Source organism: Colias eurytheme, chromosome 17, assembly GCF_061535395.1.
Source record: "Colias eurytheme isolate Ceu_HAF_F1 chromosome 17, ilColEury1 Martin Lab GWU primary, whole genome shotgun sequence".
NCBI classification, from domain to species: Eukaryota; Metazoa; Arthropoda; class Insecta; order Lepidoptera; family Pieridae; genus Colias; species Colias eurytheme.
The window spans coordinates 10,639,811-10,772,500 of NC_142996.1; the positions used below are offsets into that span (position 1 = coordinate 10,639,811).

A 132,690-nucleotide genomic window follows, 5' to 3' on the forward strand; every position below is an offset into this window, starting at 1 on the left:
GTATTAAATGTTTTGAAGGTTGTTGATATAATAATAAAGTGGTTGATTGTTGATGCTACAGTACTTATTATGATGGTAAATAAATTATTTCGATTTTGAGGTTTTGTTGTTTCATTTCATGAATACCTATTTTATTTTTTGTTACTTAACTTACGTAAGTATTTACTATTTCTTTCTGCATATTATTATGTTACAATACAAATAAATCAAAACACATTCATTGTGTCAAGGTGATTCCAAAAATACCTTTAATCCAAATAAAGAACAATAAAACGGCAAACGAATCCGGCGTGCAGTTTAATACCCGCTAATTCCTTTCCGGCCGTAAACCAGACATCGATTCGAAACCCATAAAACGGCTCAACAAATTTTAATTAGGCTGTAAACAAAATGAATGGTTTCGGAACTCACGTTTGTGTACATTAACGTGACACTGCTCACTTTATGGCTCGTATAAATAACAAGATGTCATCGGGAACTCCATAAATAACTCATAAAAGAAACAATCCCGAATTTACGGCGTTTCCATAAACAAAGGATGTAACTCGACGGTACTGGAGACGTCCCGAGCGGCAGGATATTATTATTTAATATTCCCCGGTACAAACATGCTATATGCGTTTTTATTTACTGTAACGAGTTGAGTTTAACAAATGAATACATGTAAATTTCTCTAAATTCGATTCAGGTGAACGAACTGGGTCTATAAAACTAATATTTAACTCTTCAGTTCAACATGAGTAGGACTAACAGATAGAATGATTTATTTCACCGTTGAAATTCCTTAAATATACAAAAACATTCTTAACTAATTTATTAATGTATTCATTACAGATATCAAGAATCAAAGGAATGAGCATTATGAATTTTTAATTCTTCTACTGTAAACCAAGCTTAGCTTAAAATCAGAATTATAATTACCGTCTTATCTCCTAACAATACTGATTTTATTTAACCGAAATAGTATATGTAAAAAAAAAAGTACTGAACCCATTACACTGAAATTTCACAATGAAACAAACTGGATTAGAAAACATTATGTATCATTTATCCGGATACTAACCGAAAGCTAGTAAAAGCATTAAGTCGTAACAGTAACTAGTAAGTAATATTTAAATGATTAATATCGTATAGTTGTTCACGTGGCGCTCTACACCCCCGTTCACACAACATTAGACAAAAAGATGAAGTTTATTTATCATTTCCGAACGAATACAGCCAATAAATGTGCTACATTAATATTTCGCGATGGTTTTGGGCTCGATTATTATTTATGAACTTGAAGTCCCGCTCAGTTAACTTGAGAGATTGCTTTTATACAAACTCCATTTCTGCGAAACTAAACGTATACAATATTACGATATATTTTCTGGAATACCTTGTCCCTTAAGTGCAGCTTCAATCATTTGCTTTTTTTACCTTTTGTATGACGTATGTAATATTTTATTTTATTGTATCAAGGATACTCTATAGGGAGTACGTTACAGCTTCAATTATTATTCATTGGATTATTGTGATCATTTCGTTTAATATACGACGATAAAGCTATTAAAAATATAAAGCATATTTATATTTGTAATGGTGAAATGAATGAATAGTTTTAATTCAGATTAAACATAAACGAAGTCAGGTCACCACTCCGAAGACAAATAAATATTTCTGCCCACTCTTCAGAACCCTGCCCAGACCTTTATTTAATAAAACGTGTTCTCGACTCGACTGAAATTGTACCCACGTTTATATATTGAGATTAAATAAATATAGAGACTAAGAAAAACACAACGCTCAGCACAAAATATTTTGCCAATCGTGAAGTTGGGCCCAACAGCCCCCGGCGATCGTCATTGCCCTAGTTGGGTCAGCCATTTTCGGTTATATTTCATCGATAATTGCTCCCCAAAACTATTTCCTTTATTCCTATCCCATCCTGTTTCTTTTTAATCAAACAACTCATCCGTACATAATCATGCTTTAATTCTTCGTCCATTGTTAAAAATGTAACGATGAGTGAACAAAATTATGTTTTATGCCAACATTTTTCGGCGATGTAATTGGCTAGTTTTATATGAAATATTAATCGATATAAGTACTATACTAGATTTATACATGGCTTTACAATTCCTATGAAAGCTAAATATTTAATAATTCCCCTTCCATGCAATCCGATCTCGTTGACAAAAATAAAACGAAAGACTAGTTTGCCACTCCTTAAAAACGTTAAAAGGGAGGTAAAATCTTAAACCCACACTGTGATAATGACACCGCAGACTCAAGGTCTCTCAACATTTCGGCTTTGACGAACGAGACAAGTACACTGCACACTGCAGCACATAATTGTTTGGCCAAGATGCTATTGTGCTCTCCGTACACTGAACCTGCTGGCGCGCCGCCAGCTCACACGGACCTGTCGTATCTCCATCGACTCGCCTTTGAGACCTAAACCTTATCTCAACTACTCAACTATCTATTACGACGATGGGATAACATACACAATTACTTCAAAGATTCGACCTATTCGCGATAAAAGTGCCGCCCACCTGATGTGCAGTGAACCCTTTGACAAACACCACTTCAGATTTTAGCCTTCGACTTTAGCTCATTATATTGTGTAACATGTCAGGCCTTGTAGTTAACGTCTAGACCATTAGTGTTAGCTTTAGTTCCAACAATTTACACGAAACAATTCCTTAAAAGGATAACACTAATTCGATATTATTGATGTCGGCGGTGAAACCTCATGAAAGTTTCATGTTTTGTAACGGCACGAAATGTATAATATTTCATTATTAGTAATTTATATAACCGATAGAAATGTTCTTGGTTGACTTCAGGCTACATACATCACAATATTCACGACGTATAATTAACAAACACAATATTATTCCTGAAACCCTACACAATCTGACGAAATGATTGCAATTTAAGTCGCAATTCCACGAAAAACATATTTGAGCGAAGGTAACATTCGTATCCGCCTCCATTTCAATATAACGCCAATTTGATGTAATATCAAAAGGCAATCTCGTGCTCGTTCGCAAAATAATATCGACATGTAAAGCCGAAGATAATCAAAATGGATGGAGCGCTTTCCGACACAGATAGATCATTTCACGGCGGCCGACCATTAATTCTGCTGATTATATACATGTTATATATTATACAAACATCTTCTAACGCGGTGCACGCGCCGTCAAATTAAATACGTTAGAGATTAATCAAAGGACTTCCTTGTACGAAAATGAACAGGGTTTCCGCGCCTGCGGCCGCTCTTACTGCGGTAAAGCTTTCACTGTACTTTGATAACATATTTTATCTACAGTATAAAATACATATGATATAGCGCTAATATGATAGGTTCTATAGAAGAGTATTGTTGACAATAGAAATAGAAATAGAAAGCGTTTTATTTGCCACCATGTAACTCTTAGTAATTAATACACAAAACAGAAAAAAAAAGATAGTAATGGAGGCAAAAAGGACTCCCCGTCAGCAAAGCAGCAACCATTACTTAAAATGTATTGCTGCACTGATTTTCAGAGGAGAATCTCTTTGAGGTTGGACTAAGCAGTATTTTTCAAATAATAATATTGTCAGTGTGTATTGTTTTTCGTTATTTACTTATTGAAAGCTTTAATAATGAACAAAACAATCGAAAATTCTGTTTTCAATTTCTACCTAGGTACTTGTCAACGTTTTATTTAATCGCTTCACAATGAAACATTAGTTATGTTTCATTGTTGTACAAGGCACTAATACTAATAATAACTAAATACATCCAAATATCATCATACTACAGACTTCTCAATTCTCATCTATAATTATATTTCAGATTTCACCCCGCGATCACTGCAGCCCCACTCGCTGCTTATCTCGCCTTGCGTTGGGCGTTGATAAGAACACACGAAACTGTTGTGATATCGCAACTCATACTGCTGTACGTAATCTGCCGCGTCTTAGAGCTTTACTGCCTTGTTTGTCGAAGGATTCGAGCGTGTTTGGTCATAGCCACACTTTAGTAGGTCGGGATTATGACTCAACTAACAATTATTATCTTTACAACACTTACAATACACACATACTTGTTTTGTGATCATTCTTAACTATTAAAATAGGTGTTAATATTCTTAAAATTACGCACGAGGCTAAGGATTAACAAATTATTACCCCTAAATATTTTAAGTGGAACTAACTATGTACACACGACACGCATTATCAGTGTAACTCATAACTAGGTGTACTTCGCTCAACAGTTATGTAAATGCTATTTTGAATATTGGATGAGTTTAATGGATATCGAATTGGGGCCAGAACCCTCTAATCAACATTCCACAAGTTGAGTGCGCAACCCTTCAGCACAAGCCTTTATCCATTTCAAAACACATTCAAAGCAAAATTAACTTCCATATTGTGATTCTTGACTACGCGGTTGCTAAAAGCAATCATGAATTATGATTAATTTAAACGAAGATTTCCTCATACTTCGGCTGTACTTTTAGGGGTAATGGTAAACAACTTGGAAATTCATAACTCTGTTACTACCCGGAGTTTGGCGAACTGGATGACTGAATACCTTAATTGGAATATCTCACAAACTTTAGGCAAACATTCGGAGCACAAATATGGGTAGATTTATTATATTATATTCATTTCCAAGAAGCAAGAAATGAAGCATATAATGTCGGAGTTAAAGATCAATAAATATTACCTAAAATAAATTGACAAAAACTATGAAAACCGAAACTAGACAATACAAATGGACAGTGAAATGTACGGAGTTGAATTTATATTTCAATAATAATATATCCGTTTGGTGCAAGCGATTGGCACTCCACCAACAGGATGCTCTCAGTAATGGCTCCGACGAGCGACACGATTAAAAATTCCATTCAAATTACACGATAAATATATGCATTTGTTAATCATCTGTAAAATATCCAACAAATTGCAATCAAAATATATACAGTAGGTAAGATTATTTCTTTGTTCATTCAATTAATGTCAAAAATCATAATTATTTCTGTTTACCGTAATAACATCCGATTCAAGCTTTCAATACAATTAACTTTATAGATTTAACACTTAGCAATTTTCGCACCATACAAAAATATGTTTGCTTCACCTGTTCCCAAAAAAACATAGCATTTTAATTAAAACACCACACTACATCTGTAGAACAGCCAACAAACGCAATAATTTCGTTGCGCATTCAGCGAACGGGTGACATATTCCTTATCCGACTTTAATCAGTAGGTCAGCTTCGCTAAATTGAATTATCGTCACTCGTGATATACTGCCAATAGACGTGTGGACCCCGCCGGGTGCCACACTCCCCCTACAATAATTCATTTGGCGAGCATTGTCAACGCTGGTCCATTCGTCTTGTAACAATTTAATTACGATGATATGTTCTAGAAGGGTTTAGCCCTTTTGTCGCTCGGTTCCGTCACGCAGGGCAAAAGGCCGTGCGAACTTTCAATTGCATCAATTAGTTTAGACCGTCTTTACGGCACACATTGATTACGATAGATAATATGTTTATGAACTGACTGTAAACATTTTTTGAAAACTGTTAATCTGTAATGTTATGTAACAGGGAGAAGGTATTCAAGAATGAAAGTAATATTGATAAACTATTGCGTAGTATATTTAAAGATACAAAGTGGCTAATAAATCATATGCAACTGTCACCTTCTAATTGATCAATCATTGGATATCAATCATGAACAATCTCAATCGTGCATAATTATTTAAAAAAGCACGCAAGTCATCCATCCATCATAAATTTACATACATTATTCGAACAATATCAAAGGCAGCTAAATTCAAGCGTTTTATCAAACAAATGGACAGCGTGACCGCTTCAATGTTTCGTAAGACGAAGGGTCCCCAGTCCCCACCCCCGGGGGGCATGGGGCAGGGCCGCATGTGCCTCGCGATGAATATTTGATTGAACGGTCGGTCATCGCTGGGGACAAACATATAATACTTGGGGTTATCATTGCGTCCATTTATTTAATTTGTAACTTTAAAGGGAGGGTTGTAAGTAAACTTGTTGGTAAAGAACGTTATGTAATGAGAACCCTTTTTAATGTAGAGAATAGAAAATGTATTCATATTATGTTTATCTTATCGATTAACTACAGAATAATAGCTGTTTTGTATTCTGTAGTCTGTAAGGCTGATGTTTTCTTTTCTTTAAGTTTTGCTTTATTTAGATCACAAACAGAATATTTCACTACAAAAAATAACCACTAAATAGTTCAAATGTGTAATTTTCCGTTTTCACAAACAGCACTGCTCTCGACTCAGCCATTACGGTGTGTTTACACAAACGGGCGCAAACTCAACAATAACAATGATACAAATACAACAATCCTTGTTCCACAATTAGTATGCAACTAATGTAAGTATTTTGGTTTCCTTCATAATCCTTGACCTTGCCCAATGTTTTGTTATTCGCGTATAATGTTCATCATAATGTTTTAGTAAATTCGTATAGCTTTAATTTTTTAAATTCCTTGGTTCAAATAAATCGCAATGTGTATTGCACATTCAGTTTGAAATAATTAAAATCACGCCAAAAATCGGAGCTCTTATGGTCCGGGAGCCAGCAGCAGATTTTATGACCAAGTTCCTCTCAAGCGGTAATTAGTAAAATGCATCAAAGTATAGTATTATGAAGCCTCGTGAACGTCAGCTGGAGCTCGGTTGGGGGGAAGAGCGGTTGTAGCCTCCCGTATCAGCTGACGGTTTTTCCACCAAGATACAGCCAGCTGACATATATATTTATCCACAGTTACATATAAGCTATCATCAGGTAAATTTTTGTTTGAGAGGAAATAACAGAAAATAAATTTTTCTTTAAATTTAACTTTCATGTTCGAGACACCAGCTGACGTATAATACACCATGTTGTAACCAGCTGACTATTTTTTTTCGTTGAGATATTGGGTTAGCTACAATTTGACAAATATTTAGTTGAGAGGAAATGAATGAATGAATGTATTTTTTTTCCTATGTGCGTGGGAGGCTACAACCGCTCACCCCCCCAACCGAGCGCCAGCTGACGTTCACGAGGCTTTATAATACTATACTCTCATGCGTCTGACGAATTATCTCTTGAGAGGAAATAGTTAACCAAATTTGCACCTGGCTCCCTAACCATTACGAGTAGGTATGTATTGATCCACACCATAATACAATATCGAATATGTATGATGCCTGATAATGTTTTCGATAAATTTTACAAAAAATTGAAACCGGCTTCTTTTTATTATAAAATACAACTTTACACAGAGCCTTGAAAAGATAATATGAAGCAATGGAGAGCTGTATTAACGTACTGAATTTTGTTGCAAATTTCAGAGATAGAAACTGCAGCGTTAGCAACACTGGATGCAGCCAACGTCGTGCGTCAGCGTGACGCGCGGCGTGTTTGTACCACTTTATACTCTGTGGAATGTTGTTTATTCGAGCGTCACTTTATATTGTCCCGCCGGTCCCGGTGACACGCTCACAATTTTTGGCACTTCCGTGACACTGTTTTTCGATCTTTGACCTATGGAATATGGATTGTGTGGGCTGTTTTCGCTTCGTTAGTTCGAAGATTTATTTCGCAATTTTTCGCCTCCTCTTGTTTACGTTGTATCCCGCCTAGTTTATATTAATTTTGCTCTCTTTGAATGAACAATGAAGCTCCAGATTAATTATTCACAAGTAATTTGAAATGCATATTTCTGTTTACGTCGGCGCGAACAATAGATCAAATATTATGAAGATATAAATTACGGAGAAGTTATGGACGTTTAAATTTATAATGAAACTCATCTAATGGTTTGAAATAATTCAAAGAACGTGTATCTACGTATTAGTAGAAAATATCATACTGTAAGTTGTTTTTCCTTTAGGTACAAAATAAAATATGAAATTACATTATATTTTTATCATAGATTTGTATCATAGATATTAATTATTATAAAATCTTATCCCAACCATATCCCGTAGCGATCGGTAACCGCATATTAATAATAATAAAGGACAAATGATCGCCATAAGCTGTGTCTAATTGTAACTCTCATTAAAGGGATTAGGGAACTATTGAAGCGGGCCCTGTTTGGGGCAATATCCCCATGTCCCCACGACCCCACTTCCTCTTGACAACCTTATTTGGTAACGCCAATTATATTCCCCAGTAATACACCGTAACTATTAATGTAAGAAGCTTAGATGGCTGTTTGTCCACCTCGCGTCCGTTCACGAAAACTACTGAACCGATGTTGATGGCAGATTATTTAGGGGATAACTAATAACACAAAGAATTTTAGGGAACGAAATAGTGCAATGCGTAATCATTATTTGCAAGAAACTCTTATAAATAAATAAAGCAAACAATAAACTTTTCTATTACCTATATCGAATTAAATTTTTTTTTTTTTTTTTTTTATTCTTTATTTGCAGAATGTAGATTTACAAAGATGTTAGGCAGGTACATATTACATAGACTTTTAAATAACATCGATCTATAAGGCTTAAGAAACTGTAGGTGAAAAGCTGCCTATATTATAATAGAGTTATAAAGAAATAACTAAATAAATTAACTACATAATATATACATTAGTGTATAGTTAATGGGTGTATAATATAATTATTATTAACATAGATTGATTCAACCCCTTCTAAAATAATTGTTGTTTCAGAAACATTTCGTAATCTATTCCTTAATGTTGACGTTCGCTGATGGGCAGTTTCACCCTTCAAAACCACCCCTTTAAGCCAAGAATAAATCAAATATTCTCTCTTATACAAAGATATACTTTAAATGTTTAGAAAAGTAAATTGTAAAATGGATATATTATGTAATTGTAAAATGTAAATGGACATGAAGTGATTATATAGCACATTACTTTTGAATGTCCTAAATTGTACATTCACATAATTATTTAAATTGTTTGATGTGTAATAAGTCTAATTTAACATGTAAGAAAGTAATGTATAAATATTTATCTGTATTCATTCTTGAAACCCGATTCACTTTGTTCCCACTGTTAGCTCTATCTACTATTGTAGGTAATATACATATTACGTCTAAACCTACGTTATTATAAAATATCCATAAACAATCATTGTGCTTAAGTGAAATTTATATTCTATAGCTTCTCACATATCAAGTGTGGATTTGCGACGCCTCGGAGTAAATGAAATGTGAAAACTTGTTCAGAGTCGAGGGGGTGTGCGGGGGGTGGGGTGCGGGGTGCGGGTGGCGAGGGGGGAGCGGGAGAGGCTGAAAGGTGATGGAAGTTATTTATGACGTTGTTTCATTTTCATTTTCATGAGAAGAGCTCGTTTTTGTTCTTTTCTATACCGAGATCTGTTTGCATCGCGCTTATGTTATGGTGTTAGCGAGTTTAGTTGATGTAAAACAGGGCTCAAATATCACAACTTTTTTATTTACAGTCCTAAGACACTTATTCATACTTTTTTGATCAATGAAATTGAATAACAAACTTTGCAAAAATACAAAAACCGCACTAACACAAGTAGAAAATACTACCATATACCTACTACTAAAAATAGTCAACTGATTAACATTCTTCAACATATTATGTATTATAAACATTTATTAATATAAAGATCTAGAACAGATACAAAGTAACGAATGTAGAGCACTAACGTTACTTAACTAGGTACATAAAAAAATTCCAGGGTTGAGAATCGCGACTAAGGAATTAGTAGTAAATAAGTAATATTACGTTATTATCATACATAGGATAATGGAATCTTATCGGCTATTTACTAGGCGAGTGCACTGTCCTGTGTGAAGGCAGCTCGTCCTCTATCGCCATATTTATCCGGCGCATTTATCATTTGAACGGAGCTATTTAATTTGCCTCCTTTAATATTCTGAGCTGGATGCTGAGTGCTGACGGATCGCCGCTAACGGGATGCGACTTCGTTATCAGATTTCAATACTAGTCTACACCCCTGGCTTCGTTCACAATTAGATAAAGGATATCGTTCATCTAGAAACATGTCCAGAATGATTCCTCTGTAGTCAATAATCTCGGTTATATTTTTTTTATTTAGGTAGGTACCTATATTCATACGAGAAGTTTATGTTCAAATCTACTGGTTCATTTGTTCAAAGGTGAAAACTTTACGTGTGAAACAATGTTTGTGTATACGCTTATAATTTCTGTAATATACGTAGATTCAGTTTGAATTTTACACAATATGAAAACCGCTATACGATTTTAATTAAAGTTTTTCCTCACTTATGATTCATATAACCATAAAATGAAATATCCCTCAAGAATACATACAGCTGTAACAGTAGAGCCCACCTTGTTCCTCATAAAACCCTGAAAAATATAATCACTTTACATAATAAATGCATACAATTCTGGAAAAATATTAACAATATTATTTTGTGCAGGTAAATCACTCCAGTGGACATATTGACGACAGTGTTTCGACAAGGCCTTCGACGTGACGCGTGACGCGTGACGGGTGCACAATTAATTTATACAACTTATATGAGATAATGTAACTAGCTTGTGTACGATTATATTTATTTGGAAAATAAATAAGTTGAAATTAAAATGTCTTTTATTTGACGACTCCTTAGTTTATAGACGAGTAATATTTTTAAGTTATTTAATGATTTATATTATATGTAGATTGACGATATGATTGTATGTTTAAGCCATAGTATAAACTATGGTACCTATTGTGTATCTAGGACCTTAGAATTTTTCACATTTTATTCCTGTATTCCTCGGTTCTAATAAACAAATAGGTAGTGTTATATAACCTCTTATATGTATTTAACTATTATAATAGTCGATTATTTGATGAAAAACAAAAGAAGGACATAACGTAGTTCTCGATGGAACCCATACATTCAAATATGTTTCCTTTTTCCGCCTGTAAGGCTCATTACCACGTAGCGACTCACCCGCGGCGGGCGCGCGCTCGTTAGCCGCAGCCTAATGCGACCATTCGTCTGCAGTCCATGCCGTTACTCCTGGTCATTTATTCCATTCGACTTCTAATGCCCTTTTCGTTGACTTGATTAAATCCTGCTAATGAAGGAAGGTACTTATTGACTGACATTAATTTACTGCGGAAAAGTTACCAGCTTTGTTTATTTTTTTATTATTTTAAGAATTTAACTTCATTGGTATAAGCCAAACAGAACTAGGTCCTAAAGTTAGTATTTCATATTACCAAACATAAATTTTTAATCAATAGAAGCATCATTATAAAAAATAATAATGGAATTTTTTCGGCCTGCAAAAGTTACACATTCTTTCAGGCTACAAATTTTGCAACAAAATTCCGCGGAGTTTTGTAGCTAAATTCAGTTTTACAAAATCTAAGCTTAAATAAAATTCCTGGTTCCATATATCGTGCCGAATTCCGAATCAGAAATTTAGATAGAAGTAAGAGCATGCCCCGGCAGAATTGCAGACATTTTTAGCTACAGCACGCTGGAGAAGTTAGCATACTCACACATAAGTAAAAAAATAATTAGATACTTTATATGCGCAATTTCATGATCACCGACGGCTCGAATCCTTCAACATTCCGTTATTCTTGTTAGTTTTATTTAAAATTTGAATGAATTGATCTTTCCCAATTCGAATACTCTGAACGAATCTACATGAATTCTCGCAGCTGACAGACCTTTTTTTTTTTTATAGTGGGGAAATCTTCCAAAGATACCCACGGCCCCCGGGGAAGGAGCCGTGGGTTATGTCGGATTCTTACCGACTAAAACCCCACTGTGTTCCGTCGAGCCGCTTTAATGATGGGGCCGCGGGTATTTGTTAGAAATTAAATGCTGCATAAATATGTAGGTATACCTACTCTTGGAATTGGAACCTCCATCATCGTCTAATAATGGAGTTCATTAATGGAGTTCCAATTGGTTTACCTGCTTTCTTTATAGTATTTATGGAAGAAACATCAATACGACAAAATTAAAAAATTTAAAACTTTTTTATCATTATTTTCATTTGTAATTTACGTAATTATTACCTTTCAGGTTATATTAAAATAGATTCACCTCCCGTTTACGGTTAAAAATAAACGATATATCTGAAAATAGTTGAATATGAGCACTAATTGTGGATGGGTGTTGGCATTATCGAGCTGAGAACGGCGCCTGCGCGGTGCCAACTGCCAAGGGCGGCTAGATCCGCTGCCTAGTTGCTACCCTGCTGCCTGCTCATGCTGCCTGCTGCCTGGTACATAACCAGCCTTGTACCTGCATACATCAGCTGTTACTTATCGCCTTTTTAAATAACATCATACTTAATAATATACTTTTAGCTCTAATAGATAAATATTCTCAGTTAATGTTATGCTAAGTGACAATGTTTTTTACCTATCTTAAATTAGGTATTTGTACAATTCTTCGAAAATAATTAAGCCAAATAACAAAGAGAGCTCATTTACAATACGACTCTCTATTTATTAAATCTATTTTTGGTTTCTTATCTACGTTTTAATACTTAGTTATTTTCATTGCTCTATATTTTTTCTTGTAAGTTATTCGTTGATAGTTAACGCTTAAAAAAATAAGATTATCAAAACTGCACATCTTATCCATAGAAACAACCCTAATTAACAGAAATGATGGGACATAAAAAAGCTTCTTCGTATTATTCTTTTAAAACTGTTAACTAATTTATACCCCAGGAAATAAGTGGCCATAAGTTTAATGTCGAATAATAACATCGCTATTATATACCTCTTAAATTCTACGAAACTTCTAAAAAAGCGACGTAAAAGTGTCATTATCACACAAATGTTTAGGGAGCTTAAATGTGAGTACACAATGATCAGCTTTCCTCGCGGAGGAGTGCACGGGAGGCTTCGAGACTGCATTTTTAATGGCTGTACGTGAATGATAGAGTGTTGAGAATTATAGCTGACTGGATTGGCAAATGTTCTGTAGCGCTAAATAGCGGTAAATACAGGAATAATTCCAATTAAAAACTGTATACTATGCTCCCATAATATTGCTATCTCATATTATATTACTTCACTCAAAATTGTGAGTTAATGTTTCTTGATCGGTATTGCATTTATAATATTTCATTAGGTTTCATCAATGAGATATACGTTTCCTTCGAATGTTTGCGGTGTTTTGCGGCAATTTATGAAATAATTTGGGAGCTGGGCTATAAAAAAATTAGCATTAATACCAAAATAAAATCGCAGATTCCTCCCCACACATGACACAGGAAATGTAAGCTCGTCTCATTTCCCTGCCACAGCGGCGGGACGCATCACGCAACGACTCAACAACACGAAATTATCTCTCTTCGTAATTTACATTCCATTAAATTCCATATCCATTAAATTATTATTATGTTAATAGGTGTCCCAATTAGCGCGAGGCGATGGAATCGTCTTAAGCGACGTTTTCCGTTAAAACAAAGAGACGTTTGATGTATTTCTGAGACTTTCCTAATCCCTAATTGCCACCCCCTTATTACCCCCGTTACGGGGCTCAGATGTTTCTCTAATATACATAATATCTCCAGTGTTTAAATTCGCGCTGTTAAATAATTCATGAACGTCAGGACTCAGTAACTACAGCTCAATTTCCTTGAGTACTTGCGGCTTAATTCCGCAGCTATAAAACGTATATCTACGAAACGTTCGCCGCCGCTCCGCCGCTCCGCCACTCGCAACTCGTAACTTGTAATGCAAACTGACACACTGCGCTCTACACACTTCTTCTCCTTTGTTTGCTTGTGATATAAACAGCAAAACGTCACAATATATGCCATAAATCATCCGATGTTATACTTTCTGCAACATATTAGATAACACTCTTATTCCTTTGTTTTGTTTCCGCGTTACTACTCATGAATTGACTCGCAAATCAGATTGAAATATAAGTCTCCGTTATAAGCTAGATAAAATGTTATCTTTCAATTTTAAATAATATTCAATATTGTTAATTATAAAAGACTTGAACATTTCAAAACCTTACGACGTGTAAAATACATTCTACACGTTAAAAGTCAATGCAATGAAACTAAGGGTATTACAAGCATACAGTAGGCAGTTGAACCATGTAAGATCCTAAATGAACACATCAGCATTATCTAAGGCTTCGGCTTCAAAGCAAACATTGCACACGGAGCGTCGTGCTCGCGAAATGAACTTTTCTTTTATAAACCTTTCCAACGTAACAAAACGTAATGGGATTCCATTTTCCAGCCCGAAGTATGTCGCTTTAATCCACTTAGGGCACTACTCATAGCTTAGGGTAAGGGCACACCTTACAGCTAATGAAGAATTATGTGTATTTACTGAATTATAATGTAATTCAGTAACTAGAACAACTATTGTGTACCTATTTAATATTTCATTGAACAACAATGAATGATATACATTGTACACAGTACAATGGACGTGTTGGCAAAATGAAAAAATAATATTATCTATTAATAATTTCAACACATTTTTCTCATACTTAATTTTTTTTATATTTTTTTTATTATCATTCGTGTTCCTTCTGAGAAAACCTTCCTTTCTTCCTTCATCAAACCCTTTCTATTGTGGACAGTTATGTTAAACGGATATAAAATTTGCAAAAGTCTAGAATCTAGATGTGCGAGCGCCCTAACAACTGCGTCGCCACGCAGTCTGACCGCGAGACACACACACACTCGCAACTCTTTACATAACTGCATTATCCGCAGTAATATGATCGACATGTCCCTTGGAACTAAAGCTAATAGCATTAAATTACGACACTATATTATTATTCAGAACAAATTTTGTTACTTAGTAACCAGGAAAAATTCATTTTCTGCTAAAGCTAAGTGTGCAAGTATTTTTATGAGCATCTCTCACTACTAATCCAAATTGATTATTTTGAGGAAAATCAAATGTAACACTCGTGATACCAATACAAAAATATATTTGGGTAAAGCGTTTGGGTTTTTACTTTTTAGGCACTGCCATAATATAAGTACAATCATATGTACATTTTAAATTTTAATATACTGGCAAAGCATTGTAGGTAGTCTTTATTAAGCACCAATTTACATTTAGAATAAAAATCAGTTCTTTAAACTAGATACTATACACGTTCGTTTTTATAGCACTATAATATTGCGTAGACACAAACGAACAGAAACGCTTGTGAACTCAATATCATGGAAACACGGAACGCATCATCAAAGGTGCACACTGCACACTGCACAGCGCTCTGCTGTCCAGACATATCACCACGCATGACCACACTGCACAGTGCACACGGCACACGATCAGTTATTTAAGCTCATTCAGACATACATACTTCTGGTATATATTAATATTAATATATTACTTCTATATTAACATTGTATGTAATCAAGCAACATTCAATTTGAATGCAAGTTATTAAGTTCGTGTGCGAGTCTTAGTTCAATTAGAAAAAAACGTAGGTATGGAAACAGATTTATTTCCACAAAAACGTATAAGTAATAAAAGTAACAAACAATATAACGAAACAAATTACACAATAAAAAACAAATTGTATAATGACACATATATAATGACAATAGTATTATGTTTTAAAATAAGAATTGCCATGTCATAATAATATAATAAGCTACGGCCGTGAAAAAGCTCTGAGTCAGCATAATTTGAGTCAAATGACCTACAACGCTCTTAAATTTGCTAGTATCTACCCAGAATGTAAATAAAAAGCAGGTACATATATATATTTCAATATCAAAGAACACCATTTTGTCTTAACACTACGCTCTTAAAATATCATGTAAATTATAATTCTCGTCTCTACAAACATCACCGAGCTTTTTAACTACGTCATATTCTCTACAATAATTTTAACATTTCTTTGTCAACCATGATTATAAATCTCCGCTATTATTATGTAAATTTGTCGCAATATCCGCATTCAATAAAATCCAATCATTTTCCGCAAACGAAGAACTAATGGCTTAATTAAATATTCAAAAATGATTTGAAGCCGCGCCGCGTAATCACAAATCGGTCGGAACAGGCGCGTTTCCGGGCTAATGTATATTTAGAGGCTGTTAGCGCAGATTGGGAAGGCTTCGCCGGAAATCGGCCATATTTACACGGTTAATGAGTGCCGTGGAGGAAATGGAGACATTCGACAAATTGCTATGCGGCCGTTACATGTTTATAAACACATTATATTGCTTAATTTGTGTGTGATGATAATGTGAGGGCGGAGCTCCGAGCGGTAGCGCACCGGTCGCGCTCACTACAAAATGTTCTGAAAAATTGACAGCTTTAACAGCATTTTACCGACTTATTTGCTTTTCTTTGACTTGTTTAGTCTACTGTTTCCAGAGTGAATTTGAAGATAATAGAGTTCATACTACAACAACAATCATATTAAATGTTTACTTTTCCTTATTATTGTCGTGTTTTATTGTTTCATATATCGTCATTATTATCTCTTTGCTCAAAAAGGGTTCGGGATATTTTGTCAAAATAATATTATTACCTTCAAAGTGTGAACATATATTATTGAATTATATGCTTATTTTAAATGCTTCTTCTTATAGACCGGGAGATACTGACACAAAATTTCGAGTCATTTGTAACAAGGATGGCGGTTCTACAGGGGTCTTAGTACGCAATGACAAAAAGAAAAACGATGGTGTGAACGCTGGTACCGGTGGCTTAGTCGCGTGGGCGTTTGTCGAACTCGTCGGAAAAATAGCGAAAGTCAAACGATTTGTAACACAAAAATTTTAGAATTTACCGATAGCCCATAAAAAAGAAGTAGGCGGTAGTGTCATGCCATACTTTTCCGGTGTGACTTACAGCCCGCCATACCGACGCGAATGTGTTGATTTAAATAAAACAATTATTCAACCATTTGTACCAGGCTAACTTTTGCACAGGTAACTATCGTCGTGCAGCCATTTACGAAAATCGCCATGCCATACTTTTCGGACGATTCCAAATGGTCGCCATACCGCCGAAAATCTGCAAAAAATTTTTATTTCGCCAAACTTTTTGTACCAGTATTGCATTTGGATTTTTGGAGAGTATTTGATAAAATGTGACCATTATTATATTTGCCATACTTCTAGTAGGGGGAAAAAGTGCTGTCATACTTGAAAACTTAATTTATTATTAATTTATATAAGTGAAGATTTCCAACACATAGATCTTTGAAATTTTGTATTTATATTTGTTGATCCTCAAACTTACAGGAAAAATAAGTGCCATACTGTTACAAATCGTTTGACTTTCGCTATTTTCCGACGAGTTCGACTAACGCCCACGCGTCTAAGCCGCCGGTACCAGCGTTCACACCATCGTTTTTCTTTTTGTAATTGCGTACTAAGACCCCTGTAGAACCGCCATCCTGTTAGAAATGACTCGAAATTTTGTGTCAGTATCTCCCGGTCTATTATTATTACAACTATTATATCATAATTATAAAAATAATGCTTGAACCGAGGAACATTTTCATTAAATATTACTAAAACGAACAGCAACAAATTATAAACCGGATCCTCCTCCTTGCAAGATACACTACACTCCTAACTAGTCTTATCGTACAAGTTGTAGGTACCCAATGCGTCCATATCTTTGTCCCCGAGCGTTAGGCCCACCATTGCACAAGAGAGCATATCGATCCAACTCTAGTTGCCTCAATAAACAAAAATCGACAGAGCCATTTGCGCACAGACCCATTGTTCTACACACACACACAGACATACGCACGCACACACACGCAGCCTTTGTTCGCAACCGCATTGGACGGTAATTGACTTCCACAAGCCGACTACCGAAATATATTTTATATTTCTGTTATTCTGTGCTTTGGTAATTATATTTCCAACTTTTTGGATAAATGAAATGATGTTTGTATTCTCTTTGAACTTTATTAAATGGATGATGTAACTTTTGTTATTACATGTTACAATTATGTATTACAAATCTTACTTACCTACGTAACTACCTATGCGTCTAGAAATATTTTGAAACAAAGAGCAAAAAGCTCTGCCATGTTTTGAGGAAGCTGGCGTTATAGGTAATTATGTAGATGCATATAAGTATGATGTGAAGAGATCTTTGAATAGTAATTTGATTCACAAAAATCAAACTACATATATAAGGTAGTTACATAATAATACTCTCTTTCACCCGGTTTAAAATAATATATTCTAATGCTACAAAGTCACTGTAAAACGAAATAAAGAGTCAAGTACCCACTTAAACTTGTACAATTGACTTCTTTTGTCTATTAAACAGTCCTTGAATATTCCTTCCATTAATTTTGCCTGTCGAGAGTTATTAATATAGTGAAATGAGCCCTTTACGCGTGAACTAGGCGCTTCTTTGTTTGCGTCTCCCCTGTTTCGCTAATTTGATGGCTCCCTCGCTCGGAGGTGTTATTTTAAAACCCGTTGTATGCACACATGTCACTCACAGGACGTGTTGTATTGCTGAATATGGCGCTGGGGTCCTCCCGAGCTTGTTAAATATAGAGCTACTGTGCTAAAACTCCCCTTGTGCCAGCTTTCGCTATATATAGGCAGTGCACCTATTCTTGCCAAATCATCAAAAACTTTAAGTGAATTGATACGTGATGCCGAAAGGAATTGTACACGGAATCAAATCAAATCAAATCAAATCAAATCATTTATTTATTTCTCCTCACAATTCCCATTCACATAAATTAATCTACATGCATACAAAATTATCAAAATTATCAGGAATATTGTAAGTATAACTCGCTTAGTTAAATGTTGGAAGTTGTTAATTAGTTTAATAACCGTGTAGGGGAAGAAATACTCTGTTCATTTTCCAGGGAAAACTTCAACCACTATAACTTGTAATTAACCGCACCCTGTACAATCGTTATAATATATTTGATAGTTTACTACTTTCCACAAACAACTACTTATTTTACTTTGACTTTAAAATTATGATAGATCCGAAACTAATCATCGAATTCTTTATAATCCAGATACCCCAGGATCTTTCAAAAACAAGTTAATTTAAGAAGGTATTTTTATGATTAAAATGATTTCCCTGAAAGTTTTGATTAAAATGTGTTCGCTCCATAATTACAGAGATTGTCAGTGAGGAGCAGCGCGCCCCGGCGTCGCTCGCCATCTCGACGTAATGGCGCGGGCATAATGACGCTTACCAGTTCCCTAACGCGCTGCCGGCTGCACGGATATGGTACATTTTATTAAAATTTTGAAGAATAAATAAGAATTTTTCCTTAAAATATTAGGATCACAATGTTCACTTGCTCAGACAAATTACAGAGTTCCGTGCCGAAACTTCTCTGTAGAAACTGCTTGTACCGGTGTTAAATATAATTATTTACAATTATAGCAGTACAAAAGTGCTTCCAATTTCCAAATGAAGTCTTTAGTCAAGTAAATGAGCGTTTCAACTAAAATTATTCGGGTCCAAAGAGCTTCCAAATCAGGGTATTATGTAAGAGCAAAAGAAACATGAACCTCGTGTAAATTCCGGTTTTACAGTAAAATAGAGGATTTCGAGTATTGTCACTTTAAATCAGCGTTTACAAGTTTATTTTCTTACCGTTTAAACCTTCCCTGGAATACGAAAATCATTTCAAAACCAAAACCTGCTATAGGTATCGGTCCAGCCATTCTCGAGTTTTTGCGAGTATCACAAACAGCATTTGATTTTTATACATATAGCACAAGATAGAGTAGACTAAAGTTTTGGCTAAACAAAGTGAGCAATCCCCATACACACGGCCTACCACCAATACCTAAAAAGATAGTGAATGTTTAATGCTTGAAGCTGTCCTTTTAGGAAGGGACTCGGGAAAAACATCAATAGTACAAGATACGTGTTCAAAAAAGATCCACATAAAGCACGTACAGATATCAATCGACATCACATCTCCATAACAACCAGGGCCTGATGAAATTCAGAGATAGCAAGTTCCCGACGTGACGCGAATCCGGGCCAACTGTTTTGTTTTATTCAGAGCCCTTATTGACCACTCACTGTTTGTACTGGCTTCAGACGCTCCAAGGGATTTACCGAATGCACTTTACGATATTTGAAAGGTTTCCTTTCTTCGAATCATTTATATGGCGAAAATACAGGATAGTTCTATCAGTATATTTTGTTCATGTTGTACATATTTTGATGGAATTGGACAGTGATGTTTTAAAAACTACAACTTTTTGTGTACAAATAATCGCAACCTAATAATATAAAGAATAAAGATTACTTTTATACAACTTTGGTTTTTTTTTAATCTTTCTGAAAATTATTCAGTAAAGGGCATAATATACCTGTCCTCGTAAAATTTAAAATGTAGCGATTGTGATGTAGAGCTTTCTGTAAAATGTAGCGATGAATTCCGTCTCGAAAGGATAAAATGTAGCATATCTTATATTCACGTTTAAGTTCCTCAAAAAATCATCACTCGGCAGTTGCTTTATCGATTAAAGGTATTCAATTAGACAATATAAGGCTATTTGAGACTTAAATACATTCATATTTAAGACCCATCAGTTGTTTTATTAATACCTTTAATTAGACAACTAAAGGCAGATCCGGTATTTCTTCTATTCCGGTTATAGCCGTTGTTACTAAGCCATAATATGCGGGTAACAGCGATAATATGATAATAGCCAACGGCTGTATCTATGCAGTGGAGCAGCCGTGTACCGTGTACATAACAAGCAGTAGCTTACATCTGTTGATGTGATGACGTTTCGGTTCGCCGAGTCACCTTGCACCCCCGCCCCGGGCTTCACCCTCCCCCGCATACCCCACTGTAGGGTTGCCCTCGCCTATGTGATAAGTGATAACGTACGTGTTATCATTTCATTTATATTTTCAGAATAATGAAAGAATGTATTCTCTATGTAATAATAATTAAATTAATCTTAATTTTATTACCTAAGTATAAAACGTATGATGTAAAAATACCATGATAAAGAAATGAAATGCATTTATAGTACCTACCTATATTGTTAAGGGCTGATTTTTCAATCCTTGGTTAAAACTTATTAGTCGAATAATGTATAAAACTACCATTTTAAAAACGTATTCTAATTGCCCGTATTTGATAGTTTACGTGACATTTTAATGTAATCGTGTAATACTTTATTGGGCGGATAAGTTTTATCCAAGCATTGAAAAATCGGCCCTAAATGATGTTATTTTTATTTACCTAATTTATTCACTGTTACCAACCAAGCAAAAGTGCATAGTGCATACCCTACATGCAGCCCCTCCCGTTCTAACCCCCTCCCCGTGAGCCCACAGCGAGGCTCCCCCCTCCCCCCGCTGCAGCGCTGCACTGTTGCCATGCGAACCCTTCCGTGGAGTGGCATTTGGGTGTAATTACAATCTACCTTTTGATTCGCGTTCAACAATAAAATCTGAAAAATGGCTTTCAGTATTTTTCGTTGTGCATTTGACCTGTAAAAGCTAATTTATTATAAAATGTGAATAATAAGTTTTCTCGTTGTGTGTTATGAACTATCTATAAAATCTCACTACAGGTACACCACAAATGGCTGCAGTATTTAAAATTTGTCAACACACCGCTCCTATATCGAATATTAGTTGCAATCAAAAGACTATATTATACAACTTCAAAAACCCGAATAAAATCTTGCTCTACAGAATAATGAACGTTTTATTCCGTTCATTGCTGCTCCAAATTAAATTTAAACACAATCAAAACGATCTCCATAAAATTGTTAGTAGAATGAAAACGGGTGAGGCCGTCATTATGAGCTCGTAACTGTAACGGGCCTGCAGTAAACGCGGCGCTCACCCGCTTTAGGCCCGACCAGTCGTGCGGACAAGCGGCCATTGAATCGACAGCCTCACTTATTGGAAATATCTTCCTTCCAGTCATGAGTGAAACTCATCCGCTAATTGATTCAATATTGTATTGTTCAAGTTTATTAATAGTAAACTTGACGGGCAAGCAAAACCATCTGTTAACGGAAGACAACGCTCGCGCTATTTAACCAGTTAATTCCAGTTAATAGCTGCCCTGCAGTGAGATTCAATTATTGATATGTATATGAAATATTAATAAGATTATAGTGTAATAAACATAACTTTTATGATATCTCGCAGATATTAGGCATGTAATGACACAGTCTCGTCACGTAATATTCTTATTCTATCCTGAACATTAACGGGCTGGTGCTAAAACATTTATAGTGACATAATATTGTTGATTCCGCGACGTTTCGGCAGGAATTCGCAATTAGAAGCAGGTAGCTAGTTGTAGTCACGCCGTCAAGTCAGTCGTAACAGTTATTGCCCGGCCCTCAGCCCTCAGCCCTCAGGCCTCAGAGCTCAATAAGTTTGCGCGTTCACTTTACGAGCGTTGTAAATGAACAGAATCCGCATCGTAATTACAGCATCTTTACAGCTTCAGGTGGCGTTACGAGCTTGGAGCTGCTCCCTTCCAAGAGCTGCAGGAACTGTGTAGGGGACGCATTAATTATAAAATTAACAAGCAGTTACTAGTCTTGCAAATTTAACTAGAAAGATTTAATTTAGATGTAATTGAAACGTAATATGTTCCTGTTTTCCTTATGTTGTTCCTTATTTAATTATAATTCAATGTGAAGCTGCTTTGCTAAACTTAAGAGATAAGTTCTGCATTAAAGAATAAAAATCCTTTATACCCGCTCGTGCTCCGCATACTAAAGCTACACCTAGAGCGCCAACTCTATAATGTTAAAAAAACATGAACTCTCTCCGAATCTACATACTGCGCAGTGAAAGCGAAACACATTTGATTTATCGAAGCAACCTGCAAACCTTCAACTATTATATCAACACCTTCTATTTAAAAAGGAACCTTAAGTCCCGCCACATGAGCCGAGAATCGCGTGCGCTTTCTTCCAAATCATGGTAAGCAGTATTTCGCCTGAATAAGTGAGTTTGGGGACCCCCGGGACAGAAGGGTCCCTCGACAATAGATTCTTTAAACAGGTCGAATGACGTCACGTTTCAATTTATTCGACAAACGATGGCTCCGCTAAAGATATCACTGAGACACGCTGATAACGAACACCTATTGCAACTCACAATATTTCTGACTTTCATTCAGGGTTGGTCATGCTGACAATCTAGAATCTAGATTGTTAGTGTAAGCAAATATCCAAGTCTATATCCGATTTCTTATGACAATGGTCCGGGAGCCAGCAGCAGATTTTATGACCAAGTTCCTCTCAAGCGGTAATTAGTAAAATGCACTATTGGCGCTCTTTTTTTCTCGAGATAAACGTTTGATTTTGTCACGATAAAAGTGGTTTATCGCAGATAAAACCAAAACTAAAAGTAATTACACAAAATGCTCTGACAAATATCTTGCAAATGTTTTAATATAATTGTTTATGAAAAAAAATCATAATAAGTATTACCATGTCAAGTAGAAAACGTAAAAGTGTGAAAGTTAGAGCTAACTTGGTGATTTTTTTTTATCGAGTAAATTTTAATATTTTATGTTTTTGATTAAACAGAATCGTTGAACATATCATCTAGTTTGATATATATTTTATTTTTTAGATTTGGTCTTGCATATTACACGTATCATCTAATAGAAGATTGGTTATTTTGCTTTATGCGCCCCCTTAAATCGGAAACAATTGAACTGACTGGTTGTTTACTTTCTACTATAATAATATATCTTCTTATAAATAAAAATGAATCGCAAAATGTGTTGGTAAGCGCATAACTCGAGAACGGCTGAACCGATTTCGATAATTCTTTTTTTATTATATTCCTTGAAGTACGAGGATGGTTCTTATGTAGAGAAAACGTAAACATGTACCACGGGCGAAGCCGGGGCGGACCGCTAGTTCCTAATAAAGTTACACATTATTCGCTTAGTCAACACACTTTTTTATTAGCAATGACCGCTTTCTTGGTACAGTGATTAGCACTTGATAACTGGCCGAGTGAGACCCCTGTAGTAGTTCATAAAAAGTGTTCACTAACAAAATTCTTAAGGCTGATCTATCAACAATTTATTGCAAACGTTAATCTTATAGTTATACACATCTAATCGTATTTAAAATATATGCAGTAGTTTGGTATATTAGTGTAATAACCACATTACGTATGTACCGAAAGCCTACATAATATACGTCTGTTTTTCCATATATATAGTGTGTACACAGTACAATATAATTACGGAGGTGTGTAGTGTCGCTCCACAAACACCACGGCACACTTCCTTGCACATGACATATCGAGTTATAGTGCAGTGTCCACTCGGGAGAAATGCGGTAGGCTGGATTTATCGTATACATTTTATAAAATACGTACTATTTTTATTGAAAACAGATAACTTTTTTTATCATGAGATGTATTAGAAAATAAATATTCACCAGTTTTTGCTTTATTCAGATGTAATAATTATTATGAAAACCTAGTCTCTCAGGATAAAAAAGTCTATGATCAATTTAAATTGACTTTATGATGAATATTTTCCATTTATGGAATGCTCTACATCTCTATCAACAGTTTATGTATGTACATATCTGTTTACAACGTACCTACATGTTTGGATATTTCGCAGCTACTATACTACAGGTGTCTAAGGCTAATATAATATGCTGTATAAAACATTTTTAAAAACAGAATCAAACCACAATTATACTTACGAATCAATGGCAATACGATAAATACATGTCCAAAAATCTCCTATCTCGATAAATACTAAGTAATGTTTAGAGCGCCGGGCGCAGTTCCGTCGCCCAGCTGCGCCCTCAACCGCTGAGTGCGGTCCGTGTCAACACTCAATGTGACGTCACAACTCTGCTACCGACACCTGATAAAGTGCTGTGTATGGTTCATGTACACAAGTTTATTTTCTTTTCCACAAATAAACAGGAGTTTTCTGTGAAAGATGTACATCATTGGATACCTACTTAAAGTTACTTTCTCAGTTTAAAAATAATTAATAAAGAATAATAATTTCTTGAAATATGGTATTTTTTATAACGGCTAGTTCATTCGCTGTAAGTTATGAAGAAGATAATTTATTTGTTTCATTATTTTATACATATTGTTAACTAGAGGTCCGCCCCGGCTTCGCCCGTGGTACATATTTCGCAGTAAAAGGTAGCCTATGTCCTTTCTCGGGTATCAAAATATCTCCATACCAAATTACATGCAAATTGGTTCAGTAGTTTAGGCGTGATTGAGTAACAGACAGACAGACAGAGTTACTTTCGCATTTATAATATTAGTATGGATGTGAACTTGTCATTTTACTATCCTTAATTCGGTAAAATTTCATGAATTACTTAAATACTTGTTTTCTTATGTGAGATATTTAGATCAAAGTTTAATTTTATTTTTTGTATAAAGTAAATAGCTAAAAAATATTCTTATTGTCAAGTTTCGGAAACAGTACTGCTAATGCCATCTAGTGAGGGAGTGCATAGTCATAGAATGAAGTTGCATTACTTTATTTGTTGCAGAATGAACAAAAGGTTTTCGTAAATATTTTTGTTATGTGAAATAAAATAGAACAGATTATTCATACAAAATTATTTATTACTAGTTAACAAATTTAGTAATACTCTCTATTATGTCTACATACATTACATATATCACATTGAGCGTCGATGTTAAAACAGCATTATACACCATTTTATATTCAGTCACACAACAGTTAAATATTCCCTTATAAAATTAAGGAAACATACAAACAAATTTACAACCTCAATATAAATATTATAGTAATTATTAGATCCTTTTTATACACACTGGAATTCTCCAAAAGTATCAAACAAAACGCTTCTACTAGTCTATCATAGATACTAGATAGCACTAAAATATTTGTTTATTGGTTACACGACAGTAATATGGAAGCGAGTATTACTCGCAGTTATATTATGCAAATATGTACAAAACACTATTACAATTATTGAAAACGAAATACCCAAAACAATTAAAATTATATTTTAGATTGTGTTTTCTGTTTAATATAAACTGAAAAAATTAAATGATTGAATTAAAAAATTAAAACGATGGAATTATGCACATTATTGAGATCTAGATCCATCGTATAAAGGATCATTAACATATTTCTTAAAATATTGTCTAAAATTGTACTGTCGTATTGGCGACACATTTAATATTTATACAAATACTTTCACAAGTTCACGATCATTGTCACTATCAAGGTATCACTGCGCCGATGTTCCCGAGCACCTCCACGCTCGCCTCCGGCTCGTCCTCACTGCACACGTTGGAGTTCGACAAGTTGAGGGCATCGTGCTGCTCAAACCTATTTCTGTTCTGGTCTTCCTCGTCCAGCAGCTCGTGGAGATAGGTGAGGCACTGCCGCTTGAAGAGCCGCTTCTTGGAGGCGGACAGCTCCTGGTAGTCGTTGTAGATGCCCCGGAAGAACTGGAAGTAGGAGGAGTTCTCGTCGGGCGCGAAGTTGTGCGAGCCGGAGCTGTCCTCGCTGGGCGCCGGGTGGTCGAAGGGCAGCGCGGCCGAGTTGAGCGGGAACCACGGGCTTGCTATGAACGGCTTCACGTCCAATGAGTCGGAATTCTGCGACTCCCCGATGTCCATTTCCAGGAATGAACTCGCGAACGTTGGGTAAGGAGCTGACCGCCTATGGTGACACAAATATTTTAATTTATTATATTTTAATTGTCTGAACGATTAAGCATTAATGTAAACATTAGTAAATTCTATAGTTAGTGGCTATGTATTTTGATTAATATCAATATTATATTTGATTTCTTAATACTATTATAAAGGCGAAAGTTTGTAAGTATGGATGTATGGATGTTTGTTACTCTTTCACGTAAAAACTACTGAACCGATTATAATGAAATTTAGCACACATATAGAGGGTAACTTGGATTAACACATAGGATAGGTTTTATCCCGGAAATCCCACGGGAACGGGAACTATGCGGGTTTTCCTTTGAAAACGCGGGCGAAGCCGCGGGCGAAAATCTAGTAATATTGATAATATTGATATTAATCAAAATACATAGCCACTAACTATAGAATTTACTTAAACTAAAAAATTGGTTGTCTGTAAAGTCGGTTTACTGACGATAGTTGAACGTGACAACGATTTAAGAAAATACTGATGGAATGATAGCATTTTTCAAAAGAAAATTTTAATTTCATCTGTTTAATAGATTTGTATGTATATAGAGAAGGAGGTAATTGGAAATCCCACCTTTGCCCTGAAAGAGATGAGGATGTAGTTGTCGCTTCTTGAGAACCACTGGCAATAACCAAGTTAGCAGCTTGGCGTAATCTGTTGGTTCGATCTCTTTCATTACGTGCTTCTCTTGCAGCTGCTGCCTGTTCAGGAGTTTTGGACGCAGCAATCCGCTGTCTGTACTCACGTTGTATTTGTGCCCTTGTTTTTCGAGCAGCAGTTGTTCGTTCTGTCGTTTCAAGAGAATTACTGGCAATAGCCACTTGGCTACAGCTACTAACTTTAGTAGCTTGGCGTAATCTGTTTTTGCGTTGTCTTTCGTTTTTCAATTTTCTCGCAGCAGCCGCCTGAGCAGGAGTTCTAGATGCTTTGATACGCTGCCTGTACTCACGTTGTTTTTGGGCTTTCGATTTTGAAGCAGTGATTATTGGCTGCGCGAATGGCGTTGCTAAAGTAGATGCTACAGCATCTTGAACCTCCGTGGGTTCACTCATCGAAGGTAGTGGCTTATTCATGACATCCTCTGGTTCATCAGGCTTTATTTTCATGGTGGGATTGTAAGCGGTTCTGCAAAATAAATCGTCGTTCGAAACAATTTAAAAAATTTTTTCATAAAATTCTCCAATCAGAAAATCATTTTAAATTTAAAAAATGAAAATACAACAAAATACTTGAGTAAAATTTAATGTTTAAATTTCTACTCAATTGTTAAAATTTAAATTTTGATTTTATTATTTTATTTTAATAATATAATTAAATTTTTTCAATTAAGTATTTACTTCATTATTTTTGCAAATTTAATTGTAATTTGTTATAAAAAAGTAATAATTTTAAATACATAATTCATTATAAGAATAAACAATGATTAAATTATTGTTTATAAATCTTACATTTAAAATTTAAAATTTGGAAACTTTAAAATTTGATATAGGAGAGAATGTTCCATTTGACGGATGGCTGGTCCAACCTGTCATTTCAGAGTTCAGACACGTTGTTGTGATATGTGGAACATTTAATATATTTATGTTTTATTTTTTTTTATCATAAGCGTATTATTTCGATTGAATAGTAAAGCCATCGATTTTTTACTCACCGTGAAATAGTTCTGTTAACTTATTGTTTTAATTTCGTCAATTATAGCTTGACCTACAATCGCTGCACTAGCGGACCGATGCTATTCATTTTAATGATGAAAGCACGAATATTCGACAATATATCACTGAATATATAATTAATATCCAAAGAACCATTACCTTTATCGCTGTAATTATCGTTGCTATAAACAATTGACACCACATTCACTTTTCACTGCACTTGATACTCGATCAAAACATGTAAATGTACTATAGTATAGCAGCTGTCCACGCAGACGCATCGCTCAGACGGATGTCGAACGCCGATTGTGCTTCTTTGGCGTTACCTCGCTCTGAGGCGTTCCATAGGCTTGAAGTGCAAGCGAGAGCGCCTAACGAGCGACAAAGAAGCACAATCGGACGTTGTCACGTTCAACTATCGTCAGTAAACCGACTTTACAGACAAGACAACCAATTTTAAATTTTTCGTGCGTGCAGCCGGCTTATAAGACGTTGTCACGTCAAATAAATATAACTGTGATTATAGTAGAATAGAACAAGGCAATTCTACGTCTGAATGTTCTACGTCCCCAAACATAAAAGTAATGTACAACTCACGTGTCGGTGGCCATGTGCTCGCGCAGGAACTCCAGGTCGTCAGCCAGGTACCACTTGGAGACCATGCGGCCCTTGCTGGTGCAGGCGCCGTGCATCTCGTTGCGCAGGTGCCGCGAGTACGAGTTGCGGATGTGCGACCACTTGCGCCGCACGTCCGCTACTGCACCACCATACAAATTTAAGAATCTTCATTATTATAATTATCGTCATCACTATTATCTATCTCACAATCATCATCACCAACGTCACCATAATCACAGGCATCACCACCACTACCATCATCACAATCATCGTCATCATCACCACTATCGACATCTCGACCATCACCAGCTTCATTATCACTCGCCTACTATTTATAACTTTATCCTGAACTTACTATACTTACTTACAAAGCACACCTTCATTGAGGAAATCAAAGAAAATCCCGCAATAAAGTTTACACTGTCAGTCTCATACCATTCATTCATAAAGAAATAAAGTACATCGTAATCATATTTTTCCCTTTCAATTCTTTTTTTTACATTATAATACGCAAATTTGCTAATGTAAAGCGTGTAGAGCAGATGGAAACAATAAAGGTATCCATGAAAATTAATAATTAAAGAATCTTTTCATATTCATCAAAATTGATTATCTTACAAAGAGAGAAAGTAGAAACATTTCAAACACATCATAAATACCTACTTACTCAGCCGAGCCTATTAAACACATTAATTTGGTTGTATTTAACCCAACTCCTACTAACTAGTCCCATAATAATTATTATCCCTATTTATGCTTGGGGCTACTTCCCGCTCTGCCCTATTATCATTATCAGTTTCACTTGACATAACAATAAATATTCACAAATATTTCTAAACTACTTATAAGTCTTATAACCTTACAATTTTCGCTTATTGCTTAATAATTAACGACTAGCTATGCCCCGACTATGACTTAAGACGTTTATAAAATTAGTAGGTATGAAGAATATTTAATTTATTCATACTTTAATAAAACCAGCCAAGTGCGAGTCGGACTCGCGCGCCGAGGTCCGAACAAACGTACTTTTTATTATATTGTAACTATATAAGACGTTGCTTTTTACCAAATTTCATGACTGTGTTCACGGGAAGGTCAGAAAGAAGGAAAGAATCTGTAGGTTTGCAAAAATTTGCTGCTGAAAATTTTAATTTGCAAAGTTTATGCTAAACGGCTGTTTCTCTTTTGAATGCGTTGGCTTATAATTAGTAGATTTGAGTATTCAATATAAAATTAATTTTGATAGATACTGTTACACGTTCCTGAGATAAAGGGTTTTGACAGACAGACGGACAACAAAGTGACCCTATAAGCGTACCATATTGTTTCTTTCCTTTTTAGGTAGGTATGGAATTTGAAACCCTAAAAATAACAAATTCCTATAGTGTCATTTCGTTTGCCTATAGGCCGGTAACGGTACATAGAGCGTGCCGAAGAAATAAATAATATCTATGTATACGTAAACATATACATACACACATTATCGAAAACTATATTAACCCTTATTCAAGCGTAATTAAATAGACATAGAATTAGATAAACAATAGATGAATAATAGATTCATTCATACAAACACCTACCTAAACTTGATATTTATTTACTGTTATAAATTATGAGACACAACCAACACATTTACAAGCCTATATATAGAAAAATTAACTGCTAAATAACCGCTACATACTGTCCTTCTTTTGCCGTCCAGTAATATATTAATTATTATGAAGCCGCTTTAAGCCGTGAATTAAATTCATTATTACATAATAATTCAAAATAAATCTATTCAATTGATTTGAGGATTTTTAATACGGCATTATTTAAAATTGCATAAACCTACCTAATATGAATGGATTGTATAACCAGCAAATATGTATAGCGCGATAATGATAATTCTTATCAGTAAAAATATAATTTCTTTATCTACTTGTAAGATAACAATATCGCGGCTGTTATACAACAACAGCTACGAATCGCTAAAAATAACGAATACTATTGCATTAACACAAGGCCATCTACCCATCGCCTTATAAAACATCAATTCCCTACATTAACTTTTACGACTACGTAGGTACCTACCTACATGGCTTTTTCAAATCATAGTATAAGTTTAATAAAATACATTACATCAAACGGCAAACACTAATTATAAATGCATTACTCTTTGCTAAGAAGTAAATTGCCCTAATTGATCCGACAATTGACTTCATTAGTTTCATATTGAATTTAATAGAGCGCCCGCAAACAGTGAACAGTGAGCGCAATATTAGTAGCGAGTTCGCGAGGCGACAGCGCAGTGTGTAGAGCCGAGAGCGTACCGGTCCACCCCATCTCCTGAGCGACCTCGTCCCACAGGCGCTTGACTTGCGTGTAGTAGCTCGCCACGGGCATGTTGTTGCGCGCGTACAGCAGCCGGCGGTCGCGCACCAGCCGGATGAGCCGCCGGTCGTCCGCCTGCCCCGAGTCCACCATGCGTCCCACCTCGCTCTTCCCAGTGGCCACCAGGTCCTCTCGCACCGCCAGCTTTTCCTTCTTGCACTTTTTCATCATCGAACTAGATTTAAAACCCCGAAACGGCGATATAAATAACGGACACGTCACGACGCACCGAGAGCGCGGCGCCAAACACGTCAACGCGCAGAGCGTCACACAGACACGCGCAGCGAGAAGCAAGCGAGCGAGCGGCCGTCCCGCTCGCACTCGTGGCGGCGCGGCGGGTGCGAGCGGGTCTGCCTGCGAAACACGTGAAAAAGCAAGAGCGCAGACGCCCTGTCCGGCAGAGGCCGCACTTTTATAAATTCCACATGGTCGGGTATCGATTCGCGCCGCTCGGAGCTCGTCCGTGCCGTGCTTTCCTAGTTTTCTTTGCTTCTAACTAATTCCCATTCATTTCAATACGATGTATTATTAAAACGAGCACATTTTGTTTAAACAATTTACATAGATAGTTTAAACGCAATAGTAAAACATCAGATAATCGAATATAATAATATATCTACTGTGACCTACTTTAAATACTTACGAATTTCAGATAGCATGAAAATAGATAAACATAACAAATTATCATATTATAATATTATGGGTAATGTATACTATTGCATCTGCATAATGACACGAATGATTGATTGATACTTTTTAATATATTTTATTTTATTCAAATTATCAGAAACGTAGGATACTACTATAAAATATAAATTAACCGAGAACTTATTGTTGATCAAAGACCAACGTGAAGGTGCAGATTACATTTTAATATGAAATATTTTTGTGACTCTCTCTTGATTTTGTGCTCTTTAAAAACAATACTTTCAGTAGAACAATATACGTATAATTTTAATAAAAACAAACAAAGGGAAATAAACTGGTATTAAATATATGGTGAAGGACGTCGAGGAAAGCCTAGGGTTTAGCGGCAATTCTTTTTTACGATCTATCTCGTGCGCCGTAAAGTGTAGCAATGAGCCGCCTCTCGTCCCGGCATCCAGGCCACGCACCCCGGGCTCCGGGCCCCGAAATTCCCACACATTCTATACGATTAAAAAGCTATTCCTATAATATAATCATACTTAATAAAAATAATTTTTATTGTGTAACTATGATTTAACTTTTTAAGTTACAAATAATATTTTTCTTCCGTCTCGTCTTGTTCATAATTTTATGTAAAACAACTGAGTTAAGCGATAAGACCTATCAATGTATTAGGCCTCACTGCACATAATCTCAACAATATAATTAAGTTTGTAATGCTATTAAAACAGAAGATCCCATAAGTTTTCTACTTATATTATTAAAGGGTGGAAGTTAGACAAACAATGAATAAACTTTAACAATGTTATTATTGAATTAGTGTGAGGCGACCCGCAACGAGGAGCCGACAAAAGGTCTGAGCCCATTGTTGTTGCAGCGCGGCCTGTCTGTCTGTCTGCCCGTCGCCCGTCGCCTGTCGCCTGTCAGCTCGCTCTCTGCAGCTAGACTTTTGTGGAAATAGGCTGAAAGTAACAGCGCATTCGGTCGGCTAATGGTTGAAGGTATTCGTTGTCGGAAGTCTGAGGTTATTGTCGAGCTAGCGTTTGTAACCTTTCTTTGTGGTGCCATTTCATCTTCTGCTATTGTCTTTTCTTATAATATATTTGCGAAGTTGCGTAAATGTGGGAAGTTTTTAGTAGGCACTTGAACGCAAAAGTACCCCTTGCTCAGTTCTATAAAAGATTCATTATGAACGAAGCTAAAAGTTATTACGACTCTCGGCTATTCATTAATACACCCGTTCAAATTATACAACAACTTCTAACATTACACATAAAATTATTATCTCGGAAGTTTAATCAAGAAAGGAGATATTTCATCCCACCCTCAGATTAATTGAATAGATACCTGCCGGCCGCTGAATTTTATTAATAACCATCGAAACTTCCGCATTATGGGCCTTTTATGACAGTTTTTAAAAAGCTTTTAGCTTTACAACGTTTTCCAAACTTACGCAATAAATTCGCACTCGCTGCGAACACTAGGAGGCGAGGGGGGGTGTGGGGGTGCGCAGCGGGCCGCGGGAGGGGGGCGGCAGTAAAACTGACATGATGCGATCTCAAGCGGGCGGAATGCAGGAGTCAGCTTTTTATCGTAAATTGGCATCATCTTTACGAGCCGGCGGATTGTGGAATTTGAATGGGGCGCGTAATTTCGGAAGGGGCTCTCTCTGTATAGATGAGCGGCTTAATTGCCACTTTACGGCTTAATGAGGGTCGCGGCTCGACGTGTGGCGATGTGTCGCGGAATATTAAGTAGGATCCCGTGCAGAGCACGCCATAGCCACGATTATTTTATTGCCTCAAATTTCACGCAGTATTGACTATTGTCAAAGCACCTTGTCTGAGCACACGTCAGCGATTAACAATGCTATGGAAATATTGAATGCATCCACATTGCAGCCACAATGCGAGCACACAAACTCCTTGATTTGTAGAGCGGAGCGCACATTGATGTTATTACAGCTATTAACTATAGACGCGGCGCCTTTAGCTCACATCTCTTCAGCAGGCAACTCCCCAAGTTCGTTACATTTGGATTAACACATCTGCTCGTTTCGCATCCACTTAGCAAAATATTATTTGCGACTCTATTCAAATTACAAAACGAATTAATAAGTCATTTCCTCTCATAGTTACAAAATGTTTAAGGTACTGTTATTATAAGTATCGTAACAGCATTTCACATTAATTATACAAGTACCAGCTGTAAGGTATGGTCAGGGTTGCCAACTACCTATTTTTGTATGGGAAACTGTCATTAAAGTAAAAACATATATTATAAAGTGGTAAGCCTATATCAGGATCTTATGTTTTCACGTTAAGACAATAATTAGTCTCTTAAATTATTAAAGTTGTAATATCTACCTACTATACATGAGATGCAGATTACAGGTTGATTACGATTTAACTCTAGAACTATAGACCGATTTATTAAATAGTTTAACCATTAACTTAACACTACTCAAACTTTACTAGTATAGTATGTAATATTATGTAGTGTCAAGTGCCAACCGGACAAGCAAATGCGAAAAGCATTGAACATATTTATAAAAGCAAAACACACGGGAAGTGCTTACCACAAACTGACTTTGATTGAACTTATACACTTACGTATATCTTAATACCTAACTCATATACATATTACCTGCTTATACATAGTAGTATCAAGCCAAGTTCAAATGGCGTCAATATTTATTCTAGGAATTTCAATGCACACTATCCAATAACTATTTCATATAGGCAGCCCTACCTGCACCTTCCTGCCGCCCGCGCCGCGCGCCGCTGCCGCTGTTGCAGCACTTGCAGCCATTCGCGATCAGCCGTATCCTCCACCATGGCTCCACGCGGAGCTGCTGCCGTAATCCGCTCTCAGACCAGAGGCGGCTCGTGACAAAATTTTATGGGTGTTCACATGAAATAAAACACTGAAAATACATGGTGTAAAGCAGTACATTTATCAAAAAAATTACTTATAAAGGAAATACATACGTCTTTCTTTTTGGTGTGCAAAAATATATATAACTTAAATAGAAATAGAAATAGAAAATAGAAAAATCTTTATTGAAAAAGTTTAAAAATAATACAGTTAAATATAAACTTAAAGCGACAAGACATTCGTAAATGTCTGTTGTTGCTTTCATCACAACCACACAACCACGGTGTTTTCACATAATATTGTTCGGATTTAAACACACGCGTATATGTTTTCGTTTTTGTCGTACATTTTTGCGTAAGGTCAAGTTCAGGCCGTGGCAGTCCCTTTCCCTTAGCTTTCAATTCAAGCCGAATTTGTAACGTTTACTTTTAACACACTTTTTAATGAACGCCACATTATAATTGTTCATTTTCACACTCACAAGTAATACTGATAACTACAGACTATTTCAACACGTATCTTATGATTTTAATTAGAAAATTCCCGAATTTGCATTCGCGCGCGTGCATTGAAGTTGACTCGGAGTCGAGTGTTTGTTTATAATATAGAGAGTGGCAACATCGCTGTCCTGTGTACGGGCGCCCAGGCGCGGCGGTAAAAACGAACCGGCAACGTTTGCGGGAGCGGCGCTCCGAATTTTGCTATTTTTCCATAGAAAATCTTCTGTTTCACGCGCGCAGAGCACTGGCAAACCCTCTCTTTCACTCCTATTGGATTTCGTATTAGGAAATGTACTAAATATTTTTTCATTGGAGCGCAATCGTGAGCGCTCCGCTTCGCGCGTTACTGTATAGTGTATGGAATGATGGAATGATGGATATATTCATTGGTATTGACAGTAGTTTTTTTACGATTACGATTGATTTTAAATAGTAATAATTAATATTAATAATGAAATTAAGGAGTATGATTTTATTATAATTATTTATGGGAGTTCACTGCACCAGCGCTCCTTAGGGCGAGCCGCCTCTGTCTCAGACTGTCACGTGACATGCTGCAAGCTTTGTCATATTTTGAGACATGCGGTTATACGGGTGTCAAGAGTCGAGACTGTTAGCAAAAACTTCTAAAATAAACCGCTTATTTACGTTAGAACTACGTAATCTAGGTATAACTTTTAGGGATGTAAATTTCTACTGAGACTCGAACCCAAAATATTTCGAGTAAAATGCAATACGAAAAGAAACGGTAAAAAATTCCAGAGTTTATTAAAACACGAAAGTTTCGTATTTCACTTTGTTTTCACTCGTAGTAGTTATGTAAATAGTTTAAAAACTGTGTAGAGCTTTGAACTATTTTTTACGATGCTCGGCAACCATGAAATTTATATTGAATAGCTAGGTATGTAATCAATAATAGAGTAATTAGAGTATCGTTAAAAAAAACTCTTTCAATATAAAGAAAATATCTGCCTCAATATAATTGTGGAGCTATTTATATATTCTTCCCATTTAGCGAATGCTCCGTGATTTGTGCTTATAAATACAGAAAACCTTAGAAAAAAACAAAACGTCACGACACCCTTGACAAATGATCTCCACTGAATGGTTCCCTTTAACATTGTTAACTCATCCAAAACTTTCGTAAATTCGAGAAAACTCTACCTTTGAACTGTTCCATTGCCAACTTTGTTCTAATTGTAATAGGATCAATGTATAGAAAAGCAGCAATGTAAACTGTATGAGAGGCTGTATCGCATCTGGATGGAGGTTGTGCGCGATACCCTGACAGGTGGAGCCAGCTCTGAGTAATTGATGGACTGCCTTATGAAAGAGTTGTTCCGGAGTGTGTTGACGTCACGCGTGACAAACGATACAACACACGGCCCCAGTTATTACTTTAATAACCTTCCTTAACAAATGTGGAAGTTTGGGAGCCTGGAAGGATATTAAGAAAACGTCTGTTAGACGTTAGTCAATCATCCAGTAACGGGCGAAACTATGATAAGATAACCATAACAAACATAATAAGATAATTTTTATATACAGGTTGATATTGTAGACACAGTACTTAATAATATTTTATATACCTATAATTTGTTATTTTTAACTTATTTAAGCCAGCAGCTTCGTTTGTAGATTCCAGAATAAAATAAAAACTAAGACCTATATGCTAATACAGACAATAATATTATTTAATCGAGTTATATGCATATTCAGTTTAGCAGGTTTTCAAAGTGATTTAATTTGAAACATAGAATTTACAAAAAGTTAAAACAAATGTGACCACCGAGCGCCCCGATCGGGCCACGACACAATAGATTTTCTATTGTGTCTGTGATTCCGCGGCCTGATGGATTGGGAATTCCAAACTAAGGTTTAAATATAAACTGAACAATTTATTGTACCGATATTATCAGCTATCTTTGTAATTAGTTTTTATCGCGCATTGACCCCGCTCTGAACTTACACTAATTGTACTGCATGTGAACTAAAAATATCAGCTATTTGGTCTTGCAACAAAACGGTGCACTCTGGTTTTAACGTTCCGATTGCTTACATTTAACTTTCTAAAAAGAATAACACAGGCATTTCTGAAAGCAGCATGAATTTATTACAGCATATTGCACTGAATCAAACACCCTTTTAAAATTGTGTAAAACGTAAAAATTGTGAACATTCCGGAAGCAGCGAGCGGAGCCGGGAACACGAGCTAGATTTATTGCGCCATTAGTGTTGCATTTGTGACTTTTTGTGTCCCTGCCTAAATAACTAAATGTGAAATATCTTCAGCACAATATATAATACCTCTGCCGAGCTACTGAGAGCACTTCAATATTGTATTCAGCGTTTAGTAACTTAATTAGTTTTACAATTATATTCCATTCAATTACAAATATATTTTTAAAAATGTAATAGGTATTATATGTCTCTATCAAAATGTGTCAAATATATACCTAGGTATTGCCGATCATTATGAATTATTTAGGAAACAGAAAAATAGCATTGGGATGCACGAACTAATAATAATCATTCATTAAAATGAATTAATGATTTCATAAGGAATATTAATTTTGGAATAATAACTATTTCTTAAAATAAACTAAAGTTTGTATTTTTTTATACTCGTTATCATAAAAAGTTATCTACCCGGAATTACTCATACATAAATAGGTACAATACGATCCTGTGGGCGACGGGGACCGGCTCGAGTTTACAAAATATTCTCGTCCCAATATTTAACAAAGACGGTATTTGGTTAATAACCATCAACAAAAACCGTTTCAAGGGTACACAAAGCGGAATACTTGACTCGAACTTATTACACTAACACACATTTCTATTTGCGTCCTTGGGTGTGTGCTTCTGAAAAAACCTTACAAGAACCGTGGCGGCACGTTTCCGCGAAACACGCACACAGGCCCAAAAACATATGTTTCCTTCGACAGAAAACAGCTGTTCCATTCCGAGAAGTAACGGCTCTGGGCTATTTCCGAAGCAATAAGGGCTAGATTAGTGCGCCGGGAGACATCTGCGATCAGCTGATCCGCCGTAAACAGGATGCCATCGTGCCACGTCACGCCGCTTCAAGATTTATCCGTCCGTACCTGAACCCTCGCTTTCGAACCGAGCAGGTACCCGGTTATAAATAAATCGCTAGTGATTATGGCAGTAAAATGGCTTCCTAGCGACGGGTGGTCAGAACGAACGCATTATAATTATCAGTTATTGCTTTTAAATGAAAGTCTTTCGTTCCCGTGTTCAGTTCCCGTGTTCAGTTCAACGACAGCTGATTATCAGCTTTATCACGCACAGCTGATTTGCCACTCAGCTGATAATGGTTACCTACATAAATACTTTGACAAAAGAGTTGAATATAATTAATGTGCTATAAATCAATACTTTTACAACGGACATTTTTTTTTAATAAATGCATTAAGTAACAATAAAATTTATTCAGGTTTACGTCACCTCAATAAATAAAGGAAAACCCAGTAGTTTTATAACAGAATTGATACAATAAAAATAGCAAAGCAATGTTGTAGAGCGTGTAGAGCATATTATTTTGATTTTAGACTCTCTTTATAAATTTTTATCCATTTGAGCAAAATGTAAAACTAAACCCGAATTAGATATCACAAAAATGTTTACAAATTATGATAATTTTCTATTCACTAAAAAACGAATGTTATTATTTTCAGCATTTGGCACATGTGAGCCACCCTTCGCTCTTCAAAATAATGGGATTGTAACGAAGTATAGACGTTTAGATAAGAGGGTTGTAATGCTCAGTGGAGACTGGAGACCCGTGTCATCGGGGCATGGGGCTTGGGGCAGATGCAGTTCGTATTTAAGACATTCCTTATTAATTTATTTTATTGTCTGTAAATGTAGGAAATGGATACTCTCTGCCCTCCCACAAAAGTTAAATTGAACTGCACACATCATTTTAAAATACAAATATGTAAAAATGGTAATGAAATAAACCAACTCATATTAATTAATGTTTTTTATTTATTTTGCCTCCAGGAGATCTCGTTACAATCGTTTAGTATAAACATCACAATTCACAACATAACCCCTACAAACAGTCTCAGTCAAATTGTCTTACAATTATTTCACTCATAGCTTTGATTCGATCAACAACACAAACAAACAGACGATCACACTCACGAGGTGAAGAAGACCTTCTATAGGTTTCTCATCTCTGCATATCGCTTATAATTAAACTTGGAATTTTTGTCGGAATATCACGCCAACACTGCGATTATCTCGACTTATTTACCTACCCTTGTAAAAAATGTAGCTTTAAGATATTTGGCGGTGATTCATACACATAGTGGTACATTATAATTACCCTGATGAGTCTTATAGCAAATCCTTTATGATTGATACGATGTAAATATGGACAACCTTGCTTCTCTTTTACCTATTCATATGATAATTTTGATTCACACTATTCAATTTACGACTAACAATGTAGTTTTCATATACCTAAGCGCTAATCAGAGAGTAGCTAGAGGTATTTCAGTTTGATAATGTAATCGCAACCGTTAATAATACCACGACATAAGCGTGTAAACAAACTAAATAAGGTACTATATACATAAATGATAAAGTACGGGCGATCGATCGCTTTCAGTCAATATTACAATAATTACAATGGAAATTATAAACAATGACTAACGATTACCGCCTACCTACAAACACTTACATTATTCAATACATTTACATATTACAACTACATAGTCTGCTTTCAAAATTGGACGTGTCTTATTAATACGTAACTAAACTCGCTGCAAGCTTCGAGAAACCGGATCTCCGAGCTGATATGCGATCCCTTTTGTATTGTAATACTGTCGTTACATTCGTCTGAACAACTTGCACATCTTTGGTAGCGAGACTCCAACACTTCATAGACATCTGAGCGTCTACTGTCTCTGAGCAAATGAAATATATTAAGGAAATTGTCAATTCAATTAAGCATTAAGAAATTATAATTATTAAACCGCACGTCGGGTGCTTAGAAAATAATCTGAAGTAAACCAGCACAAAATCAACAACACAATATTGTTTATTCTTATTGTATTTTCACGCCGAACGATAGATTTATTTATTGTAACAGCGCGAGCGGTTTCATCAAGCATTCGTCCTCGTCCTCGCCCCCCTCGCCCCCGCCCCCCTCCCCCTCGCTGCTGGACGAGCTGCCCGCGCCGCGCGCCCACAGCACCGCGTAGTTCTGCTGCTCCGCGATCAGCCCCTCCTCCGCCTCGATCACGGCGTTGAACAGCGCCTTCTTGATCTTGATCTGCGTCGGGTACGGGAAGCGCTTGGTGGACTGGCACATGCTGTTGAAGAAGATGTCGAGCGGGTCGGGCAGGCCGGGCGCGTCGCGCTGGCGCTCGTAGCGCGCGGGCGGGTCGGCGGGCCGCTCGGCGGGCCGCTCGGCGCGCGCGCACAGGTAGGCGGGCTGGCGGTCGGCCGGCGACGTGCGCTTGCGCTTGGGCTCGGAGCCCGGCTCGGACTCGGACTCGTCGCTGGAGTGCGACGCGCCGTTGGCGGCGGGCGCGGGCGGCTGCGGGTCGGCGGCCTTCTTGCGCGCGTTCATGTGCGGCTGCAGGAACTGCATCGGCCCCATGTACTTCCACGCGTAGTTCTTCTTGGTGGCGTTGAGCGGGTCCTTGGCCAGCATGTCGTTCTGCCGCTTCAGCGCGTCGCGGTAGCTGTCGCGCAGCTTCTTCCACTTCAGCTTCACTTCTTTCACTGCAAATGTTACGTATCGTTTACTACTTGCCGTTGAAGTAATGATTTATATTTTTTAAAAATAATAATGCATATCAGTTGAATATTGACATATTTGAATATACTTAAAATAAATAACATTACATAATATTATCTTTTGTGTAGTACACAAATAAATTGAATCAACGAGCCTGCTCTCTTTGCTAACCTATAATAGAGTTTAGTAGTTCTAAATTTAAAAATTAATAAAAAAATGTATTAGTTCAGAGAGCCTATCACAGACATTACAGTACATAAGTATTAACTATTAAAGTATTAAGCAATATATGGACGATAAAAATTAAAAACCCGGAGGGCTGTCGCGTAAAAACCACAGGACAGTAATTCTTTGGCATATTACGATAATATATGATGTTACATATGTATTTTGTAAAATTAAATTGTAAAACTGACATGATTAAAAAGAGCAACTATGGAGTTTTTTGCCGGTTCTTCTCCGTAGATACTGCTTTCCGAATCAATGGTAAATGTTAAAAATATGTAATGACGTTTCAAAAGTGCTTCTAGAAGACTGAAGAAGTCTAATTGAATAAATAAATGTTTGAGTTTGAGTTTTGAGTTTGAACCAGTCTCGTTTTCTACCACAAACAACCACAACAAAACTAAAATTAACAGTTTTTAAAACACTAAACCCAATTTAAAATAAGATTTGTACATAATAATTTACCTATACCAATATGTATATACTTAGGTACCTAGATAGTATTGAAAACATCCGACATTAATAAACTTCGTCTAAAATTTTTAAAGGTTAGGCCAAAACTTAAAAATGTATGTCCTAATTATTTTTTACAAAAAATCTAAACTTTCCTACTTAAATAGACCGAACATGAAATCTTAAAATATTTATATAATATCAAATATATGGTATCCAGAGTGATAACTCATACGTCGAGTACCGTATGTAATTAGTTATGTGATATGTCGCAAGTCGCAACTCGCATCTAATAAAAATTTCATAGTAGAAATTCGTTTTATTGGATAAATGCCATCAAATGAAATCGGTTAAAATGACAATTACACAATTTGTTCGTTTTTATACCCGTTAAATTATGATCTCTCTAATAAAAAATCCTTATCTAATCTCTTAAATTAAAAAAAAATCTCGCGGTCCGTGCGGCGTGCCGTAGCACCACGTAGGGTTAGGGAAACAGATGTACGGAGGAAATCTACAGTTTTTATTTACGAGAGCGAAAAAATTTGGTAGGTACATTAAATTATTAGTTTAAAGTTTAAGCATGGTTTAGACCTGTGGTTTAGACTTTAGACCAATGAGCACGCTAGCTGCGGTCGTTGCATGTTCGATGACAGTTAATAATTTGAATTTTGACGGTTTGTTTAAATTATGCGTTAAATTGTAAAATAATAGTGTTAATGGTTTGTTTTGGCAAAATTCGATTTCTATATTACTTAATTATTATTGTTAATTACTTAATATCTATTATTTATTATCCATTCACGTACCTAATATCTCATGTAGGTACAAATATTTTTTGAAATAAAGGAAGTTATTTCTATTTCTGTAAGTATCGTAAACTAATAGAAAATGGTATAAAAATGGTATAATCTACGTCCGGTGAATAGTGTGCAAAAAATATTTATTAAAAAACACAAACAATTAAATTCGAGCAATCATAAAACTATGCAACATGATATTGTTCGCATTTCCGTTACCGGTATAGATTATGGAATAATAAGTTACGTATTGAGTGTGGTCGCCGCCGCGCGCCGGGCCCCGAGCGCGGGCGACGGCGGGTGCGGTGAGAGGCGCGGGGCGGGTGGGGCACGCGGAGTGAGGAGCGGGGCGCGGGGCGCGGGGCGGGGCGGGCGCCCGGCCGCGCGGCCAGCCGGCGACGCGACGCTTACCTGACGACAAGTCGGTCTCCTTCATCACCTCCGTCCACGCGGCGTCCTTCAGCTCCTGGTCGCGGTACTCGATGGCCGTGGTGTTCCACAGGCACGGGTACTTGCGCACGGTCTCGATGAAGTGCTCCATCTCCATGGCTAGCGGTGCGGTGGCGTCGCTGGCGGCCGGTGAGCGGTGAGCGGTGAGCGCGGGCTCCGGGCGCGGACTGCGCGGCGTTGCCGGGCCGCGCGGGCCCGAGCGGCGCCCCGACCCGCACGGCCCGCGCCGCCGACCGCCGCCGCCGCGCCCGCCGCGCAACCACGCCGCGCTCCTCTACTAAATCATTACATTATAATATTATTGTTACACAACATAAATTGCTTTTAATTACATTTAGCAGCTCAGCTTTTAAATAAAAACAACAGTATTGATTTGTATTCATTTTTATTGATACCTATATCCTTAATCCTTATATCATTTGCACCCCTTGATCCATGCCTATATAATATGTTGGTTATCAATATAATATACACATACCATAGCAGGACCACTACATGCATCTTATCAATTAAAAAGCATTTCTATCTAGTACATAGCTCATAGCACAGAACGTCGGAAATCGGTACATATACAATAGATAGATAAGAATAATATAAAAGAATTATAATATTTTCCCTTGAACCACAGCATTTCATCCTTATCCTTGACCTGTCAACAAAATATATAATATGGAATACCTCGACATACTTTATCCATTATCATCAATTATGATTAATGGCGATAGGTAGAGTAAAGACACATAACATTCGTATCACGCAGCTAACAGCTACAAGTTACATAACAAATTAGTTAACGCGGCTGTTTGTCTGCAAGCCAGCTTCCACACATATAGATTTATCACAGTTCCAGCAAACTACTAACAAAATAAATTTAACATCTTTCATCACGACTATAATTAATATTATCTACTAGTGTTTGACTAAAATTTACTTGGAGCATTAAACCAACATAATTTATACTCATAATACTATAGTGATACTAGGTTGAGCAAGTATACAGAAAGGACTGTTACCAATAAGGCCTCGACAAACTATATCCATCATCGCACGGGTAGGCCTGATATTATGCACTATTATGCGAGGTACCTGTGTTAAGTTTTAATTAAAAAAATAATAAACATAATATCAGCAATCAGGTATACAATTAACTCATATACTTACAGTGTAATATATTTTAGTCTAAAAAATCTGTACATACGAGTCGGCCACTATCTGTAGCTTATTTCACTCCATATATGCATTATCATGGGAGTCATCAGTGGGAGTATCAGCGCAAGGTGATTCAAAATCAGTTCAGGTTTCTGCAGTAGAGAAGAAATCAGTTTAAAATGATTCTAATGTTATCAGCTGTTGGTCTACGTTTACTAGCACTAGCCTGTTTAAATAAAAAAAGATTGGAATTATTTAAAAGTAACGTGAAATCAAAGGTAAGAATTCATTAACATGCAGTTACACAGAGTCGGGAAATATCACTCCCAAGTCCCTGTGGCCCACACAAGTAAAATATATCGTAAAAATGCATTAACAAACACACAACAAACCATTTTACTTATAATGCTCCTAATAATATCGTCTTTTAATAAATAATAATTATATTACCAATAAGTATAGTAATATAAAAGAAGGTAAGAGGAAATGACTCAGCTTGCGCTACTTACGTGTGACGGGTGACCACACTGTGACTTGCTACCACCAATCACCACCACGTACCGCCGCGCGCCGGCCGCGGCACAAGTTACAAGTTATTTAAAATTATATTTCTGTATATAAACATAGACAGAAGCAGAACATAGACATTAGATCACTACATACAACATTAGATAATAAACCGAAGTTAACCTGTTATAAAAATAACGAACGTTACCTGATAAAGATATCTAGATAGTTTTCTAATGGCAAAAGAAGACTAAATTCGTTGAGTAATTTTTGTGGAAAAACGGTAACAAATAAACAGAAACACAGATTTTTGTTGAGTTAAAAATAAAATTGAATATCGGTACATAGGTATTTGAATTCATTGTTTGAATTTAAAAACATAGATTACGATAACATAAATTTTGTCATCTAATCATAATGATACGTATACACTATACAATGCTCTCTACATTGGTATAAGTAGATCGCATTAGAGAGATTATCCCTGTCTCCAATTACATAACAATATCATTTATCAATGTATCTACTTTATATAATAGCCCTGGAAGTTATTTTTATGTTGAACATAGGTATTATTGTTATCACAGATTGTTATAGAAAAACTGTAGTCTAATTTTGTTTTTGTTTACATTTTTTCTACGAGTCATCTTATAAAGTCGTCTGAATTTCATTTATTGTATGGATAAAATATTATCCTCCTTTCGCCAGAATTAAGATGATAATCGAATTATACTTTCGAATTTGATAGATAGAAATTAAAAAGAAAAATATTTTACGTCAAAGTGATTATCATTTAAATATGTTCTACCTGTGCTCTACGTTTCACCAGCTTGTACCCATTTCGCGATAACCAAATAAGATTCTTTAGGTTTAAAAATCTTTCAAACAACCAAAATCTTCAGGTTTATAATATAAGTACCTACTTATAAAATGAAATAGGTTTATTTTAGTTACATAAGTAATATATATTTTCCTGATCCCTAATACGATACGATGTAATGTATAATGATATAATCTGTGAATGGATATCAACGAAATCTAAATAACAAGGAACATACATAATTTTATTTACGAATAGTGTGTGAATAAAATGTAACATTTAAAACGCCTGTCGGAGTTTTCATAGCAAAGCTCCCGACAGTAGCTAAATTCCCACACGAACAAATGCTTTAAAAGGATGATCATAATTTTATTCTTTCCACTTTTATATCTAATATATATAGTTGAATTTTAAGATATGTATTTTACTTTAACTTCTTTTATTTGTTAAACTATTCTTGACATATTAAATCTAGTATGAAACAGAATGCTGAACAACTACCTACTATTCATATTACAATAAGTTTATTTATTGGACTTGCCTCAAGCCGAACTCGTTATTTTTTATGAATTTTTTGTTGGATAGAGACCTTTGAAAACCACACCCAACATCCTTTTCAATTTTAATTGCCAATTATAAAGAAATCCTTTAGCCTCTTTTGAAAGACTGAAGCAAATTTTATGAAGAGAATATTTATCTAAATATTATAATATTTGGACAGTTAAAACCGTATTTCATAATGACGGATAATATTTACAATAAAAACCCTGAATTTAATAAAATAGTAATGTTATGATAAACCATGTGTTCTCTTTTTTCTTTCGTGGTAAAGGCCTTACTCAAATTGGTAGATGTCCTTACAGAACAGTGTAGAGCTTACGAGCCGGCCGCGGCGTATTACGGCGGAGTGCTCCGTTACAAGCACTCGGGATTAGCTTCGTTAACATTCCCGGCACATTCAGCGCAATCTCGGGACACTAGTGTCGCCCTCCGGCACGCCTCGGCCTACTCTCTCATTCATTATTCAAGGTTTGCCTGTTGGGCTACACGTTTCTTGTTCTCACCAAAACAAACAAAACCCATGAATAAATTACAAATAACAACTCATACATGAAATAAACTCAACAAATATAATTAAACTACAGTCAAGTCCATTTTATATCGTTTAAACAGCAACAGAATTTCTGGTTCACAAAAAGTAATGCACGTTTATTTATTTACAAGGCAAAAGCGTCGCAATGAAAATAAAAATGGCTTCCAAAATGCGAGAGCGGCACTGAAAATATAATTTAAGCGTTGCAGCTCAAAGTGAGGCCGCGGGCAAAAATATAGCAAATAGAGATCCGCTCTCCACTCGGGAAGTTTCATTTCCGACGCAGGACTTGTGTACGAAATATGAGAATATCTTTTATGGAGCCAGTTTCGTGCAGCGTGCAGCCATTGACGTTTACCGAACATTGTGATAAAATATTATGTATGTACTATGTACTACTTATTCATATTTTTGTGACTCTTACATCTACTCGAAAAGTTGATATTATTAAGAATTATATCATCAAATCTTAGACTAAGCATAGCGCACGATCACGAGTATTATAACGCCTCTTAAAATAACGATGTGGGATAATGATTCGATCGTACACAGTTGAGCATAGCCGCGTGTTTGCGCAGCGAAGTGATGACTGAATATTATATTTGCTCAAGGATCGTTTGAGGGCTCGACGGATCCCTCGCAATTATCCGCCAGTACAAACACACAGACACGACAAACATCACCCGTAGCAAGGGGCCAAAGCACTAAACTAGATGATATAGTGCACTGGGGTAATCGCAATTCGCAAACTTGAGATATTTTCCAATCGCGATTTCACTCAAGTGGATTTAAAGGGCTGAAGCCTTTCACGTTGGGCGAGTCGTTAAGTACTCGTTACCACAAATATATGCGTTAGTAGGAAAAGCAAATATATACATTAATTGTGAAATATAAATAATTCGTTTGTTTTTGTAGGCTGCTAAATGCTAATCCGTGGCTGTGGTCGCGGCGGGCGGTTTGTTCAACTGAGATTAATCAGAGAATACTCATGTTTTTTAATTTATTCCCATGTTACATGTTTTATACAATAAAGAATGTTGTTGTTGAGAATAGACAGTAACAAGACAACTTTCTTATTTTTCAACCTAGTATGTTAGTAACTGAACCAATGGTTTACGAGAACATTAATTACCAGAAAAAGTGTAATTATCAGTACTTTTACATAATAATAAATGTTTAACAATGTCCTCAGTGAGCCACCGCGGGTGATCAATCTCGGCGGAGGGTGAAAGTGAGCAAACACTGAAGCTGTGACGTCACCACTCGCACCCCTTCAATAATTACTGGTCGCACTATTTGCTCCGGTATTTATCACCGAATTAATTAAACTTCAGATAAAGTTCCCGAAATTGTGTTTGTTTTTGTTATTTTGCTTTACATATACCTATATTAATTTATTTATAGAGACTACAGATATTTATTGACACAGATGATGAAAATAGACCGAACTCATAAAGATCTATTATTATTTTGCTTTAAAAAAATATGTAAATTCTACTAGCACTCGTCTCTTCATCAAATAAACGGTTAAGATAAGCGTTCATTGTAAAAAAAGTTATCAGCATACATTTTATTTGTACATCTAAAATCTGATCAATCGAATAAGTATTTGCAGCAAGATAAGCTCCAATGATCGTAATATCAAGTTACGGTCATCCAGAAAAATAATACATGCCCAAATCGCAAACGGTGTCGTGTCCACATCCGCCTGCAGCTCTCACTCACCACACCCTGGGAACAGGCCCTTCACCAGCATACCGCAACATCCGATGTGTCTGGTTACTTTGTATGCAAAACTATTTTATTTCATACATTATTATAGGTAGGTATGTTATGTTTGTATGTTATGCTTTCGATAACATGAGCTATTTGCGGAACGACGTGAACTATTATTTGGGAGACTGCTAAATTCTATGCTATTAAATCTAGGTATCATGTCATATCGCTAGAAATTTATATGGATTTGTCATTTGCATTTCATTGTTAGATAAAGAATTCTTACCTACTAAAATTATAGAATATAATACTTTGTGTATGTTACATCAAATAAAATATGTTTTTCAAATTTCTCTTATTTCTAAAATAAAAAAAGAGAAGCCAGTTAAGAATAGTAGTACATACTTACCAACAATAATTTACATCATATCTAATTGCGACAGTTCCTTTTGTACCATAAACATTGATTCCTCATTCGTTGTTCTCATGAGTCATGACGACTGATCTGATGGGGGTGATCTATGAGTCACGGTCAATTGGAATTTGGAACATCAAGTCTGTGTTGGGAGGTACAGCCGGCAGACGGTCAACAGTATCGCGTGTCTGTTTGGTCAGCGGCTCATCCATCACGGGAGGACCACATCTCTGTTACCGGCTCATTAATCATGTCCCCGATGCAATTTTACACTATTGGAAATGTACATAATTATATGGATTATGGGGTCTCATTTACAAAATTTGTAAATAGGTAAATAAATTGTAAACACTTCTATGTAATTTAATTACATAGAAGTGTTTACAATTTATTTACCTATAGTGTGACGTGTGCTATCGATATTTTGCTTAGATCACTATCAAGTATCAATGTTAGAGTCAATAGTTATCACATTGATATAAGGCATCTACTTTGTATAATGAACATTGCAATTTATTATTCACTAGTGGTCCGCCCCGGCTTCGCCCGTGGTACATATTTAGTATCCTATGTCCTCCTGGCTCTACACTACCTCCCTGCCAATTTTCAGCTAAATCGGTTCAGTCGTTCTTGAGTTATCTGTGGGAGTAACTAACACGACTTTCTTTTATATATGTATATACATATAGATTTTTATGGCAATCCAAAACTTTACGTCAGTAGAGTGGATATAGAAATTCAAAATATGATTATTTCAGCAGAGCTTGCTCCTACTGTTTGTACATGGATAGTGAAAATCTAAATCTATGTGTTGATAAACACAAGTATCCTCCAGGTACCATAACAAACAGTTCGCTTGGAGCGCCTGGCCGCCCCCTGCCGCGCACTTGATGTCGACTCTGCTGTCCCTATCAGAAACAGATCTTGTTTCATTTAAATCCCCGTCGTTCAACATCAAACTAATTAGTTACACGAAACAATCAATTGTAGTTCCAATTTGAATACTAAGTTATTATATTATTTAATCGCACATTGATTAATTACAATAGGATGTAGGCGATGTATAAACCTACGCAGCCATTTTAATAAACTTGTCACACAGCACACTACTAATACCCGACATATTGTTACGACTATCTGGTAAGCTTGATTTTATTTGTATGTCTACAAAGGTAATTTGAAATTTCTTGTTACTGAAGTGTATCCCAGAGGAACAAACCGCTTTCGAAGATCTCATGGCCGTCTCTCGAGACACGCCTACCCAGATGATTTCTGAGCCAATTTAAGTGTTCAAATTAAATCAAATTTTAGCCACATTTCTTTGGATAATATTTGATATGAGGGCTTATTGGAGGGTTGATCTCATTTTAACTAGGCTGAGAAGTGGTTATTAGTCTTCTTAATTAAAGAAAATCGAAAAGGCATAGGTATTGCGTATCATGTTTAATAAAATTTCAGTTTTCAATACTGTTTTCAATAATATTCATCAAATAAACGAAACAAATTCCACGAGCTTTCAATTGAAGGTAGATATTATTCGGATTATCAATTTTGGATGGTCTCATAAATGGAAAATGCATTTCGTGCATAAGCCGGCTCTACGGAGCACTCGTGTCCCCGGGCGGCGTCAAAAATTATACCTTCATACATATTCATAAGCCTCGAAACTTCCAGCCGAGTTTATAATGGCGCCCCCTCACCCCCCGCCCCCCCGGTTCCACCTAGCAACAGTCACAATCAGCTGACGCCTGACACCGCTGCGACGGAACCATTCACGCAGCCCTCCGCCGCGCATCCTGTCTCTGTCTATCATCACGTGGCATCGACACGCCCCTTCTTTGTCTCTTATATCAAACTCTGCATTTACCAACTAAAACTGACACAAAACTAAAAATATATTCTAATTATAGAGCGAATTCGTTTCGGGAATGCTTAACGTGATCAATATTGGCGTGTTTCTTGAGATCAGCTACCGGCTTTTGCAAATGCAACAATCGGTTTCGGCGCACAGCTGTTTCGGATCGATGGCGCTGCCCCCCTTCCCCGCGCCGCGCGGCCGCCCGCCCCGAGCCGCACCTATGCATCTCGCAATGTATAGCAGATGCACAGCCCTTGCTATTAAAACAGTGAGCGCTAACGCGGGGCAACAATATTCCTTTGTTCGGGCTGCATCCCTTTCGGGCGGCGCGCGGGTGAGGGGCGCGGGCGGCGGGGCAGAGGGTGGCTGTTGCTAACCGCCTCGCCACCTCGCTCCCGTGCACTCAGCGCCCTTGACACGAGAGGTGCACGTTGCTAAAGGGTGCAACTTTCACACAGCTTTTAGGGTACCTACTTTGCTATTAAGTCTTTTATTTCCGTGCTCGTTACTTGTGAGCGCATTTGTATAATTACTACTTCGGAGATTTTAAAAGCAAAAATAATCCAAAAAGAGTACAATGTAGGAACCTAATTATTATGCTACAAGACAATAGACATGTAGCCATGTAGCCGTAGGAGAGTCATTCAAAACAACATTTTGTATAAGATGAATTAATACTTTATAAAAAATATAGTACCTACGGAATACTAATGCCATTACTATATTTATATGCAGTTTAGATACAGCAATATATTATATCAGTCATAAAAATGCAGTCAAATATTATAACAATAGTAGTCATTATATTTATACTTGACTTCACAAAATCATTAAATTAGCTATCTACGACTACTGGAAAAATCCTGAAAAACTTACCAATGACCAAACTTAACAACTATTTAGTAATCTGTGCCGATGCTTTATTTTTATACTTTACTAGCGTTTCGTTCCCGTGGGATTTCCGTGATAAAACCTATCCTATATCCTTCCCTCAGGTCTCAACTCTCAAGCTATCTCTGCAGTAACAAATTTGAAGTAAATCCATACTTATAGTACTTTTGGAGATTAGCCCGGATATACATACAGACAAACAGACAAAAATTCTAAAAACCTATTGTAGATCACGCGGCACGCCCCAAGACCTGATCTTTTAAAAAAATATTCGATGTACAGTTTTGACTTTCCTTATCAATCCATTTTCTGAGAAAAGCTTGTCAATAACCAATCGAAAAATTGTTTTTGTATTGGCTTGCAGATTGAACATCCATCGAAATTCGAAAACATACAATAATTGAAGATTGATGCCAATCCTAGATAAGAGATAGCTATAGGTACCGTACCATTATTGATTTCGGGCGAAAGTGTTTACCTAAACGAATACAAATATGTTTTTGCCGTTTCAATTAATAATTATTCATTTTTTTATGGCCATCCAGAGCAAAAAAGGGGCTTGCTAGTTTATTTGTAGCCACAATCCACACATTGTCATACCTATATAGGGCATGCAGAACCGAGTCCGGTTCCAAGTTTCTGAAACCCGGTTCCAAATCGAGCTCAGAACCGGGTAGAACCGGGTTACCCGGTTCTTTTATAATACTTCGGAAAAAATACGAAATTAAACAAAAGTAACTGTAAAAGTACCTGATGGACCTTTTATTTTACGCGGCTTGTGTCTTATTTTATTAAATTAATAAAGAAACAAAATTTCAATACTTCTCTTTATTTATCAGTCTTATAAAAGTACCTTGTTATCATAATATCACATATAAACTTAAACCTTATTCATTAACTGCAAACTGTAAAGCAAAAAACCGGCCAAGTGCGAGTCGGACTCGCGCTCCGTGGGCTCCGAACAAACCTATTTTTTATAATCTTATAACTGTAAAAAATTTATGTTTCTAGCAATTTTTCCTTTATCTGTGTTATAAGACGTTACTTTTACCAAATTTAAAGGCTCTGTGATCATGAAAAGTACCCAGCTGTAGGTTTTGAGTCCCATGCGAATGTCGAAATTTGCGAAAATTTTCAGCATTTACGGCTGTATCTTTTGATGCGTTGGCTTGTGAGTTCGACTTTTTCACATAAAAGGGACCGAAGACTTGAGTATTCGATAACTTGATACCAAAAAGAAAAACATGACTGGATCATTATATGAAACAATATAAAATCAACAGCTTTTCAAATTCACGACAAATCTAATAAAAATATTTCTGTAGCCTAATTTTTGTCAATTTCGAAGCCTAATTTTTTTTTTTGGTAATACAACCGTAGGAAACTTATAGCATCTAAGGTTAGACAACCAATCAGAGCCACTCTTGAGGCGTGGCACGAAAATTCGCGATGCACGTGAGTCTGACGTTGCCAGATACAATAAATTTGTTAAAATAATGCAGAAAAATATAAATAATACTTTATATTTAAATATTTTAGTCGGAACCGGGAGAACCGGGTTTCATACTATTCAGACCCGGTTCTAAAGATCATCAAAAAACCCGGGTTTACCCGGGTTTTTCGGAACCGGGTAAACCCGGGTGCATGCCCTATACCTATACCTACAGGCACCGATAATTTATCTCCAAAGCAAATCAATAGGAATCCAATCATGAATCTTCGTGTAAGTACGTACGGCGTACGGTGTAACAGCGATGTGCGGTCAGCAGTCAGCTGATCGCTGTAGGTGGCTGTGCCGGCAAACGGCTAGCAACGAGCGGCGACGCAACAAATCTCATCAAAAAGCAATCTATCTCCCCTTGCTCATCAAATTTGCATGTCCGGCCCTCTCCTCGATTAACTTTCAACTTGCTGTCACTCTTTAACGCGTTATGCACGCTTCATTCGGATACAAACGTAAACGAATGTGAGATTTAAATTATTAGGTATAATATTATCGTAAACGTTTAGCATAAGCAGTAGTTAGTCGTTAGACAATAATTACAAAAAGGTGGGCATATTAATGACTCAAAACCTACTTACCTACATAGTTACGGCACCCATTTTCATCTTGTTTTCAATAATGGATAGCCTTAGCGATAATTACTATGTTATCGAGAAATTTGGAGAGTTTTGGAACCTTCCTGTAAAATTTGTTAAGTTACAACGAGGGCAAAGCCACGGAAAGAGTCATGGAGAAAAGCTACAAATTAATTAATAATAATACTAAATACATAAATATTGGTAAAATGACAATTTTAGTTTAGTTCATAGTGGGCTGAGTTATGTGCACGGTAATATTTTAAGGGGGTTTCCAAGAATAATTAAATTTTGCGAAAACAATAATATTTTATTCGATAATAAACAAATTGTCATAAATTCAGAACACACAAAACCTATGTCCGTTAGGCGATCGCACATTTCTCTGTGAAAGTAAAGTTTAATTATTATTGGATTTTAATATTTTGTCTTTCTTCTAACTAGTGTGTGTTTATTACAAACCAATAAGTAAATTTTGGAGGGAAGATAAGTTGTTTTTTCGTTGTAATTTTTTTATAATCACAGATAATACATATTATACTATAATAGTATGAATAAATTAAAGCTCAGCAAATTTCTAGATAATCTCTACTAATACGTCTATTTTTATTTACGTCGAAAATAGTACATACTGGAGAAAAACATACATTTACGTACAGAACTAATTACATAGGTACGTAAAATGAACCGTTCACGCAGTTGACATTAGATAAATGACAGTAATATGTCAACTGTCAACGTCAGTAACAATTGTCTGCAAGTGGAAATAATGGAATAGAATTTTTCGCGATACCGTTTTTTTTCACATCAATAAAAGCATCTTATAAACACAATGTTAGTGTTTATCAATATCGCAATGTCTGAAAAGATTTTGCAATAAATACTATGAGAGAAATCAAACTGAAATTGTAAAAGGTGGCCGTGGACTGTGGTATAGTGAGTGGTGGGCGATTGTTTTGCAATCAAACAACGATGGAAGGTGACAATGCAGCTCCTGAACAAGAACAAGCAGCGTAAGTTTAGTTATATCTTACAATTTTTTATAAATATTTAAACATTTGCTCTAATGACAAACTATTTCATGTATAAATCACAAAAGGGTGGGACCTGAAATGTCTACAAAGCACAATCAATAAAACCCTTTTCCTTTTCTGTCATTTAAATATGTTATTTGAAAAAATCTTATTTTTATAGCATCCTAAGCCTACATTATAAACAGCTAGATTTCTGTATGATATTGCACTTGGAAGCTAAATATTTTATATACAGTGTTATGTAGTTATGTCAATGAAGTGTGCCTGTTTACATATTGCTCAATAATGTGACCTTAAATCACTGTTTGTATACTAATAAATAATCCTATTGGTGAAGCATACAAAATATTGAGAAATTGTATAGAACTTTTATCTGAATTTATTAAATAAAAAATGATTTTTTTAAAGTTTAACTAAGAACTGCAAATAATCTATGTGAGCGTTTCGAAATCACCCTTGTAACCTGTTTACTTTATTCTTTATTTCTTATGATCTATTGTAAAAATCAAGAAATGTCATTTTAAAAGTACATATTTATTCTCAAAAATAGTAAGGAATTGAAAAAAAGTGTAGAGTAATATGATTTCACTTTACAAAAACCTTGTTTTCTTTAAAGTGTATAAACTGCATTTAAAAGAAAATAAATAAGAATTTGTTTTCTCTATAAGTCCCTAATTATACTTCCAGTGGAGGCGGAGAGCACAGTGCGGCCGAAGGGGATGGGGACAGAGGGAGGTACAGGTGTGAATTCTTTGTTTGCTTATATGATCATTTTGTTGCAAAGGTTTTGCACTTTTTATTTTTGTTTTTTTTTCCATGATATCGTAATGGTTTTTTTTATATAATGGCGTCACCACAATCTGGCCTGTAATTAATAATTATCCAAGAATATAATTTTCATAAATCTACTGGGTAACGGTACTATGGTTGTATTGCTAGAAAAAGCACAAATGTGAATCACTGGTATCTATTTATTTCATGTACCTGATATTATGACATCACATAACTTCAAAAACACAACTCAGATATCAGCATTGAGTTTTATGTATTTGTTATTTTAATTTTTCAACTTGATGTGTGAATAATTTAAATTCTCTCTTGTATGTTCCACACTGATGATACGTGTATATAACGTTCCAGCATAATGGACCGCTGCCCCTCGCAGTCGTCGCTGGACGAGTCGTCGCAGCGGCGCGAGTCGGGCGAGCAGGAGGCCGGCGCGCAGCACGCCACGCAGCTGCTCGACGCGCTCTCGCGGCTGCGCAGGGACGCGCTGCTCTGTGACGTCAGGCTGCAGGTACGGGTTGAAGAGCAGGAAATAATATGAAAAAACTGCTCACTACATATTATAAAACATAGTCCTAAAGTGCGTCTTTCTGTCTATTCGCAATAAACTCAAAAACGACTGCATCGATTTTGGTTAAGTTTTAGAGCACGCGGGAGAAGCTGCGGTCGGAAAGCTAGTATAAAATAAATTTTAAATTATTGTATTGTCATAGACCCTTGATGTGTGCATAGTTTTAATTTGAACTGTCTGTTTTTAAGTAGGTCAAAATTAAGTCCAAATGAGTTGATAACATACAGATACACAGGTTAAGCCAATAAAAGCGTGATATAATAAAAATAAAGCTATTTTTATGGAATTTATAAGACCATTACAGAAAGTAAACACAGCATGTAGCATCAAAAGTTTCATAAATCTAAATAAATATAGGATTTTAGGATGATATGGAATGTGCAATGTGCGTGATGTGCGCAGGCGCAGATCGACGGCACGTCGCGCGTGAGCGAGGGCGTGTGGGCGCACCGCGCGGTGCTGGCGGCCTGCTCGCCGTACTTCCGCGCCATGTTCACGCAGTTCACCGAGCGCACGCGCCCCACCGTCACCATACAGGTACCGCGTACTTCCGCGCCATGTTCACGCAGTTCACCGAGCGCACGCGCCCCACCGTCACCATACAGGTACCGCGCACGCACACAAACACAAGTACGTACACCCACACTCACGCGCACAGACGCACATGTACATGCATTCACGTGACCGTCGCTACACAGGTTATACGCCCACAGACACGCCAATACGCAAGCATACACACGCATACATGCACACTCGCACTTACATAACTGTATCGCCTGTATAATATCATAAGAAGCTCCCTATGCTTATGATATGACTGCTAATATATGTAATTAATCACTTCTTCAAATATATCCAACTTTTCAATAAATATACAATTTAAATTTTTAATATATGTATATTTGAGTGTAAATACTGAAACAGAAAGATATTGCGTCAAACTCATATTTCATATTGGTTAAATGTTGACTATATTTTTGCAGAATGTTGAACCGAGTGCTCTGGAAGCAATAATAGAATACGTCTACAACCCAGACTCGCTTGTCATCACTGAGGACAATGTACAGGTATGTTATTATTAAATAAAATAATGCGATTTTTTATGATTCTTCATTGAGTGACACTATATTTCTTTATTATGTTTTACTTTTCAATTGTGTAGCGAATTAAGTAGATTGAAAAAACATATTTACTATACAACTAACTAATCAAGATAAAGAATGACAACAAACTATATGCACTGCAAATTTTAATATCGACGTTATATTATTAAATACAGTTTATTTTGCCTTCCGTTCTTATTGTACTTTGCACATGCGATTTTTTAAATAAAATAAATTATTCATTTTAAACATTGTTTACAAATAAATGTAAATCGGGTATAAATCTTAATAAACAACTTTGCCAAAAGACTTCCTATTAGTTTGAATGCAATTAAAACACGGATAAAGCTGTTCATGGAGCCCACAAAATGTTTGTAATGTGTATACATCAGTCAGAATCGACATTCGAAATCGAAAATTTAACAATAATTCCAAAAGTTTTCAAACTTCGGTCAAGTGAATGGTTCATTGGGACGACAATAAATTTCATTTTGCAACCTTGTCCGCAGTCCGGAACATTGTTAAAATTGCAATTAAATTATTTTTTTGCTGTATGGTCGTGAAAAAAATTCCAAAAGTTCTGCAAACTTGACACAGATATCGGAAATATATACCGAACGGTTGTATAAATTTGCAACCTTTTTCGTTGACCGTAACATGTTTATTTATAATTATTTTTAACTAGAGGTCCGCCCGGCTTCGCCCGTGGTACATATTTCGCAATAAAAGGTAGCCTATGTCCTTTCTCGGGTATCAAAATATCTCCATACCAAATTTCATGCAAATTGGTTCAGTAGTTTAGGCGTGATTGAGTAACAGACAGACAGACAGAGTTACTTTCGCATTTATAATATTCTCTAATAAATCTAGGTTTCCACCCGCGGCTTCGCCTGCGCAGTCAAAGAAAAACCCGCACAGTTCCCGTTTCCGTGGAATTTCCGGGATAAAACCCAACCTATCTGTTACAATGAATTTAGCACACATATATGTGTGCTAAATTTCATTCGGTTCAGTAGTATTTTCCCGCCTTATAGAAATTTTGCTGGCTTATAGAAATTTTCCCGACGCATAGAAATTTTCCTGACGTATAGAAATTTTCCTGGTTTGTAGAATTTTTCCTGACGTATAGAAATTTTTCTGGCTTATAAAAATTTTCCTGACGTATAGAAATTTTCCGGACTTATGGAAATTTTCCTGTCTTAAATTTTCCGTTCTCATCGAAATTTTCCTGGCGTATAGAATTTTTTCTGGCTTATACAAATTTTCCATATCTATATAATTTTGCGGCAGAGAAATTTTCCTCACGTATAGAAATTTTCCTTGTTTATAGAAATTTTCCTGACGTAGAAATTTTTCGGACTTAAGGAAATTTTCCTGTTTTATACAGAGTTACTTTCGCATTTATAATATTAGTATGGATTATGGCATGGTTTCCTTAAAAGTATGTAAATTGAGTTCGATGAGCATTCACTATTTCGTTATCGATAAGTGATATGTTGGAACGTTGACAATACGACAGTGTCGGTAACGGTGAGGTGTCGTGTGTCGGCAGAGCGTGCTGTCGGGCGCGTCGCTGCTGCAGGTGGCGGGCGCGCGCGCGGCGAGCTGCGCCTTCCTGGCGGCCGCGCTGTCGCCCGACAACGCGCTCGGCATCCGCGCCTTCGCCGACCTGCACGCCTGCGCGGACCTCGCGCACACCGCCGCCACCTTCGTGCACAAGCACTTCGTCGAGGTGATGCCCCCCACACACCATACAACATCACATCACATCACATATTCACATCACATCACATCAAAACATAGCCCAACACAACACGATTTAACGCCACACCATGCTCACATCTTATCTCATAACTCATAACGCCTTCACGTTCTAGCATACGCCATCGCATTACACGACGCCACGCACAAGCATTTGGCGCCTTCTTGTACAAAATATGTAACGTAAGATTTATGTTAGTTTGTTTAATCTTTTACATTAACATCATACAGATACATCTTTTACATTCATTTACATATTATATCATCTTCACCACATACATGGCCTGTTTCCTATTTTAGATTCCTTTTGAAAATTTTAGCGGTTTCGACTGTAATACCGTAACACTTGAGAGAAACTTAAGTATGAATGTTTGAATGTTTCAGGTGCTAGAAACGGAAGAGTTCCTGGCACTGGACGCGGACACGCTCGCGCAGCTGCTCGCTAGTGATCAGATCACGGTCGGTTTATTTTAATTTTAACCGACTTCAAAAAAGTCTTCAATGTGTGTGACAGTGATTCCTTTTATCACGTCTTTACTATTAAATGTTGCTATAAATTAGTGACACTTAATTGTAATTTCATTTGGTCGATTCCATGATATTAATTTAGTAGCCTAGCGATGTAGAAGAAGTTTATATTTCTACAAAAAAAATCAATTTTAAACTTTCAGGTGCCAAATGAAGAAGTGATTCTGGATGCCGTCGTACGCTGGATGCAACACGATCCCGAGGTGTGTATGTATACTATTCGTTAATTTGTGTTGTTTCTTTTATTTTATTCATATTGTTTTTTATTGAAGTGAAACTTCTTTATCGGGGTTGGAAAAATTTAAGTGTAACATTTTTTCGTTACGCGTGACATTTTTCCGTTACGCGTGACATTTTTCCGTTACGCGCCATCTTTTTCTTATCCCTACCACGCGTGATTAGACGTATTTCTGTAAAGTTGCAAGTTATTTTTTGAATAATAAGGTCATACAGAAGTTTCACTTCTTACGTGTGTATACTAGTACACGCACACATTTATTTTATTCGTATTGGATGTGTACATGATGATAATGATTGTGAGTTTAATAATGTGAAAATTGTTTAATAATGTGAAAAGTGCAGCTTATAGTCCGGGCAATTTAAACATTCGAAGTTACATAAAGTCCCAACAAGCTGAATTTCTGTGAAGTTGTTGAAAATATAATTACATATAAACAATGTCTAGAAGTTCCCCATCATTCCCCTGTAAGGAAAAAAAATTATTCATAGTCAAAGGTCAAAAAAATGAGTTTTTCGCGATTTTCAGCAAAACGGTAAGTTTTATCATAAAAGTACCTCATACAAAAATTGTAGATCATAAAATTATCTATAAAAAATGTATCAATACTATTTTTAGGGTTCCGTACCTCAAAAGGAAAAAACGGAACCCTTATAGGATCACTTTGTTGTCCGTCTGTCCGTCCGTCCGTCCGTCCGTCTGTCAAGACCCTTTTTCTCAGGAACGCGTGGAGGTATGAAGCTGAAATTTATATCAATTACTCAAATCTACTTTCCCTTGAAGCTGTGAAAAAATCAAACTTCTAAGCTAACGCAATCAAAAGATATAGGCGTTTATGCCGCAAATTTTCGACACTTGCAAGGGAATCAAAACCTACAGGGTGCTTCCCGTGAATTCAGAATCTTGAAATTTGGTACGAAGCAACGTCTTATAGCATAGATAAAGGAAAAATTACGAAAACCATACATTTTTAGTTACATCACATAATATATTTTTTTTTAATAATTTTAAACTTACTACCCATTTCCTCATAAACGCGTAGAGGTATTAAATTGAAATTCATACCAAATACTCAAGTCTATAATACCTTTAAGCTGTAACAAAATCAAACTTCTATGTCAACGCAATCAAAAGAAACAGCAATTTAAGCTGCATATTTTGAAACTCGCAAGTACTCGCAAGGGAATCAAAACCAAAAGGGTACTTCCAGTCGACCTAGAATCTTGAAATTTGGCATGAAGCAACGTTTTATAGCACACATAAAGGAAAAATTCCGAAAACCTTAAATTTTTAGTTACATTACAAAATATATATTTATTTTTCAATAAATATAAACTTATTACTTTTTTCCTCATGAACGCGTAGAGCTATCAAGTTGAAATTCATATCAAATACTTAGATCTAATTGCCTTTAACCCGTGAAAAAAAAATTGCAGGTTTGTACGGAACCCTCGGTGCGCGAGTCCGACTCGCACTTGGCCGGTTTTTCTTACGAGCCACCGTTTCTGAGATATAACGATTCAAAAAGTTATAAAAGTTGTTAACTCATTTTTTTGACTTTTGACCTTGAATAAATTTTTTTCCTTACAGAGGAATGATGGGGAACTACTAGACATTGTTTATTTGAAGTGAAACTTCTTTATCGGGGTTGGAAAAAAATTTAGTGTAACATTTTTTCGTGACGCGTGACATTTTTCCGTTACGCGCCATCTTTTTCTTATCCCTACCACGCGTGATTCGACGTATTTCTGTAAAGTTGCATATAGTAATTTTTTTTGAAATGAAAACTTCTTCAGCGGCGTTGGGTATAAAATCTTAAACTCGCGTCAGGACACGTGGTGTGATCTGTTTTTTTTTTGTCGCCCTTATATTCCATGCGTAAGACGGATACCATTCCAAAATATCAAACATGCTAAACGTTAATAATAAGTTTTCACTTCTGCCGGCACTCCCGGAGTGCAACCCGTCTTTTTTTTTTGAAAAATAAGGTCATAAGGAAGTTTTACGTCTTACGTGTGTACACTAGTACACGCACACATTTTTTTTTATTTTATTTGTGTAAGAACACAACAGTTTATAATAGGCATGACGACAGTATCCATAAATGATCGTATTAGTGTTTTTAAGGGAAAATGTATAATAGATAAATTACATATAGTGACTTAGAAATCTTAAAAACATTAAGATTAATGAGATTATCAATAAAATAAAACATTGAAATACTGCAGTTGGCCATTTTGACTAAAACACGCGTGACGTCACGCTTAAGTAGCAACTCACGTCAGATGTTTTTTGTTGTTATGAATATGTTGAGAATACGCATTTTTATTTATTTTCTACTGTTTCACGTATGCTTTATCGACTCAGAACAGAAATATAATTGCGAATTCACGAATACATGGTTCGGGGTTTTCCGCGCCAACTTTATACAATCATTTCTTATTATTTTCTCGCTTAAAATATTTACTAACACATTTTTGAGCATTATTTTTATGTGGATTCACACTGCAATATAACTGCACACCACTTATAAACTTTGAAATTCGTTTCTATAACACATCTTCTTATATATAAAAATGAATCGCAAAATGTGTTGGTAAGCGCATAACTCGAGAACGGCTGAACCGATTTCGATAATTCTTTTTTTATTATATTCCTTGAAGTACGAGGATGGTTTTTATGTAGAGAAAACGTAAATATGTACCACGGGCGAAGCCGGGGCGGACCGCTAGTATTAAATAAATATTTTTTTAATTTTCTTCGCAATGCGTACAGATAATTACGTATTTACGAAAGAGTGACGTCACGCCTACGCCATGACACCTGCGAGCTGTTTTGGCACAGCTAATAAATATTTTTTGAAAAATGGCTTTTATCTTCGTTAAATTTAAGTATAATACCGAAATATAGGGTTTTTCTTGTACCTATAGTAAACGTATACACACATTATGGAAGAGGATTTCAAAATCTTTCGTCTTGCCTATTATGTTTTCAACAACTTCACAGAAATTCAGCTCGTTGGGACTTTATGTAACTTCACTCTCATTTTTTGGTTTAAATCGACCGGGCTACTATTTCGTTTTGATCGATGTCGATTTAAAAATTGGCTTTGAAAAGTAGGCTCGTTTCGTACTGTACGTGTGTGTCGTGTGTCCCAGAGCCGGCGGCCGCAGCTGGGCGCGCTGCTGGAGCACGTGCGGCTGCCGCTGCTGCCGCAGGACGTGCTCGTGGCGCGCGCCGCCGCCGAGCCGCTCGCCAGCGCCGAGCTGCGCGTCAAGGTGCGTGTGTCGCAGAGCAGCCGGCCGCAGTCAGACCACACTACGATATTTCGTCCATTTCAACACAAAAGACAGATACGACCAATAGACCAGGGTACCAATAATAAAAAGTGAAAAAAAATCGCAGTAGGATGAAACCCATTAGAAAAGGAGGAAAGTATGATAAAAATGTAAGGAAAAATAAATTACGGTCAATCCGAGTTCGGGAAGTGGGAGGGGGAGCTTTTAAGAGAAAAAAATGGTCTCTCTCGATTTCCGACAAAACTACAGGTCCTACGGAAAAAGTTCAATGCCAAAGTTGTAGGTTGTAAAAAGATCTACAACTTTTGTATTAACAATTTTTTCACATAACCTCAAAATTTAGGTAAAAAATTCAAAAAACCAAGTTTTTGGTTTTTTCATTTTTATCTACTTCAAAATTTATTTATTTTCTACGAAATTTGGTGGAAACTTACTTTATTGTGTCCCAAATACACTCTAATTTATTTGATTGAAAATATTTATTTTTTTCGCCTTATTTCAACTTAATACCAAAAAACAACCTAATTTTCAATCGAAAATTCTCCCGTCAAAATATGATTTTTTTGCAAAAACTTGGAAAGCCTTTTGTTCATTGAAATCTCTACTTTCATATGGTGTAAAAAAATAAACATTACCATAGTAAATGTTCTCAGAAAATGCATACAAACAGTGTGAAAATGAGCTATTACTAAATCAGGCAAATTTCTCAAACTACCTGAAATGTTTTTATCGACATCATTTTGCTTTTGAATATGCTGTAAAATATTATACTTAGAATAGATATTTTTTTCTTTTGAAATATTACCGAAAAGCCGATACAAGAGAAGATATTATAGTTTGAGAAGTGTGTGTATGAAAAACAAAAAACCTAAATTTTGAGCTTATGTGAAAAAATTTTTAATAAAAAAGTTGTAGATCTTTTTATTACCTACTAGATTTCCGCCCGCGGCTTCGCCCGCGTTTTCTAAGGAAAACCCGCATAGTTCCCGTTCCCGTGGGATTTCCGGGATAAAACCCTATCCTATGTGTTAATCCAAGTTACCCTCTATATGTGTGCTAAATTTCATTGTAATCGGTTCAGTAGCTTTTACGTGAAAGAGTAACAAACATCCATACATCCATACAAACTTTCGCCTTTATAATAGTACTAGCGACCCGCCCCGGCTTCGCACGGGTGCAATGCTGATACTAAATACACTACAGAAAAATTGTGAACGTTGTATAGGTATAAAAATATAGCGGCCCGCTCCGGCATCGCACGGGTATAAAATACATAGCCGGGCGGCCGCAAACGCTACGTCCTGCAATTTTTAAATCTGTAATATCTTCGAAAATATTCACTTAAATCATACGGTGTAAAGGGCCATATAGATCTATATTAAATGAACAATGTATCCATGGTATTTAATTGGTTAAGGATTAATGCTGTATTGGTTAAAATCGCTTCGAAAATTAGCCATTATTTGTCGTAAAAAGTAAATGACAAAAAAAAGTTATTGTGGGTTATCCATAAGAGATAGACATATACCATCGCGGACTTTTCTGTAGACCTTTTCAATGTGTATAATACTTAGTACATTATTTTGATAAAACTCGTAGGGTTCAGCCTGCGTTTGCAATGTAAGCGGAATAAATGTAATTTTTTACGACATCACATTAGAAACCTCAAAAATAACAGTACTTCTCCACTATTTAATGGATGTTATTATACATATAAACCTTCCTCTTGAATCACTCTATCTATTAAAAAAAACCGCATCAAAATCCGTTGCGTAGTTTCAAAGATTTAAGCGTACAAAGGGACATAGGGACATAGGGACATAGGGACAGGGAAAGCGACTTTGTTTTATACTATGTAGTGATTAAGATTAAGATAACTTTGCCATTGAACCTTTTTTTGTAGGACTTGTAGTTTTGTCGGAAATCGAGAGAGACCATTTTTTTCTCTTAAAAGCTCCCCCCTCCCACTTCCCGAATTCGAATTGACTGTAATTTATTTTTCCTTACATTTTTATGATATTTTCCTCCTTTTCTAATGGGTTTCATGCTACTGCGTATTTTTTTTTGTTTTAAAATTATCGGCACTGGTCTACAATGTGAAATCTTCATACAAAGAGTTCGAAACGACGCAAACGAGTGCGTCAATGAAAATCGTCCGCTATATTGACGATAGCGTCAATAGCAAGTGTCGCATCCAAAAATTTTGAATCTTTAAGACACATATTACAGGCAAAAATATTACTTATTGTGTTGATAAAGTTGACATGTTATGATTAAAAATAGTACCTACTTAATGATACACTTTCACATTGAGTAAAAAAATACAAGTTATTTTTTTAACTTTAATTAACCAGCCGCTACTCGCGACTACGGTGGCGCTAATATTAGATGAGAATAACTGGAAAATTTCAATGAAATTAGTTGTAACTATACTTACTAATGTAATAAAGTTGTGTTTGTTTGAACACGCTATTCTTGGGAATTATTAATTCGATTTGATAAATTATTTCGGTGTTAGATAGCCTATTCATTGAGGAAGACTATAGGCTATATTATATCATTTCGCTAAGATTATTAGGAGCGGAGCACTGCGGGTAAAACCGCGGAGCACGGCTAGTTTTATATATAAAGGTACGTATAACACTTTCTTTAATTATTAAAGTCAACAATAATATTGCAAATCTCTTTATAAACTACATTCGTCGGGCTTTTCTTCCGTCTCAAATGACTGGTCTGCGAAGACAGAAAGAAATAATTTTTAACTATCGTAAATTGTGTTACTTAAATGTACGCCTTTATGCTTCATTGCAAAAGCAACACCTCGGTGTGACGCGGGTGTGTGTGGTGCCGCAGGACCTGGTGATCGAGGCGCTGTCGTTCCACCTGCTGCGGCCGGAGCGGCGCGCGCTGGCGGCGGCGGGCAGCGCGCGCGCCCGGCCGCGCCAGCCGCCGCGCGCGCCCGCCGCGCTGCTGGTGGTGGGCGGCCAGGCGCCCAAGGCCGTGCGCGACGTGGAGGCGCTGCAGCTGGGCGCCGCCCGCTGGCGCGCGGCCGCCGACCTGCCCTCGCGCCGCTGCCGCGCGGGGCTGGCGGCGGTGGGCGGGCGGCTGTACGCCGTGGGCGGGTTCAACGGCACCCTGCGCGTGCGCAGCGTGGACGTGTACGACGTGGCGGCCGACGCCTGGAGCCCGGGCCCGCCGCTCACCGCGCGCCGCTCCACGCTCGGCGTCGCCGTCATCGGGCACGTCATCTACGCGGTGAGACATGCTCGCTTCAACATTGTATTAAACATTATAATACGGCCCGAACTCAAAAAAAGAATACCTACCCTTTGACGGCTAACGTTTCAATATATTGTTTTATTATTGCACGCCTCATAAGCGAAGCGTTGAGGTAGGTACTACTGTCACTTCGCGCAAAACATCTGATTTTTAAAACTTAAAATGTCTTTATGTATCATACATTGCACTTGTAAGATAATACATACACACACATATTAAGAAAAAACACTATTTTTAACGTTCATGATATTTTTGATGTCATTTTTGTTATTTAAACTAGTTAAAAAACAGTTTAAAAAAGTTCTGTCTTGGACGTCCGTGTGTCTGTATGTGCGGATCCTTTTTCTTGTTAACACGATAGCGACCGAAATACTTTACTAATCGAGTCTTTTTTTTTCTCTTACGCTTGAGTATGCTCAGGAATAGAACCCTTTCATTTTTCAGGGTCTGATTCGATGTGGTTTAATTGTTATTAAATAAACAAAAATAATAATTAATAAATATTTATTAAAAAAAAATTATGAGGCGTGCACTTTTGGATTTTCCAAATTATTTTTATTTATGCCGAATGGATTTGTCTAGAGTGAATTTGTGTGGTGCGAATCCAAATTTAATAAAAATTATTATTAAGTTATACAGTGTGGAAATTTTCGATAGACCCCTGAGGGAAAGTACTTGAAATACTAAAAATAGTAAATTTTGCTTAAAAACTTAGGCCCCGGAACCACAGACACAATAGAAAATCTATTGTGTCGTGGACCGATCGGGGGTTATCTCAATGGGTTAAAGGAAACATTCCTTTATTTTTTAAAAGAAATAGAACTACATTCGACGATTTTCGAAAACTTACTTGTTGCATCGACCGGGAATCGAAGTAACTAAAAATTAAAAACAATACTTTTTTTCATCAAATCGATACAGATAAGTCTATCTGTATACTTATCGTAATTTTCCCGACTTATGGATTTTTGAGAAATTTCCCTGACGTATAGAAATTTTCCTGACGTATAGAAATTTTCCTGGCGTATAGAAATTTCCTGGCGTATAAACATTATCCTGACTTATACAAATTTTAATAAGCTTATAGAAATTTTCCTTTCTTATAGAAATTTTCCAGCTTATAGAATTTTTCCCGACGTATGGAAATTTTCCTGACAGAAATTTTTCCTGACTTATCGTAATTTTCCTGACTTATGGATTTTTCCTGACGTATAGAAATTTTCATGACTTATACAAATTTTCCTTATCTTTATAATTATGCGGCAAAGGGAAATTTTCCTCACGTATAGAAATTTTCCTGTCTTATGGAAATTTTCCAGCTTATAGAAAATTTTCCGACTTATGGAAATTTTCCTGGCGTATAGAAATTTTCCTGACGTATAGAAATTTTCCTGACGTATAGAAATTTTCCTCTTCAATCGAAATTTCCCTAACTATTGTTAAAATCATTTTTCTAATCTTTCTAAAATTGGAAATTTTGACGACTGATTAAAGTAAACCACCCACCTATTCCCACCCACATCCCGTACGCTATGCTCTCTATCCACAGGCCGCGCGTGCGCAGAATGGCTCAGTATCTGCAGAGTTGGCGAACGTATAAACTCGCCCGGTCGTTAGGCGTGTGGTACCTACATATTTCGCAATAAAAGGTAGCCTATGTCCTTTCTCGCGTATCAAAGTATCTCCATGCAAATTGGTTCAGTAGTTTAGGCGTGATCGAGTAAGAGACAGACAGACAGAGAGACAAATAAATGAATAAATAAATTAGTATGGATATTGAATTATTATCTCAATCGGATCGTGTGTGCGTGTGGCGGCAGGTGGGCGGGTTCGACGGCGCCACGGGGCTGAGCTCGGCGGAGGCGCTGGACACGCGCGAGGGCGTGTGGCGGCCGCTGGCGCCCATGAGCACGCGCCGCTCGTCCGTGGGCGTGGCCGTGCTGGACGGCAAGCTGTACGCCGTGGGCGGGTACGACGGCGCCTCGCGGCAGTGCCTCAGCTCGGTGGAGCGCTTCGACCCGGCGGCGGGCGCGTGGGAGCCGGTGGCGGAGATGGGCGCGCGGCGCTCGGGCGCGGGCGTGGGCGTGGCGGGCGGCGCGCTGTACGCGCTGGGCGGGCACGACGGGCCGGCCGTGCGCCGCTCGGCCGAGCGCTACCGGGCGGGCGCGGGCTGGGCGCCGGCGCCGCCCATGGGGGCCGCGCGCCGCAACGCCGCCGTGGCCGCGCACGCGGGCCGCCTCTACGTGGTGGGCGGGGACGACGGCGCCGCCAACCTCGCCACCGTCGAGGTGATGCTCAGATATTCTCTAACGAACACTTTATTTCATTTTTATTAATATTTATATATTTTTTTATTATATTCGTTTAAGAACATAACGGTCATACATGCTTTCATATAAGAAGGCACGATGAAATATAGATATTTTTTGTCATAATGACAATTGACCCTCGTCGACCGTACGCGGCTAGCGAAATGCCAGCCCTGGCAGGATCGCCATATAAGGTTCGCGTGTTAAGAGCGAAATGATACTCTCGAGATCCAGATATAAACTAATTTTGTTTATTAAAAGGTCTCATTATATACTCCTCACGAGAACATTAAAAAATATCCATATCTAATAATTTATCATTATAAAATTTAGCTGTTCTTCTTAAAAAGGTATTCTTGGCGTAATTGTGTTACAGGGAGTGACTTCAAATGTGTATCTGCAACGTGAAGAAATTCTGGGAACTCTTAATTTAATTTTTTCCAATAACAAGCCTGAATCAGTTATGCAATGTAATATGATCTTATAAAGAAACATCTGGTCCAAAAATAGACGACGCTTTTCTAGTAAATTTATTTTATGTTTTTAAGAAGTAGTTTCATAATTGATAAAGATATTTCCAGTTCTATATAAATTATTTTGAATTTTTTCTATTCAATTCTATTTCTTATTAATTTATTTCGATGATTTAAAACACGACAAAAAATGAATTTTTAAATGTAGGTATAAAACTAAATCGATATAAATATAAGCCTTTCGTTATATATTTAGTTATTTAATGTATTTGTATAATTTGTATATAAACTTTTAAAATACAATAAGAGCGCTGCAGTCTTACCTGTAGTAACCCCATATAGTAAGAATAAAATTATTGTTATACTAAAAAAACATTTTTTCGTTCGTAGTCTATGCTTTATTTTAACTATATAGAATATAAATGGACAAAATTGTGTAAAATTAAGTGTATTTTTGTAGTAAGTTTTACACCCGCACATAAAAAAAATAAAATAAATATAACTCGTATAGTGTAGCGATACCTCGTTCTGAATCACGCAAGCGAAATATGTTCGCCATAGAACATATACAGTGGTAGTCATATAATTAAGAACGCTGATATAAAGGGAAGATTTTTTCAGACTAAGATGCATAACTAATTTCATGTAATTATTTTTATTTTTCTCGATATAGAAATACTTTTCCAACAAATCACTGTATTCATTAACAGCCAGCTAAAGACGTGATAAGCCAGCTAAAAATTAATAGACAAACTTTTTACACTACTTCTAAACATAGTATTCCTGGTCCTGGCTGGTCACGTAATTAAGAACGCTGTAAAGAATAAAATTACTGTTTGTATAATTTTGGCGCCATTAAGTGTTGCAAAAGATTAAAAGTGATAACTTCTTATTAAAAAAATGGGAAAAAATAAAAGTTGTGATAAATCTACTAGGGAAGTAATAATAAAACTTCGCGGGAAGAATTGGTCTTATAAAAAAAATAGCAAAACCATAGTTTTTGAACATTGCAGACGATGTTCAAAAACTATGGTTTTGCTCGCCATAAGGCATTTTGATACGTATCAAACAACTTCGGATGTCCCAAGTATGCCAAGACAGAAAAACAACTCCTCGAGATGACCGACACATCGTCCGTATGGCGAAACAAAATCCTTTTAGAGGGTCCAATGAGCTGAGAAAAGAATATTTCGTTGAATATAACCCTTCAGCAATCTCAGCACGCAATATTCGAAGACGTTTGGTAGAGGAAAAATTGCATGGTCGGATAGCAAGAAAAGTACCCATGTTGAAACTTTGCCACAGGCAAGCCCGACTTAGATTTGCAAGATAATATGAAAACTGGACTGTGCGACACTGGAAAAATGTACTTTTTTATGTATGTTCCAATGGAAAACGTTATGTTCGACGTCCTCCGAATACAGAATTCGACCCTAAGTACACGAAAGTTACATTAAAGCACGGTGGTGGAAATGTGAAAATTTGGGGGTGCTTTTCTGGACAAGGTGTTGGACCAGTAAAGTTGATAGAAAGTAACATGGATCAACTCCAATACAAAAATATACTGGAAAAAACAATGTTACCTTATGCTGAAGAAGTTCTAGCGGTTATTTGGACATTCCAGAATGACAATTGATCCAAAGCACACTGCGCACGCTATAAAGGAATTTTTAACAGCGCAGTCAGTTTCTGTTTTGGACTGGCCAGCTAACAGCCCTGACCTAAAACCAATAGAGAATCTGTGGTTCGAAGTAAAGAAAAAGATTTCATATACACACTGTCGAAATTTAAGGGAGCTAGCTGTACGACGTTTTCTTACAAGAATGGAACTCTATTTCTCTAGACATATAGCATGTAAATATTAATTTTTAAACACTTATTAACTTGCTTTAAACAATTTTCGCGGTACGTATTATTGTAATTTTTTTAAATGAAAGTGTCATACAAAACAATTCCCAAGCAGATAAATTAGATAATCGTTCTTAATTATTTGTCCAGCTTCACTATTATTTGAATGTGTTGCTTTGGTAAAATAAATTATTTTTGAAAAAAAATTGCTGGTGATTTTATTATTTATTCTTAAACTTAGTTGCTCTAGTAATATGGCTATTTTATGACATAACTAGTTGCTTCTCAGAAGGAGCACATCTCTGTGTATGACATTATTTAAATAAAAATTTATAGTACTTCAAATCGTTCTTAATTATATGACCACAACTGTATATACAACTTTCCGACATCGAGTAGACTAATAATTGAGGATCCTCTCCTTGTGGATGGGGAATTCCACCGTTGGTTCGTTGACGTACAACAACATAACTGTGTCAGGTGTTCGACCCGACGACGGAGCAGTGGACGACGCTGCCGAGCGCCATGTCGCTGGGCCGCTCGTACGCGGGCGTGGCCGTGGTGGAGCGCGCGCTCTGACCCGCGGCCCCGCCCCGCGCGCCGCGCCCCCCCGACCCGCGCGACCCCCCCGACCCGCACCACCCCCCCGACCCGCCCCGCGCGCTCTACGCCAACGACCCGCCCGCGCACCGCTGCCGGAACCGATTCGTGAGACGCTTTCCATTACTTCAGTTCTCATACATTTTATACAAAACATTTTTTATTTTTATTTGGTCGTTTATGTAATTTCCATTGTGTTTAATATCATTGTTACCACGTTTCCAGATGGACGAGAACGTGTACGAGAGCGTGGAGGGAGTGGGGGGTGGTGTGGGTGCGGGGGGTGTGGGCGCGGGGCGCGGCGCGCTGTACCGCTGGTGGCGCGTGGGCAACGCGTGCCGGCGCCACCGCCGCGCCTCACAGACGCTCGAGTTCCACCAGCAGGGCGGGGCGGGCGGGGCGGGGCGCGGGGCGGGGCGCGGCGTGCTGTGCGTGGGGCTGGTGGGCGAGCGGCTGTCGGCCTCGTGCTCCACCATCGACGCGCCGTGCGTGCTGCTGCTGCGCCGCCGCGCGCCCGACCGCCACCCGCTGCACCGACACGCGGTACGCGACACGCACCAAATATCACTTATATTGGAGTTCAAGCTCAAACAAACATTTATTTATTCAATTAGATTTCCTCTACAGTTAAGTGCTATGTTAGAAGAACTTTTATCTATGTATTAAAAAAATGGTGTCTACGGTGACTATTTATTATATACGAGAAAGTTTGCGAGCTATTGACTATTAATTTTCTCTATATTCGATTACGTTAAAAGCTGATTTTTCGAAATATTTTTTTTTTCATTAAAAATATTAGTAGACTACAAATATGTAACGTGGCCATTTTATAAATGCCACTCGCCTCTTTATCATATAAAAATTTTAAAATAAAATAAATCAATATGTACCACGTACGTGTAACTAGCGTACAACTGAGAGCAACGTGTGTGCAGATGGAGGAGCACGCGTGCTGCGAGGCGGACGAGCAGCTGCCGGAGGACCGCTCCGCCGGCGCCTCGCCCGAGCGCGCGCGCACGCCCGACCCGCCGCCCGCCGGCCCGCCGCCCGCCGGCCCGCCACCCGCCGGCCCGCCGCCCGCCGGCCCGCCGCCCGCGCACGAGGACCCGTACGACAGCGCCGGCGACTCGGACAGCGCCGGCTCCACCGCCAGCAGCCAGCAGTACTGAGCGCACGCTGTTGCAGTGGCCCGTGCCGTGTACAGTGCACACGCGGGACTTTGTGTTGAACGTGTCCTATATACTATACACCTGTACGTTCCCTACTGGGCGCTTTTGATGAAAATAAACGACAGTATACGATATTGTCGGTTCGATGTGTCCGTAGTTGTATTTCGTATTGTTAATTTTTAATAATAAAACTCGTAAGTGATTTCTGATATAAATTTAGTGATAATAATTGTGAGAGGCCGATGGCCGACCGTACCGTATATATTGTTGGCGCATTGTGATATAGAGGCCGAGACGCTTTTATTGTGAAACATTCCACTAGTTATGTACAAATAAACGAATCTCATATTATTGTTTTTATATTTGTCTTTTAATTTTAATATTACGTGCTGTATGTAGTCATTGTGTGTAGTGTACGAAACATTTGAGCGCGGGTATATTTGAATTATACCGATATGCGAGCGATGGAGTGTGAATATTCGAGTTTCGATACTAATATTTCAGTCTTACAAGTGTAGTGATGCTGTATCCCGTCGTATTAATATTTGATTATTCACTCGGATATAATAATATAATAGTAAATCACTCATAATATGCATTTACAATATACGCATAAGTGTTTAGAGGTAAGATTTGAGAATAACTCAACTGAGAGTCACTCAATGGAGAATTTTCTTTCGAGAAATATAAGATAATCGTGGGAAATAAATGTGATAAGGATTAATCTTAAATTATGGAGACACATCGACACAACATGGATGGCAATACTCGGAAATGTTACACTTGAGACCGTTAATATCACTTATAAATTCTCATATAAGTACCTAATTATTAAAACGTATTTAGAAATGTTTATATTAATTATTAGTGTGTACAATTTTTACATAATTGTATTATCACGTATTATCCCGCCTCTTACCTACCTCCTCGTTACCATGACTACCTGTCCTCGAAGCTTGACTCTATTTTATTAAATAGAAAAAATTCACACGTCTTCTAAAATTGTTTCAATATTGTCCATGTATCAGCAAAAAATATATGAATAGAACAAATATTTTTTTCTTGCACACTTATTTTCTGTAGAGCAACAACACCCGAATGATAAGCAACGAATGATGCGTGTTTTTTAATAGTTTTAGTTATTATTTAGTAAAATTAAATTATACACAGATATATGTATGTATGTACAACATATTATTAGGCATTACAATTAATTAGACAATAATTTGTGCTTCTCCATTGTGCCTTCCCCTAGCTGTGTCTGCTGTATATAGAGATATAGAGCTTTTTTCAGTTTTCATTTTATTTTATTTTGAGATTTTGCAAATCATATTAAAGTCTCTTAAAATTCAATTATAAGCCTATCGGTCAGTTTGCCAGCATTCCATGTCAAGTATTTGTGTAAATAAAATAATGTAGTTTTGTGTCGTAGAATGTAGTGAAATGATGAAATAGCTTAGAATAGAATATAGTGAAATGGCTTAGAATTTTATCTTAAAGATGATCCTGCATAATATGTGTTATAGTGTAGGCAGTAGGTGTAGCCTATGTAGAATATTTATAAGTACTTCAATAGAAAACGTTATGTTTAGTTTCCATTAAATTTTAATCTATTCAAGTGTATTCTATTTATTTTAAAGGTGATTTTTTTTCATTGAAATATGTATAGTAAGTGTATATAGTTAAACCTTACAACGCAAGGAGTGTCGATGCACCTCAGAGCAACTCGTGAACTCATCTAACTAGTGATGAACGTTTATATGACGTCATAATATATTACACATACATATATTTAGTAATTGTTATTTACAACAACGCTACAAACTGTATCTACTTGTTTATCTAGTGTATTACATATATAGGGAAAAACTTGTTTGTATTATTTTATATTAATGATTACCACATTAAGAGTGATTTAATTAACTAAAAACAAACAATCTTTGAAAAAAAGCGTGTATGCCGAGCACATGTGTCAGAAGTGAAACTTCTTTGGCAAGATTAAAAAGATACCAAAATCGTCGCCTTACTCCATGACTTGACGGTATTGCCATGACGCGACCTTAAAATTTTACTCTCAACGCGCCTAAAGAAGGTTCACTTCAAAATTATGCATACAAGTACTTAAAAATATACCAACTTTGAAGAACTTATACAACATAAGAGTTGTAAGTGTTTAATGTTAACTTGTAAGAGATTGTTTTTCACCTACCTACATTTATAAATTTATACAATAAGTATTTTTCAAATTGTAAATTTGCTATCAAATCCAGTAACTTTTAGTGTCACGTCATAATTAATTCCTAGAAACATTGTATTGTGTATTTAATTGCTATTATACCAAATGCATAGATATGAATATTTGACGCCCAGTGCCCTAATCTTAATTTGGAATTGTGTTTTAAAGTTTCTGTAAAGGAACTCTATTTGAACTGTAGCGAAATGTTTAATAAAACATTTTACTTAATATATTTGTGTTTTATTTAATACCGATTTAAAGTAAGACAAAACGCCCAGATTTTATACCTTAATTCGGTTTGGTGTAAAAATTATAAAGCGCTATTAACTACCTAAAATAAATTAAGTACCTATACCTGAAATAAACAATTTCTGTTAAAATTGCGCTCAACGCAAAATGTAAAGTCAGTTATCGGTGGAGGGAGTTATTATATAGTATACCTACGCTTGTACGTAAAAGAAAAATTAATAGGTATGAAAAAAAACAAAACGAAAACATTAGACATAACACTCATTTTATAGCAAAAACCAAACAATATACATAGATGTGGCAAGTTCAGCTATACTTCATCCGCTTCATCGTCAGCTGGCCTCTACAGTTGAGATTTCTTGGCCAACACCTAGAGCTATTACATAACTTAACTACAAAGATTATTAGGGTATTTTGGTATACTTACGTAGGTAAGATCGGTGTCTATTGGACATTGTTGTTATTAAATTCCTTAAGATAGCCAATAGGCTATCTTAAGGAATTTAATTAATTTTAAATTTTAATGCATAGAGCCGGCCGCAATGACTCTTTCAGGATTTCATTTTGCGTAAATTATACAGGACGAGGCGCATGAATGGATAATCTTGTAGCTGGAGATAGAGGACGTTGTGGAGGTTCAGAAAAACGCATGCTGTTCAAATAAAAAAAAAAGTTGAAAGTGGCCACGATTAGCTCTACAAACTCTACATTTTTTTAATGAATGATTGCTTAAGCTGTTTGCATGTATTATTAAAGTAGTCTACAGTGATCCCAATAGCTAATTGGACCCACAGACATGAAAATATATGTTTATATATCTGTGATTGGACCAGCTAAGCAAGTAGGTATGTGCTCTACAAAATATTACTTGACACATGCAAGCATCTTGAAGCAATCATTCATTCGTCGTAGTTTTAGATAGAATTAAGCGCGTCACACACGGTACTGTAATATTTTACATTACAGTATCTAATATCAAATGACCCGAAATTTTGTGGGTCATTTGTAACAGGATGGGTCTTAGTACGCAATGACAAAAAGAAAAATGATGATCAGAACGCTGATACCGCGGATACCTTAAGATACTGTAATGTAAAATATTACAGTATCTTAAGATAAAATATTATAGTATCTTCACCGTGTGTGACGAGCTTTAAAGCTGTTTACTTATTGTATTAGGAATTTAATGTGTAGCTATATTAAATGCCAGCAAAAATAAAGTGAACCATTTCCATTTTGGAATTTTAATGAAACTGACATTTTTTTTTCTTAAATTGTCACACTGATGACCATATTATCTCAGAACAAAAACATGAAATTTGATTTTTATCTTCGTTTATAAACAACTATGACTGCGCCCTTTGAAATAAGATGGTGCATTTGTTCAGCAATACTATCCAAAATAAGATTGATAATATTCCTTCATTTGTAACAACAGGCTACAGCATCCGAAAGAGTGGCAAAGGGTGTAATTTTATAGAATTTTGGGAAATGTCAAATATCTCGAAATCCGAGGGACTTTTAGGAAAAAAATAATACAACAAATTATACCTATTTGCTATTGCTTTAATTTTTTATAACTCATATGGCTTACAAAATTATTAAAGAAAAAAGTATTGTAACTAACTGAATACATCTGAATATAATATCAAGATCCAGAAAAACACAGTTAGTTATGTAATAACAATTATGAATTTGTAACAAGATATTTTTTCAACTAAGTACATAGGTTTGATGTTTTCGAGCAATCAGAACAATCCGTGACAGTTTTCTGTGTATTTAAGAGAAGACAATGGTGAATGAGTCCAGAGCTGAGATTGAATGAGGACTCTGGTAAATGGTGAGCGGCGGTGGCGGCCCTCCGGCGCACGGAGGGCAGCACTGGCAGTGAGTGCGCGCGCTCAGTACTGCGAGCACGTCCGGCCACTCGTCGCACGCGCCGCCCTCCGCGCGGCTGCTCGTACACACATCGATCTGTGCTCTGTGCCCTGTGCCCTGTGCCCTGTGCCTGTGCTCGAGCCGGACTCCCGAGTGGCTCTTCGTAATATTATATAACCATTTCGATTCGTCGTAAGTTGTGAGATCCAGTCGGTGTATGTACTATGTACTTCCTCGTGTAAACATTTCTCGCCATCGAAATTAAACGGCTCGTTAAACATTTGATGTTATATGAAAGGCGTCAAATTACCGCGTTTTTACCTACTTTCGATGTAACTGCATATCCGCGGCTCGCATATCGCGATCGTTAATATTAAATGATTACGGTACAACAGTCACCGGTGACCGGCGATTAACCGTACGTTAGAGCGAATTGAAGAAACTTTTATAAACGCGAAATAAATGATATGCTAGGTGAGCACTAAGCAGAGAGCGCAAAGGCGCGCTGCCGCCTGTCGCGGATCACGAGACGCGGCTCCTCGTGCGGCCGCGCGCTGGCGCTCCGAGCCCACACACCACACCACACTACACACCACACACCACACCACATCACACCCCACACCGACACCACACATTCACGTTCACGATTGCAATGTGCCCTGTGCCGTATGCGGTATGGGAATGCCCTATGCAGGCGACACCTGTTACAAGTTGCACAAGTCTTATCGAATAGGCATGCCCATACATTGCATTAATATTACAGACACGCGAGTATTACAAAACGGTAAACATATTATATTGGATCATTTAGTCTTGTAATTTTTCAACGTCACTATAATATTATGTTTAATCGCCATAAAATGATGTCAACCCCCTTAATACGTTTTTCAACTTTTTATATACCTAACTGAAAATAACTAACAGTTGAAATTATAAAACTCAGATCGCTCTTAAACATAGGTAATAATATTTAATTTGCCTATGAAGGCATTATTATTGGCTTAATACAATGAATTAGATCACAGCACTTAGAGAGTTGGAACTTAATGAACTGCGAACGGTAGAGCCGGATGGTAGAGCTTCTTCGGGGAAGGACGCGCGAAATTTTCTATCCTGTAATTTTAATTTTTAACATTGCATAGACACAGATAATAATATAAGACTGGTATGGATAGTTAAAACGATAAATCATTTTTATTTCATGCATACAAAAATAACAGTAACCATCGTCCGTCATCCAAAAAGAATAAAAAAACGAATTTTAATCGTGCTTCTTGAACTCTTAATTCTTAATAATATACTTACCTAATATTTATTAATAAGCAAGCAATTAAATAAATATCGATTGTTTTTGCGTTAAGTACTTGTTGCTAGTTCGGAGTTCGTCTCGCTCTACCTGAGAGTCGGTGCTGTTGTACTACAATGTATCTTTGCTCGATGCTCGAAAATGTATTTTCTCAGTTACTGTTGTACGTCAGTTCACATGTTGTGAATAAAAACACCAAATATGATAACGTGTGTAGCTGCTGACTGCTGAGGATGGCTGCATACCGGAGATGACGGCGCGTGCAGCTCGGATCCCGGCGGCATGAAGAAGTTCATGCGCACGCGCGCCCCGCCCGCGCCCCCCGCGCACCCTGCGCCCCCGGCTGGCGCACATCATGCGTCTGCCACCCTTGGGGCACACAAAACCAATGGCATTGGAAGCAAGTATATTTACAGCTATGTGTTAATTATAATTACTATGTTTAAAACCTCTATATCTAAAACTAGCTGTGCCCCGCGGTTTTACCCGAATTGCTCTGCTCCTGTTGTAGTCCTTATAAAGCCTCTCATTCGGTCATTCCTCGATAAATCGGCTATCTGACACCGCAAGGATTTTTCAAATCTGAGCAGTAGTTCTCGAAATTAACGCGTTTAAACAAACAAACTCTTCAGCTTTATAATATTAGGTACTATAGTTGCGCTTCCCGGCTTTCACCCGCGTGGCTCCCCGCTCCGCTCCTGTTGGTCTTAGCTTAATGACATATACCTAGCCTAGCTTTCCTAGATAAATGGGCCAATTTCACGAGTGACAATGGCTTTTTAGTTTTTTTACGAGGAACAGAAATTAGGTATTAAAGCGCAAGCGCACCTCGCCACGGCGCCGGACACCCGCGACGCGCCGCTTTTTAGGTCTTTGTGAAACTACTAGTGCAGTGTGTTCATTCGATTATTGTTGATTTATTATAATTATTTTGAAATAGATTTCTATGAGCTAAATTCAGATCACAACGCTACAAAGGCCAAGTTTCATTGTTTCCTTCGCAACCATGTCCTTAATAATAATTTCGCGCATAATGTATTTCAAAATATCCCGATGCCAAATATGAAATCGCAGCATGATCTGTGGAATACTAAGTGCGTTACAGGTTGCTGGCCGCACCGCACCGCTCCGCACTGCACAGTGCACTAGCAAATTATAATACACTAGCTGTGCTCCGCGGTTTCACCCGCATTGCTTCGCTTCTATTGGCCTTAGCTTGATGATATATATAATATAGCATAGCCTTCCTCGATAAATGGGCTATCTAACACCGAAATAAATCTTCCAATCGGACCAGTAGCTCCTGAGATTAGCGCGTTCAAACAAATAAAACCTTCAGCTAAATAATCTACTATATACTATACTAGCGGTCCGCCCCGGCTTCGCCCGTGGTACATATATCGCAATAAAAGGTAGCCTATGTTCTTTCTCAGGGTCTAAAGATTGTCTGTGCCAAATTTCATCAAAATCGGTTGAGAGGTTTATGCGTGAAAACCATACATTATACATACATACATACATACATAATTACAAACTTTTCCTCAAGTTATATAAGTATAGAAGATAGAAGATAATTAGCGATCGAACATTGTCGTGTCGAACTACACAATTAATTTTCATGTAAACATGCGAATGGGCTGTAATTAGTAATTACTTATGTTCATTATTTTTTTAACAACCTGCATATCGTTTAGAAACATTTTACTTACTTACAAGTACATAGATACCTACATAACGAATAATATTAAAAATATTAGGTACTTAAGTACTTATAATTTTCTTTTTAAACTATTATTGCTATGAGTATCTTTAAGCATGAGTTTATTCAACTTAGGAATTAGGATAAAAATAACAGAATTATAACAATCAAGCCAATTAGAATATTATTTGAATATTGAAATTATTATGTTCGTTGTTATTTCAGCAACATTGTGCAATGCATAATCTACAATGTAACATTCCCTTTCGACTCATGTCGTACAGTTTACATGGAACAATTACATGGACCGACTCGAGGTCCCTCGAAAGTGGAAGCGGCGCCGTGGGTATTGCCGTAATCGCACTTCGCAGCTCGGTCATATCGGCGGGCGACAGGTGCCGCCGCTCGGGACCGCGGCCATAGCGCACGGGCCAGCGCACGGCGCGGGCACGCACCAGTGAAAGTCGCCCGACGCCGCGCTGGGGGCTCATTGACGCGCTGAGCACGGTCAATGTTAACACGCGACGATCGGGGTCAGCGCGAGCTGCAGTCTGCAGTCTGCAGTCCGCACGCTCTCATATCCACATGTGAAGAGATTAGCATTTGCATGCACGCCTATAGAGTCATTTCCGACGCACTTTGTAATTGAATTTATGACATTTTGAACTTCATAAAAAACGCCTAAGTAGGTATATATACAGATTATTTCATCAAAAGTTAGACTATTAGGATTATGAATACTAGTTAACGGCCGCATAAACTATAGAAGCAATAAGGTCGTCGCGTCGTCTCGAGTATACTAAGCGATGCTAATCATGAGTTCCTTCAGTGGGAAGGCCCACCGCCCATGTGTCATGTGGGTCTCGTGTACGGAGTAGCGTACTGCGACCGCGTAACGGTGCTCTGCCACTTCTCATAACCCAGTTAGCGACTGCGGCGTCGCCGTGCGTCCTAATAGTTGCTACTAAGTACTAGTACATTACATATTATTATATTTTTAATAGGTAGATATAAAGTACACATTTTATTTAAGACTATTCACTTAGGTACTTATACATTTCGAAAACAAATGGTTGCCCGATGCCCGTTAGAGAATGTAGGTAATATCTAGGTATATCGATTAGACATTATAGATCGATGTCCAATTCGACACCGATTGAGCACTCTGTAATGACTACAAGAAATCTATTCTTTCAAATTGCTAAAATTTGATTTTTCCATTATTGGACGAAACTGACTATAAACTAAGAAATAAGAATCATAAGATTAAGTGCAGCAAATCTATTGCGATACCTATGTGGCGCGAGCACAAACAAAAAACAAGTCACGATTTAATCATTCAACGTGATGTTCAACCGCGACAATAGTTCAGAGTCCGACAGACGAGTATACAAATCATTCATTTAAAATACTTGTTTCTCAGTTTGCGACTGATCTGAGATCTCTGTATTGTTTGTAAACAAAGCCACTTTAAGTCGAATTTGCCCCGACATTGGAAATTGAGGTCATTCGTACGAATCGTACGTTATTGTGTTACTATTGCTCTCGTGGGAGCATCGGCACACTACTTACAGTCTGTTATTTATGCAAAGCACATTAGCTACCAATTTCCATTATACTATTGGTAGGTAGTTGAGGTTCATAGTTACTTAGGTCTTACCTAGGTACATAACTACAAACATTTTGTTTTCTTCACTTGGTAGGTCAAGTCGTTGTCTAAATTCATAATAATATAAAAACATAGAAAATCTATTGAATCTGATGACACAAGCATTTTATTTACTTACTAGGAGTGTTGTTGTGAATCATGTTATATAGAGTTTTAAACTTTAAACTCTTCTAGCTAATAGCTTATTATAAGTCTCCTTCACATTACGTTATTTATTTTTAACGATCATTATAATATGTATACGTAGAGTACGTTCTATCAAGATCTTATTTAAAAAGAAGGTAGGTAGCAGTACTTACCTACATACAAAAGGCACAGAAATAAGAATAGACAGGGCTGCAGGGTACAAGCTACAGGTAACATTGTGTCAGTGGTCAGCGCGCCGTGCCCCGCAGTCTTAGAGTATATTATATATGTATAATATATTATTACAGTAGTACGTGAAGCACGTGCGTCGAGCGTCGTGCTCGTCAGCTGGGTCAGGCTCGACGAGTAAATGTTGTTACTCTACTTGTCACTATTTAATAGTGTAGAACTGTAGAGCCATTGTGACTGGCAACTAGCGACGAGCAAGTACGAGCTGAACTCAAATCAACTGATACCTAATATTCTAATCTCGTATACGAACGGGCGGCATCGACACACGACGCGCAAATATTCAAGTATGAATGGATATTTAGTTTAATTCGAATTACAGACCACTTATGTATAAAGTAAACGCGCGACAGCGGCTGCCCATATCTTCTTAGTATTTGTATCCCATTTTCAAAGAAAAAGAATGAGAGACTGTCCATAAAGTTTGACCTTTTGGTAGTTTGTGGTATAGATTTTGAACACTTTTACCCCTTCAAAGCTAGATTTTTTGGACAAGACTTTTTAAAGCATTATTCCAGTAGCTAACTACCGTGTAGCTCTTGTTTACTAAATTTAAGACTAAATTGTATTAATTTCGGTTTTAAAAGGTTTCCGTCAACGGCTTCGCATGCGTATTCAAAGAAAAACCCACAGTTCCCGTTTCCGTGGGATTTTCGGTATAAAATCTATCCTATATGTCCTTCCTCAGGTCTCAAGCTATCCCTGTACTCTGTAGGTACCAAATTTGAAGTAAATGCAATACTTTATGAGTTTAGCCTGGATTGTATATACCTAGTTACAGAAAACACAAACAGGCAAAAACTCATAAAACTATATTTTTGGCTTCGGTACCATCTATTGTAGATCACGCCCCAAGTATTAGATATTATAGTAAAAAACTATTACATGTACAGTTTTGACTTTCCTACGATTTTATTATAATATGAATAGATGCACAGCAATCTTTAGGGAAGTTATCTGGGATATCGAGAGATTGTAATCAAGGTGTTATAGGTACATATAAAAAAGAACAGAAAACAGACAAAAATCGACCAACCAATGTTGTGAGGTCTACAAAACATACAAATTGCAAGTACGTACTCGCTCTTAATTTAAAGTACCTACAATTTACTCATTACTATTTTTAATGTGACTCGATGGTCTGGGCGGAAGGTAGATTAGGTTTAATCAAACAATTACTCAGTAATTATCATTTTACGTGGTTGAGTAACAAGCATCCATCCTCACAAACTTTCGAATTTGCAATAGGAATAATATGGTCGAAATAAATATCTAATTTCCCGGATCCAGCTCGTTCGTGGTTAGAAACTCGAAGCATAGCAAATGAAGTAAGCGTTGGACTTTCCCGTCGTTGTCAACAATCAACATATTGTGAGCGCGGCGCAAGCGCGAGCGTCGACCGGCGAGCTGCGAGGGCGAGCGTGAGCGTCACACGCTAGAGGACGTGCCCGATGCAAATACCCTAATACATCTAAATAATTAGCATCGATCATATCACCCATCTCTTGGGTTTATTTATTCGATTATATCTATATCACGCTTCTCTTAGGTTTATTTATTCAATGGCATTCAATGGTGAACTGCATTCCTGCCTGTCTACACTAATGACAGTATTCAGTAATCACACGATTGATATTATTTTGAAGCTGTTATATTAACATTTCTTAGAGTGTACTGTGTAGCATTATAAAAAAATATTCTTAAAAACTTGCAGATGGCGCTACCAAGCGTGAGGAGCCCTCCCCCATGTCCAGGTAAAAACTATTTAAGTATAATTAAAAATTAATACAATGTATCAATTATAATATTACATCATAGATGTATCTACACACGAAATTGTCGTAAAGTAGATAAATTTAAACATTATAATATTAGCTGCAATATAACTTAAGCGACATAAAAAATAATCGCATGCAACGTTACGAAACCAATGTACCTATAATGTATGAGATGGTGCGATACCGCGTCGCCTCCCGCGCGGCCGCCCGTGACGCGCCGCCCGTGACGAGCCGCGCGCAGCACGCTAGCCCGCGCGCTTCGGCTGCTCAGTGCTTATGTAACGTTATGATTTATGGTCACTTCGATGATTTAAACCCCCTTTTTAAGAATTGCCCTTCTGCTGTATGTATGTATTCTTGAATGTGTTAGGTATTATGCAGTTTAGGTAGTTACCTATTTAATCGAAGTCTATGAACAACAAAATGCTTTACAGTTTACACGTACTATTGTAGCTTATTGGTATTTACATAAATAATATAAATATGTGTAAAAATCGGGGTAAAAATGAAATACATATTTCAATGTTTGACAATTCTCGTTTGAATATCGATTAAGGCTTGGCGCAAACGGGCCACCGACCAGTGACCACAGCCACCGGTGGCGACCACTCTCTACAGAAGTGTCCGCGACAAAATATATGAAAAAATTTAAAATATTAATAATAATATAAGTGGCTGTCGCTGGCCACCAGGGCTGTGGTCGGTGGCCCGTTTGCAGCGACCCTTAATCTATTTCAATATTTGTATGAATTAAATATAATATCCACTCTAAACTAAATTAATGCCAAGAAACATCCATACTTCTAAGTGTATTCTATTTACTTCACAATAAATAAAATTGCAGTCTTTGTACCTATCCAACCAGCTTTTTATTAAATGTATATATATAACAATGTAGGTACATAAAAAAGAAACGGAACCTACCTACCTTTCAAAAAGAAGTTGTTCTTTGTCGACCATGATAATATAAAACTAGCGGACCTATTTTGACAAAACTTGTTGGCAAACGAGATAATAAACATGCTATAATAATATAAGATATCTTTCATTTAGATATCTATGCTCTATAAGTAATATTGTAATAGAAAATATTTAATGGAGGCACAGACTGAAGCTTGCAAATAAACATAAAATGTAAAATTCGCAATGTTAAGATCCTTCGATTACAGAGTGAATTACCAAAGTTAGGCTCAAATAAACAGATAGAATAGGGAGAAACACGTCGACCGCTGCCGCCTGCCGGGTCGTCGACACGCCACCGCTTAATCGAATTGGATGCGGTTTTTAGGGTTCCGTAGCCAAAATGGCAAAAACGGAACCCTTATAGTTTCGTCATGTCCGTCTGTCCGTCTGTCCGTCTGTCCGTCTGTCACAGCCGATTTACTCGGAAACTATAAGTACTACAGTGATGAAATTTGATGGGAATATGTGTTGTATGAACCGCTACAAAAATATGACACTAAATAGTAAAAAAAAGAATTGGGGGTGGGGCCCCCCATACATGTAACTGAGGGATGAAATTTTTTTTTTCGATGTACATACCCGTGTGGGGTATCAATGGAAAGGTCTTTTAAAATGATATAAAGTTTTCTAAAAAACATTTTTCTTAAAGTGAACGGTTTTTGAGATATCAGCTCTCAAAGTCGTAAAAAGTATGTCCCCCCCCCTCTATTTTTATAACTACGGGGTATAAAATTCTAAAAAAAATAGAGGTGATGCATGCTAATTAACTCTTTCAACGATTTTTGGTTTGATCAAAGTATCTCTTATAGTTTTTGAGATAGGTTGATTTAACTGTAATTTATTATATTTGCTGCTACGGAACCCTTTGTGCGCGAGCCCGACTCGCACTTGGCCGGTTTTATTTTTCTGTGATCTTATAAAATTCATACCCGTGCACCGTGCTACGATTGCGCTCGAGTATAATGTACAAATTGAAATTGAAGTTGAAATCATTCATAAGTAGCATTCAACTTCGTTAGAAGCTCTGAGAGATCGTCATTCTGTGTGATCTCTACCAAAATTGCGTACACTATATCAATAAAAGAACACATCGTTTCGTAGTAGAATATTATTGAGTTTTCCTAAAAATGAAGGCAGAGTATGTTATGCATCGGCAGGTACTGGAGCGAGTCGGAGCAGAGCGCGGGCGCGCTGTGGGAGGACCCCGAGGCCGGCGCGCTGGCGCGGCTGCCGCACGAGCGCCGCTTCGCGCCGCACGCCGCCGCGCTGTGGCTGCGTCCGCACGTGCGTGGCCCGACTTCGCCAAATCTTATTCACATTATCTGTTCCCATCGTTCAAATACGAGTCTGATCTGGATTTAAAGAGCTTAAAACTGACTTTGCCATTTTCGAAAAAAAAAACCAGTCATAATTTTTTTCCTTTGAGATGTGATGTTCTAACGATGTACAGTGGTAGACCGTGTGAGCGCCATGACCTTATTTAATTTAGTGTTCCTACACAATGAAGCCCGCCATTGCGCCACGCGTCCTCGCCGTGACATCTGTGCAAACGTTACGTATTGTCATGAAAATCGTGAATCCATTTGACTTTACAGCGAAACGACATTGAGTAACTGAGGTTACTTTATTCAGTCAGTCGTATGATCGTATCCATGAAGGCAGATGCTTTACGGCCACAACTATAATATAGTATGACTCGATCACGATGTATTGACATCATCCTTCTTCTTCTTCATAATATTATTACACACCTTTTATTAAGATTACACAATTTATGTTAAAGCATACAAAAGGTTTATTTTTGTAGTGATCTGTGATATTATTTCTTTCTTCTTCTTTCTTTCTAATATGTTGACCCGACCTGTTAGTAATATTTATGCAAATTTTGAAGTGAATCCATGCAGTACTTTTCAGTTTAGCGCGGACATAGGTATTAGGTACATGATATATAGACAAACAAATAAATAAACAAAAAATTCTAAAACAATATTTTTGGCTTCGATTTCGATTGTAGATCAATATGTATAGATAACTAAAGTTACTCTTCAAGAAGCCTTCGCTAATACATAAATCAAACGATCGAATCATTGTGTTGCCAAAAGCGATGCGTAGAAATGTTGATGCTGATAGAATATTGATGGTATCGCATCCGGGACGATCATATTTCGCGCCTTTGCCTGAACGCTGCTCGTACGGTGTACGCATGATGTACGATTATCGCTCCTACACCTTTCAATATATTATAATGTAGTGACAAGTTTGCGGTTGGATAAATTATTAAAATAACTAGCTGACCCGACATGCGTTGGCCTATCTTCGCGCATTTCCATCTCCGTTATGTTTTCGCTTGACTTTTTATTTCTAAAGATGAAAGATCCTTCTCCGGACAATAACGAACACGTCAAAATAAGGGTTATCGAAATCGGTCCAGCCGCTCTCGCGTGATGCCGTGACCAAGGGAAATATAGGGATTCTGTTTTTATAAAAACTTAATTCCTGAAGATAATTTATTATGATCCTCTAATCTCTTAGCATAAAACATTTCATCTAATTCATCATAAATATTAGGTACTTTACATTTATTTATTTCATTATAATATTTATCCTACTTAGTTATGTCCTACTAATATTATAAATGCGAAAGTTTGTGAGTATGTAAAGATGTTTGTCACTCTTTCACGCAAAAACTACTGAACCGATTTTCATGAACTTTGGCACACACATAGAGGGTAACTTGGATTAACATATCATCACTATCACTACATAGTATAAAACAAAGCCGATTTTCTGCTTAAATCTTTGAAACTACGCAACGGATTTTGATGCAGTTTTTTTAATAGATAGAGTGATTCAAGAGGAAGGTTTATATGTATAATAACATCCATTAAATAGTGGAGAAGTACCTACTGTTATTTTTGAGGTTTCTAATGTGATGTCGTAAATAATTACATTTTTTCCGCTTACATTGCAAACGCAGGCTGAACCCTACGAGTTTTATCAAAATAATGTACTAAGTATTGTACACATTGAAAAGGTCTACAGAAAAGTCCGCGATGGTATATGTTCAAGAGGAGAGTGAACAGGTACATTCTAGGGAAGCACGCTCCATCTTAGGCCACATCTCAGCTTACCATCAGGCGAGATCGTGGTCAAGCGCTCCCCTATCGCAGCGTAAAAAAAGTCTATCTCTTATGGATAACCCACAATAACTTTTTTTTGTCATTTACTTTTTACGACAAATAATGGTTAATTTTGGAAGCGATTTTAACCAATACAGCATTAATCCTTAACGAATTAAATACCTTGAATACATTGTTCATTTAATATAGATCTATATGGCCCGTTTACACCGTATGATTTAAGTGAATATTTTCGAAGATATTACAGATTTAAAAATTGCGGGACGTAGCGTTTGCGGCGGTACCGGCCGACCGCCATTGCACCCGTGCGAAACCGGGGCGGGTCGATAGTTTTACATAAAACACAATTTCACTGCATCACATTTATTTCTGAATCAACATGAACATTTATATATCCCACTTATTTTCACGACAAATTTTTACAAAAAAAATCTATATCTTCAAAACTTATTTAGCTAATTATAAGTCAATTTGAAAGATCTTTCATTATTATATTCTCTTCTAAGAGTATCGTGGGTTGCTATAAGATGGTCGAGTTTGGTGGAAATCTGTGCTTTGGAGTTATCTATCCATCGCATTGATGACATGTGCGCGTTGAGAATTCGTCAGATTTGAACGATCTGAAAAAAATTGGTTGTCTGTAAAGTCGGTTTACTGACGATAGTTGAACGTGACAACGTCCGATTGTGATTCTTGGTCGCTCGATCCGCGCTCTCGCTTGCACTTCAAGCCTTACATGGAACGCCTCAGAGCGAGGTAAAGCCGCATGAGTCATGTTTTTTCGCTCGTGCAGCCGGCTCTATCGAATTATAAGACGTTGTCACGTCAAAAAATTATAAGTCAAATGAAATGATTACATCTACAAGAAAAATTGTTTGTTGATTTCACTTTCATGATCGTGTCAAAGTTTGGTTAATAATGTCTTATCGTCAGACAAAATTGCATTTACTTTAACCAGCCAACCAGCTGATTCCAGGCTAACTCACGCTCACTCACTCTCACTCACTCACGCTAATTTGCGCTCACTCACGCTAAATCAGGCTAACTCACGCTCACTCACGCTCACTCAGGCTAACTCACGCTCACTCACGCTAACTCAGGATCACTCACTCACGCTAACTCAGGATCACTCACGCTCACTCATGCTAACTCGGGCTAACTCACGCTAACTCAGGATCACTCACTCACGCTAACTCAGGATCACTCACGCTCACTCATGCTAACTCGGGCTAACTCACGCTAACTCAGGATCACTCACGCTCGCTCACGCTACCTCGGGCTAACTCACGCTCACTCAGGCTAACTTACGCTCACTCACGCTAACTCAGAATCACTCAGGCTCACTCACGCTCACTCAGGCCAACTCACGCTCACTCACGCAAACTCACGCTAACTCAGGATCACTCACGTCACTCACGCTAGCTCACGCTTACTCAGGATCACTCACGCTAACTCAGGGTTACTCACGCTCACTCAGGCTAACTCACGCTCTCGCACGCTCACTTACTCTAACTCAAGATCACTCACGCTAACTCACGCTCACTCAGGCTAACTCACGCTCACTCACGCTAACTCAGGATCACTCACGCTCACTCAGGCTAACTCACTCTCACTCAGGCTTACTCACGCTAACTCAGGATCACTCACGCTCACTCACGCTAACTCAGGCTAACTCACGCCAAATCACGCCAACTCACACCAGTTACTCTTTCACGCAAATACTACTGAACCGATTACAATGAAATTAAGCACACATATAGAGGGTAACTTGGATTAACACATAGGATAGGTTTTATCCCGGAAATCCCATGGGAACGGGAACGATGCGGGTTTTCCTTTGAAAAATCTATATATAGACTAGATTTTTCCTTGGTCACGACTCACGGCATCACCAATGGCTGGACCAATTTCGATAATTCTTTTTTTATTATATTCCTTGAAGTACGAGGATGGTTCTTATGTAGAGAAAACGTAAACATACGTACCACGGACGAAGCCGGGGCGGACCGCTAGTATATAATAACTAATCAAATATATCTTGTTTATAAGTCTTTCTTCCGGTTCAACAACTGAATATTCTGGATTTCATTCATAAAGCACTGTGTCCAATTACATTGCGGCGGGGCGGGTCGGGGTGCGGGGCACGGGGGGGTCATTGTCTCGCCAATGACGTGGGAACCAGGTCGCACCACTGACACCGATGTATCCGTGTTTACATGCTTTTTGTGCATCCACGACATCGCTCGGACCTACATACCTCTACTTTTAGATAGATCGCCGTCTCATGTTCCCCTTCTGTGATTCCGTTTAATTTGATTGAAATCGTTTAACAAATCCGCGGTCGGGCTGCGCAGGAGCTGTGCGCGCGGCCTCGCTTCCTGGGCGACGCGGCCGTCGACGCGGACGTCGCCCCGGAGCGGCTCGACCCCGAGCCCGAGGACCAGTTCGCTGCGAGGTGGGTGTGCGCCGTCCGTGAGTCCGTGACGTGCGGGCGAGCGGGCGGCTAGTGACGGCGCAGTGTTGCAGGTGGAGCGTGGAGCCGGGCGAGGCGGGCGACGGCGCGCTGTGCGCGGCGGCCGCGGCGCTGGCGCTCACGCCGCGCCTGCTCGCGCGCGTCGTGCCCCCGCACAGCTTCCGCACCGATTACACCGGCAAGTTCAGGTATAAACGAGCCGCACGTTCGTTTTACGTGAAAATGGCTTTTTTTGGAAGTCAATTAATAACAGTTTAAATATATCTGAAATTAACGCATATAAGTACGACTAGGAGCAGTATACGTTATAAAAACCGACTTCAAAAACGGAAAAGTTAAAATAAAATAAGATTTGATACTTATTATTACTACATATTATCTAAATGTGCTATTTACTGAATAGGTTTGATGTCGGTGCCATGTCAGTATAAAACTTACGTACCTAGTAGGTAGTAGTTTTGATTTCATAATGCCCGGTTTACACGGACTTAATACTGAGTGCTTTATGCTTGGCACCGACTTCAAACCTACTTAGTAAATAGCACATCTAAATACATAATAATACCTACATTATTAATAATTAATTAATGATATTATTAATAATTACCACATATTATTTAGATGTGCTATTTAGTATTTATGTATTAAATAGGTTTGATGCCGGTGCACGGGTTTAATACTAAGTGCTTAGTGTTTGGCACCGTCTTCAAACATATTTTAATAAATAGCACTTCTAGTAATTAACAATATCAAATCTTTTTTATTTTTTACTTATCCGTTTTTGAAGTCGGTTGTTTTTAACGCAGTTATTTTTATTTACTTAATACTTTTTTTAGTGTATTTTTCAACACGAATCAAACGAGCCCAAACTCGATAAAGTTGAGTCAATATATTACTGAGTTCCTATGGTCACCTTCCGATTCCATCATCAAATCAGCTCTATGTCATGATAATGTTTCATCGCTATCCAATTTACATAAGTTTGCAAAATTTCAGCTCAATCGGTTACCGGGAAGTGAATCAAAGTTACTTGCGACATTTCAATTAAGTCATCGAGTATAGACAAAAAAATGCTCATAAAATAAAAACTACTGGGCCTATCCGAATAAAATTTTTATGGGACCAATCTGTGCGACCAATTCGACACCATCCCGCATCGAACAAAAAATAATCACGTAAATCGGTTCAGAAACCTCGGAGTAATCGGTGTACATACTTAAAAAAAATATACCGGCCGGATCGAAACCTCCTCATTTTTTGAAGTCGGTTAAGAACCGATCCAATTTTAAGTATAGTTTAACCTAGAAACTCGGTATCGGGAAAGAGTAGGAAAGGAGCACGCAGTGATGCGGCGCGGGGTTGCACGTTGCAGGTTCAGGTTCTGGGTGTTCGGCGAGTGGCGCGAGGTGTGCGTGGACGACCGGCTGCCGGCGCGCGGCGCCCGCCTGCTGGCCAGCCGCAGCGCGCTGAGGGACGACTTCACGCTGCCGCTGCTCGAGAAGGCCTACGCGAAGTGAGCGCTCGACCGACCTTCCCACTCTTCATTATATTTATACTATTTATACGAGATTAACATTATTTTCCAATTGTAATCGGAGTAATGTTTAACTGCTTAATTACCTCGCCGGAGGGACACTTGGCGCAGATATACATATGTATAATAATATTATGACGGTATAAGCCTCTAGTCGAATAGGTTTTGTTTGTATGTGATGTTTGAAAATATATTGACAAAAGCCTATCCATTTGAGTTACTTTTTTACTGAGATGGATTAGGTTCTGTCGAGTAATATGCATAAACAGAAGCTCATCTATTAGAGTCCGACTCGTGATTCAAATAGTATTTATAGTCTTTGGAAATTCGCCACCCGCGATCCCGCCCGAGCGATCGATATTTATTTGAAGTAAAACTTCTTTAGGCGCACCAAGGCTCGAGGGTAAAATTTCACGACGATGGATCTTTCCAAAGAAGTTTCGCTCTTTTGTTCTACCCGTTCGGTTGTATGTACGGTGTGTGTGCGCAGGCTGCACGGCGGCTACGCGGCGCTGCGCGCGGCGCGCGGCGGGCTGGCGCGCGCGCTGCAGGAGCTGTCGGGCGGCGTGGTGCAGAGCTTCGCGCCGCCGCGCCAGCCGCGCGCGCTGCTGCTGCAGGTGCTGCACTCCGCCGTGCCGCGCTCCACGCTGCTCGTCGCCACCGCCGCGGTAATGTGTGAGCGTGTGACCGAGACTGTTCGTTCACGACTTCAGTTCACTTTGGTTCCCGACTACAGTGACGATTAACTATTTTATAAAGCGACATTATATATTATCTAAGATTAAAAAAGGAGAACTTCCGCTGGAATTGCATGTTCCCTAGAAACATACCCGCGAGTCTTAACAAGTCGAGTACGATTTTGGAGATACGACGCGTCCTATCGATAAAGTGACCCGCGGATACACATGTCGGATATCTTCCTTAACAAAATTTCACGGTCCAACAAATCAAATGCCTCACTAAACTCTGTATATTACAGCATGTACTTCATGCCCACTATCTAGTCACTAGTGACATCTTCTATAAACTAAATCGGTTGTTGTAGATTTTTTTTGATTAAAAAGCCACGCCGTTTTGAATTTAGCTGTTGCTTAACATGCCGAAATGTACCTACTTTTTGAACCACGGACTTTCTTTCTCCGAAATCTTTTTAAGTGCCGGAAGAACATATCATACGGAACTATAATTTGACACAGAGCTCCTGATTCCCATTACCATTTTTGAACATCGCTCGATTCGATATAGAACCACTATTACCTGCCACAGAACACTGGTACTTGACTATTACGTTTTAAATTCGTTCGGATCGATCACACACTTTCTATTCGGGATCGCTTTTCATAGTCGTTTACGATTCACTCACACACAACAGCAGGAAAAAGAAAGCAGCGGGCGTCGTCTCCGGAACGGGCTGATCGCGGGGCAGGCGTACTGCGTGACGGGGCTGGCGCGCGTGCGGGAGGGGGGCGGTGCGGGCGGGGAGGGGGGCGCGCTGGTGCGGCTGCGCGCGCCCAGCGGCCGCGGCGAGTGGGCCGGCGCGTGGGCGCGCGGCGGGCCGCAGTGGCGCGCGCTGGCCGCCGCCGACCGCGACCTGCTCGAGCGCCGCGCCGCGCAGCCCGGACACTTCTGGTGAGTGCCGCTGATGACCTATCATAAAAGTCATGTTCAGTATGTTCCGCTGCATATTTTTTTTATATTCGTTCCCCGACATCTGCGCCGATTGTGGTCCGACTTTCAGTGTTCTTTTTTTATTTGAAAAAATATGTAGCGCTCCCGAAGTGGTCCTGCATAAAATTTTATCCATAATTGGCTGTACGATTTCACGGATACACTAAAATATGACAAGAAAAAAAATCTCGTAAAAAATCGTAAAAAAAATCTCGTAGCCCCTGTAGCGACTACATAATATTTGCAAGTATACGCTGTGTATTGTCACGTAAATAGAAATAGAAAGCGTTATATTTTGCCATTGACCATTGACGCTTCCTCAACTGGAATCCGAATTAGTTTCAATGAGTAAAGCTTTTGCAAACATGGGGGACAGTAATGTCTTAATCGTCGGTGATTTTAACACGAGTAAACTTGTATGGGACATACCCTCCACTCAACCTGAACACCACTCAATGACATCACTTAGGGCGGATTCTAATTTGATGTCTAGTTGCTTGAATGATTTTTTAGCATTATACAACTTGCGGCAGTATAATACAGTTTTAAACTCTGATGATAAAATTTTGGATTTAGTCCTCAGTAATATTGATTTTGTAAAGACAGAACTAGCTTTATCAGCACTGACTAGGGTAGATTGCTATCATCCGGCTATTAATATTTCAGTAGACTTTCCAATTCATAAATTTTTAAAAAGGAATAGAATAGTGAAACTTAATTTCATGAAGGCTGATTATGAAATTATTAAAAGTAAACTTTATGAAATTAACTGGAAGCAGAATTAGCCACCTTGAATAAAGTAGACGACATGGTAGAAAAATTTTACTCCATTATTAATCATATTATTGAGGACAATGTTCCCAAAAAACATACGGACAAAAATTGTTTGTATCCTGTTTGGTATGGCAAAAATGTAATAAAACTTAAAAAAGAAAAAGAAAAAATAAGAAAAAAATATATTAAATATAAAAATCCGATGGATAAACTGGAGTTCAACTTAGCGAGAACTCGATGTCATAATGAGATTAAACTAAGCTACCAAAGATATCTTAAAAACGTTGAAGTTTCTATAAGTGATAATAATATAAAGGCATTTTGGTCGTATATATCCGCTAAAAGAAATTCGAAAGGAACAATACCTGAGGAAATGCTTCTAAATAATGTTGCTTATTCTTCTCCTGCAGATATATGCAGTGCCTTTGTTCAACACTTTTCGTCCGTGTATACCAAAAGTAATTCGATTAATTTAGTTCCGCCTGTAGATGAATCTTCTCCTTGCAATAATATTTTGGATAGAATTGTATTAGATAACGCCTCAGTGGTAAAATCTTTTAAAAAATTAAATATTAATAAGAGCGCTGGACCCGATGGTATCCCCCCTGTTTTCGTTTCTCGTTGTGCTGATTGCCTTTCAGTGCCATTGAACATAATATATAATAAATCTTTAAACAGCGGTTATTTTCCCTCACAGTGGAGGAAATCTGATGTAGTCCCTATTCCTAAAAGCGGCGAAGCTAGAGATATACAAAACTACAGACCCATTTCACTGTTATCTGTGTTTGCAAAATGTTTTGAATCGCTGATATACCCACATTTAACATACCACTTAAAGTCCCACTTAATACCTGAGCAACATGGTTTCCGTGGCGGGATGTCTACCTTAACTAATCTGGTCACTTACACTGATGATTTGTGTGATATTATCGATAGTGGCCAAGAAATAGATGCAATATATATGGATTTCAGTAAGGCGTTCGATAAAGTGGATCATTCGCTGCTGCTTAGAAAGTTGTCAAGGGTTGGTGTTCACTGTTCATGGTCTAATGTTAAAGTGGTTTGCAACTTACTTAGACAATAGAACGGCAAAAGTTACGGTTAATGGCTATGAATCGCAGCCATTTGTAGCTACTTCGGGTGTTCCTCAGGGCTCGCACTTGGGGCCTATTTTGTTTTTAATTTTTATTAACGATTTGTCCAATGAAATTAATTACTCAAAATTTATACTTTTCGCGGATGACCTTAAAATATTCAAAAATATAAATAATTCAGAGGATGCTAAATTTCTTCAAGACGATCTAAATAGAATTTCAGTATGGACAGTTTCTAACAAGCTACCGTTAAATATAAATAAATGCAAATTTATAAAATTTTCCAAAAAGTTACAGCCACACTCATCTTCGTATTCCTTAAATAATACCACCCTTGAGGAGATACCCCAGGTGCGAGACTTAGGAGTAACATTCGATAAAAAACTAGGTTTTATTCATCATATTAATAATATAGTTACGAAATCTCTAAAACTTCTTGGGTTTATATGGAGGAATTGCAAAATGTTTAAAAGTGTTTTACCCTTAAAAATTGTATACTGTTCATTAGTAAGATCTCTCTTGGAATATTGTTCACCAGTCTGGAATCCATCTTATCGATGTCATATAAAGAGACTTGAGTCTGTCCAGAAAAAATTTCTTTATCTACTTACTGTTCATCAACAAAAACTTAAATCTTTAAAATCATACGACCTAAGATTAAACTTTTTTAAAATGGAAAGTCTTAAACATCGGAGGTGGATGGCAGATCAAATGTTGTTATACAAAATTGTTACTAATTCGTACATTTGTCCTAATCTTCTATCAAAAATTAATATAGCTGTTCCGAGGAGATACTCTAGGAAAACCAATGTATTTTTTGTCAAAAGATATAGAACCAATTTAGGCTTCAACAGTGTCATTGCTAGAGTTTGTCGGGAACATAATAGATTATTCAATAGTACAAAAGTTGACATCAACTTCCTTAGTTTGTTTGCATATAAAAACGTTTTACATAAAAATTATACTGATAAGAATAATGTTTTCTGATTAGAATTTACACTACGATTAAAAGCTATAATTTGATACAATTCAACTCAAAAACGCATGTTGTATTTGCCTGTAATTGGATCTACATCTTGCTATGCATGCCAATTATGTCACATACTCAAAATATATTATAAATATAAGATGTACATCTGTTGGCAAATCAAATAAATAAAATAAAATAAAATTTGCCACCGTGCATAAAAATACAAATCTTAATAATCTAATACCTAATACACAGAACAGAAAAAATAGAATGGTGGCAAAAAGGACTCCCCGTCAGCAAAACAGCAACCATTAATTAAAATGTATTGCTGCTCTAATTTTCAGAGAAGACCACGTGATTGTACAGATGCAAGGATTAAAGCTATTCTAATCTAAATTCTATTAAATGACTCGATTCGCGAACGGTTTGCATACACATCTCGTTCCGCCCGCAGGATGTCGTTCGCGGAATTCGCGCGCGCCTTCGGGCGGCTGGAGCTGGTGCACGTGGGGCCGGACGACTGGCTGGGCGAGCCGGCGCTGCACGGCAAGCGGGCCTGGCGCGCCGTGCTGGCGCGGCGGCGCTGGCGCGTGGGCTACAACGCGGGCGGGCCGCCCGCCGCGCCCACCGCGCACGCCAACCCGCAGTTCCACGTGCAGGTGCGCCCGCGCCCCCGGCCCCGCTCGCTCCTAAACACTCGACGACCTTGACGATCTTTAAAAAAAAGCAAACAAAGTTTAACGACCGCGAATAATTTAAAATAACAGACTTTACATATTTTGATTTAATTTTATTTAATTAATGACACACATAACGAATACAAAATAAATAAGAACACATCACATCACACATCACTTCGACACTGACCGACACGAGAGTGTGTGTTCAGCTTGGCTCATTACATCATACTTCGTAAATAATGAGCCATTCACCCAACTAGCTTTAGTGTTAAAAGGTTATCTATAACCTTTTAACACTAAAGCTAGTTGGGTTGGACTAAAGCAAAGGGGGCGTAGGACTTAGAAAATTTTTGATGGAGTTGGTGTCATTATAACACCTATTTATTATTGTTTTATCGTAAAGATTACGCTAATATAAGCATGTTTTATAGGAACAACTTTTCTCTAAAATCAAAAATGGCCGATATAATTCGTTAGGTTAGGTTTAGGTTAGCCTTTAGGTTAGGTTAGGTTAGGTTTCTTAAAAAAAAACTACACAGAAATAGGAGCCCCGCGAAGCGGGGCTCCGTCGACGCGCAAAAAAAATCAAGTTTAGGTTAGGTTAGCCGTTAGGTTAGGTTAGGTTAGGTTTCTTAAAAAAAAACTACACAGAAATAGGAGCCCCGCGAAGCGGGGCTCCGTCGACGCGCAAAAAAAAATCAAATACCTACGTGTGCCCTTCTCCCCCCTCCTCCCCCCACAAAAAACCTATAATACGTGCGGCAGTTCTCTAAGTCTAAAGAAACCCCGATAACCTAACTATATAGATAAATAGATGTTATCGGACGATTAAATTATTTTATTCATCCGGTAATCGGACGACTAATTTATTTTATTCATCCGTTTAGCGGACGACTAGCTTTGTCCCATTATTTAACTCGTTTTAAAATAATATATTACCTATAGAAATAAAATTCAATCTCAAATATTCATTTATTCAATTAGATTTCTTATAAAAGCACTTTTGAATCGTCATATTTTTAACAATTACCACCGATACGGATAACGGAAAGCAGTATCATCTATGGAGAAGAACCGGCTAGAAACTCCATACTTGCTAAGACAGTTGCTCTTTTAAAGTCATGTCAATATTACAACTTAATTTTACATTGTATTATTGACATGATTTAATAAAATAAAAATTGTTAGTAACCGGTAGTTAATTGTATGAATTGTGATGAATTGGCGCACGATTGCGTGTGCGTGCGCAGGTGCCGCGCGCGGAGGGCAAGTGCCACGTGGTGGTGTCGGTGACGCAGCAGTACGCGGTGGGCGCGCGCCGCTCGCGCCTGCACGCCATCGGCTTCGCGGTGTACGAGCTGCCGCCCGCCTCGCCGCCGCGCCGCCCCGCGCCCTTCTCCGACCTGGTCCGAGATCTTTTATTATTGTGCTCCACTTATATTATGGAACTAAATAAAAAACAAAAACAAAATGCAATCCTATATTTTTATTTAGTAAAGCAATAAAGTTTTAAAGTACGTACTGTGCGGGTCGCAGCGCGCGCTGGACGTGACGCACTGCTGCGCGGCGCGCGAGGTGGCCACGTTCTTCACGCTGCCGGCGGGCCAGTACCTCGTGGTGCCTCACACGCGCCGCCCGCACACCGCCGCCGCCTTCCTGCTGCGCATCCTCACCGACCTCCCCGCGGACGTCTGGTGAGTCGCCCCTCGCCGCCCTGACGCGCCCGCCCTGACGCTCACCCGCTAACGCCCTAATGTCGACGTTGCAGGGAGGTGAACGACGATAACGCGATCGTCCGCGACGTAGCCGCCGAGTTCGAGCAGGAGGGTTGGCCGGTGCCGGTGAGATTTGCCGACCCACTTCTCGTCCATTCATTCTTCTACTAGTCCATTGAAATGTTACATTTTTTAGGCCTAACCTTGCGTTTTTTAGAAGACGCAATTTTGTTTTTTTGATATGTAGGGGGGGTCAGTGTGAAGCTAAAACCAAATTTGTGGGGTCGCCACCCTTGTCCCACGGCCGCCATCTTGAAAATAGCGGTTGAAATGGTTTTTACGATATATCTCTTAAACTATTTATCTGATAAAAAAATATCGTTAACATTAGTTGTTGCAAATTAAATTCTCTACAACTTTGGTGCAGTAACTTTTCGTCGTAGAACTATAAATAAACATGTTATAAGCGAAAATGTTCAGAAATTAGAGATATTTATATTTTTCAATAAAACTTTTTTTGTCATTTTACGAAGAAATGATATCAGACCATTTTTGTAGATTGTTTTTTGAGGAACAACTTTTATGTACAACATTTTTTCATTACGTCAATAACTAAGGTTTTACAGCGCTCTGAAGTGAGTACTATTTTTCAGTACTCTTAACTATACATATAATATTAGCTATTGGCTCTTTTCCCATACTCCAGAACAATGGAAGCAAACTGCAGAAAATTTCAGCCCTGCTTTTCGACGTAAAAAAAATACGCGCTTCCAGACCTCTACCTCCTGGGTGGTAACGAATCAATAATTAATCATTAATAATATTGCAAAAATATTATTAAAAACATTATAATAACAAAAATAAAATAATTACTGATGACAAATTATTATAAGCACACACATAATATATGTATACTGTATAGCTGTTAAGAGTACTGAAAAATAGTACTTACTCACTTCGGAGCGCTGTAAAACCGTAGCTATTGACTTAATGAAAAAATGTTGTATCGCAAAGTTGTTCCTCGAAAAACAATCTACAAAAATGGTCTGATATCATTTATTCGTAAAATGATGAAAAAAAAAGTTTTATTGAAAAATATAAATATCTCTAATTTCTGAACATTTTCGCTTATAACTTTTTTATTTATAGTTCTACGACAAAAAGTTACGGACTAAAGTTGTAAAGAATTTAATTTGCAACAAATAATGTTCACAATTTTTTTTATCAAATAAATAGTTTAAGAGATATATCGTAAAAACCATATCAACCGCTATTTTCAAGATGGCGGCCGTGGGACAAGGATGGCGACCCCACAAACTTGGTGATAGCTTCACACTGACCCCCCTACACATCAAAAAAATAAAATTGCGTCCTCTAAAAAATGCAACCCCAAATGTAACTTTTCAATGGACTATACGAATACATCGTTCATCACAGAATAAAATATGTGTATGTTTGCAGGCCGACATGCAAGCCATCGTGAACAAGTTGATGAAAAAGCAGGAAACGGAAGAGGTGAGTCGAGACTCGTGAGAGGAGCGCGCCGTGGAGGTGTTCAGTGAGTAGCGACAGTGACGCGTGTGGCGTGTGCGCAGGTGGAGGGCGAGGCGCTGCGAGCGGCGCTGCGCGGCGCGTGGCGGCGCGTGCTGCCGGCGCCGCCGTCGCTCGAGCTGTGCCGCGCGCTGCTCACGCTGCGCGACCCCGCCGTGTGCGGCCGCGTGCCCGCGCGACGCCTGCCGCCGCTGCTGGCGCTGCTCGCCTTTTGGAAGGTTCCGCACGACCCACTCTTATATTCGATAAGTTATTATTTTTTTATAAGAACACAGCAGTCATACATGATTTAATATAACAAAGTTCTAAAATTAACTATGACCACACAACATGTTCTATTATTAAAAAGAAAAACAACATATAAAAAAGAAAACGAGCCTCACGCAAATGAACTAACTACTAATCTTAACCTTAAAATAATAAATAAAGCCCACATTTCATTACAAACTTAGAAAACTAAATAATTTAAATTATACATTAGCTACATAAAATGATATTTCTTAATTGATGTCTATAACTATTACAAGAACATTGAAAAATATCTATGTCTAATAATTCATCATTATAAAATTTGGCTGCTCTTTTTAAAAAGGCATTCTTGGCGTAATTTGTGTTACAGGGAGTGACCTCAAATGTGTATCTGCAACGTGAGGAAATTCTGGGAACTCTTAATTTTACTTTTTCTAATAGCAAGCCTGAATCAGTTATGCAATGCATCCATACTATTAATATTATAAATGCGAAAGTAACTCTGTCTGTCTGTCTGTTACTCAATCACGCCTAAACTACTGAACCAATTTGCATGTGGTATGGAGATATTTTGATACCCGAGAAAGGACATAGGCTACCTTTTATTGCGAAATATGTGCCACGGGCGAAGCCGGGGCGGACCTCTAGCATAATATTATAAAAGCGAAAGTGTGTTTATTCGTTTTAGGGCCGATTTTTCAATGCTTGGGTAAAACTTATCCATCCAATAAAGTATTACGCGTTAATATTAAAATGTCACGTAAACTGTCAAATACGGGCAATTAAAATACGTAATATAGTTTTATACATTATTCGACGAATAAGTTTTATCCAAGCATTGAAAAATCGGCCCTTAATGTGACATGGCCATGGGTAACTTTTGACAGCGGTGAAACGACTCATACTAATGCGAATTTAACATCAGGGGAATCCGCGGGCAAAGAAAAATATATGAATATTATTTTTAATAAAAATGTTGATGATGATATTGTTCATGAACGCCCAACGACCAGGCGAATTTATACGTTCGCTAGCTATGCAGATACTGAGCCATCTGCGCACGCGCGGCCTGTGGATAGAGAGCATAGCGTACGGGATGTGGGTGGCAATAGGTGGGTGGTTTACTTTAATCAGTCGTCAAAATTTCCAATTTTGGGAAGAAGAGAAAAATGATTTAAACAATAGTTAGGGAAATTTCGATTGAAAGAAAAATTACGATAAGTCAGGAAAAATTTCTATAAGTCAGGAAAATTTCCATAAGTCGGGAAAATTTCTATAAGCTGAAAATTTCGATAAGAAAGGAAAACGTCTATACGTCATGAAAATTTATATAGATAAGGAAAATTTGTATAAGTCAGGAAAATGTTTATAAGCCAGGAAAATTTCTATACTTGAGGAAAATTTCTCTTTGCCGCAAAATTATATAGATAAGGAAAATTTGTATAAGTCAGGAACATGTTTATAAGCCAGGAAAATTTCCATGAGAAGGGAAAAATTCTATAAGCCAGGAACATTTCTATGCGTGAGGAAAATTTCTCTTTGCCGCAAAATTATGTAGATAAGGAAAAATTGTACAAGTCAGGAAAATGTTTATAAGCCAGGAATATTTCTATACAACAGGAAAATTTATATACGTCGGGAAAATTTCTATAAGCCAGGAAAATTTCCAAAAGAAAGGAAAATGTAAGACAGGAAAATTTCCATAAGTCGGGAAAATTTCAATAAGCTGGAAAATTTCCATAAGAAAGGAAAATTTCTATATGTCAGGAAAATTTCTATATATCAGGAAAATTTCTATAAACAAGGAAAATTTCTATACGTGAGGAAAATTTCTCTTTGCTGCAAAATTATATAGATAAGGAAAATTTGTATAAGTCAGGAAAATGTTTATAAGCCAGGAAAATTTCCATGAGAAGGGAAAGATTCTATAAGCCAGGAAAATTTCTATACGTGAGGAAAATTTCTCTTTGCCGCAAAATTATGTAGATAAGGAAAAATTGTATAAGTCAGGAAAATGTTTATAAACCAGGAAAATTTCTGTACGCCAGGAAAATTTCTATAAGCCAGGCAAATTTCCAAAAGAAAGGAAAATGTAAGACTGGAAAATTTTCATAAGTCCGGAAAATTTCTATACGTCAGAAAAATTTATATACGTCTGGAAAATTTCTGTACGCCAGGAACATTTCTATACGTCGGGAAAATTTCTATAAGCCAGCATTCTAATATAAGCCAGGAAAATTTCCAAAATAAAGGAAAATGTAAGACAGGAAAATTTCCAAAGTCTGGAAAATTTCTATACGTCAGAAAAATTTATATACGTCTGGAAAATTTCTATACGTCAGGAAAATTTCTATACGTCGGGAAAATTTCTTTGCCGCAAAATTATGTATGTCGGAGAAAGGTGTAGAATGTGAATCTATTTTCAAGCTGTGGGCGTTGCGTTGGGTAATCGAGCAAAGAAACACCATACGTGAAGTGCCGTCCCGAGGGCGAGTCTTCACAGGCTAGACCCGGTACAAGCATGAAGTAAGCCGCCAACTTCACTGTGCTGCCACCTCACGGAACTCGTGCTTCGAGTCGTTTTTTTTTTGTTTATTTAATAACAATTAAACCACATCGAATCAGACCCTGAAAAATGAAAGGGTTCTATTCCTGAGCATACTCAAGCGTAAGAGAAAAAAAAAGACTCGATTAGTAAAGTATTTCGGTCGCTATCGTGTTAACAAGAAAAAGGATCCGCACATACAGACACACGGACGTCCAAGACAGAACTTTTTTAAACTGTTTTTTAACTAGTTTAAATAACAAAAATGACATCAAAAATATCATGAACGTTAAAAATAGTGTTTTTTCTTAATATGTGTGTGTATGTATTATCTTACAAGTGCAATGTATGATACATAAAGACATTTTAAGTTTGAAAAATCAGATGTTTTGCGCGAAGTGACAGTAGTACCCACCTCAACGCTTCGCTTATGAGGCGTGCAATAAGTACAGTCTATCAAAAATATAGCCGTTTTCGACATTCGCAGGGGACACATAAGGAATCAATATCTTCAGGATATTTCTTGTGAACATAGAATCATGAAATTTGTACAAGTAACGTTCTATAGCAAAGATAAAGAATAAAATCTCATAAAACAGCTTGGCTTCTATTAGAAATATACGATTGAAGCCAGCGGAGAAGGTTACCGTGTATACCAAACTTGGATAATTTCATTATGAGTGTGGAGTGATTAATTTTATCGAAAGCTTTTGAAAAGTCAGTATACACGGCGTCCACCTGCAGGCCGGCATCAAGAGCATTCAAAATAAAGTCCGTATATAGCACAAGATTAGTCTCTACGCTCCGCCCCCGGAAGAAACCATGTTGATGCTGTGAAATATGTCGAGATGTTATCTGTTTTAATTGGTTTGTGACTATCTTTTCGAAAATGTTTCCTACGCATAATTTAAACAGTACCGCTCGAACAAGTTACAGTAGCTCGGTTCCGCGGCTCTGACCGTGTGCTTGTGCGTGTGCAGCAAGGCGTGGAGGCGGCGAGCGGGGGCGCGCGGCGCGGCTGCGGCGCGCGGCGCGTGTCGGCGTACCGGCTGCGCGCGCTGCTGTGGGCGTGCGGCCTCAGCGTCTCCAACAAAGTGCTGGAGTGCCTCGTGCTGCGATTCGCGCGCGGCGCCGCGCTATCGCCCGCCGCCTGCTTGCTGGCCCTCGCTCGCCTGCACCTGGCGCATGGTACGTCAACAATATGTACTCACTATTAAATAGTTCGAGACCCATATACCATTCGGTTCTGAGATAAATCGTTAGTAAAAATACCTACGTAAGAAATATTATTGATTATGCGTGGAGTATTCGGTCTCTATGCTACGCCCTTTTATTTTATTTTTATATAGTTACGTTCATATATGCAAAACAGGCGCCATACAATTTTTGACGATAATCTTTACATATTTGTTTTAATCGTGTCGTTTCAGAGAGGTATCGCAGCCTGGATGCAAAACTGAAATCGAATCCTCTCTCGCTGGAAGAGGTGAGCTAATGGCTACTTACTTTTTACTGACACGTCTTCCCTACCTACAGTAGTTTTAATATTGCCAGACTCTAATTATTAAGAGCAACTCATTAAACCGTTTAGCGAATTTCCCAAATAAAAACCTTTCATTGATACATTACATGCATGATATAAATATTATGTAAATTAATGTAGAAACGCTTTACTTAATACTTACTTTAATAATTAAATATTATAATTGACTAGCTGTCCTCTGCGGTTTTACCCGCATTGCTCCGCTCCTGTTGGTCTTAATTTTTCAAATCGGACCAGTAATTCTCGAGATTAGCGCGTTCAAACAAACAAACAAACCCACACTCACAAAGCTTTATAATATTAGTATAGACTATAGATTAAAAGTTAAAATAAAATCATTGCACAAAGGCTTAAAGGTCTGCCGAATATCCGGTACCCTACACTGTTGTTCGTTTATAATATTGAATCTCTAAATACATATTATGTACCTCTTATTTTGGTTGTTTCAATGGGTGTTTAAATTTTGTTTGTTTCAGATGATCTTGATGACTATCTACTCGTAACGATGCGATGTTACTTCTTATTCGCCGACTAAAAGAATTGAACGCGGAGGCAATGTTTAGCTTCTTGTGCAGTGCGCCCGCGCCCCGCGCCCTGCGCTCTATGTGTGCGCACACTTGTAGAGCCCATGTGCACACTGCACTGGTGATGGGGGCCCGCAGGCTTTACCACGGGCGTTTAATGTGTAGTTGTAACAGACGGTGCTATAGTAATTATATAAAAATATTATTTAGATTGTTTTACAATGTCAAAAATTGAATGAAACATATTATATACAGGGTGTAATCGTTAAGTGTGCACAAGCGATTATTCCGTAACTATTGCAGATATCAAAAAACTTTTAAATACTGACATCGAAAGCCCCTTTACCTAATGAGTAAAATGACAACAATAACTTTTTTAAACGGGAAATATCCAAAAATTTTACACCAAACACTCCTATACATTTAGTATGTGACATGACTATCCTAAACATGTAATATGAAAAATTTTAGTTCTTGTTTGAAATTGTGTTTAAATTACTTCGCAAATTTTAATAAAAAATCATTTAGAAACTGTAAACAGAGCTCGATGTTGAATACAATGGTATTCCAAAACGAGGACGTCACTTGTACACGTCACATGTATGGAAAATTCAATGTATGGGAGATCTTTTTTAGATATTTCCCGTTTTATTTTTTTAAAGTTATTATTATCATTTTACTCATTAGGCAAAGGGCTTTCGATATTAGTATAAAGTTTTTTGATATCTGCAATAGTTACGGAAAAATCGCCTGTGCACACTTAACGATTACACCCTGTATATGTATAAGAATGAATGATTGTAATGTTGTCTATTAAGTATTTAACAAATAATGTACTTGCTTAATTTATGTAAGTATGTGTTGTAGATATACATTTGTAAATTAACCTAAAAAAAATAATACTAAAAATGGTTTCACAAAATCGTTAATAATCTTTGTAGGTACTTCTAGAAGTACGTTGATTTAAACTATTTGGTGAAATTATTTATTTTTTTCTAAGTAACTAGTTAATGTCGCGACCAAAGATTTACGACTGTACCGAATAATAAATTAGTACAAACGTGGCGAGAGCAGTGGTGCGGTTCCTGCGTAGTGCGTACGTCCGCGTCGCTCGAAGCCTCGAACCAATGAGGAATATCTTGGAATACCTAACTACCATTTCTGTTACGAAATTGGTCAATATACCTAACTCATTGGGTCGTGGGTCACACGTCCTGTTACCTATTTATTGTTGAAATATAGATCTAAATATTTAAATCTAAATTTAATCTGATACTTTTTAGTGCAATTATTAAATTATAATATTATTTGTTGTTATCGTTTTGAATAAAATTATTTTTTACGAAATTGATGCATTATTTGAAGCGCCGAAACAGGTGAAATGCCTATTGCCTAAATAGAGACTCAACGTATATGTATTCCCTGTGCGTATTCCAATAGATATTAAATAAATATCAAACAAAAAGTAATAATTATTACAGGTGATAAGTGATCCCTTGACTTTTAGAAATCTTTGTCGAATAGTTTGTGCAGAATCTCATCACACAAGTAAGTAGGTATTTTTCGATTGTTTTTGTTGTCACGAGACGAGAGTTGACAAGATGGGACCGAGTACAACGACGCTTCCGGAGCAACCACAGAACATAATATATATTACTAGCGGTCCGCCCCGGCTTCGCCCGTGGTACATATGATAACTGCGTTAAAAACAACCGACTTCAAACTTGCACTTGCAACATTTACAAATACAGACAAAAATGCTCATAAAATAAAAACTACTGGGCCTATCCGAATAAAATTTTTATGGGACCAATTCGACACCATCCCGCATCGAACAAAAAAAGAATCACGTAAATCGGTCCAGAAACCACGGAGTAATCGGTGTACATACATAAAAAAAAAAAAAAAAAAAAAAAAAAAACATACCGGCCGAATTGATAACCTCCTCCTTTTTTTTGAAGTCGGTTAAAAAATAGATGTTGGCCGATTCTCAGACTTACCCGATATGCACAGAAAATTTCATGAGAATCGGTCCACCCGTTTCGGAGGAGTATGCAGACTAACATTGTGACACGAGAATTTTATCTATAAGATATACTCAGGGGAGGCAGCAACTGACTAAAATCGGGCTATTTGACCCGAATTTATGGTGCCAATTAGTGAGCGCGTACATAACTCATCTACGCCCTGTCACCTACTTATATTATATTTTTTTCGTTGCGGGTTGTTAGGAAATTAATTCAAAAAATAATTAGCATAACACTTTTTTTTGTTCTGATATACGGAACGGACAACTGAGTGTTTATTGTTCACGTTCGATTGAATGTCCGCATTGAATGCCTTAGAAATGAATCTGAATTATTATCGATGTCGATATCAAACCGGAAATTAACTGCATTGTACAAATTAATGTGCTTTCTTTGATAATGTTAATTCGCAAATTACAAATCCTTAAAGTAAGATGTTTTTTTAAATAGGTAACTTGAATTATGGACTAACTAAAGTAACTAATAAGTGAAATGCTAGTTCTAGTAATAGGTATCACACCGCACACGCCCTACTAATAATTTATCAATGCGTAACTAAGGTGAGCTAAAATATGTAATGGAATAAGATTTAGCTTAGTTATTACAAAACCGTAAAGTAATATCGCACAATCTAATCTAATAATAAGTTGAGTTAAAATATTATGTAGGTAATGCAATAAGATTTAACTAAGTAAGTATACACTGGTTTTGTAGGTGTCAACTTGCAACAAAATTTGTTCAGCGCTACTATGTAACATTTTGAAATCATCATTAACATCGGTAGGTACCTACAGCCTGTAAATCAAGTACGCTGTTTTTGTGCAGCATTTTGCCGAGGCTGTCTCCATTTATCTCAATTAATTTTTAGAGAAATATTGTATGTAATGTTCTTGGCAATAAATTACTTTTCTTTCTTTCTTTCAAATTAGTTAACACATTTTGTCGACCTACTTTCTTTATTTTACTGCACACTCAAAGTGAAATGTTATCTACTGACCGACTTGGTATGAGAGTGAAGGATTGTTGCACGACACGTCGCTCTGGTTCCAGTCCTGTCCGACTAGGGTCCTTACTCCTTCCGGCCTCCTCCACTCAAGCGACAGCCCAAGCCGAGGTTCGAGATCCCCGTCAAGGGGGGACACCCTTGCGCATGTCGCTACCAGGCTGAACCTTCAGTTCACCCACGCGTCCGCGTAAAAATGTAGAAGCCCTTCTGGCTAACATTGAGAGACACCACACAAAAAAAAAACAAAAAAAATCTGGTTCCAGTGATGATAGGCTCGAAGGCAGGGTAATCGAGCAGAGAAACACCAAACATTTAATAACCGTTACGGTACACATTAAAATTAAACACTGGCAGGGCAATTAGTAGGTGAAAACCGCAAAATGGACTGTTATCTATGAGCTATAGCCTATAATTGAAAATATTGAAGTATTTTCGCCAATGACTAATACTAAAATACTTTAGTAAAATAATTTAGTCTCACTTTAGTAGACGCGGCATACGCCAACATCTGACATCATTGCACTAAAAAACTGCGTAATTAATACATACCTACTTACTAACGCATTATCATCAATACAGTTGTTCTCTCTTTCACTCTCACGCACGAGACAATACATGTCTCACTCATGTACTTCGTAATAACAACTGTCGATTAAAATATAAAAAGAACGTCCAGCCACGACGCTGAATGGTGCGTGACTGTGAGTGAAACTCGGGCACTTTGCTGAGTTTTTTCTTGCCAAAATATAGAGCGGGTAACGTATCTAGCTTTTTTATGTATCATAGTATTTTCGCAATGAAATTTCTAATATGTAAGTATTACAGAACGTATGTGTGATGGGATGACTGTTTCCAAAACACGATTGAAAAAATTTTGCTCGATAAAAAAATCCTGAAGTTACCTCTAAAATATAATATAAATCCTCATTACAACCGTATTTTACGATAATAATTCGTATAAAATCACAAATACATAGGTATTTAGTATTTACCTTCTCGATTTCGTGACTGTTTTAGATTTAGAAAATACTAAATATTTTCATTCACTTTTTGGTAAAAATGTGAATAGTGCTTACGATTTTTAGTTTCGAGCACGTTGAGTCTCAACGGTTGAGACCATACTAAACGCGGACCCTCTCACCTCAGGCGCGAATAGCTGAAGTTTCGCTGACCGCGTTTCGTTAAGGGGTTAACAGTTCCACTCCAAGGAGTGGAAGCTCCGAAGTCTTTCGTGTTCGAATGCGAAGTTCTGTCCTGTCCCACTCCCGAGGGCGCGCCTTGAGCTTTCACCGGCTAGACCAACAAGCAATCACAACAAGCAATAAGTGGCAAATGAGCAGAAGCGTAGCGTGCCTTGGCGGGGCCCCGTATAAAAATTTGTTTGGGGGCCCTTAGGAAGGGTAAAGATTACTCACAAAAGCGCACGTTGGGGGCCCGCTTGGCGCAGGGGCCCCGTATAATTGATACGGCAGATACGGCGGTAGCTACGCCCCTGCAAATGAGTGGCCTGTGGCAATAACTATAAGCATGAAGTAAGCCGCCAACGTAGACAGTTGGTTTCTCTGTCTTCGGCCGCCAACTTCACTGTTGTGACGGTGCTGCCACGAGCCCTGTGCACGAGCCACCACACGGAACTCGTCGTAGAACTCGTGCAAGTTCGAGTCGTTTTACATCTGTACTATTGACCGTCGTCCGTCTCCGACATCTTAAAATATAAATTGGAACGTAGCATAACAAGAAAGTACTATCAATCCAACGATATGAATATATACAAGTATCAACCACACTTAATTGCTCCGAGCAACCACAGAAGACGTTGAATAATATTTTAAAGATGCGTTCACGAATTCTAAAAACATGTTTTCAACCATTTTTCAACCGACTTGGATTTTTTTCAGATGCCTTTAAAATTTAATTGTTATAGAAAACAATACAATAAAAAATAGTCTTACCTAATTTTAAAATACTTTTTATTCTTATACACTTCTTTTTCGTTCGATATGGCCATTGTTCTTTCATAAACAGTTTTTGAAATTGTATATTGTATGAAGATTGTATGGTACTTTGTGCTCCCATTAAAATATAAATAAAATATACAGATTTATGCTACTTAATATCTGATCTCTAAGTATGAGGATGTCGTTGTCACCTGTGTTGTCACCACAGAGCAAGTAATATAGTAGTTGTCACTTCGTTGTCAACTCATTTTTCATTCATGTCAAATGTCATCAAAACAATATAATTATTTATTTAGTAACGTCACTCGTCAAATCACAAATGTCAGTTCTCAGCCGGCAAGCGGCGCAAGCGCAGCTTCACTCGGTATTTGTATAAATGGGTTAATTAAAGAGTAATCGAAATTATTCATTACTTTAAATTTTAATTACGGTTAATAAATTAGTTTAATGATGAGGTCAGGAGTCTCACTACTTTGTTTTCTATATGTGGTGTGCGTGTATAGATTCCACGTAAAGGGTTCAGTGACTCGCGAGGACTATGGGGAAGTGAAGCTTTTCCAGAGTGCGGACACGTACGACGTGGAGACCACCGTGATGCTCAACGAAGTGTCTCGAGCTGACAAGGAGGTGGCCTATAAAATAAAAGCGACCCTATCCGTGGAACCGGTCTGGAAAGATTCTCAAGACTCAGAAATATTGTTAAAGTTTGAGGTGTGCTTCATGAGCTTATTGTGATTGTAGTTTGTTTGCTACAATATCTGGTTTCTTTACAGTTAAAACGTTGGATAATGCCTTTGATTTGCAGCTGAAGTCTCCCCATCTGCTGTCGAGGGGCAAGCATGTAAATGCAGATTTCTTGCCTCATAAATCTATCTGGGACTCTTACCCGCTCTCTACGTTTTATGCACTTTGGAATAAGGGCATCATAGAAACACCTTATTTGGACCTCAACGAGCTGACGGACATTGTTAACTTTAAAAGATCCCTTATCAGTTTATTTCAGGTTTGTGTGTTACATTATTTTATTGAGTGCATGAAAGACAGAATATAGGATAACCAATTTAATATTTCTAGTTTCAAGTACTCGATGGAGAAAGAAATGAAACAGACATCTCCGGAACCTGCCAAGTGCTCTATGAGAGTCTCTCCGCTCATGTGATCAGGAAGATTAAGGTTAGACGCTACTCTGGAATGCCAATTTCATGCAGTGTGATTATACTTTTTAAATGAAATTAGATTTTTAGATTTGTTAAATAAAATTTTGATCAGTTATACCTATAGTTAATTAAATTAAAATAACTTCAATTCAATATTTTTCCAGAATCCATGTTATACATAATGATAATAATGAGCCAAAAGAGCCAAAAGGATCTATAATGCATTTAGAAAAGCTTAAAATGTTTCATCACCAAAAATGATACACAAGATTATAAGTATCAATTTTGTAGTGGTATACAAGCTAGATTTTTAGATAAGTTTGTGCACGGTCGTGGGTGTCGACAGCGCGGGTGCGAGGACTGGGCCGGGGCCGGAGCGACGCGGCGCCTGACGCGCTACACGCTGGACGCGGCGGGGCTGCGCGAGCTGCACGCCGAGGAGGTGCACGCGGCGGGCGGGCTGAAGGCGCGCGCGTGGAGCCGCCTGCAGCGCGCGCGCTCGCGGCCCGCCGCGCCCGCCGCCGGGCCTGCCGCCCGCCCCGCGCCGCCCGCGCCGCTCGCGCCCGCGCCGCTGCCGCCGCCGCCGCTCGACCCGCTGTGGCCCGCTGACGAACCGTTGGTATGCGTTTGCCGCCGCGTCTGACTAAATCTCAAACGAAATTTAATTAATATAAATTATTTATTCAAAATACTGATAACTGTCGACGAATCATCGTGCGTTGGTAAATTTCCAAGTTGCGAGGGACACTTTTATACTGATCATTTTATTTTTACGAAGCGATTTAATAATAAAATTGTTCTGAACTTGTAAAATTATGATAAAGAGGTCACGAGGGCAACCCGACGATGATAAGCTTTGCTCGCCGTCACTGTTAGTGATATAATTATCTATCATTACAAATTAACTACAGTTTGTAGGATGGAACTTCGTTCAGGATTAAAAGTGCTTATCAAAATGTAATCACTATTCCAATTCCATGTGTAAACATTAATAACCATTATAAATTATATATACATAACTTGAAAAAACGTGACGTTTCTTATTTGTTTCATATTCTACATTAATATTTTATACACACATATTAGTCACGATGATAAAAACAAATGTTTTAAGATCGTTACTCCCGCTCAACGCGTACCAGCCACATACATGCCACAGAGCAAGTAATATAGGCAGTACCGGCCCGTTACTGAGCGCCAGCACAGTATTACGATAATATATATTGTATTACTGTGGCGCGAGTTCATTTGGAAGCCGTATTTAGAGCAATTTTAAAAGAAAGAGAAAAAATACATATTACACATTTACTAATGTAGACACAAAAAAAAATAAAAAATACCACGCATTTTAAAACAAAAATCACGCGGAACTATTTCGAATAACTACCAAAAGATGCGTGTTTGAGTGCATTGTTTTTGAATGAACTATATTTGTGTATTTTATTCAGCCAAGAATTAGTAAATTAATATAACGTAAAAACAGACGGGAGTCTAATTATTTTATCTGGCGTCTGCGTAAAGCTTCGACCATGAAGTCCAAAAACGGCCTGTGAAAAAAACCTTTATAATGGGCAAACTATACACAAAATGTAGAACGTTTTTCAGCAAAGAAACAAACAAATTATGAAGTGGCAAATAATAATAACCTACATATTATAAATGCGAAAGTTTGTGAGGATGTGTGTGTGTGTGTGTGTGTGTGTTTGTTACTCTTTCACGTTTATTCCATTCAAAGATCTAACGATAGTAAATGTTATTATACTGAATTGGCCTATCTTTCAGCTTAGCACACAAAAAAAATCAAGCATCTAGCGCAATAATTCACGTAACCATAAATAAAAATCTTATCGTACTCAGCGACAGATGAAAAATTGAAAAAAATGTCATAACTCCGAAAATACGAAAAATCGCATCATACATGGGGGTGATTCGGATAGCCCTCTAGGTCCTCTACCTCCCAGCTTCCGTTCATCACTACTTTTTGGGACACCCTGTATATGTATACAGGGTGCCCCACTGTTGGTATACTAAGCTCAAAGGAGGTTATAGTTTTGCATACGCTGAGTACGTAAAAAATAATTTAAAAAAAAATCCAGACGCATTTTTTTTTCAAATAGATGAATTCTTAAAACACTATGTGTACACCCAAAACAAGCAACCTGCCCAACTTTGCCACCAGCACGTGAGCTATCGTTTAAGATTATGTTTTCATAGACAAAATGCTCATATTAGAGAAGCATTATATGCCGGCTGCGTGAAGCTAGAGAAGAAAACATGGATTTTCAGGAAAAATTTAGCAAAAAATTTTGGACCCAATTTTTTTTAAAGTATTTTTTACGTGATCAGTGTATGCAAAACTACAAGTCCCTTCGCGCTTAGTATACCAATAGTGGGACACCCTGTAGATATGTATAGAAATTCGTGCTTCGTTCAATTGAAATCGCGCAAAGTTTAAGGAGTCCTGTACGATCGCCGTGTGTGTGTGTGGACAGGAGGTGGAGAGCGCGATGGCGGCGGGCGCGGCGCTGTGGGGCGCGGGCGCGGCGGGCGCGGGCGGGTCGGCGGCGGCCGCGCGCGCCGCGCTGCGCGTGCTGCCCGCGCTGTGCGCCGCGCCCGCGCCGCGCCTGGCGCGCCTGCTGCACGCGCAGCCCGACCCGCACGCGCTGTGAGTGCGACCCAAATATACAATACAAATCTATTTATTGCGAATAAAACGATATGAACGACGATTATTGTTTATGAGTGAAAATAATTTTGTAGATACATATAATATATGTCGTATTTGGCGAATGTGTGAACCACATTTGAGCACATAAAGCTATTTTATTTTTTCTTTCTTTCTCACCGAGTTTAACGGTCGATTTTTCGGTTGCTACGGGCCCGCATACGTTTTGAATAATTTTATCAAATTAAAAACGCGGCAGGCGCGCGCTGGTCGGTGCGCTGGGGTCGTGCGGGTCGGCGGGCGCGCACGCCGCCGTGAGCGCGCTGCTGCAGCTGGCGCCGGGCGGCTCGCCCGCGGACGCGCCCGCCGTGCCCGGCCTGGCGCAGGAGTACCTCGCCGCGCTCGCGCTCGCGCCGCACCCCCAGGTAACTCTTTCACCCTATTTCGTGTGCCACTTCGACTATTCTATTTTTTTAACGAGTCGTTAACGCGACAAATTGAACGCCCTCGCGATAAAAAGAACAGACGACGGCCTATTTAACGACACCGAATTTTTGAGATTATTATAATCGCACAAAAAGCTTCACCGACTAATAAAAATTCTCGCGAACCTTTCGCGTCATCGACGCCCACGAGTCGAGAGTGACGTCGGCCGTCCGTTCCGACAGGAGAGCGTCGTCGAGGAGGTGGTGAAGCTGAGCGCGTGGCCGAGCGAGGGCGAGGAGGGCGAGGCGGGCGAGGCGGTGGCGCTGGCGCGCAGTGCGCTGCTGAGCGCGGCGGCGAGCGCGCGCCGCCTGCCGCCCGCCGCGCGCCGCCTGGCGCCGCGCCTGCTCGACGCGCTGCGAGCCTGCTCGGTGAGCTCAAATAAGCGTTAATTGGATTCTATTTATTACAATATATATTTAAATACAAAAAAAAGTTTAAGAGCAATAGGTAGAGTCCATTTTCCGGTAGCGGTCAAACACTATATTTTATAAAAAAAAAAATCACGCCATTACCATGCTTATACATTTTGGTATATATATTTAATAAAGAGATTCCTTGATAAATATGACTGTATAAAATGACGTTTTCGCGGGATTCACTAAAACCCTCAACACTAAAGTGGCCCCATCTATTGGTAAGATATTGAGAAGAGATAATCTTAGATCATTAAGTAATGATCTAAGATTGGTAACTATTTTCTTATGAAACTAACTGTCGTAATTTACATATTTAAACATAATTAGACAATGACAAAACAAATAGCACACAAAAATTATTAAATACATATACATCAGTCAGAATCGACATTCGAAATCGAAAATTTAACAATAATTCCAAAAGTTTTCAAACTTCGGTCAAGTGAATGGTTCATTGGGACGACAATAAATCTCATTTTGCAACCTTGTCTGCAGTCCGGAACATTGTTAAAATTGCAATTAAATTATTTTTTGCTGTATGGTCGTGAAAAAAATTCCAAAAGTTCTGCAAACTTGGGGAAGTTTTCGATATAATATTTCATATCACGTATTAAATTTGCTATCAATCTAAGTGTGCGGAACATTGTTAAAATTGCAATTAAATTATTTTTTGCTGTATGGTCCTGAAAAAAATTCCAAAAGTTCTGCAAACTTGACACAGATATCGGAAATATATACCGAACGGTTGTATAAATTTGCAACCTTTTTCGTTGACCGGAACATGTTTATTTATAATATTATTTTTAATTCGTGGTAATTTTTTCGAGTACGGTGGTCTCGGAATAATTACAAAAGTTTTGGAACTTGGTTGCAAATTTAATACGTGATATGAAATATTATATCGAAAACTTCCCCAATAATCCCGAAAACTTTTGGAATTTTTTTCACGACCATTCAGCAAAAAATAATTTAATTGCAGTTCAGGACTGCGGACAAGGTTGCAAAATGAGATTTATTGTCGTCCCAATGTAACATTTACTTGACCCAAGTTTGAAAACTTTTGGAATTATTGTGAATTGAATATCTTGACTGACTGGAGTAATATGGTATTAACTATTAAGGAATGTATGAGTCTTAATGTAATTTAACTGTAATTTTATTTGAATTTATTAATTTGTAGCTATATAATATTTTGATGATATTAACACACATTAATTTGTAAAAAATGTTTGCACGCCATTTACAATCGCTCCAGCTTCGTTTAGACGAGAAGACTACGCTACGTTTGTTAAGGGGGGGTGAGGGTTTGTGCGGGTGTGCGGGTGAAATTTAGACAGCTGGGTTTTTAATGACATTGCAAAGGCACGCAAAATCTAAAATCACGGGTGGGTATTGAAGGCAATCGGATACAAATTAGAGTGATAACGTTCCATCCAATGTGAAATATGCTTATTTGTCATTCAAAAACATTATTTTTTATGAAAAAAAAACCGAAATATGTTATTTGAATAATGGTACTTAGGTAGTTCTTTTTTTTAAAACGTTCTTAAAAATTCGGCGTAAATAGTAAAATAACGTGTCACTAGGATGACTCATGTCGGTTAGCGCACGTGATGGCGCTCGGCAACCTGGCGAGCGAGGAGGGGCTGGAGGCGCTGCTGCAGCAATCGGAGCGCGGCGCGGCGCGCGTGGCGGTCGCGGCGCTGGGCGCGCTCGAGCGCCTGCCGCCCGCCGCGCTGCTGCGGGCCGGGGCCCTGCGCCGCCTGGAGCGCGCCGCGCTGGCGGGCCGCCCGCTGGCCGCGCGCGCCGCCGCGCTCGACCTGCTGCTGCGGCTCAGCGCGCCCGCGCCCTTCGGCCTGCCGCGCGTCGTGTTCCTGCTGCACGAGCGCGGCCCGCCCGAGCTGCTGCGCGTGCTGTGGCAGCGCCTGCACGCGCTGGCCGCCGCGCACGAGCCGGTGGCGCTGCTGGTGCGCATGCTGCGGGGCGGCTGGCGCGCCGCGCTGGCGCCGGGCACGTCGTCGGTGCTGACGCGCGCGGCGGGCGCGGCGCCGGCGGGCGCGGCGCGCGGCTGGCGGGCCGAGCTGGACTCCGTGCAGCTGGCGAGCGGCGGCGTGCTGCGGCGCGGCGTCGTGCGCCTGCTCACCGTGGCCCCGGACAACGCGACGGACGACACGCTAACCGTACGCTCGCTCGAATACAGTTTGTCGATTCACCCGGTGGGGGACTCGTGACCGATGGTGACCTATTTTAATCTCTAATTTTAATATTTCGAAAAAATAATCCCGAAAACGTGTGCATATTTTTTTATAATCCCGTTTTTTTAAATTCCGAAGTTTTATTTGCACTATAATCGCAAATCCGAATTTCATTTGCCCATTTCTTCTTTTGTATGACGTTTTACAATCCAGACGAATGAGTTCCAGACACACGAAATCTAAATGTACAAAATCCAGATGCAAAATGGATATATATATATATATATATATTTTGTAAACACAATTTTTTTAAATACAGTCAATTGATATCCAGAAAAACAATATCCAGATTTTTTAAATTCAATTAAACAATATCCAGACAAACTAAACCCTCGAATCGAATTTGACAAAACAATAAAGAGTCGGTTCTGACATTCGCCGGCCGCTGCCGTAGCAAAATGATAATGAAAATCTGGCAATAATTTATCAGGAATATGATTTTATGGGAACCAAATAAAAAGATTATTTTATTGGAAACTAAGATGGCTGTTAAACCCAAGCTATACAACACCTGCATACTCCCAGTTCTAACCTACGGCTGCCAAACTTGGACGCTCACTAAAGCACAAAATCGGAAGCTGGCAACAGCTGCCAAACAGCAATGGAAAGGAGCATGATGAGCATATGTGGAAATGTGACATTATTCTGTCGTTACGTGTCTGTTACGTGTGTAACAGAACCATCAGAAAACGCACTAAAATTGAAGATGTAATAACTAGAATTAGAAAGCTTAAATGGAGATGGACTGGTCATACAATAAGAGGTACAGAGGTCAGACAATAAGTGGAGCAAAGATATTATCTTTTGGTACCCAAGGAATAGGAAAAGGAAACGAGGTAGGCAGTTTCGAAGATGGGAGGATGAAATTAAGGCTATAGCTGGAAAAAATGGTCAAGGAAAGCACTTGACAGAATAGAGTGGAGGAAGATGGAGGAGGTCTTTGCCAGGATTGGGCAAACAGATCGTGTTGTTGGTGTCATTAGTCATCAGAGTCGTCAGAATAAGTGTTTAATATAATGTATCATATTTTGTGTCTGAATAAAGGCTTATATTATTACATCTGTATTTATAAAGTTCTACCGACCGTTTTCGGGATTTTAAGATTCGGGTAAGAGAAATTCGAGATTTTAATAGGTTACAGTGATGGATATTATAAATGAACGTCTGTGTGTGCGCGTAGGTGGAGCTACATGCCAGCGGACTGGAGTCATTCGCGGGCGGGGCGGGGGACGGGGCGGGGGACGCGGGGGCAGACGAGGGGGGGGACGCCGAGCAGGTCGGCGCCGAGCTCGCGCTGAGCGTGGCCGGCGTGCGTATGCCGCCCGTGACGCTTTTTGATGGACAAGTAATTATTTTTAGGATATTATAAAATTTATAGTTTTCTGGCAAGAAATGAAGATCCTTATTATACAAGTTTCTACCTTAGTGAGAAAAATTAACATTTTTATGAAAATTAAATAAAATCATGAAATGTTTTTATTTTTTAAAAAGTATACTTAAGGGTGCTATTACAGATTTTTAACAAAAAACGCTATTTTACGGTACAATTTTAAGTCAAAGCAATTACACGTGAGAACAAAGTAATATCTTAAATTAAAGATAATATATTCAGTTCTACGATCATCTTATAAAAATTGTACGACGTCATACAAAATTGTCGCTGAAATACGATTTTCCCAGCACAATGATCGCATAAAATGCAAAAAAATGGGGTCTAAAACGGTACAATTTTAAGAAAATTAAAAGCCTAATCTATCTTCTTACCTATAAATTATTGAGGGATTTATAGTCCTTTATATAGATTCTTATAATTTTTTTGTATCTAAATCAAAATTTTATTTCAATTATTAGCTAAATTAAAAATACTTGTCGATTTCTTCATACATTTTGCTCTCGCGGGTTGTCACTTGTCACTCGTCAGACCGCGCTCAGAAGCGCTCATGGAAGAACGGGTGTATCGCTCCTCGTCCCAAAAATAAAACGAATTAGAAAAATATTATTGTGCGTGCACTGTCGTTTTCGTGATTTGAAATATTTGATACTTTTTATGAGTAAACTGTATAAGTAATTATTTGTAATTTAAAATTATGTTTTAAAAATTACCTTGCCTGAGATGCTCTTTTTTATGGGTTGTTGAATAGATTGGTGGGGTAAAACAATTCAAGATGGCGTCGACGAAAATTTGACTTTTTTTCGTGAAAGGTATCATTTTTATAGTTTTTGGGGTAGCTATTAACGAATATTAGGTCAAAACTGAAATCCAAAATGGCGCCGATGAAAATTGTACATCTTTTCGTCATGGGTGTCATTTTCATGGTTTTTGGGGTAGTTATTAACATTGGTTAATAGCTACTACTCATATTGATGAGGTCAAAATTATAATCCAAGATGGCGCTGACAAAAATTTGACTTTTTTTCGTTATGGGTGTCATTTTCATGGTTTTTGGGGTAGCTATTAACGAATATGATGTCAAAATTATAATCCAAGATGGCGCCGACGAAAATTTTACATCTTTTCGTCATGGGTGTCATTTTCATGGTTTTTGGGGTAGGTATTAACGAATATGAGGTCAAATCTATTATCCAAGATGGCGCCGACAAAAAATTTACATCTTTTCGTTATGGGTGTCATTTTCATGGTTTTTGGGGTAGCTATTAACCAATTTGAGGTCAAAACTAAAATCCAAGATGGCGCCGACGAAAAATTTGACATCTTTTCATCATGGGTGTCATTTTCATGGTTTTTGGGGTAGCTATTAACGAATATGAGGTCAAAACTATAATCCAAGATGGCGCTGACGAAAATTTTACTTTTTTCGTGATGGGTGTCATTTTCATGGTTTTTGGGGTAGCTATTAACGAATATGCGTTGCGACGTTAAATACCTAAATTTGAGTAACGCAGATTTGTGACAGCGTTCTTAAAATGAACTATAATTCTTCCATGTACAATATTACAAAATTCTCCATAGATTTAGAGATATTCGCAATACCAAATATCCGTAGAGTCTGTTTCGGTGTGTATAACGTGCGGCTCGTCGACGCAGGCCCAGCTGCTGCGGCTGGTGTGGGCGGGCGCGGGCAGCGAGCCCACCCCCGTGCTGCGCGCGCTGCGCCTGCTGCCGGCGGCCGGCGGCGCCGCGCGCCTGCTGGACGGCGCCGCGCTGCGCTGCCGCCGCCGCGCCGCCGCCGCGCTGGCGCTCGACGCGCACGCGCAGGTACCATTGAGCCCACCCCCGTGCTGCTGCTGCCGGCGGCCGGCGGCGCCGCGCGCCTGCTGGACGCCTGTTGCGTGCAGCCTGTCCTACCGTTGAGACGACACCGCCTACATCACTTATGTTCCACTCGACATATGGCTTATCTGCACTCAGTCGTTTGCTCGCTCATTGGCGCGAATGTCACGCTCATTTTTTGTTTGTTTAAAGCGAAACTCATCAAATATGCCTTCGTGTGTGTTACGATATTGCACAGATACTTCCAAATGTTAATCGTCCTCGTTGCGTGCGGTCGCGCAGGTGTCGCTGTGGTCGCGCAGCGCGCGCGCGGCGCTGGAGCTGCGCGGCGGCGTGGTGCTGGAGAGCGAGGCGCTCGTGCGGGCCGCGTGGGGCCGCCTGCACGCCGCCGCGCACGACTCGCTCGAGCCGCGCCTGCGCATCGCCGCCGACCTGGACTTCTACGACGGCGTGGCGCTGTGCGTGCGGCCGCGCGTGGAGGCGGCGGCGTGGCGCGCGCGGCTGGCGCTCAACGCCACGCTGGGCGCGGACGGCCGCGGCGTGCGGCGGCGGCGGCGCGCGGCGGCCGACGCGCCGGGCCGCACGCTGTCGCTGGGCGCGCTCAACGACGCCGCGTGCCGCGTGCTGGCCGCGCCGGACGACGAGTAGCTCTCTATACCAAAGCTCTTCCAAAAACACGAAGGCTCGCATCGGCGGGCCAGTCGTCCGCGGCGCCTGCGATTACCCCCATGCGACCTTGCTCCGAGTGATCTGTTGTGTTGAAAAAGGAAAATAGTTATATTCGAGCCAAAATTGTGCATTTATATTTATTGTAATAAATTATTATAATTACGTTTTGTAGTGAGTCGTGATTTTCTTTAAACCTTCAAAGCGTTTCCCATCCTAACTTAAACTCAAACTCATTTATTTATAAATAAATTCTGTATCGTCATTACATATTTTTAACATTTAGGTTAGGTTAGGTTAGGTTAGGTTAGGTTAGGTTAGGTTAGGTTAGGTAAGGTTTTTTTTTTTTTTTTTTTTTTAAAGCACCCGCCATCACAGGGTGTTGTGTGCTTTCCTCTGGAATATTGTCCAGAGATGTTCATTTTGCTTTTAATCAAATAATTACCACACTATTATTTATTAATACCTTAGGCCTAAATGAATACAATTTAAAATAGAAAATACAATTTAACAATTTACAATAACATTTCCAAATTAATAATAAAATACTAAAATTAAATATTACATTTAAAAACTTACATTAATTAAAAACATTGCAATGAGAATAATAGAAAATAAAATAAAATAAATTAATACAATTAAAAGTACATTTAAAACTTACATTAATTAAGACATTACAATAAAATACAATTGAAACAGTACGGCACAACAATAAAACTTAACCCTAACATCACAGCTTATCACAGTTTCGTTTGTTAACCACCCCAACAATGTATTTACAATACTCCAAGAATTCAGTTCTCGTATCATCCCCCAGGGCCGCGGGCAGATTCTCACCCGTCATCGCGATGCCCAATTTTTGCTCAATAACATATCTATCTCTTGCAAAAATCGGACACTCGAGCAACAGGTGAGAAACCGTCTCGTCGACTCCGGGCTGACACAGGCACGATGGATTCTCCTTCAGCTTGAATCTGTTCAAGTAGAAGGCGAATCCACCGTGTCCAGTCAGTGCTTGTGTGGTGTGGTGTGTGATGTCTATTTTCCGTACTATTTTGTATGCAGCAGCAGCGCTTGGGAAAAAGAGCTTCGTGCCTCCAGCCGTCTCCCCCACATCATATCTCCTGTCCCATTCCCCGATCGTATCCTGTCTCAGGATACGCTTGACGAATGAGGTTAGGTTAGGTTAGGTTAGGTTAGGTTAGGTTAGGTTAGGTTAGGTTAGGTTAGGTTAGGTTAGGTTAGGTTAGGTTTTTTTTTTTTTTTTTTTTTGTAAAAGCACCCGCCATCACAGGGTGTTGTGTGCTTTCCTCTGGAATATTGTCCAGAGATGTTTGTTTTGCTTTTAATCAATTAATTACCACACTATTATTTATTAATACATTAGGCCTAAATGAATGCAATTTAAAATAAAAATACAATTTAACAATTTACAATAACATTTCCAAATTAATAATAAAATTCTAAAATTAAATATGACATTTAAAAACTTACATTAATTAAAAACATTGCAATGAGAATAATAAAAAATAAAATAAAATAATTTAAAACAATTAAAAGTACATTTAAAACTTACATTAATTAAGACATTACAATAAAATACAATTGAAACAGTACGGCACAACAATAAAACTTAACCCTAACATCACAGCTTATCACAGTTTCGTTTGTTAACCACCCCAACAATGTATTTACTAGGGATGTAACGATACATGATTTTGCCGATACGATACCGATACCGATATTTGTAGTAATGTATCGGCGATACCGATACCGATACCGATATCGATGGCTTGGTAGAAAAATAAATAGTGAATTATGCATGAAAAGTTACCAACATTTAACAGAGACAACTGTTAATCGTATTCTTTTAAATAAAAATGCCAAATCAAAAAACAATAAAAACCATTTATTTTAGTATTATTATTTTACGAAGTCAGTTAAACTTTAATACACATACAATCAGTACCTAATAAAAGTTTACTATAATTGGTAGAGTTTTTTCAGAAAACAAAGTGCGCACGCGCGGGCGGCCTCCCGCATCGTTCATTGGGCGCGGATTTTTGAATTATTTGATACCAAAAAATTGGTTGTTTGTAAAGTAGGTTTACGATCGAGATGTTTACGTGATAACATAATGCAGTGGCAGCGCTCGAGATGAAACGGGAGATCGGTCCGTCTCTCTCTCGTTATACCTGCGATCGCGCTCGTGAGGTTTTGGTGTGACACAAGTTTATGAACATGTCACCCGACTAAAACGATTTTAAAAACGTTATCACGTTAAAAATTAAAAAAATTCAAAATTATTTATTTCTTTCCTTTACATAAACAAATTTGTGATTGGAACACTCCTAGCAAATAAAATGCTTGTGTCAGGAGGTTCCGCTCTTCCTTAACACTATTACAGAAACAGAAATAAAACAATATGAATGAATACAATGCAAAAACATAAAAGAAAAGAAAGAATTTAATAAAAAAATATCGGTATCGGTTGATTTATTATCGGCGATACCGATATATCGGCTTGCCGATATATCGGCCGATATATCGGTATCGGTATCGGTATCGTTACATCCCTAGTATTTACAATACTCCAAGAATTCGGTTCTCGTCTCATCCCCCAGGGCCGCGGGCAGATTCTCACCCGTCATCGCGATGCCCAATTTTTGCTCAATAACATATCTATCTCTTGCAAAAATCGGACACTCGAGCAACAGGTGAGAAACCGTCTCGTCGACTCCGGGCTGACATAGGCACGATGGATTCTCCTTCAGCTTGAATCTGTTCAAGTAGAAGGCGAATCCACCGTGTCCAGTCAGTGCTTGTGTGGTGTGGTGTGTGATGTCTATTTTCCGTACTATTTTGTATGCAGCAGCAGCGCTTGGGAAAAAGAGCTTCGTGCCTCCAGCCGTCTCCCCCACATCATATCTCCTGTCCCATTCCCCGATCGTATCCCGTCTCAGGATACGCTTGACGAATGAAACAGGACACAGATCGTAGTCGGGTTTCTTCTTCGACCCCAGAGCGGCCTCCTTGGCTAACTGGTCCACTCTTTCGTTCCCCCTTAGCCCTGCGTGCGCCTTGATCCAAAACAGAGCGACCTCCCGCCTCTGCGAAGCAGCTTTTCGGAGGGCCGCCCTTGTTTGCACAGCAAGGAGGTGGGGGGAACCGAGTGTGACTGCCTGGAGGGCCGATCTGGAGTCGCTGAAGATGCCGACCTTCGACACTCCACTCTTGCAGGCTCTAATTACTGCTCTTTGGAGCGCTAGGAGTTCGGCCTGGTAGACGGTGCAATACGGCGGCAAAGCAAGCTTGACGGCCTTCGTCTCGGCCTCCCCCTCCCATACGGAAAGGGCGGCTCCGACTCGACCCTCAATCTTGCTGCCGTCCGTGTAGATCCTATGTACGTGGCTATTAGCCACGTCGGAATACGAGTCCTCGTCCACCAGCCCGAACCCTAGCCCTTCCTGCTCTGCCGGATGTGGGTCCTCAATCGCCGGAGCCATTCTTTCCACCTCCCTGTCTCCCAACGCTGGGTGCGACACCCCCTTCTTGATCCCATATAATCTCGAGACTTCGAGAATTCTGAGATCAAGGGGGAGTATCCCAGCCAACAGCATAGCTGAGTTCAGGGAGACGGTCCGATATGCTCTGCAGATTTTTTGGGCGAAACCCCGTTGCACGGTGTTCAGCCTTTTTTGGACCCCCATCTTTTCCACTGTGGGTGCCCACGCTGCCGATGCATACATAATAGTCGGTTCAATAACAGCTACATAAATAGTCTTAATAATATCTGGGCTAAGTCCCCAACCAACTCTGGCTGCCTTAGCCAAGAGTTTATACCGGGCTATTGCCTTTTGGCATACAGCCCCGACGTGGGCGTTAAAGGTGAGGCCGCTGTCTATTGTTAGGCCTAATATCTTAATCTGAGAAAAATATTTTATTTCCACATTCCCCATAGCGAGCCGTGGCACGTCATATTTTAACCTCCTCGTGGACAGGAGGGCACAAGTTTTATGTGGTGCAAATTTAAGTTTATTTTCCTTTCCCCATTCATCTATTACGTTTAGGACACGGTTCGCTTTTCCTTCTATTTCAAGGGCCGTATCACCCTCAAAGACCAACACAATGTCGTCGGCGAACGCCTGACAGAATACTCCCATCTCCTCTAACATCCATAGCAGAGGGTCCAGCAAGAGGTTCCACAGGATTGGTCCACCTATGGATCCCTGCACGCACCCCTTGCTGGTCCCCCTACTCACTTCCACGCCCGCATATCTAACTTTCACTCCCCTTTCACTCAGGTAGCTGCTGATCACCCGCCCCACGTTCCCCGGGCACCCAACTTCAGCCAACCGCACCTTTATGGCTGGCCACCAGGCGCTGTCGAAGGCTCCCTCTATGTCCAGCGATACCACAACAGAAATCTTCTTCTCCTCCCTCATATTTCTGATGTGGTTCACTAGTCTATAGAGGGCGTCCTCGGTGCTCCTCTGTGGCATAAAGCCATACTGGTGGGGGCTTATTTTGGGCAACAGGTAAAACCTGAGTCGGCCGACCAGCATCTTTTCGAAGATTTTGCCGAGAACAGGTAAGAGGCCGATCGGTCGATAGGCTTTCGGTACCCGATATGATTCCCTGCCCGGCTTTCGCAGTATAACCACGGTCGCCCACTTCCACTGTGCGGGGAAGTAGGCGGCAGAGAGGCATCTATTGAGCAAGGCAAGGAACCATCCCGGGTTACAATCCACAGCGTGCTGACAGATGTCGGCCGTGAGGCCATCCGCCCCGGGGGCCTTCTTGGGGTTGAAGGACCTTACGGCTCTCTTCAACTCCTCCATGATGAAAGGAGGTTAGGTTAGGTTAGGTTAGGTTAGGTTAGGTTAGGTTAGGTTAGGTTAGGTTAGGTTAGGTTAGGTTAGGTTAGGTTAGGTTAGGTTAGGTTAGGTTAGGTTAGGTTAGGTTAGGTTAGGTTAGGTTAGGTTAGGTTAGGTTAGGTTAGGTTAGGTTAGGTTAGGTTAGGTTAGGTTAGGTTAGGTTAGGTTAGGTTAGGTTAGGTTAGGTTAGGTTAGGTTAGGTTAGGTTAGGTTAGGTTAGGTTAGGTTAGGTTAGGTTAGGTTAGGTTAGGTTAGGTTAGGTTAGGTTAGGTTAGGTTAGGTTAGGTTAGGTTAGGTTTTTTTTTTTTTTTTTTTTTTTTTTTTTTTTTTTATAAAAAGCACCCGCCATCGCAGGGTGTTGTCTGCTTTTTCTCTAGAGTATAGTCTAGAGACATTTCTTTTCTTTAATCAAATAATAAACACAATTTTATTTATTTACAATATGGGCACATAATATTAAAATACAATCAAATTTTAAAATACGAATTTACAATATACAATAGAATTTTCAAATAATAATAAAATACAATAATTAAAGATCACATTAAAATTTACAATTCAAAGATTACAATAAAAATAAAACCAATACAAATAAATATACAAATTATCACGGCACAACTATCCTAGACTTAACCCTAACATCACAGCTTATCACAGTTTCTTTTGTTTACCACCCCAACAATGTACTTACAATATTCCAGAAATTCATTCCTCATTTTGTCCCCCAGGGCCGCGGGCAGATTCTCACCCGTCATCGCGATGCCCAATTTTTGCTCAATAACATATCTATCTCTTGCAAAAATCGGACACTCGAGCAACAGGTGAGAAACCGTCTCGTCGACTCCGGGCTGACACAGGCACGATGGATTCTCCTTCAGCTTGAATCTGTTCAAGTAGAAGGCGAATCCACCGTGTCCAGTCAGTACTTGTGTGGTGTGGTGTGTGATGTCTATTTTCCGAACTATTTTGTATGCAGCAGCAGCGCTTGGGAAAAAGAGCTTCGTGCCTCCAGCCGTCTCCCCCACATCATATCTCCTGTCCCATTCCCCGATCGTATCCTGTCTCAGGATACGCTTGACGAATGAAACAGGACACAGATCGTAGTCGGGTTTCTTCTTCGACCCCAGAGCGGCCTCCCTGGCTAACTGGTCCACTCTTTCGTTCCCCCTTAGCCCTGCGTGCGCCTTGATCCAAAACAGAGCGACCTCCCGCCTCTGCGAAGCAGCTTTTCGGAGGGCCGCCCTTGTTTGCACAGCAAGGGGGTGGGGGGAACCGAGTGTGACTGCCTGGAGGGCCGATCTGGAGTCGCTGAAGATGCCGACCTTCGACACTCCACTCTTGCAGGCTCTAATTACTGCTCTTTGGAGCGCTAGGAGTTCGGCCTGGTAGACGGTGCAATACGGCGGCAAAGCAAGCTTGACGGCCTTCGTCTCGGCCTCCCCCTCCCATACGGAAAGGGCGGCTCCGACTCGACCCTCAATCTTGCTGCCGTCCGTGTAGATCCTATGTACGTGGCTATTAGCCACGTCGGAATACGAGTCCTCGTCCACCAGCCCGAACCCCAGCCCTTCCTGCTCTGCCGGATGTGGGTCCTCAATCGCCGGAGCCATTCTTTCCACCTCCCTGTCTCCCAACGCTGGGTGCGACACCCCCTTCTTGATCCCATATAGTCTCGAGGCTTCGAGAATTCTGAGGTCAAGGGGGAGTATCCCAGCCAACAGCATAGCTGAGTTCAGGGAGACGGTCCGATATGCTCGGCAGATCTTTTGGGCGAAGCCCCGTTGTACGGTGTTCAGCCTTTTTTGGACCCCCATCTTTTCCACGGTGGGTGCCCACGCTGCCGATGCATACATAATAGTCGGTTCGATAACAGCTACATAAATAGTTCTAATAATATCTGGGCTAAGTCCCCAACCAACTCTGGCTGCCCTAGCCAAGAGTTTATACCGGGCTATTGCCTTTTGGCATACAGCCCCGACGTGGGCGTTAAAGGTGAGGCCGCTGTCTATTGTTAGGCCCAATATTTTTATATGGTCAAAATATTTTATTTCCACATTCCCCATAGCGAGCCGTGGCACGTCATATTTTAATCTCCTCGTGGAAAGGAGGGCACAAGTTTTATGCGGTGCAAATTTTAGTTTGTTTTCCTTTCCCCATTCATCTATTGCATTTAAGACACGGTTAGCTTCCATTTCAATTTCAAGGGCCGTATCACCCTCAAAGACCAACACAATGTCGTCGGCGAACGCCTGACAGAATACTCCCATCTCCTCTAACATCCATAGCAGAGGGTCCAGCAAGAGGTTCCACAGGATTGGTCCACCTATGGATCCCTGCACGCACCCCTTGCTGGTCCCCCTACTCACTTCCACGCCCGCATATCTAACTTTCACTCCCCTTTCACTCAGGTAGCTGCTGATCACCCGCCTCACGTTCCCCGGGCACCCAACTTCAGCCAACCGCACCTTTATGGCTGGCCACCAGGCGCTGTCGAAGGCTCCCTCTATGTCCAGCGATACCACAACAGAAATCTTCTTCTCCTCCCTCATATTTCTGATGTGGTTCACTAGTCTATAGAGGGCGTCCTCGGTGCTCCTCTGTGGCATAAAGCCATACTGGTGGGGGCTTATTTTGGGCAACAGGTAAAACCTGAGTCGGCCGACCAGCATCTTTTCGAAGATTTTGCCGAGCACAGGTAAGAGGCCGATCGGTCGATAGGCTTTCGGTACCCGATATGATTCCTTGCCCGGCTTTCGCAGTATAACCACGGTCGCCCACTTCCACTGTGCGGGGAAGTAGGCGGCAGAGAGGCATCTGTTGAGCAAGGCAAGGAACCATCCCGGGTTACAATCCACAGCGTGCTGACAGATGTCGGCCGTGAGGCCATCCGCCCCGGGGGCCTTCTTGGGGTTGAAGGACCTTACGGCTCTCTTCAACTCCTCCATGATGAAAGGAGGGTCATCCGGGCCCGCCGGTGGTTCGGTGTCCAAGGACTCCGCACACCCGCGCACCCGACGATGTCCCTCACTTTCACCACTTTCCTGGTCCTCGGGGTAGAAGGTCTCCGCCAACAGTTCTGCCGAGCTCCGGGCATCGAGGGTCTCACCGCCCCTCGAAAGGGGCAGATCCTCCTCTCTCCCTGTGGCTCTATTAAGCACCCTGTAGATGCCCTCCCAGACCCCCTCCCTATCCTGTTTCCGGCAAAACTCCTTCCAACTCTTCTCTTGCGCTTCTTTCACTGCCTTTTCATACATCTCTCTTTCTTCCAGGTACAATCCAACCACGCGGTCTCTGCGATCAGGTGCTGCGTTTCGGATCCTGCGTCTCCTCGTGGCCACCTGCTTCTTCATCTGCGCGAGCTCATCATTCCACCACGACAAGGTGAATTTCTGTGTGTGTTTTTTGGTCGGCATTGTGTCTCTGCATGTCTGTGTGATTGCTTCAGTGTATCTGTCTATTGCGTCATCTATTTGTTGTGTGCTGTGTATTGTGTCTATGTCTTGTATAGTTAATTGTCTGTCCGACATCAGCTGGGTCAGTTTCTCATGAAACTGAGTCCAGTTTGCCTTGTGTGTGTTAAATATGCGTGTAGTTCGTATTATGTTCGTGCCTGTGGATTTATGTTGTCTGATGCCGAAGGATATGCCGTTGTGGTCCGAGCTCGTGAGACTCTCCTCAACCCTCCAGTTGTCCACTCGGTTCAGCAGATCGTCGGAGCACGCTGTCACATCCACGTAGCTAGAGTACCTTTTCCCACCTCTAATGGTATCGAACGTAGGGATGTCCCCGGTGTTGAGTATGTGCATTCCCATTTCTTCCAGTACAGCAGACACATCTCTTCCTCGCGAGTCTTCCATTTCGCCACCCCACCACGGGCTTTTTGCGTTCGCATCGCCTCCCAGGACCATCCTATGGATACCCAGCTCACTCCCTATCCGCCTAAGATGGTCCAGGTAGAGCCCCACTGGTTTATCGGGCTCGAAGTAGAAGGACACTACAATCATCTCCCAGGCTTTGGTTCTGAGAGTGGCCACAACGATGTTGTTACTGCTAAGGCGTGTATGTAGTTCGACATCCAGTGTGTCGTCGAGTACTACAATACACGCCTTTACTGCTCCACCCCCTTCCCCTTCGCTCTGGAAGATCCTCACTCCATTGTATGTCCTCATACTTTTCGCCCCACCAACGTAGGGCTCTTGCAGCAATGCTACGCATGCCTTACGCTTGGTGGCTTCGAGCAGTAGCTCCCGTGTGGCGATTTGGCTCCGCTGGAGATTGGCCTGCAGCATTCGGTACTGGAAGGACTCACCTTGGGCAACCTTAGCAATACGCTACCGCCGATCTGGCCAGAGCATCCCACCTCTTTCTTTCCGTACACTCTCTGTCAAAGGCGCTGTGCTCTGCGCTGCCTTTCTTAGCCTTTATGCAGTTGATGCATTGAGGCACTTCTCCCCGCAGCCACTTGTCGCACTCGGTCTTCATGTGAGGACCGGCGCAGTGGCTGCATCGTTCCTTCTCCTCCCTACACATTCGTCTCGTATGCCCGTACCCAAGACAGCGCGAGCACTGCACTAACGGACTTTGATCCATCACTTTCACTCTACTTAGCCCTATATGGGCGTATCCTTCACTCGTGCATCTCTTCCATACCTGTGGACTCACCCTGGCCACTACGTGGTTCTGGAGGTGGTTCCTTGCTTTCATCACGTACGCTACTTCTACCTTTCTCTCTTCCCCCTTCAGGCCCTCAAGGATGCTTGCATTTTGATTACTGAATGCTGTGACGAAATCGTCAACTTCGCATTTCATTACATCCCTGAAGACTAGTAGAGGGCTCTTATTTTTTACATCTTCCACTACTAATCCCTCATTCTTTCTCAGCCTTTCCTTCACCTTGATTCTTTCTTCCTCATTCGCACAGCCGACGACCACCTTCCTGTTCTTCACCTTTCTTACCCTCTCTACTTTCACCCATCCGTCCTTTGCATCCACAGTCTTTCTGATCATTTCTAACACCTCATCACCCGTCTCTTGTTCGTCTTTGGATGACACCATGACCGAATGCAGGGCTCTTGCTTCGGGGAGTTTCTCTATGACTCCCTTCGAGACAACGCCCGCATAACTCGCCGTTTTGGCGACAGTCATGTTGCCCTCCAAAAGCGAGCTTAATTTGTCCATTTTATTTTCATTCTCCCGCATGCTTACTCTCATATCTTCCATTCTTGTCATCATCTCTTTCATACTTTCTTTCATTCCTTCACTTAGGTCCAGATTTCTCACCAATGCGTCGTCAACTACGCTGGGGCCAGCATCGGATGGCGGGGGGGGATGTATAGGGTCCCCACTACGCCCTCCACTACCAGCCCTGGCATTGGTGAGTTCAAATTCAATCTCTTTTATTATTTCATACATCCTTTCCAGCGCCGTAATTACCCCGTCTTTTATATCAGTCTTTAGATTTCGGGACTCCCGCAGGTGGGCTTTCCCTTTCAGCAGAAGGGCTTTCCCTTCTGCAGTCCGACTTTTAGGTGTTGCAGGCTTCTTCACTGGTTCGGAGATAGTGAACGTGTCACTGGCACGCCTCTGGGGAGTGTGGATCATGATGACTTAGGGGAAAAAAAAAAAAAAAAAAAAAAAAAAAAAAAAACCCCTGTCAATAATAATTATTCTTAACACTATTAGGTCTCCCAATAGGGGAGATACCTGTCAATAATTACAATTAAAAGTTAATATCAAAGATATAAATATAAGATTAGGTATAAAGATTAGGTATAAGATATAAATATAAGGTTAGGTTAGGTTAGGTTAGGTTAGGTTAGGTTAGGTTAGGTTAGGTTAGGTTAGGTTAGGTTAGGTTAGGTTAGGTTAGGTTAGGTTAGGTTAGGTTAGGTTAGGTTAGGTTAGGTTAGGTTAGGTTAGGTTAGGTTAGGTTAGGTTAGGTTAGGTTAGGTTAGGTTAGGTTAGGTTAGGTTAGGTTAGGTTAGGTTAGGTTAGGTTAGGTTAGGTTAGGTTAGGTTAGGTTAGGTTAGGTTAGGTTAGGTTAGGTTAGGTTAGGTTAGGTTAGGTTAGGTTAGGTTAGGTTAGGTTAGGTTAGGTTAGGTTAGGTTAGGTTAGGTTAGGTTAGGTTAGGTTAGGTTAGGTTAGGTTAGGTTAGGTTAGGTTAGGTTAGGTTAGGTTAGGTTAGGTTAGGTTAGGTTAGGTTAGGTTAGGTTAGGTTAGGTTAGGTTAGGTTAGGTTAGGTTAGGTTAGGTTAGGTTAGGTTAGGTTAGGTTAGGTTAGGTTAGGTTAGGTTAGGTTAGGTTAGGTTAGGTTAGGTTAGGTTAGGTTAGGTTAGGTTAGGTTAGGTTAGGTTAGGTTAGGTTAGGTTAGGTTAGGTTAGGTTAGGTTAGGTTAGGTTAGGTTAGGTTAGGTTAGGTTAGGTTAGGTTAGGTTAGGTTAGGTTAGGTTAGGTTAGGTTAGGTTAGGTTAGGTTAGGTTAGGTTAGGTTAGGTTAGGTTAGGTTAGGTTAGGTTAGGTTAGGTTAGGTTAGGTTAGGTTAGGTTAGGTTAGGTTAGGTTAGGTTAGGTTAGGTTAGGTTAGGTTAGGTTAGGTTAGGTTAGGTTAGGTTAGGTTAGGTTAGGTTAGGTTAGGTTAGGTTAGGTTAGGTTAGGTTAGGTTAGGTTAGGTTAGGTTAGGTTAGGTTAGGTTAGGTTAGGTTAGGTTAGGTTAGGTTAGGTTAGGTTAGGTTAGGTTAGGTTAGGTTAGGTTAGGTTAGGTTAGGTTAGGTTAGGTTAGGTTAGGTTAG

The 132,690-nt window shown here is 38.8% G+C and overlaps 7 protein-coding genes across 12 annotated transcripts; 4 read left to right on the forward strand and 3 right to left on the reverse strand.

The window, feature by feature from the left end:
• Nucleotides 1-26,036: 26,036 nt before the first annotated feature.
• LOC149901477 (uncharacterized) lies at nucleotides 26,037-31,523 on the reverse strand. 2 transcript variants are annotated; one of them, XM_090111728.1, is made up of 4 exons: nucleotides 31,230-31,523; nucleotides 28,897-29,056; nucleotides 27,221-27,772; nucleotides 26,037-26,638 (listed from the first exon to the last, which is right to left on the reverse strand). In XM_090111728.1, exons 1-4 carry the CDS (start codon nucleotides 31,459-31,461, stop codon nucleotides 26,194-26,196), a joined length of 1,389 nt encoding a protein of 462 aa, XP_089967854.1. In that variant the 5' UTR covers nucleotides 31,462-31,523; the 3' UTR covers nucleotides 26,037-26,193. The 2 variants fall into 2 exon arrangements, with proteins under 2 accessions (XP_089967854.1, XP_089967855.1); XM_090111729.1 differs by lacking the exon at nucleotides 27,221-27,772.
• Nucleotides 31,524-39,309: 7,786 nt separating this feature from the next.
• LOC149901478 (uncharacterized) lies at nucleotides 39,310-43,214 on the reverse strand. Its single transcript, XM_090111773.1, has 2 exons — nucleotides 42,984-43,214; nucleotides 39,310-41,078 (listed from the first exon to the last, which is right to left on the reverse strand). The coding sequence occupies exons 1-2, from the start codon at nucleotides 43,117-43,119 to the stop codon at nucleotides 40,429-40,431; spliced, it is 786 nt and encodes a 261-aa protein (XP_089967899.1). The 5' UTR covers nucleotides 43,120-43,214; the 3' UTR covers nucleotides 39,310-40,428.
• Nucleotides 43,215-54,282: 11,068 nt separating this feature from the next.
• On the forward strand, nucleotides 54,283-71,399 carry kel (kelch protein). Of its 3 annotated transcripts, none has more exons than XM_090112047.1 (12): nucleotides 54,283-54,563; nucleotides 55,272-55,325; nucleotides 55,725-55,881; nucleotides 56,344-56,478; nucleotides 56,925-57,008; nucleotides 58,597-58,776; nucleotides 59,190-59,264; nucleotides 59,477-59,536; nucleotides 62,730-62,849; nucleotides 65,724-66,125; nucleotides 67,970-68,437; nucleotides 71,260-71,399. In XM_090112047.1, the coding sequence occupies exons 1-12, from the start codon at nucleotides 54,523-54,525 to the stop codon at nucleotides 71,356-71,358; spliced, it is 1,875 nt and encodes a 624-aa protein (XP_089968173.1). In that variant the 5' UTR covers nucleotides 54,283-54,522; the 3' UTR covers nucleotides 71,359-71,399. The 3 variants fall into 3 exon arrangements, with proteins under 3 accessions (XP_089968173.1, XP_089968174.1, XP_089968175.1); XM_090112048.1 differs by having other exon boundaries at nucleotides 55,272-55,319; XM_090112049.1 differs by lacking the exon at nucleotides 58,597-58,776.
• LOC149901480 (uncharacterized) lies at nucleotides 71,394-72,548 on the forward strand. The gene is made up of 3 exons (XM_090111975.1): nucleotides 71,394-71,487; nucleotides 71,605-71,922; nucleotides 72,315-72,548. Exons 2-3 carry the CDS (start codon nucleotides 71,605-71,607, stop codon nucleotides 72,546-72,548), a joined length of 552 nt encoding a protein of 183 aa, XP_089968101.1. The 5' UTR covers nucleotides 71,394-71,487.
• A 3,686-nt stretch (nucleotides 72,549-76,234) lies between these two features.
• Nucleotides 76,235-106,508, forward strand: LOC149901481 (calpain-2 catalytic subunit-like). 3 transcript variants are annotated; one of them, XM_090112046.1, is made up of 18 exons: nucleotides 76,235-77,329; nucleotides 78,435-78,617; nucleotides 83,675-83,714; nucleotides 85,859-85,985; nucleotides 90,196-90,296; nucleotides 90,368-90,502; nucleotides 91,687-91,827; nucleotides 92,339-92,516; nucleotides 93,224-93,477; nucleotides 96,809-97,013; nucleotides 98,285-98,440; nucleotides 98,571-98,728; nucleotides 98,803-98,875; nucleotides 100,211-100,264; nucleotides 100,345-100,518; nucleotides 104,075-104,282; nucleotides 104,525-104,580; nucleotides 105,114-106,508. In XM_090112046.1, exons 2-18 carry the CDS (start codon nucleotides 78,500-78,502, stop codon nucleotides 105,138-105,140), a joined length of 2,205 nt encoding a protein of 734 aa, XP_089968172.1. In that variant the 5' UTR covers nucleotides 76,235-77,329; nucleotides 78,435-78,499; the 3' UTR covers nucleotides 105,141-106,508. The 3 variants fall into 3 exon arrangements, with proteins under 3 accessions (XP_089968172.1, XP_089968170.1, XP_089968171.1); XM_090112044.1 differs by having other exon boundaries at nucleotides 76,236-77,329; nucleotides 93,221-93,477; XM_090112045.1 differs by having other exon boundaries at nucleotides 76,236-77,103; nucleotides 93,221-93,477.
• A 3,964-nt stretch (nucleotides 106,509-110,472) lies between these two features.
• Nucleotides 110,473-121,207, forward strand: Mtp (microsomal triacylglycerol transfer protein). Its single transcript, XM_090112024.1, has 11 exons — nucleotides 110,473-110,863; nucleotides 110,958-111,155; nucleotides 111,227-111,325; nucleotides 111,656-111,928; nucleotides 113,802-113,974; nucleotides 114,234-114,399; nucleotides 114,643-114,828; nucleotides 116,463-117,056; nucleotides 118,312-118,476; nucleotides 120,178-120,348; nucleotides 120,646-121,207. The coding sequence occupies exons 1-11, from the start codon at nucleotides 110,603-110,605 to the stop codon at nucleotides 121,009-121,011; spliced, it is 2,652 nt and encodes an 883-aa protein (XP_089968150.1). The 5' UTR covers nucleotides 110,473-110,602; the 3' UTR covers nucleotides 121,012-121,207.
• Nucleotides 121,208-130,226: 9,019 nt separating this feature from the next.
• Nucleotides 130,227-131,510, reverse strand: LOC149901483 (uncharacterized). Its single transcript, XM_090111759.1, has one exon. It carries the CDS (start codon nucleotides 131,505-131,507, stop codon nucleotides 130,227-130,229), a length of 1,281 nt encoding a protein of 426 aa, XP_089967885.1. The 5' UTR covers nucleotides 131,508-131,510.
• Between the last annotated feature and the right edge of the window lie 1,180 nt (nucleotides 131,511-132,690).

What these genes read in the sequence shown, in the direction of transcription:
- LOC149901477 (XM_090111728.1), bottom strand. Translation starts at nt 31,461, where the DNA reads ATGATGAAAAAGTGCAAGAAGGAAAAGCTGGCGGTGCGAGAGGACCTG. An exon ending in TCAGGAGATGGGGTGGACCG is followed by an intron (nt 29,057 to 31,229) that starts GTACGCTCTCGG and finishes ATGGTGGTGCAG; the next exon opens with TAGCGGACGTGCGGCGCAAG. An exon ending in TCATCTCTTTCAGGGCAAAG is followed by an intron (nt 26,639 to 27,220) that starts GTGGGATTTCCA and finishes GTGTCACCATAG; the next exon opens with GCGGTCAGCTCCTTACCCAA.
- LOC149901480 (XM_090111975.1), top strand. Translation starts at nt 71,605, where the DNA reads ATGGACGAGAACGTGTACGAGAGCGTGGAGGGAGTGGGGGGTGGTGTG. An exon ending in ACCCGCTGCACCGACACGCG is followed by an intron (nt 71,923 to 72,314) that starts GTACGCGACACG and finishes ACGTGTGTGCAG; the next exon opens with ATGGAGGAGCACGCGTGCTG.
- kel (XM_090112047.1), top strand. Translation starts at nt 54,523, where the DNA reads ATGGAAGGTGACAATGCAGCTCCTGAACAAGAACAAGCAGC. An exon ending in CCTGAACAAGAACAAGCAGC is followed by an intron (nt 54,564 to 55,271) that starts GTAAGTTTAGTT and finishes TTATACTTCCAG; the next exon opens with TGGAGGCGGAGAGCACAGTG. An exon ending in TGCACAAGCACTTCGTCGAG is followed by an intron (nt 58,777 to 59,189) that starts GTGATGCCCCCC and finishes TGAATGTTTCAG; the next exon opens with GTGCTAGAAACGGAAGAGTT.
- LOC149901478 (XM_090111773.1), bottom strand. Translation starts at nt 43,119, where the DNA reads ATGGAGATGGAGCACTTCATCGAGACCGTGCGCAAGTACCCGTGCCTG. An exon ending in GGAGACCGACTTGTCGTCAG is followed by an intron (nt 41,079 to 42,983) that starts GTAAGCGTCGCG and finishes TAACATTTGCAG; the next exon opens with TGAAAGAAGTGAAGCTGAAG.
- LOC149901481 (XM_090112044.1), top strand. Translation starts at nt 78,500, where the DNA reads ATGAAGAAGTTCATGCGCACGCGCGCCCCGCCCGCGCCCCCCGCGCAC. An exon ending in ACCCGCAGTTCCACGTGCAG is followed by an intron (nt 97,014 to 98,284) that starts GTGCGCCCGCGC and finishes GTGCGTGCGCAG; the next exon opens with GTGCCGCGCGCGGAGGGCAA. An exon ending in AAAAGCAGGAAACGGAAGAG is followed by an intron (nt 100,265 to 100,344) that starts GTGAGTCGAGAC and finishes GCGTGTGCGCAG; the next exon opens with GTGGAGGGCGAGGCGCTGCG.
- Mtp (XM_090112024.1), top strand. Translation starts at nt 110,603, where the DNA reads ATGAGGTCAGGAGTCTCACTACTTTGTTTTCTATATGTGGTGTGCGTG. An exon ending in CGCTCGCGCCGCACCCCCAG is followed by an intron (nt 114,400 to 114,642) that starts GTAACTCTTTCA and finishes CCGTTCCGACAG; the next exon opens with GAGAGCGTCGTCGAGGAGGT. An exon ending in CGCTCGACGCGCACGCGCAG is followed by an intron (nt 120,349 to 120,645) that starts GTACCATTGAGC and finishes GCGGTCGCGCAG; the next exon opens with GTGTCGCTGTGGTCGCGCAG.
- LOC149901483 (XM_090111759.1), bottom strand. Translation starts at nt 131,507, where the DNA reads ATGATCCACACTCCCCAGAGGCGTGCCAGTGACACGTTCACTATCTCC.